Raw genomic sequence first — 114143 nt, forward strand, 5'->3', positions numbered from 1 at the left:
AATCTTAGTCGTACCACCAAATGACTATCTAATAGTAGGGACATCAAATGACAATGCAGAAAGTGCTGCTCGTGGAAGTGAAAACCCTACAAAAAATCACCTAAATCTGTATGAAACTCTGCTTTCAGCAGCACTATTTTCAGCAAAAAAGCTCTACAGGACAAACCGCAGACAGACAAAATAAGAAATTGTCTGCTAGAAATAGAGCTGGGCAATAGAACGATAACGATATGTATCGCGATATAACTTTTTCTCGATAGAAAAATTAAACTATCGCGATAGACCTCGCCGCTCTTGTCCTCTTAAAAAAAAAAAAAAAAAAAGAGCAGCCAATCCAAATTAAGTAGCGCAGAGCCGAACCAATCACAGCTGCAGCGTCACGTCACGTGACTTGTTACGTACAGCACAAGTGCCAAGCCACACATGTGTATTTGTTTGGGAAGCAGCCAGCCACCGTACCGCCCGGGTAATGGAGGAAATGAGTGTGCCGACTAGAAAAATCAACCGAGCGTGACCGAAGGTTACCAAAGAGAAAACAGATGATGGTTCCAATGCCGGAGAGATTGTCGAACGGAAGAGCCATAGAAGTTCCGTAGTGTGAAGGTATTTCGGCTATTTCAAGTCTGACAAAAAACAGAGTAGCGTGCACTGTAAATTGTGCCGAAAGCAAGTCTGGAAATACAATAAACTGGTGCATGCGCTACGTCCACACGTACCAGGGTATTTTTGAAAAGGCAGATTTTTCTATGCGTTTGCACCTTTCGTCCACACGTAAACGGCGTTTTTGGTCACTGAAAACGAAGATTTGTAAAAACTCCGGCCAGGGTGGATATTTTCTAAAACTCCGTTTTTAAATAAAAACAAGCTGCTGATTATTTCACATTTTACTTGTGAGCAACGGCACATTTAAATCTTACAAATATAGTTATTTGGCTTATATCGTGATAGATATCGTTATCGCCTGAAATGAAAAAAACATCGTGATATGAAAAAATCTTATATCGCCCAGCTCTAGCTAGAAAGTTGAACATCAGCTAAAAAGTCCTAATTTTTTCTCAGGGTCTGATGGGACCCAAATCATAGCTAAAATTAAGGAATAATGGACTTGTATTCAAATACCACTCCAAGTAAATTGTTATGTTTCACTGTGTAGGTAAGCTTGATGTGGAAGTGGGTAACAGAAATGTAATACTGTAAAGTTTGATTTTAGCCATACAGCTACCAAATGGACAGAATGTAGCCTACTTTTGATTTAATGTATTTAATGCTTCATTTTAAACTTAAACACTTCTTTTATTTCCATAAGCTGGACTTGGAGTTTGGCAATCTTACAGGAGGAAAGGTGGACCTCTTTTTGCGAAAATGGGAAGCCAGTATCATTCCGAAGCTCAAATCAGTGGCTGCCCTGGAAACAAGAACCCCCCCGCCGTGTGTTAACACACCTACTCCCACCAGTTGGTGCCAGTCGTTGCAGCCTTTTTTGCACTGGTATGTATTCAGTAAAGTTCTCACGGTATTTACCTGAGGAAAGCATTTGTCTACACCTCACTGAATACTTCTCTAAAAATCTATCTTTATCCTCCCCATCTCCAAGTCTGGAACAAGTATTGCATCACTTTGCAGTGATCCTGAAGCATCATCCACAACACACCAACCCCAGCTGATATGCATCAGTGATCTAAAGACCAGGCAGTACATCATTGTTGCTAAGAATGACAGATTAACCATTTCTCTGAATGATGGCCTGACGTGTGCTGTGGATAAGCTTTTCAAACTGTACTGGGTATGTAACTTGTCCTATCCAGCACCACTTGGCTCCCTCTTCACCTTCTTTGAGTTTGTCTATGACCTGCCGCTGTCCACCCAAAGGAAAACCAAAGTACTGGAGCTGATTGCACAGATTAAAGGATGCAAGTAAAATGTTCACCTGTCCAAAATGTAGAGAGTCTCTGTTCACAGAGGTGAGAAACCTCATTTGGCATCTTTGTCAAATACACCAGGGGCGGAGCGTGGGGGTGGCTTACTGGGCTTAAGCCCGGGTTGTTTTGTCAGAAGCCCAGGGTCTTTTGGAGTGTAATTTTTTCATAGTTAGATGCCTGGCTGACAACTGTATAAAACAAAAAGTACACACAATATTCTAAGCACATAGTGCACACTGTGGGAATTTACGACTGTGCGTGAATCCCCCCTGATATTGGTATGATACAACAAATACAAGAATGGACATTCAAAGAAAAAACTCAGGTAAATGTTATTTTATATATTATGCTTTGTATGTTGTTCAGTATATTTCTATGCAAAACAAGAGGGATTTCAGTACACAGCAGGATATTCACATTTGTAACCAGATATTTACATACACTTTAGGAAGAAAACATAAAAATTTTTACTGTACAACATCAATTTAGAGTAAACTTTTGTTTTAGATAAATATTGAAATATATTTTGAATTAGTTAAATGTCAGAATAAAGAGAGACAGAGCTGTCTATTTATTATCACTTTCATCAAATTTAGGAGTACATATACACTAAGTTTATTGTTAATTAATAAGAAACTCCAGACGATTCCATTCTGAGCTGAAGAAGCTTCTGATAGGTTAGTAGAGTCCATGTGAGTAAACCCGTGGCACACCTGTGGATGCATATAAGGCAAAACACAGAGCCTGTTTCTGTGACATGGGAAAATCAAGAGATATCAACCAAAACACCAGAAAAAGAACTGTGGAGCTCCATAAGTGTGGCTCAAGTTTGAATACAATTTGGTGCCATTTGCTATTAAGAAATACAGACAGTTTCTCTCTTTACTCTTAAAGTTAACAAATATGTTTTTATATTTATCAATCTAAAAAAAATAAACATTTTGTCTGATTTGATGTTACAATTAAAAAAGTGTTTTTATCTGAAGAGTAAATATCTGGTTTCAATTGTATATTTGATGATTGTCAGCACAAAGAGGAACAGAGAGGGAGATGGAGAACGAGGACAGAACAGAGATGAACAAGAGCAGGTGAGACACACATGTTAGTGAAATGGTTGTTTACCAAAAGTATCACCGTATCAAAGATATATATATATATATATATATATATATATATATATATATATATATGTATATATATATATATATATATATATATATATATATATATATATGTATGTATATATATATATATATATATATATATATATATATATATGGTTGCCCTTTTTTCAATTTTTTTGACATTTTAATGATCTAGAGAGATAGAAAGCTAATCAGATATGAATTTTGTTTGATTTTGTCAAGTAGAAATTGTGATATAGCTTTGGCTAAAATTGAATTTAAAACATTTTAATTGATAAGTTTCTGACAGCTGTTGTTCATTCAGTTTGTAAAGATTTATAATATGCCAAATAAAAAAATGGAATTCAATAAATGTATAATATATACCCATCTTTTTTCTCCTTTTTTAAAAAAAAAATTGAAATGTACACATTTTAACACATCTTTGTGTCAAAATAACACATCCTTGTGTTTACATTTTTTAACACAGAAGATGTGTTGAAGGAACAGCCACATTAATTGTGTTAAAACTGACACATCATGTGTTGTCCCTAATCTGATGCAGCACATGTGTTAAAATGTAACACATGATCTGTCAATTTTAACACATCCCTTCTAAGAGTGTGCAGGGAACAATTGCAAGAGTTGAAGAGTGGTGTTATAAGTAGGGTCTTAAATTTTCAGTTGATAACACCAAGATAATGTTTTTTATGAGGAAAAGAGTTGGTAAGGATGTCGAGCTTAAGTTGTACGGTCAAGAATTAGAAAGGGTGAGTAAATTTATGTTTCTTGGATTGTGGTTTGATGAAAGGGTAACATGGGCTGCACATATTCAGAAAGTGGTGGACAAATGTAAAAAAAAGTATTGAATATAATGAGGTGTTTAGTTGGGAGGGACTGGGGAGCGGATAGGAAGTCTTTGAGGGCCATATACACTGGGTTGATCAATATTGGATTATGGGTGTGTAGCAGCAGACACAACTCTGGTAAAGTTAGACAATATTCAGTATCAGGCACTACGAATTTGCACAGGTGCATTTAAAACAACTCCAGCTTTACAGGTTGAGATGGGAAAGATGCCATTAGGAATGAGAAGAGATCAGCTCATACTTAATTATTGGGCTAATTCACAGTGCCACGGGCAGGATCACACAACACGTGAAGTATTTAAACCTTGCTGGGAGAAAGAAAGGAGGGAAACGAAGAGCTTTGGATGGATTGAGGGAAGACAAGCAACAGAATTTAAACTGGATCAGTTTAACATTAGTCAAAGAGTGCCGTTACCAGCAATACCTAAATGTTACAGGGTGACTTTTTCAGCAGTAGGTGGCGCTGCTGGTGGCGTAGATGTCCCATTTAGCGGGATTTAACTTCAACTCTATTTAACTATGTTACACTTCTCTTCAGCAGGGACAGGGAAGCTGGTCAGAGTTGATGGGAAGATGGATGGAGCCAAATACAGGGCAATCTTGGAAGAAAACCTCTTGGAGTCTGCAAAAGACGTGAGACTGGGGCGGAGGTTCACCTTCCAGCAGGACAACGACCCTAAACATAAAGCCAGGGCAACAATGGAATGGATTAAAACAAAACATATCCATGTGTTAGAATGGCCCAGTCAAAGTTCAGATCTAAATCCAATTGAGAATCTGTGGCAAGATCTGAAAACTGCTGCTCACAAACGCTGTCCATCTAATCTGACTGAGCTGGAGCTGTTTTGCAAAGAAGAATTGGCAAGAATTTCAGTCTCTAGATGTGCAAAGCTGGTACAGACATACCCTGAAAGACTGGCAGCTGTAATTGCAGCAAAAGGTGCAGAGAGCAGGAAAAAAAAAGTCTGTATTCAGAGGGTCTGCAGATGGAAATTAGCCCAAGGCTATAATCTAGCATATTTACATTTGTTAAAATGTTCATTAATATGTATTGCCCCTCTTTCTAAAAAAATAAAATAAAATAAATAAATAAATAAGTATTTCTCTCTACTGTGATTGAATGCATATCTTAGTGTCACATAACCACATGTATTTTTCCTTTTTGACTGAAAACAAATGACTTAAATGTTTGATAACAAGGGAAAAAAATGAGTTCATAAGTGAACACAAATGTTGTACTGCTGTTTTTTCACATCCTTTGTCTTAAGTCATAAACTCAATTCTGCTTTAAAGACCTGAAACCTGAGTTTAAAGAACTTTTTTGTCTTTATTTGTAAGCAGATTGAACTGGTTTCAAATATTTTCATATACTCTGTGGAAAGAACAATAAAGTCATGAAAGTCACTGTGTTTCACAATCATGTTCAAAATGTTTAATATGGAGATTTGTTGGCTTGTGTTTGTTTAACAAACCAGTGTAATGTCTGTAAATACAGATGAGGGCGTAATCCTCAGCTGTAGAAAAATATAATTATTATTATTGTATAAAACTAGCATAAATTTCAAACCAAATCAAACTTTTTAACCTTAAAAAATGTAAACAATTAATATAGTTGTGCTTAATATAATCATCAAACACTCAATCATTTCTAATAGAGATACTTTAAATTTACACATTGGTCTTATTATTACATATATTAGAATATACATCAACACAGTCTGCTCTAAAATTGTGCCTTTAATAAGGAAGTCCTAAAAAGTGTTTCAGAAGATACAACCTACAACCCTGACAGTAGTGGTGTAAGGTTAATTTTGTTTTTAAACAGTGCTCACTTATGCTCTTTTTATTTAAGACTGCATAGCTCGACTGGCCATCGGCCGATGGTGATTTTTCGTTTTCATGGGCCGATGGGTTTTTTTTTTTTTGGTTTGTTTGTTTTTTGTAAAGGTATAAACAGTGAAAGGTGGTATATTGGCCAGATGCTGACAGATGTGTAAAAATAACTCAATTGTTTGGTGGTGGCTATGGCGGAGCTTCCACAGATTCAGTAACATTAGTAAGTGGTGGAGGCCAGCAGGTGGATGAGGGAAAGGTGAGGCAGGAGGAGGAGAGACCCGAGGCAGCTGCCAGTACGAGTATCAGGTGAACTGAACTTCAGGTGAGAAGTTATGAACTGCAGTCTATCTCGGTCAGCTATAAACCAAGTTTAGGTGGAGTTTATTTTCATTGTGCTACATTTTTACAGTCAGTTACAATAACTTGTACAGTGTACTAGCTAGAATGACGGAGTTTCTATACTGCTGGGCGGGTGCTATGATGCTATCGATAATGAACATTATTTTATTCATAAGGTTAGTTATTCAGAGAAAATATTACGCGTTTTGTATTGAGCTGAACACAGTTTGTCCCGTACTGTCAGGGGGGGCTGCGCCGGTCTGAAAACGAGGTAGACCCAGATGCAGACACGGTGGAGACGAAACGAAGCTTCAAAAATAAAGCAAGCCTTATTGTGGCTAATTGCACAAGAAAAATATCAAACTAGGGAAACACTGTGAACACTGTGTTAACAAAAGGCTGTGACACTCAGTGAAAAAAAACTATGAAAAACTATGAACACTGAGTAAATATAGGAAACACAGTGAAACAATGAGGCAAACCTATGAAATCTGTGGTGAGGATAACAGACAATCTGACACTGAGCGGAAACACACAGATTAAATGCACATAAGGAATGATCAAGGGAAGTAGAATCACATATGGATAACGACTGACAACAATTAACCTAATGACAGGACAGGAGACGTGAAACTAAATACAATAAACAAATAAAACACAAAGCTCTTTCAAAATAAAATGGGAAACATAACAAGACACACACATGACTCGAAATTGACAAACAAAGAAAACTTGGACATGAAACTGTCATGTTTCGGCTGTGTGGCAGGCAGGATGAGGACCCAAAATGCAAACTCACGGACTCAGGGGATAAACTCAAAAACACAGCTTTAATGCTGGCAAAAGGTGAAACACAAAAACAGTACTAAACTAAACTGGGAGAGCTAAACATAAAGTAAACTAACACTCGCAGAGACACAGGGAAATCCACGCAGCATGAGGGAGACTACGACACTGACAAAGAGAAACACAGAGCTTAAATACACAGAGGGATAACGAGGGAATGAGACACAGAAGGGGAGCACAGCTGGGAGTAATCAGGCTGGACGAGACAGAGACGCAAAACTAGAAACACTCACATGAGGCATGGACCTACAAAGTAAAACAGGAAACACACTGACTGAATTCTAAACATGCAAACTTAACAGCAACAGGGGAGACATAACATGGAACACAGGGAAGCCATATGACAAAGCCAAAAGAAAAAAACCTAAGATAACAATAACTGAGATCTAGGGAAACACGAAACAGTACCACAAAGGACTCAAAACATAATCCATAATATAAAAACACGAGATCTCTCCAAAATGAAACAGGAAACATGAGAGGCAGACATGACAACATAAGACAACAGACATGAAACACACGAAGGGCAAGGGAGACTTCACAGGGGTTGAAAACACAAGGGGGAACTAATAAGCAAATGAACATAACACTGACGGGAGACGGGCAGAGTCAAACAGGAAGTACACAGAGGTTCAGACAGGAGGAGAGAGCACGGGGAGAACACAGACATAACAGGCTGGGGAAAACATGGAATAAAACACGAAAGGGGACAAGGGCTCATGAATACATAGAGGGGCACACAGGGGGTGAGAGTCACAAAGGGAAAGCACACAGGGAACAACATAACAGGGCAACTCAGGAAACAGAACCTAAACAGGGAACTGAATACAAAAATACAAGAGAACTAAGAATACTGGGCCAACACGGCCCAGGACCATGACAGAAACATGACAGATGGTAAAATGGTAAATGGCCTGTATTTGTATAGCACTTTACTTGGTCCTTAAGGACCCCAAGGCTACGGTGTACATTTTAGGACATCGTCAGGTCTCAGGAAAAAAGTTGTCAGGTCTCAGTCTCACACAAAAAATGTCAGGTCTCAGACTCACATGAAAAAATGTCAGGTCTCAGTCTCACACGAAAAAATGTCAGGTCTCAGACTCACATGAAAAAATGTCAGGTCTCAGACTCACACGAAAAAATGTCAGGTCTCAGTCTCACACGAAAAAATGTCAGGTCTCAGACTCACATGAAAAAATGTCAGGTCTCAGACTCACACGAAAAAATGTCAGGTCTCAGACTCACAAGAAAAAATGTCAGGTCTCAGACTCAGATGAAAAAATGTCAGGTCTCAGTCTCACATGAAAAAATGTCAGGTCTCAGACTCACACGAAAAAATGTCAGGTCTCAGACTCAGATGAAAAAATGTCAGGTCTCAGTCTCACACGAAAAAATGTCAGGTCTCAGACTCACACGAAAAAATGTCAGGTCTCAGACTCAGATAAAAAAATGTCAGGTCTCAGTCTCACACGAAAAAATGTCAGGTCTCAGACTCACATGAAAAAATGTCAGGTCTCAGTCTCACACGAAAAAATGTCAGGTCTCAGACCAGTGTTGGGACTAACGCGTTATTAAGTAACGCGTTACAGTAACTACGTTATCATTGTGGTAACGAGCACGGTAACTAGTTATTATGCCAAAATCAGGAACGCGTTAGTCGTTACTTCATGTGGTGGCTATCGCGGAGCTTCCACAGATTCAGTAACATTAGCAAGTGGTGGAAGCCAGCAGGTGGATGAAGGAAAAGGGACGCAGAAGGAAAAGAGACCCGAGGCGGCCGCCGGTCCAAGTGTGGACTGAACTTCAGGTAAGAAGTTATGACCTGCAGTCTCTCTGGGTCAGATATAAACCAAGTTTAGGTGGAGTTTATTTTCGTTATTCTGACTTTTTCCATACTGCGTGCTAGCTAGCATGACGGAGTTTCTATACAGCTGGGTGGTGCTATGTTACTGATGTTGAACTTTATTTTGTTCATAAGTTATTAGAGTTGCCAGCCGTCCCGTCTGGTATTCAGAGAAAATATTACGCGTTTCTTATTGAGGTGAAAAGGAACAGTTTGTCCCGTAATTCAGCTACAATGAAAAAGGCACAAAGCTGGAGTTATTCTGTGTCTTTGCTGCACAGCTGCCTCTTCTCCTCTCATCCTCTCCCCCCTCCCTCTCTTGTTTCTACTTCAATCATGAAAACTGATCAGTGATCAGCTGATCGGCCTTTCTCTCTTGTTTGTTTATCGCTCACTTTGCGCCGAAAGAGGAAACCAGCGGATGTCGCGCTAAACAACAGCAGCACATTTAAGCTTGATCAGCTGATGTTAGAATTTATTTAATATTAATTTCTAGTATCAGCTCATGTTTGCTGGAGCCACAGCTGCAAAAAAGCTGCTGGTCATGATATGGTTTGGTTATCTGGTGAGAGGGAAACATGAAGATGAAACCAGGAGATGTCCTTACTGGATCATCAGAGCTGAACAGGTGATGGAGAAACAGGTTTACCTTTTAGGTGACATGAATGAGTTGTAGGGAAGTTATGAACTGTTTCTGAGAGACAAATAACACCAGGATCCTTTTTTAGGTAGCTGACAGCTGGTAACTGTGCACACTGTAAAAACTGTGACTAGAGGTTACTTAAAAAAGTTATGGCAACAAAGTGACACTTGAAATAATTAAGTAGATTTTAATTTCAAAAGATTTATGTAAAATGTAGAGAAAATGTTAATTAAATTCAAATAGAAAACAAAAGTAGATATTAATAGAATTAAACTGTAAATATGTGTTGGATTTAGGGTCAAAATCTCAAACTGAAGGTTGAAATTGCCCAACTTTACCAAAAAAAATAATTGATATGAAATAAGTCTCTGAGAAAAATTACTTTGAATTTACTAACTATCTGGCAAAGGTTTAGTAAAAACTTCCTAAAATATCCATTACAAAGAAATGAAATCTTCTTGTTTTTTCAGTAAAACTCAAATTGGATTCAATAATTTTCCAAATAAACCTTAAAAATAATGACTGAATAATAAGAGAAAATGAAATGAATTTTACTTATTTTCTGAGTAAAATGAATCAATTTCACAAAGAAAACATCAAAACAGTAATTTGTTTTATTGTGGAAAATAAAACACAGTAATTTATAATATAACATTTTTCTGCTCGTATACACTGAATTCTCATCAACAATCTCCTGATCTCCTAAATACATTCCTCTGCTGTAAATTTGTTTTAGTGTCATAAACAGTTTATCACACAGCTTTGTGTACAGAGCAACAGCAACATAAACTGCATGAATGTAAACCAGTTTTGTAAAAAAGAAATTAATCTTTAGACTGTAATATCAACATGAACCTGAAATTTGAATATCCTTTACCGTTTCCTTTATCTCTGTTACTTATTTATGATTGACTAACAAAAACTTTAGTTTGTCAATCTTTTGTTAAATCGAATCACTCAATATAACTGTAGAACAAAGGTTTTTCACTCATGTACATGGAATATCAATAATGTAAATCAACCTTTTATCCCAATTTGGATGTTTAACCTGAGAAAATCTAAGACACATGTAAGAGGAAGTAACATTTCTACAGCTACAGGACTGCACTTCTGTTAAATTTTAAAGTTGTTTTAAACCAATGTTTTATAGTAACATACACTATAAACAAAGAAAAGCTTCACTAGTGATTCCTCCAATTTGCTGCCTTTCAAACAGAATATTCCTAAGAAACTTGTAGGTAATAAAAAACAAAATTAAAATGAAGAGCACAAATACAGCCTGACACATTGCAGGTCATTTGGGTAAGATATGAATAAGATGAAATTAACTTAAAAACTGAAAAGATAGCTGCATCTAACAAAGACAAACCAAAGGTTTTCAGTGAGCTTACTTCCCTTTCATTCTTTCAGAGTCCTCGTTTAAGCCAATAACTTGTTCTTGAGGCTGTTCACTTTTGGTGAGAGCTTAGCACAATCCAGTTCAAGGAAAAGTTTCTGGAATACTTCCAAGGTGTATTTTAGCTCTTTGGGATAGGCAAGATCGACTGCATATGTCAATCCAACCAGCATTGCGCATGCTCTTGGAAAATTGCCCAGAGCAGGCATAACTCTCACACCCTCCAGCACAATGCCAATGTCATCCTCCTCAGATCCAACAGCCTTGATTTTGTAGATTTTCATCCTCTGTTCAGAAAGATCTTGTGACACACCATCCTCATCAGCATCCTGAAACAACAAACACATGGGTTTTCTGACTGTAGTTGCACACATGAAATATTTCCTGGACACATCCTGTAGCTGAATGACAAATAAAACATGATAATGCCTCAAATTATTTGAAACTTGACAAACACATATGAATAACAAAAACAGAATAATGTTTCTACTTCAACACTTACACTGTACTCTTTGATCAGTTGATCAATGGACTCCCCAAGGTACACCATCAAGCACTGAATAACCAGATTTCTGGTTATGTTATTGCTAGGATTGCTTGGTGACTGAAAATGAGCAAGAATTCCAAAAATTACCATCAGATAAGTGACCATTTATTAAGACAAAACTGTGAGAATTGGCAGTATTAAAAAAAACTGTTAAATATCAAATTATCATCACATGGAGCATTATGTGCGATAATTAGCTGATGTTAATGCACATGCCTGGGTGCTGACAGTCAACACAAAGGTATTGTCAACATGCTTGACAGGTTCAATCTTTAAATGTGTCGTTTTAGTAAATTACATTAATTTAGTCATTTAGTTTTTTTATCTAATTTAGTTTATGTTCGTCAGAAAGGGTTTTTCCTTCTTGGGACAAAACAAAAACCCAGCAATACCTGTACTTGTGTTTTTTTGTTTGTTTTTTGACTAAGAATAGACATGTATTTAAAATACAATTAAAACATGAAACCCATAATTGTGTTGTTAATTATATCAGTGACGTCCTGGCGTCCTCTTGCACTGACAAAAACATGCAAACAAATTAGTGGAGCTGTGCACCATGCAAATGAAATTTGACAAAAAAATTCTTTAAATAAAATTCCAAGCTGAAATGTCTGTGGAAAATACCTTGGCTATGATAGCCTGCAACTTCAATCCCATGCTGATCAGGTGAATTTAAGTTGAGGGATCTTCCATTACCTGAAAGGAAAGCAACATTATCATTTTTGACGTTTAGTCAGCTGTGTAAAAACCAAGGAGGAACCCACCCGGGGGATTAATAAAGATTTATTTTATCTAATCTAATCTAATAACTTTAATCTCAGCCAAACCGATTTACTCACGAACAAATAAAACACTGAAAAAAACCAAACAATAACATTTTTAGGTTGTCTAAGTGACTTATACATTACGTTTAAACTGAGTAGCGAAACCCCGCGGTGATCTGAAAATGATGTGCCGGGAGTTGTGCCGTTCTCAGCGGCTTCAGTGACCCTCGAGCTCCCGGCTTGCTATCGAGCTGGTGGGTAGCAGATGCTCCGAAAACGTCTAAGCACTTTTGCAAACATGCGATATCTTGATAAACCGAGCAGATATTTGATGTTTACACAGCTACTTTCGCGCCTGAAAATATGTTAAAAGTTTATTTTGTGACCCAGAAAGATTACTAAGAGTAATTTTAAAACTTAGTAGCGGCCGCCATTATTGGAAACTGGAGTTCGAAAAACTGACTGTGGCTGACAAAATCACTCACAACTGACCGCAAAACCTTTTCATGAACTTTTAAACGTGGATGAAAGACGTTAAAACTCATCGGAATATACCGTTGATATTTTTTAATACGGTAAAACATGTGGTTAGTTAAAGCTGTTCAGTAACACAGTCGTGAAGGCTTGGAAAGTGACCTTGTGCTAGCAGTCCACTAACTGCCATTTGTGTAAAAATACGATACTATCATTACAGTGACGATTATTAATAAAATTTCGACGTATCATACTGTTTAAAACCTTTACTCAAAACCGATATACGTTATTGTTTAAACCGTGTCTTATATTTGAACAAATTAAGAAGTCTTACCTCTGACAAAATGGAGACGTCCACTCATGAAGCGCGTGTGTCCTGCACGTGGCACAAAGGATTATGGGCGGAAGTGTACAATGATTAAAATGAAAATGCTTTCATCAGTTAAATCTATTAGATTTCTTAAATTTTTTTAGTACTCAAACATTTTTTTTAAATCTACTCAACAAACCATTGCTGAATTTACCCCAAACAAAACTGTGTAAATTTAAATAACTGAACATCTCAAAATTGTTGAATTTTGCTTAGATTTGATTAAAACTACTCATACACGTTTTTACTGAGTAATAATTACTATTACTCTCCTATTAGATTCTAATTAACCCCAATCACAGTTTTTACAGTGCAGGTGCGGATCGAGCAAAGTGTTGCCAGGGGGGCATGTAGGGCATTAAAAGGGAAAGGGGGGCACAAAGAAATACTTTTCTTTCTTATTCTCATTTAAAATGTCTAGCTTTTAAAAAAATAATTATCTGAATCTTACAACAAACGATTGATAGATTGATGCATATATACCATCAAAACAGTGTACATCACTGTCACAACAGCGTTTGTTTTCATTCAAAGGCTTTATGATTTTTCCTATAATGGTGGGCCAGTCTCTAGTCAAAATGCCCGGGCCAATTTTCTGTCCCAGTCTAGCCCTGTATGCAGCTCATCTGCAGTCTGGTGTTACCTACATCTTCCTATTCAGAAGGCAGAATTTCCGAGTTCTGAGTACAATCGAAAGCACCACGACTGCAGTTTTTGTGTTGGATGTAAAAGGCGCACATGACACTGTGACGTAGGCTAGAATCATGGCAGTAGTCAATGACGGTCCAAGCGTGGGATTTCTCTCGTGGAAATATGCACATTATCTTTTCCTTTCTATTGCTAGGTGGCACAGTGCACTTGTGGCAAGTAAGCAAGCTAGAAGACTGGCAAAGTTATGGAAGCAACACATTAACAAGAGAATTCTGAGTAAAACCAAAGTTACTTTCCCTAGTAACTAGTTACTTTGAAAGTAACGAGTAACTTGAAGTAACTGAGTTACTTTTGAGAGAAGCAACTAGTAATGTAACTAAGTTACTATTTTAAAGTAACTTACCCAACACTGTCTCAGACTCACATGAAAAAATGTCAGGTCTCAGACTCACACGAAAAAATGTCATGTCTCAGACTCACATGAAAAAGTGTATAAAATAAAAAAAAAATGGTGTATTGGCTGCATTTTCAGATAAATAGTTGTATATGTTTACAAAATGTGTGCATACGTTTTCAAAATGTAGAATTTATGTTTGTTTTTAAGTTATAAAAATAATTTACTCAACATGTCTTTTTTTTCCTTTACAGTAAAAAAATACTTCTAGGATTCTAAGATTTTTGTGTGACTTCAGATCAGTAATATTAATACAGTATGTCAATGAAAAATAACTAAATTTAGACACGTGAAGTTGAGCTGAAAAGAATGATACCAAGCAAGGCAAGGGGAAAAAACAAAATGAAACAATTTCAAGGTCAAATACAAATGTAAAATCAAAAGGAGTCAAAAATGTTATATTTTGGACCTCAGAGTCCAAAATATAACATAATCCAACAAATCATGAAAAATTAGGTTTAAAGTTTTTTTTTTTTTCGTGATGGTGCAGATTTCTGACATTTTGTGTAAATTAAACATGTAACAATTTTATTTTTTTCTAACAAAAAAAGTGTGATATTTAAGTTTGATTTGTTTTTGAAGATGAACCACCTCATGTTGTGTAGCTTTCTGGATTTTATACTTATTGGGCTACATATCTACAGTGTTGGGGAGTAACGGAATACATGTACCGCCATTACGTATTTAAAATACAAAATATGAGTAACTGTATTCCGTTACAGTTACCGTTTAAAAAGGTGGTATTCAGAATACAGTTACTTTGTTGAAATAAATGGATTACACTGTGGTACCTTCCTGTTTCATATTGTCGCAGGTCAGGACTGTTTGGGTTTTGTTTGACAGCTACGCTCTGTTGTTCCAGGCGGCAGCGTTACAGTTGCCATGGTTACAGGGCAACGCTCTCTCTCTCTCTCTGCGACTGTGTGTTTCCTGGGTGAGAGAGCGCCTTTTCGTTGTTGTTGTTGTTGTTGTTGTGCTAAGCTAACAGGCAGAATGCTACAAGCATAGCTCTAAAGAATGTAGCATCATGGGCAGTGTAGTCCGTGTTGCAGGGAGAATGGACTGCCATACCCGTTATGGGTCTGTGAGGAGGGAGAAAAAGGGGAGTGGAAAGGTACGAGTTGTCGTCGAGGAAAAATGGGAGCTGGAAGCATGTAAATATAATAATAACCACTTCAGCCAAGAAGAGTGCCTGACGAGCCCAGTTGTAAGTAAGCTATTGAGACTCGACTGTACACCGTGTTCGTGTTTTCCTCCGAAAACAATAAGTTCCGTTGGAGCAGTCTTTCAACGCCTCTCTCTGTCTCTCGCAAGAAAAGTTGACCCAGACAACAAAGTAAAGCTATTTTTCGGCTACGAGCCGACAGGGACCCCGCCGTATTAGTCAGAGGTCCCTTTACTACAGTTCGGAGTCGCGGGCCTTCAGTAATAGTAATAAATCACACAACAATAGTACATTCACGTTGTTGTAAAAAGCATGATAATATATTATGTAATCCAAAGTATTCAGAATACGCTACTGTCATTGAGTAACGTAACGGAATACGTTACAGAATACATTTTGGGGCATGTATTCTGTATTCTGTAATGGAATACATTTTAAAAGTAACCTTCCCAACACTGCATATCTATTTATTATAAAGGCTACACAGTACGTGTCACGGCAAGTGAGAAGAGCCGTGTGGAGAAATAAAGGAGGACCCAAGTGCACTCACTGAGATGTGGAGGTGGTTTATTGAAAATAAAGCACACGGTGAAATATGGCAAAACCGTACAAATGCTAAACTAAACTGGGACAATACTAAAACTACAAAACAACAACCAGAACATGAAGGAGTGTAGACAAAGGTACAGGATGGTGACAGCAGGGAAAACACACGGTAGATACGCAGCCAGACCAGCGACTACAACATAAGAAGACATAACTTAAATACACACAGAGGAACACAGAGAGATTACAAGCCTTATTATTAAAAAAGGCTTTGCCACCCCATTTGATTTCTTTGCCACCCTCATGCTGGTAGCTAGAAAATACAAAGCTAAACTGGAAATATACATCAAACTAAACAAGATAACTAAGCAGGTGAAAACACACAAAGAGGGATGAAGGACAATGTGATAACGAGGAGAGGAAGACGCAGACACTAAATACACGAGTGCAACTGGAGAGAGAGGAAACAACTGGGAAACACGGCAAAACAGAAAATGACGTACACTGGCGGGAGACTATCAAAGTTAAGCAGGAAGTACATAGACTGACTAGGGGGGACAAGACAGGTGCACAAGACGAGACTAACCTATATTGGAGGAAACACTGAGGCAAGATCATGGCTAGAAATACAGAATAAACTCAAGAGTATGAGCATTCTGGTTGCATGAGCTTTGAGTAGAGACTATTAGACCTTTTCCATTATTACCTATTTGGGTCACCTCGGCATGGCTCAATATAGTTTCTAGGATTTTCCATCAGATTTAAATACCTGGTACCAGGTACTTTTTAGTACCTACTCGGGCAGGGTTCCAAGCATTCTGAGGTGATCCAGAAATTTGACATCAACAGACAGCCAAAACCACAATTTTTGAAACACATCGATGAGGGAAATGGCTACGCACACAAAATAAAATAAAAACAAAAAAGCACCAAAGCCACAGAACAACTGTGTATTTTGACTTAACATAGCTTTTTTAACTGTAGCCTTAAAGAAATATTTAGATGTAATGTCTTTTACTCTGAGGTTGAGTCTACTGCTTCATTCAGAAATGAGATGGAAAAAAGAGCCATACTATAATGAACTGTAAAAAAATCTACAGACAAAGGTTCATGAAGTTGTAAAAAGTAAACATTTAAACAAAAGCAAAATAGAAACAGTTGAGAAAAACCACACTGTGTTCATCCAGTTTGTGTTTGTTCAAGTGAAGCTTTTGGTTACATTATTGACCTCCTCATCCTGTCTTTACTCAGCCTCTGTGGGTAGGGTTAACTCCTTGAGGATGGGTAAGTCATTTCCTGGAGTAAAAGCAAGTCAGGAAGGAGAGGTAGATCATGAGATTGGTTCAAGACATCATCAGCTGTCATGATTGAGTCAAAGATGGATTAGTGAATATTACCTATAGTGGCTCACTATAAAAACACCATGAGAGAAGGGTGTAGATGAAATATGGACTACACACCACCAGGTGGCACATTAATGTTAAGTCAGGATATGAAGCTCCAGAAATCAGGCGAGATGTGGTTGTAGGTCTGGCTGTGGATGTAGGCTTTCCTGCAGAGACAATCCCACCTGTTCAGGTGACTATATTGAACAAATAAGAGGTGTAATCAGAGTGAAGTTCCTCACCTGTGACAGTGATCCAGCTGGATGGGGACACTCCATAACTGCTAATGTCACACTTGTAGAGGCCTTCATCAGACCTGGAAACATGCGGGATGGTCATATGGCCTTTAGAGTTATTCCTCCCAATGAAGACGCCATCTTTGAAAAAAGCCGCTGGGAGGTTGGAGGGAGTGGTCTTTGTTTTACAGAGCAGAGTGACGTCATCTCCCTCCATCACAGGGAGGACAGGACTCTGCAGGATCACTGATCCACCTCAACACAGAGACAAACTACAGCATTTCATCCATTTACACACAGCTTCATCAACACTAACTCCACACACTCAGCTTACCAGTGACTGTCAGGTTAACCATGTTACTGATGGTACCCTCTCTGGACTCACACCAGTAAACTCCACTGTCCAGTGGATTAATGTAGCTCATTTTACAGGAAGAACCGGCTGGTTTTCCCCACCCATCTCCACATTGAGTCCTCTGTCGTTTGCTTGTGTTTCTCCTCAGAGTCCATCCAGCAGAGCTGTCGTCCTCCTCACAGCTCAGAGACATAAAGTCGTCTTTAAAGAACTGAGAGCTGTTGGGACTCACAGTCAGACGAGCTGTGAAGGAGAGGGGATGATATGAATCCATTTTTAACAAAACAAAATAGTGGTTCTACACTCAGAAAAATTATGGTTCTTAAATGGTTCTTCAGATGTCTTCATGGTTCTTTAAAGAACCATCAAACGTCAAAGAACCTTTTTATTTTGTGGATGGTTCTTCAGCTATTACAAATGGTTCTTTTAAAGAACAAAAGGTTCTTCATCCTTAGCAATCTAAGTTTGATGGTGTAAATGGCATAAATATTTATTCACTATAACGAGGCTGTGAATTATACTGTGTGTTTTCTTTGTGTGCATGTGTGTGCGAAGGTGGAGGGCGGGTTACCTGGCAATTACCCTTTAAGAGAAGATGGTAGGAAACTGAATATTGAAATAAAAGTTAGAAATATTTGCTTAAAAATATACTGGTGGGGGGGAAAGCCTAAAGACCCTAACCCCCCCACACACACACACACCCCTAACCCCGCAAACCCATTATGAATATGGTGAGTTAACAAACAGTAGACACAATACATACATTCAAATACTGTACTTTAGTATTAAATTTTAATAAAGCATTACTATTTTCTACTCCAAGGCATTACTTTTGAGATTATTATATATTTTTGAAAATATAGCATAATGATAATACTAGTTATTGTAAACTTTACAAACCACCCAGCAGTATGTAAAGTCAAATTATAAAATACAAGTAAATAACAATTGCAGAACAGAATGTCAGTGTAAAACACACTTTGTTTTGACAAAGCGCACAGCTTAGGTAAATGATCTGAGTAGTTGTTCATCACTGAGCAATTTGTTAATGTGTTTCGAGCCAAATAAATGACAGGGAGAGAGAGAGTGACGTCAGAACACGTCATACTATAACCTCCCAGGAGCGGACGGATGGGGTCAGTCGTTGGGATGCGCATGCGCAGACAGAGTGCGCGAGCGGCGGGCCTTGACCTTTCGGGAAAAAAAAACACTTTCTCACGGACGGTGACAGCGAAACGGATAACAGTCTTCAGTACCTGCTGGACTTTGAAGCTGTGGATTCTGGGACTGTTGGAAAAGGTAAAACATTTTCATTAAAACCTTATTACTGTTTTGTTTTTGTTACTAGTCATTGTAGCTTGCTGTTAATGTTGTGCTAACAGTAGCGACTAGCTAGATACGTTAGCCGTTGAGGTCAGCGCAATTTAGTATCCAACTGTTTTCTTAACAAAACCACTGTTATAATTAAGTGAAGGTGCTCCCAGCTAATTTGAACCCTTGGCTTCTAAAATATGTGGTTCAATTGCGTGCTGCGTACATAACCTAATGTCAGCTAGACCGAAATTAAAATTTAATATATTGTTAAAGTCACTAAAATGGCGCCTGAAGCCTGTTGTGACGTGAGCTCTGTGTCTGCTCTAGAAACTCTGTAGATCTGAGCCGTACATTAAATACTCACTTGAACCTGTACTTTGAATTCTGTATGAGCTGTATAAAATACAGCTATGCATAAGTGCTTTGAATGAATAATTAGATTAGATAACTCTTTATTGTCTAATCGAATTATATAGAAATGAATAGAAATGTGACATGAGAAGGTGTGTCTTTGACTGTTCCTGCATAACTTAGTTTCGGACCAGTTGACAAGTTATGCTCCGGTCATTTGATGTTTCCAAGATAGATGTTCTTTTGTAATATAGTTAATTTTTTTGTATATTTCATTTATCCACCATCATACATACAAGCTAAGAAGAGGTCGTTATACTAACAAGAGGTATCAGCGCTGGGCCAAAGTTCAGCACATGGTTAAAGTTTGTAATCCAGCCAGGGTGTAAATATCACTCAGCAGCCAGAGCTGAAGCAGGCAGCATCAACACATAAATCTACTCTTCCCGGCTTAAATCACAAGAGTACCTCTGACCAAAAAGCTGTAGATTTTTCTTGTTTGCACAAATTAATCCAGAGTCACATTAATTGTGTTCACAGCTCCAACAAAATGAGGAAGAGGAGGGGGAGAAACACAATTAGGTTGAATTACAATTGGATGGAAGGCGAGGACAAGGAGAAGGAAGCTTAGGATGAGGAGGAAGAGAAGCAGCAGGAGCATCTTTAGGGATCCCTATGATGTCATTGAGGTTTGTTTCATTAATATGGTCTTCTCACAAAGAAAGATGACTTGTTTTAGTTCACCTACTTCCTGTATTAAATAGTGATGTGCAAAATGTTGTGAAAAACCATGGAGCAGGTACGTATAGTGCATCTGCAGGTAAATGAACATCAAATCTCTAAGACAGACTGAAATCTGTATATTTATCACCCTTATGATAAAACCCACGTCAGCCATTGGTTTATGGACTTTGTATTTTGAAGCCTCAACATTTGCTTTATTGCTGTTGCTATGTTGGGACCATATTAGGATGAGGGATCAGAATCTGGAGTCATGCACACTATTGTTTCATTCAGTGTGTATCCATAAGATTCGTACAGCAGATCCAAGTTGTGCCTTGAAAACAGGAAAGTCGTCTGCATAGAGGAGAACTGTAATAGTAGGCTTGTACAAAGTGAGGCTTTGTGCACTCATTTTACTTCTGTCACCCTGTTTTGATGCAGATTTCACTTGAAATCAGGAAAGAACTGGACTTGTTTTTTATAATGTGTTCTTGTGAATTGATTGTGTATCGCATATGTTTGATTTGACTTTCTGCAAGACAACAGTCGTCAGTCGTTTTCCAAATACCTCCATGTGATCTAGCCTGCATTTAGAAAAGAATAGCAAAAAAAATCTGCACCTCCTGCTTCAGATGCAATTTGTGTTTCTGTGTTCAGAGGCAGCGGCGAGAGGGAGACCTCGGCTCATCCAGCTGGAGAGCCTGACCAGGGGGAGTCGAACATTAACTCAGCTCTTCCAGGGCACCCTGCAGACTCGGCTACTGGCAACAGCAAGGGATGACGTGAACGCCAAACTGGAGTCCATCACAGGTCAACTGCAGGTATGCAAGTCAGACCTTCTGAGGAGGGTTTCACTTTTCTCTCTTCTTTATAATTGACTCTTTTCTCTCTCTCTCTCAGCTCCTTGTCTCAGAGTGGGAGGGATTTGAAGCACAAAGGGAGGAACTTGTCGTTTGGTTGGCTGATATGGATGTCCGCCTGAGTGAGGTTGACCAGCTGACAGGAAACACCAGTGAAAAACTGAAACAACTGCAGGTGTGGGCTTGTTTTGATATGACATATATTTGATATGATACATACGTCAGAGACATTATCCTAAACTGGACTAACCAAGGACCATGAGTACAACATGAAACGTACATTACATAGTGTAAGGCTGAAGTTCATTGATCATTTTAATCATAAACTTGTTGAAATATTTTTACTGAACATGCAAACATCTGCTGATGAAAATGTGTTGATTTATTGGTCTGTTATGAAGCTATTGCTATTTCTATTGTGTTTTATCACTTTCTGATGTTTTATTAATTAAACAATACATGTATTATTTGTTGTGTTATCTGTAGCTATAGTATTTATATATATATTTATTTATAGTATAGCAAATATATTTAATTATTACTGTTTAAAACACTAATATGTGACATGTATTAGTAGTGATGTTGTGCTGAGGGTTAAAATGCCTTTTTGTCTTTTGGTAACTACAAAATGACAATAAACCATTAGTATATGTCTATGCTGTGCTCGTATTTATTTTACCCTATTCAAATTCAATTTATGATGCATTTTATTTTGAAAGATTTAAAATGTTTTTTTAAAGAACCACTGAAAAAAGGTTCTTTAAAATGGTTCTTTTAAAGAACCATTTGAAGGACCTTTTTAAAAATGGTTCTTTAAAGAACCATTTTTAAAAAGGTTCTTTGAAAAACCATTAAAGGTGCCCCAAAGAACCATTTCTTGATGGTTCTTTGGGGCACCTTTAAAGGTTCTTCAATGAACCACTGAAAGAAATGGTTCTTCAAAGAACCATTGTTTGAAAGGTTCTTTGTGGCACCAAAAAAGGTTCTTCTATGGCATCAGTCTAAAGAACCACTTTTGGTTCCAGTTGGCACCTTTATTTTTCTGAGTGTAGAATAATACCATCAGTAGTCAACATTTGAAAACTAGCCTTATTACTTTGACCACCCCTTTAACATGTATCCTTTTGTGCATGTTTTAAATTATTTCACCTGTTCCACAATCTTAGTTTTGTGTAATTACATCGTAGAGGTGGGGGGATCAGTCCAAATATCATTAGTACCATGCTGGTGCTAGGTGACTTGTTGTTCCTAGGATATTTAAAAGCAATATCATAAAGTTGCTCAGAGGCACACAAAGTTGCCTTTAAAGAACTGAGAGCTGATGGGATTTACGTTCAGGCAAGCTGTGGGGGAGAGATAGGATCCATTTCAATGACATAGTTCTAATATTATTGTAAGTTTTCTACCTTACAGACTGTTGTTGTGGCACCCTAATCCCTAATAATCCCTAATATTTTGAGGACCCATACAGCTCAGTTTCTCATACACTGAAATGAAAGCACAGAACAAATAAACAATTGAAGATAAACAAGAAATCATGAAATAAATTTATAGACCAAACTTTAGACTCATCAAAGTAGCCACCTTTGGCAGTGATAACAGCTGATGATGACTCTAACCAATCTCACAATCTACCTTTCTTTCCTGACTTGCTGTTATTCCAGGAAATAACGTACCTATCCTGAACACTAAACACAGCATTCTTTCTACAATAGAAATCAAATATTCTTCAAAAAGTTCTTCCCATATCTGCTCCAGAGGTTCCCATGAATGTGGCACCTGCAGGTTGCTTTGCCTTCTCTCTTCTGTCCAGTTCATCCCAAACCATCTCAATGGGGTTTAAGTCTGGAGACTTTACTAGCCACTCCTTGTTTTCAAGCTTACCATCTTGTACCTTTTCCCTGAGGTAGTTCTGGCATAGATTGGAATTATTTTTTGGGTCATCTTCTTGATGTAGGATGAACCCCTGACAAATTATAAATTATTATAAGATTTGGGGAAACCTGCATTCAGCTGAGACTGAAGAAGTAACTTGATGAGTGATGAAACGTTTCTTCCACTGAAAACCTTATGTCGAGATGAACAGAACTTTTTGGGATTTTAGAAGTATACAAATACTGCAGACAGACCCATGTCATGTTGGTAACAACACCAATAAATCTTGACTGATTGATACCCAGCTTGATGCCATTAATTAGCCTGACTTAATATCAGGGTAAGTGAAAAAAGGAAAGATACCCTAGGTATGGTGAACTTTCTTTGTAATACAGGGCAGAGAAAATGATAGGTAAGGTTTGGTTTTTTTTGAGTTGCATGCTAGAGTGAATCCGAAAAGGCTGATTCTGTTCATCTGGACATAGCATTTTCAGTGGGAGAAATGTTTCACCACTAATCCAAGTGACTTCTTCAGTCTCAGCTGACTGTAGGTTTCCCCAACCTCATAAACAGTGCATTTGCACAATGACTGAAATTAGCACTACTGAATGAACAATGGGCTGGGAGGTCAGTTCCTTGATCATTAGTATGCAAATTCTCATCAACATTCATCAACACCTACCTACACCTACCTATTAAGGCTGTTGATCAACAACCACTGATCAATGGCCATGAGTACCATTCACAGAGAGTTGATTGAGCATGCATCAAGACATCCTAGAGTGAATGAACTCTAGTTCAATCCAAGGACAAACATGTAGATGAAAAAAAATCACTTAAACTGTGATAGAAGAAATGTACTAACCTTCTTTTGTTGTGCAGCTCTCAAGTGAGATCAGAACTGCAAAAAGAGAGAGAGAGGGGTTACTTTAAAAAAAAAAAATACTCTGCTTTGATACCTCAGAGCAGGGCTCGCTAGCGATTGCAATTATTGCTCAGTCTGCAGTATCTTTCCCAGAACAAACACCATTTGCAAAAAAACATACTAAAAATAAACCAAGCACAACAAGAAGTCCTGAGAAAGCTGTACTATGTTGCAAAGAGTAAACTACCATTGGCAAAATTTAGCAGTCTTAGCAAACTTCAAAGAGCAAATGTCCTAGATCTTGGTTCCACTTGCCTCTTACCCATGATTTCAGTGGTAATTTCAAATTCAGGATCTGACATGTTCAGACTGATTCATGTTCTACACAGTTCTTACAATTTCATAGAAAATTCTGTTCAATTAGAACCAAATATTTGAGTTGATGATTATAATTTTTATACAGTTGTTGTAATATGTATTTTACCTATTTTTTGATTGTTGTTTTGTTTCCTTTACAATATTATACTTCAATGTATAATATTGTAAAGGAAACAAAACAACAATCAAAAAATTGTTCTCTTTTTTTAATTCGGGCTATTTAAATTTATTTTGGGCTACCAAAAACTGAAGAGTGCCTGCCCAAAGGGCTACCAGGGATGTTGAAATTTTGCGAGCACTGCAGAGTGTATGAAACATAGACTGGTGTTAGTTTGCACCATAGGTGCTTCAGACTGGAAGGAAGCAGCAAACCATGCTCTAATGTACTAATGGCTCTAATGGTTTTAAGCACAGGTAAAACTGTTTTAAAGACTTTACTTTCTTTTGTGTTTATAGTTATATAAAACATACACATTCCAATATATTTTTTGTTTGTTTGAGCTTCTTTTCCTTCTTCCCTGCTAATTGTCACATCATCAGTTACTCTTTCCATCAAAGAAAGAGTGTAAGTGCCCCTGAATATGCCCATTAATCTGACTCCATCTTAATTCCCCAATGTAGTTACATAACAATCTACTGTCATTTAAACAGCTGTCTTCAAATCATAGCCCAGACATAAAGAGAGACTCAACTTACAGAGCAGCCACAGCAGAGATGTTCCATCCATCATGCTGACTAACATTATTAATGTTAAGTCTTTGCTGAGTTGACATCTGAGGACAACCCCACTCCACCCCCCTTCTTCCTGTCTAGCTGCTTCTTTTCAGTGTTTAGTGGTTTCCTGTTTACAGTACAGAGTCTCTCAGAAGTAAATATGAACAGAGATGCAACAATGTGTTACAAAAAACACAACTGCATAAAAAACTGCATGCCAAATTATATTAATTTAAGGGTAAAATTCCTCAACATATTATTGTAAATACTTCTCAGCATCTCACTGTAGCACACATTTTTATTAAAATATACCTAGGATCTGGAAAATTCCCTTTGCACAACTTTGCACAAGGCATAAAGTATATCATGCCTTTCTAGTATAAATGGAATGCAATGTAAAAATTTATAAGAAAGTCCTACCGCTATATCAAATAAATAGGCAGATATTCCCCATTTTGTCTGCAGGCAGTCTTTATCCTTCAAGCTCAGGTCTTCTACCAGAGGCCTGGGAGCTTGAGGACCCTGCGTTCCTAGGACTGTGCTCTTCTGTTCTTCCTGGGATCTGCTGCAGCCACTCACCCAGCTTAGGGATCATTGCCCCGAGTGTTCCGATTACCACTGGAACCACTGTTACCATCACCTTCCACATCTTCTTAAACTGTTCTCCCAGCCCTTGGTACTTCTCCAGCTTCTTTTGTTCCTTTTTCCTGTTGTCATTCGGTATCGCTGCATCCTATCATGTATTTGGATGCCCCACTGGATCCTAGCTCACAACCATGGTCAATGGTAAATTGACTGCTTTTCTACTCTGAGCACTCAAAGCACTTTACACAACTTGCCTCATTCCACAAGAACTTCTTTCTATGCTCTTTCTAAGCACTTCCTATTTAACATTAATCTATTGGATAGCAAATCGGGGCTAGTATCTTGCCCATGGGGCGTGTCCCATTTTGACCTTGGGACTTCCAGGCCATGCTCGGTACAGATGTTCCTGTATATTGTATTTTTCGGACCATAAGGCGCACTGTCGATGAATGGGTCTAAGGTTATAAGGCGCATTAAATGAAACAAAACAGTCAGAAAAGTCAAACTTTACTCAACTCATTCTTCTTGCTTCCTCCACTTCCGTACCATTGATTCATTAATGTTGAATTCTCTCACAGCTGCTCTATTCCCATGCTGTTGCAGTATATTAATGACTAACCTGGCATTGTTGATGGATTATCTCAGTTGGCTCTTGTACTTGGTGCTTGTTCCTTTGCTTCCAGGATTAGTGCCTCTGTGCTGTTTTTGAGTCCAACTTTGTTGAAACCTTGGCTGATTGTGACCACACTTGTTTCACACCTTAGCTTGTGTGATTAGGCAGAGGATCAATAGGGGGCCCATGACCCTCTTAGGGACACTCCCATAGGGCTTAAAATCTGGGACTCTCCACCATTTGCTCTTAGAACTGAAGAAGCTTCCCAGATGAGAGGTGAAAAGTCTTCAAGAAACTTAGAGAAGTCCAGATGCTTTTCTTTACAAGCTCTTTAGACTATGATGACCTGGATGATGGAGAACCTTCACAGAAAACCAAAAATAAACAGTCCCATTTCTCTGAAATGACATGACTGCCCCATTATGTGATCCAAGCTGTTGAAAAAGATGTGGGAATTAGCTTTTTGCATGATCTGGACCTGAGATGATTCTAAGGATCATCAATAGCTTGTTGAAGATTGAAAGCATATAAAGCCACCAAAAAAGGCAAAACATATCCAAAGATTGGGAGTATTTTGACATCTTCCAATAATAACATAAAACTTCTCAAATCTTAAGATGGCGCGGCCACATCCAGACGCTTTCCTGACCGCTCCGCTCAGACTATGCACCTTTTTAGTTGTTCACTAATTTTTCGCTCTGTTTTACATCCCAAAATCTTCTAGTTTTATGGTCTATGACAGCAGATCACTTCTAAACATCAGTGACAAGGTTGCACATGTAATCTTGGACACTTTTACACCTGACCCACCCTGGCCTCCCGAGAAAGGCACAGCCAACAATGGTCAGGCTGCTCACCCGAGGCAAAGAACAAAGAAGCGCCGGGGTAAACGTGCCGGCGTTCGGTACAGACTGAGACAGCGGACGCATCGGGCACCACCGCCCAGCCTCCTACTGGCAACGTACAATCGCTGGAGTACAAGCTCGATGACCTAAGAGCAAGAGTCAACTTCTAATGTGACATGAGAGACTGCAACATTCTGTGCTTCACGGCGACATGGCTGACCCCCACCATGCCAGACCAAACCTTAACTCCGTCGGATTCATTCTTTGTGCTCCATGCGGACAGAACGGCAGAGTAAAAAAAACCCCAAAGGTCGAGAAGTGTGTCTCATGGTTAACAGAAAGTGGTGTGACGCCAGGAGCATTTTTGCTCTCTCTAGTGGCTGCTCGCCACATCTGAAATTCCTGAGCATTAAGTGAGCCCTTTGTATCTGCCCCGTGAGTTCACCTCAGTCACCCAAAGCGGACACATGTCCGAACTACATGATGTGCTGAGTTCGTTTCAAAACAAGGACCTGGGCGCAGCTCTCATTGAGAGGAGTCTTTAATAAAGCATACCTTGGACAGGTCATGTTGAACTTCTAACAACATGTCTCATGTCCGACGAGGGGGGATGAAAGTTTTGGACCATTGCTACACGCCATACAAGCAGGGCTACAAAAGTGTTTCACACCCAGCTTTTGGGAAGTCTGACCACAACACCATCTTCCTCATTCCTCAGCATAAACAAAACATATGGAAGGAAGAAGTAACCACGAGGGAGGTGAAACGCTGGTCTGCCCAATCAGAAGCTACGCTACAGGATGCACTCAACGACGTAGAGTGGGACATGTTAAGAGCATGTGCAGTCGACAACAACGAGTTTATGGAAGCAGTAAGCTTTGTCAACATGGTAGCAGAGGAGATTATCCACACGGCGAGAGTCACCACATTCCCTGGGTGGACAGATCGATCCGCGCTGCAGTGAACGCCAGGACTGCCAGCTACAATGTGGGTTTCGCCACTGGCTACGAAGCGGCCTCATACAGCGTACAGCACACGGTAATGGGAGTGCGTGGAGTCTCGTTTCCACCAGGGCGATACATGAAGCATGTGGCACGGACTACGCACCATTACGGTTTACAAAGCCAGGGATACTGCGCCAACCAACGCCGACTCTTCATTCACCAACGCTGATCAAATTCTATACCCGTTTTGAGGTTAATGTCACAAAGCTGAGGGATCTAGGACTCAACAGCCATCTGTGTGCATGGGTGTTTGACTTCCTCACTGGCAGCACTCAGGTGGTGAGGGTGGGTAGGTGCGTTTCCGACAGCATCACCATCAACACGGGAGCACCACAGGGATGTGTCCTCTTGCCACTGCTCTACTCCCTCTATATTTCAGACTGTGTGGCCACCCATGGCTCCAACACCATTGTGAAGTTTGCTGATGACCCAGTGGTGATGGGCGCCATCTCCAACAACGATGAGGCGGCTTACATTGATGAAGTGAAGAATCTGGCATCGTGGTGCCAGGATAACCACCTCCAGCTGATCGTCGGCAAGACCAGCGAGCTAGTGGTGGACTTCAGAAGGAGTCAGCACAGGGACTACAAGCCCATTATCATCAACGGAGCTCCAGTGGAGAGGGTGCAGTCCTTCAAATATCTCGGTATCTACATCTCCTCAGACCTCACATGGTCTGCCCACATTCAGATACAGTCCAAAAAGGCTAGGCTGCGCCTGTACCACCTCCGACAATTGAGGAAGTTTAGGTTCTCTCCAATGATCCTCAGGACTTTCTATGCAGGGGCTGTGGAGAACATCCTCACACAGAACATCACATCCTGGTTTGGGAACAGCTGTGTTAAGGACCAAAAAGCTCAGCAGAAGGCTGCTGCAGGATTGCTTTCCCCCCCTCCAGGACACCTATACCAGGAGATGCTGGACTAGAGCAGCTCAGATACTGAAGGACCCAATCCATCCAGGCCATAAACCATAACAACTCCAGGAGAGTAGAAAAGCGCTATGAGTCCATTTACCATTTATGTGGATTGATGGGACGTATGTGGTTTCCCTCCTTCTTCTGGGTGCAACACACAGCAATGCACCTGCTGCTGATGGCTGGTGGGCTGCTTTATAAGGAATCAACAGAGAGAAACAGAGAGAGAGAGAGAGGCAGGGATTTCTTTTTTTTTATTTCTAAAAAAATATGTTTATTTCTCATTAGGTAATCGATATATTACCACACTCGTAATATTGAAATGTAACACAAAATCAATCAAAAAAAGCACAATATATCGAAAAATTACATCAACACCTGCCTAAGAACCTCAACATTCAGCCCTTCTCTCACCTTCCTCTTCCTGCTCATATACACTGCCATTTTTGCCTGTCCTAACAAAAGATTACGCAGCTGGCATTTGTTCTTCCTAAGACAAGTAAATGTAAAACCACAAATAAAAAGTAGTCAGTGTACAACCTTCCCCACATCTACTAAAGATAGCTTTTAGAAGCACAAACAGAGCCGAGAGGCGAACACATTCAGAAAACAATGAAACAGGGTCTCCCTCTGCTCACAGAATTGACATTTATCTTCCACAGCAGCGTTAGTAACAAAAACAAAAGAGTTTACACCAACAATGCCATGAAGAATTCTCCACTGCAAGTCTGCATGTTTTTTTAAATTTAAAATTCAAATTCAAATTTTAAAATTCAAATTTTTATTTGTCACGTACACAGTCATACACAGTATGTGCAGTGAAATGCTTAGACAACTGCTCGTGACCTAAAGAAAAAAAAGGAAAAAGCTATGAATAAGATAGGAAATAAATATGAAAAATTAAAAAGTGTAAATTTAACTAGGAAGGAATAAAATATAAAAAATTAAGGTTAAAAATGAAATAACTGTACAACACAAATTAGAATGAAGGGTAAATTTAACTGGGAAAGAATAAGATAAAATATATAAATTAAAGTTGAAAATAAAATAACTGTACAACAAAATACACAATACACAGTATAGAACTATATAAGAATGTATGAAGAAATATAAATAAATAAATAAATATATATATATATATATATATATATATATATATATATATATATATACACACAATAACAGCAGCTGTACAAGTATTAACTGGAAATGAAGAATATAGTGACCAGTGTTGTGCAATCCACATTATGTCTTGTGCAGTGCAAATATGCTTAAAGTGATTTAAGTGATGAAGTGATAACAATGTCCAGAATGTCCAGTGTGTGTGTAAGAACTATATGTGTGGGTCAGTACTGTGTGGTGGTGTGATTGAGAGACCGTATCGCTTGCGGGAAGAAGCTCCTCCTCAGTCTCTCTGTGTTGGTCTTCAGGGAGCGGAATCGCTTTCCTGACCTCAACAGAGAGAACAGTCTGTTGTTGGGATGGCTGAGGTCCTTCACGATCTTCCTGGCCTTGGTCCAGCACCGCCTGCTGTAGATTGAGTGCAGGTCAGGGAGCTCGGAGCGGATGGTGCGCTCAGCTGACCGCACAACCCTCTGTAGAGCTCGTCTGTCCTGCATGGTGCTGTTCCCGAACCAGGTTAAGATGTTTCCCGTCAGGATGCTCTCTATGGTGCACGAGTAAAAGTTCCTGAGCACCTTGGAGGGCAGTTAGAAGTCTCTCAAGCGTCTGAGGTGGTAGAGACGCTGACGGGCCCTTTTCACCACAGTGTTGATGTGACAGGACCATGACAGGTCCTGCGTGATGTGAACTCCGAGGTATTTGAAGCTGTCCACTCTCTCCACTGGGCACCTTGTTGATGACAGGGGTCTGGTAGTTCCTCTCCTGCTTAGTGCTGAAGTCCACTATCAGCTCCTTTGTCTTACTGACGTTTAGAAGGAGGTTGTTCCTCTGGCACCACTTCTCCAGATTCCTAATCTCCTTCAGGTAGGCCGTCTCGTTGTTATCAGAGATCAGGCCCACCACGACGGTGTCGTCAGCAAACTTGATGATGGTGGTGGAGCTGGTAGTGGCCACACAGTCATATGTGTACAAAGAGTACAGCAGGGGCCTCAGAACACACCCCTGGGGGGCTCCAGTGCTGAGAGTGGTGGAGGCTGAGACATGTCCGCCCATCCTTACTGCCTGTGGTCTGCCAGTTAGGAAGTTGGAGATCCACTGACACATAGATGAGCTGAGTCCCAGATGCTTCAGCTTGGTGGTGAGTGTGGAGGGAATTATGGTGTTAAATGCAGAGCTGTAGTCTATGAAGAGCATTTTAACATAATTCCCCCTTCTAGTGTCCAAGTGAGTGAGTGATGTGTGGAGGAGATGAGAGATGGCATCGTCTGTGGAACGATTTGGACGGTAAGCGAACTGTAGTGGGTCCAGTGTGTCTGGTAGTCAGTGTTGGGGAGTAACGGAATACATGTACCGCCATTACGTATTTAAAATACAAAATATGAGTAACTGTATTCCGTTACAGTTACCGTTTAAAAAGGTGGTATTCAGAATACAGTTACTTTGTTGAAATAAATGGATTACACGGCGGTACTTTCCTGTTTCATATTGTCGCGGGTCAGGACTGTTTGGGTTTTGTTTGACAGCTACGTTCTGTCGTTCCAGGCGGCAGCGTTACGGTTGCCATGGTTACAGGGCGACGCTCTCTCTCTCTCTCTCTGCGATTGTGTGTTTCCTGGGTGAGAGAGCGCCTTTTCGTTGTTGTTGTGCTAAGCTAACGGGCAGAATGCTACAAGCATAGCTCTAAAGAATGTAGCATCATGGGCAGTATAGTCCGTGCTGCAGGGAGAATGGACTGCCATACACGTTATGTGTCTGTGAGCGCGAGGAGGGAGAAAAAGGGGAGTGGAAAGGTACAAGTTGTCATCGAGGAAAAACGGGAGCTGGAAGCATGTAAATATAATAATAACCACTTCAGCCAAGAAGAGTGCCTGACGAGCCCAGTTGCAAGTAAGCTATTAAGACTCGACTGTACACTGTGTTCGTGTTTTCCTCCGAAAACAATAAGTTCCGTTGGAGCAGTCTTTCAACGCCTCTCTCTGTCTCTGGCAAGCAGAGTTGACCCACACAACAAAGTAAAGCTATTTTTCGGCTACGAGCCGACAGGGACCCCGCCGTATTAGTCAGAGGTCCCTTTACTACAGTTCGGAGTCGCGGACCTTCAGTAATAGTAATAAATCACACAGCAATAGTACATTCATGTTGTTGTAAAAAGCATGATAATATATTAAGTAATCCAAAGTATTCAGAATACGTTACTGTCATTGAGTAACGTAACGGAATACGTTACAAAATACATTTTGGGGCATGTATTCTGTATTCTGTAATGGAATACATTTTAAAAGTAACCTTCCCAACACTGCTGGTAGTGAAGAAATGATGAAGTCTCTGACCAGGCGTTCAAAGCACTTCATCAGTACTGAGGTGAGGGCTACAGGGCGATAGTCATTGAGAGAAGTAGGGTGGGGTTTCTTCGGGACAGGAACAATGATGGACTCTTTGAAGCATGTGGGGATCACCGACTGAGATAAAGAGATGTTGAATATCTCAGTAAACACAGGAGCTAGCTGGTATGTGCAGTCTCTGAGGATACGACCTGGGATGCCGTCTGGTCCTGCTGCTTTCCTGGTGTTCACTCTCTTGAAGGCTCTCCTTACTTCATGCTCGGAGATGACGAGAACGTTTCCGGTGCTGGCAGTATCTTCCTGTCTGCAGCCGTTAGCGCCGCTAGCACTAGCATTGTTGCAGTCCTTAGCTGCAGCCTCGAAGCGAGCATAGAAAGTGTTCAGCTTGTCTGCCAGAGTCACGGCTGCGTTTGTCATACCGGTTGTTGGTGCTTTATAGTCCGTTATTGTCCTTAGTCCCTGCCACAGGCTCCAAGAGTCACTCTGTTGGAGTTGTGACTCTAGTTTCCTCCCGTAGCGCTGCTTCGCCTCTTTCACCGCCCTCGGCACGTTATATGATGCGGCTTTGTACGGGTCCATGTCCCCCGTCGTGAGTCCCGTGTTGTAGGCAGCGGTGCGGGATCTCAGAGCGTCGCGGATGGTTTTATCCACCCACGGCTTCTGGTTGGGAAACGTTGTGATAGTCTTTGTCTCCACGGTATCATCCGCTAGTTTCCCGATGAATCCCACAACCGCTTCCGTAAACACGTTGACATCATCATTGGAGCTGTTTCTGAACATGCCCCAGTCTGCGTCATCGAGTGCGTCCTTTAACGCGGCCACCGATTGATCAGTCCAGCGCGCGACCTTCCTCTGAACCGGAACTTCCTGTTTCAGCCTTTATTTGTATTTTGGCATGAGGAAGATGGCGGCGTGATCGGATTTGCCAAACGGAGGGCGGGATTGTGTCTTGTAGCCGTCCGTGATCATAGTGTAGCAGTGGTCCAGTGTCCTTTCACCTCTGGTGGGGCAGGTGATGTGTTGATAAAAGTTCGGCGCTGCGCGTTTGAGGTTGGCACTATTAAAGTCCCCCGTCACAATAAGCGCAGCGTCCCGGTGTTGTGTATGGTGCTGTGTGAGTGCCTCATGCAGCTCGCATAAGGCGGTGACCGTGTCCGCTTGTGGTGGAATATAAACGGCACTTACAATGACCGATGTAAATTCCCGAGGTAGATAAAAAGGACGACACATGATGGACAGTAGTTCCAGATTTGGTGTGCAGGAGCGTGTGAGAGGAACAACGTTCGCACTGTTGCACCAGTTGTTGTTCACCATTAAACACACGCCGCCTCCCCTTGACTTCCCCAAGTCCCATGTCCTGTCCATGCGGTGAACCGAGAAAAACTCGGTGGGCTGGATGGCGTGGTCCGGCACCGCTGGGTTCAGCCATGTCTCGGTGAAGCAGAGGAGATTGCAGTCCCGAATGTCTCTCTGGAACTTTATCCTGGCCCTGAGGTCATCAAGCTTGTTCTCCAGTGACTGGACGTTGGTGAGCAGGATGCTAGGCAGAGGTGTGCGGTGTGCACGAGCTCTCAGCCTGTTCCTGACGCCGGCTCACTTCCCTCTAGGCCGCCGCCGCTTCCCTTTGTTCTCCCTCAAGATCTCACTCGGCCAGCTCAGATCCGGAGTTAAAAACTTCGAATTGTGAGTACATTGTATACCAATAGAAACAAGAGTGTCACTGTCATACCTAATGTACCCAATGGTGATGATTTTGCCGATTTAGAAACACTGAAAACTAACTTAAAAAAATAAAGACAAAGAAAAAGTGGTCGGAGCAGTCCTGACGGCAGCCGACCTCACCGGCGCCATTTCCCCTAATTTTCATGAGGGGAGGTTTGTAAAAGGATCTCCATGCTGTTTTGAGGTCAGGTGCTAAGGAGAGATGGGTCCTCCACACCGTCTCATTGCGGCCATTCAGCTTCCCTTGATTGAGAGTTTTTACCAGCAGCCTATACAAAGTTTTTCCAGAGGCCCCCTCCAGGGACACTCCCGCAACATCCACATTATCCAGTAAAGGACCAAAGCAGTTCTTAAAACCAGGAAACAGTCTGATGGAAGGATAAGGATCTAAATGATTTGGAAACAGAGTGCTGTCACAATAACTTGCCAAATGTGAACACTCAACTCCACCTAACTTGCGTTTCCAATGATCCAAAAGCTGACCAACAACTCGAGTAGACCTTATCCCAAGCTGTCCAGCGAGTCCATCCGGATTATCCAGCCGAGGTCCAGCCAGCTCTACCACCCTCTTCAGAGGAAAGACTTGTGCAGCGTGGAGCCGTCTGGATAAAGTAGTCGTACCCCAGACAGGGCAATCCAGCAAACTGCCAAACAATACAGGTTCTTCCAGCAACCAGTGCAGAGATTCCACTTGCTGTTGCCTCCCTTTCCTCAGCAGAACCCATATAGAAAAAAACACTCTTGTAAAACGGTGGAAGAAGTGAAGAGTTCAGCTTGCTTGAGTCCATCAGAAACAGAGATAAATCCAAACCCATATGACCAACCTGCTGAAGAATACAGCACGATACCCTCCTCCATACTAGATATGGGGGTCCTGTAAGCAGCCTCTGAATAAAATGAAAGTGAAAAGCAGCCCCTCTACTGGCCAAATGGACAAGACCTTGTCCACCTTCCTCTCTAGGGAGAAAAAGGACACTTTGAGGAATCCAGTGCAACGTATCCCAAAAAAAGTCCACCAGGATCCTTTGAATGTTAGACAAGAGGGTAACTGGGGGATCAAAACAAGTCAGCCGGTGCCGCAGAGCAGAAGAAAGCAGATTATTGATAAAAAGAACCCAACCTCTGCATGACATGTTAGGTTAAAGCCACCTCCATTTTGAAAGCTGACCGTTGACTTTATCCACCACATTTTCCCAATTCTTCTGCAAAAAAAGTGTCCTTGCCTAAAAACACCCCTAAATACTTAAGCCCACCCCTTCTCCAGATTAAACCTCCAGGCAGACTGAGCTGATCCCCCAGCTGACCTATCACAGTTACAGCCTCACTCTTTTCCCAGTTTATTTTTGCAGAAGAAATACAACCAAAAAAGAGAAACTGTCACGGTTTGCCGGGGCAAGCCGTGTGGAGTTGGAGAAAGGACCCAAAAGGCGGCAGCTCTGGTGCAGGTGAGTATTTATTTACAGGAGTGGGTACAAACAGCAATGGTGGGTGAACATGAAACCGGAAACCTAAACTGGGTAAACTAACAACACAAACCAGAAATGAAGATGCAGGGAGATCCGGGGAAATACACATGGAGAGATGCAGGGAGACCGAGGGGAAACAACACAGACAAACCAGCAACTACCATGACAGAAGACACAACTTAAATACACTCAGAGAACACAGGGAGATTACACACAGGTGGGGAACACAGCTGGGAGTGATTACATGACAAGACTAGGGAGGCAAACTGAAAACACTCACATAAGACGCAGACCTTCACAATAAAACAGGAAACACATACACGCAATGACATAACCCACCAACTTAACACAGACTGGGGGACACAGAACATAGGAACATGAACCATGAAACAGAGGAGTACAAACACCCAAGGCAACCAAAACCACAGAATACTAATAAACTAAACATAAACACGGAGTCGCAGACTCCGGACCATGACAGAAACTGTGTTCTCTGAAACCTAAATATCTTTCTGTGAGTTGATCAGGACAATTAAATCATCGGCATAAGCTGACAACTTCAAAGATACATTGTATCCAGGGATATAAACACCACACAAGTCCTGTCTTAATTTGTGAAGCAAAGGTTCAATTGCCAGGGAATACAGCATCCCTGACAAAGAACAGCCCTGCCTCACCCCCCTCAGAACACTGAACGGACCACTCAAGACCCAATTTATTTTCAGTACACTCGTAATGTCACGGTACAGAACCTGAATCATTGCTTCAAAACCTGGGCTGTGTTTCCAAAAGCAGTTAAAGTGTGCCACAAATATTGGTGTTCAACCTGGTCAAAAGCTTTTCTTGGTCAAGAGAAATGAGACCAACATCTATGCCCAAAGAGCTAGAGAGGTCCAAAACATATCTAATCAAAGTGACATTATCACTTATCAGCCTGCCTGCCATGCAATACGTTTGGTCTCCATGAACGACAGAAGCCATCACGTCTCGAAGTCTGGTGGCCAGGACTTTGGAAAACTCTTATAGTCTGTACAGAGTAACGAGACTGGTCTCCAGTTCTTCAAATTGCGTAGATCTCCCTTCTTTTGCAGCAGAGTGATGACCATCCTTCTAGAGCTCAGAGGCAGCAAGCCTCTCTGCAGACTATTCGTGACAACCTCAAGAAAATCCTCACCCATCACAGAACAAAGGCTTTTGTAGAACACAACAGGAAGACCATGCCAGGAGTTCTACCAATCTGAAAACTCATCAGAGCAGTATGAAGTTCATGCGAAGTTGGCTGAACCTCCAGTTTTTGATTGGCTTCAGCCGCCACCCGAGGGAGTCCCTTGAAGAAGCTATTGCACAAACTGGTATTTTCTGAGAAATCACTCTTAAAAAGGTCATTTTAAAAGCTGACAGCAAACTTCCTGATCTCAGAAGGATCTGAGATTATTGAGCCACTGTCAGAAATTAGAGAGTGAACAATTTTTCTTTGCCCATTCTTCTTTTCCAGTCCACAGAAAAAGTGAGATGGGGCATCCATCTCTGTGACACTGAGGAAACGTGACCTGACCAAAGCCCCTTTGGCTGTCGTGTCCAACAGGTCAGCTAAAAAAGCCTTTTTGGATTTGGGGGAATCTAAAATCCCCCTGCCAAACGCTGCAGTTCTACCACCTGAGTCTATAGGTCTCTCATAGATCTGGTTATGTCCCTAGTATTGAGGACACCCTCTGGACCTACTTATTAGCAAAGATTTAAATATCTCTAACATTGCTGATGTGATATAATGATATTGCATTATCTGATCATTTCTGCATTTTATTTGAAAGTACCATCTTAGCCAAAATATCTAATCAGAATAAGGCCACTCAAATAAAATTCAGCTGAAAACTTTAAACTGATCTACACTTCTACCTCATTCAAATCACCAACATCCACCAAGACACATTCAGTAAACAAACTGACAGATGATTTTTTTTTGTCCAAAATCTCAGACATGATGTACAAGATTGTGCCATTTAAGGTTAAAACTGTCTCTAGTAAAAAGAAAACTCGTCTCCAGGTTCATTGCGAGATATACAGTGGGGCAAAAAAGTATTTAGTCAGCCACCGATTGTGCAAGTTCCCCCACCTAAAATGATGACAGAGGTCAGTAATTTGCACCAGAGGTACACTTCAACTGTGAGAGACAGAATGTGAAAAAAAAATCCATGAATTCACATGGTAGGATTTGTAAAGAATTTATTCGTAAATCAGGGTGGAAAATAAGTATTTGGTCAATAACAAAAATACAACTCAATACTTTGTAACATAACCTTTGTTGGCAATAACAGAGGTCAAACGTTTACTATAGGTCTTTACCAGGTTTGCACACACAGTAGCTGGTATTTTGGCCCATTCCTCCATGCAGATCTTCTCGAGAGCAGTGATGTTTTGGGGCTGTCGCCGAGCAACACGGACTTTCAACTCCCGCCACAGATTTTCTATGGGGTTGAGGTCTGGAGACTGGCTAGGCCACTCCAGGACTTTCAAATGCTTCTTACGGAGCCACTCCTTTGTTGCCCGGGCGGTGTGTTTTGGATCATTGTCATGTTGGAAGACCCAGCCTCGTTTCATCTTCAAAGTTCTCACTGATGGAAGGAGGTTTTGGCTCAAAATCTCACGATACATGGCCCCATTCATTCTGTCCTTAACACGGATCAGTCGTCCTGTCCCCTTGGCAGAAAAACAGCCCCATAGCATGATGTTTCCACCCCCATGCTTCACAGTAGGTATGGTGTTCTTGGGATGCAACTCAGTATTCTTCTTCCTCCAAACACGACGAGTTGAGTTTATACCAAAAAGTTCTACTTTGGTTTCATCTGACCACATGACATTCTCCCAATCCTCTGCTGTAACATCCATGTGCTCTCTGGCAAACTTCAGACGGGCCTGGACATGCACTGGCTTCAGCAGCGGAACACGTCTGGCACTGCGGGATTTGATTCCCTGCCGTTGTAGTGTGTTACTGATGGTGACCTTTGTTACTTTGGTCCCAGCTCTCTGCAGGTCATTCACCAGGTCCCCCCGTGTGGTTCTGGGATCTTTGCTCACCGTTCTCATGATCATTTTGACCCCACGGGATGAGATCTTGCGTGGAGCCCCAGATCGAGGGAGATTATCAGTGGTCTTGTATGTCTTCCATTTTCTGATGATTGCTCCCACAGTTGATTTTTTCACACCAAGCTGCTTGCCTATTGTAGATTCACTCTTCCCAGTCTGGTGCAGGTCTACAATACTTTTCCTGGTGTCCTTCGAGAGCTCTTTGGTCTTGGCCATGGCGGAGTTTGGAGTCTGACTGTTTGAGGCTGTGGACAGGTGTCTTTTATACAGATGATGAGTTCAAACAGGTGCCATTCATACAGGTAACGAGTGGGGGACAGAAAAGCTTCTTACAGAAGACGTTACAGGTCTGTGAGAGCCAGAGATTTCCCATGTTTGAGGTGACCAAATACTTATTTTCCACCCTAATTTACGAATAAATTCTTTACAAATCCTACCATGTGAATTCATGGATTTTTTTTTCACATTCTGTCTCTCACAGTTGAAGTGTACCTCTGGTGCAAATTACTGACCTCTGTCATCATTTTAAGTGGGGGAACTTGCACAATCGGTGGCTGACTAAATACTTTTTTGCCCCACTGTATAAAGAGAGGCTGAATATCAATTAGCTCTCAAGGATGCAAGGGAATCATTCTTCTCTGAGATTATTCACAGAAACAACAATAATGCTAGGACATTATTTGCTACAGTGGAGAGATTATATTAACTACCACAATTATGCAGATGATACTCAACTTTATATCTCATTGCCACCAGGTGATGTTGAACTAATCTAAACCCTTAACCCTTTACAACCGGTCAGAGCGGGCACGTTCCGTTTTGTGCAACTACTTTTAAAGCCTTGTTGAACTGCAACCACGTAAGCTAGCGCAATAATTTTTTTTGCATGTGAAACCGGAGGAGTTGTACTTACATCTTATGCCATCAGTTTGTCCTAGGTCACGGTTTCCTTTCACATATAGCTTTGCAAAAACTGCATAAAAAGCGCTCGCAGCAAAAAAAACCCCCATAATATTCCAGAAACACCCTTTGCCGATCCGATCAGCTGTTTGTCACACTTCCTACGTCCATCAGCGTGAACTATCGCATGTCCGCCATTACCTGCCCGAAACCAGAAGTGACGTCATTTTCGCGGAAATGTAGTTTTTTACCATCAGGGCCTCATGAGCCTATACTGGTGTTTTTAAAAGTTATGTTTGACTTTATGACTTTCTGTGTCGTTTCTGGGATGCTTAGGACTAATATTGCACTGCTGGAAATAGTTTATTTTGATGCATATGCTGCTTTTTTGCAAATTTGCACTATAATATTTATTTTTGTTTTTCCTGCAATGTATAGAAATTGGTGTATTTCAAAAACAAAACTATAAAGACACGCAAAATAAATTTCTTGTGGTGGGAAACTATTTTGTGCAACTTTTTTGTATTTACAGTTTTGAGGGATAAGCCTCTTAAATTTCTCTAACTAGAAATATATGTTAAAAAACAAAAACGATTTTCAATTTTTTTGTAGTTTATTGCACTTTTTTGCAATTTATGTAATTACTATGCATGTGTAGCCGGATGGGCTACTCGCCCTTCTTTTTCTCTCTCTCTCGCTCGCTCTACCACCCTCGCTCTCTTTCCGCTGCACTCACTCCTTGTATCATGTGATTGGGTTAATTAGGAACCCACCTGCATATTGATTACAGGGTGGTGTTTACCTGTATAAAGGGAAGCCGGTTTTTTTGTTGGATCATTCCTCCCGAGCTTCTGGTGCGATACAGCAGTAAATGCTGGCCTATTGGTTAATTTGTATCGGTTAATTTACCGATACAATCGGATTGTGACTGCTACAGCGCGGCTGTTTCTCTTTCTTTACTCCAGCTGTGGTGAAGAGACGCGTGAGTTGCGTTCACCGTACAGCACAGCGCCTCCAGTCTTGGGGTAAGCACGCTTATATTATAGCTGCTAGTATTTGTAAATTAGAGACGATTAAGGTTATCTTTGCCTTTTTTGTTTGTAGGGTTTGATTGCTGCCGCACCTTCTCAGGGACCAACTGCCTGATTTTTAAGCAAAGAGTCGAGACGCCTGCCTAGCTGCTGTCTTGTCTTATCTTGTTTTTATTAAGTAGGCTTACCTTTTTTTTTGGTTCGCCTGGTGTTCTTCTATTTTATTTTGGACTGTTGCTCGTACCCACGCTTCTGTGATTGGGCTGAAGTGACTCTCTGCCCGAGTGTCGTGGTGGGACTCTAAATCGCCTGGGTTGCCGGTCTCAGCCGGTGGGGAGCCAGACCAGCCTACGTCCGAGAATAATTATTACCAGCACGAGTGGTAGTTTGACCCGTGGGGTATAAGCCTTTCCTGTGTGTGTGTGTGTGTGTGTGTGTGTGTGTGTGTGTGTGTGTGTGTGTGTGTGTGATTTCTTTTATTAAAGTGTGTTTTAGTTTTTTTATGATCTGTAGCGAGCCTGACGCTCAGTGTCCTTTTATTCTTTTAATATATTTTTCTGTGTTTTATTTCAGTGAACGGAGGACGAGCCAGTGGCCCTGGGACCTCAGGTGGTGGGTCGTTTTCACACTTTCTTTTGTACAGCACTGGGTGAGCTGCAGTGATTCTTTTTGTGTGATTTTCTTTTGGTTCCACGGCTGCTGGTAAGTCCAAGTTACACGATTGTTTTATTTTTACTGTAGGACACTGTCAACAATGACGCTACATCTTGACTGTTAATATTTCCTTTATTTTTTTCTATGAATAAAACTGTTTTAATATTGGAAGCCAAACTGCCTCAGTGTGCATCCTTGAATCTGTGTGGACTCCTTTTATTCCTTTTATCTATTTTTCTTAAATATATTTCCTGGGGGTGCAATTCCCCTAGGTGGCGTTGTCAAGTTTATTATTTTGTTCATAACCCCGCCGACCACTTGGTCACACATGCATATTATTAAAATTTAGGCTGTAATGGTTGTATTGATGTATAGCAACTTGAAATGCTCCCAAAAATGGCTCTACAACATGTAAAAATATAATATAAGCTCTGGCGGACTTGGTTCTATGGTAGGTCTTAAAGGGTTAAAAAGCCATCTCGCAACCCAGCAGACTTAGCTAATTATCGGCCAATCTCCAACCTTCCTTTCATATCAAAAATCCTTGAAAGAGTACTTGTCAAACAGCTAACAGATCATCTGCAGAGGAATGATTTATTTGAAGAGTTTCAGTCAGTTTTCAGAGCTCATCACAGCACAGAATCAGTTTAAGTTAAGGTTACAAATGATCTTCTTATGGCCTCTGACAGTGGACTCATGCTGCTCTGTGCTTGACCTTAGTGACCTTAGCACAGCGTTCGATACTGTTGACCGTAATATCCTATTAGAGCGATTAGAACATGCTGTAGGTATTACAGGCACTGTACTGCAGTGGTTTGTATCATATCTAATAGACTCCAATTTGTTCATGTAAATGGAGAGTCCTCTTCACACACTAAGGTCAATTATGGAGTTCCACAGGGTTCAGTTCTAGGACCTATTCTGTTTACATTATACATGCTTCCCTTAGGCAGCATCATTAGAAGACATAGTATACATTTTCACTGCTATGCTGATGACACCCAGCTCTATCTATCCATGAAACCAGATAACATACACCATTTAGTTAAATCAGAATCAGAATACTTTATTGATCCCTGGGGGAAATTTTTTTTTGGTTACTTTTGTTTTTTTGTTAAACTACAGGAATGTCTTAAAGACATAAAGAGCAGGGTGGCTGCTAACTTTCTGCTTCTTAATTCAGATAAAACTGAGGTTACTTTACTCGGCCCTGAAAATCTTAGAAATATGGTATCTAACCAGATTCTTACTCTGGATGACATTACCTTGGCCTCCAGTAACACTGTGAGGAACCTTGGAGTCATTCTTGACCAGGACATGTCCTTCAACGCACACATTAAACAAATATGTAAGACTGCTTTCTTCCATTTGCGCAACATCTCTAAAGTTAGAAATACCCCGTCTCAGAGTGACGCTGAAAAACTAGTTCGTGCATTTATTACTTCCAGGCTGGACTACTGTAATTCATTATTATCATGATGTCCTAAAAACTCCCTGAAAAGCCTTCAGTTAATCCTGCAGCAAGAGTACTGACAGGGACTAGAAAGAGAGAGCATATTTCTCCTGTTTTGGCTTCCCTTCATTGGCTTCCTGTTAAATCTGGAATTGAATTCAAAGTCCTGCTCCTCACCTACTAGCTCTTAAATAATCAGGCCCCATCTTATCTTAATGACCTTGTAGTACCATATCACCCTATTAGAGCACTTCGCTCTCGCACTGCAGGCCTACTTGTTGTTCCTAGAGTATTTAAAAGTAGGATGGGCGGGAGAGCCTTCAGTTTTCAGGCCCCTCTTCTGTGGAACCAGCTTCCAGTTTGGATTCGGGAGACAGACACTATCTCTACTTTCAAGATTAGGCTTAAAACTTTCCTTTTTGCTAAAGCATATAGTTAGGGCTGGACCAGGTGACCACGAATCCTCCCTTAGTTATGCTGCAATATGCTGGGGATTCCCATGATGCATTGAGTTTTTCCTTTCCAGTCACCTTTCTTACTCAGTATGTGTTAATAGACCTCTGTGTTAGGGTCCCTGGGTCGTTGACCCAGTGTTTTGTGTTTTTGGTTCTTTGATTTTGTTATTTCATTATATTCTAGCTTTGCTTTACGGGTTTTAGGATTATTCTTAGTTAAGGTTCTCTGGGTGGGGTTTGGTTAGAGTTTCAGTGTTTTGGTTTTCTGTCTGTTCCATAGTTGCTGTCTCCCCTGTCTGCTGTATTCCCTGCCCTGGTCCCACGTCTCTGTTCCCTTTGTTATAGTGCCTGCCTGTGAGTCTGTGTTATGTTTCCTGTTTTACTTTGACAGTCCATGTCTGATGTTAATGTGTCTGGTTTTGCTTCCCCTTGTCTCGTTAGGCCTGATTTGCCCCAGCTGTGTTTCCCTCCTGTTACCCATTCCCTGATTGCTCCCTCTGTGTATTTAAGCCCTGTGTTTCTTTTTGTCTGTGTCATGATCTACTCGCATTTATGCTGTGTGTTCCGTCTGCCTGGTCATGTAAGTTTATTTGGATTTTTTGATCTTTGTTACGTTTTGCCACTTTTTGCCATCCAGCAATAAAAAGCTGAGTTTGAGTTACTTTCTGCCTCAGATTGTCTGCACTTTGGGTCCTTCTACTTCCACTCCTACCTGCACACAGCCTTAACCTGACACTCTGTGCATTGAATCGTATATGTTATTAACCTGTCTCTCTTCCACAGCATGTCTTTCATCCTGTTTTCCTTCTCTCACCCCAACTGGTCGCAGCAGATGGCCGCCCCTCCCTGAGCCTGATTCAGGTTTCTTTTTTGGGTTTTTCCTTCTCCTCCTTGAAGCGCTACCTTATCGTGGTGGAGGGGTTTGTGTGTCCCAGGGATCCCAGGGGCTATGTTGTCTGGGGGCCTTTGCCCCCTGGTAGGGTCTCCCATGGCAAAATTGGTCCTGGGTGAGGGACCAGACAAAAAGCGATTCAGAAGACCCTTATGAAAAGGACATCGAGGGAACAGTTTACCCTGCCCGGCCCGGGGAGGGTGCTCGTGGGCGAGCGCCTGGTGGCCGGGCCTTAGTCCATGGGGCCCGGCCGGGCACAGCCCGAAGAGGAGACATGGGCCCATCCTCCCGCAGGCCCACCACCCGCAGGAGGCGCCATAGGGGTCGGGTGCATTGTGTGTCGGGTGGCGGCCAGGAGCGGAGGCCCTGGCGGACTGACCCCCGGCTGCCAAGACTGGCAATAGGGACATGGAATGTCACCTCTCTGGTGGGGAAGGAGCCTGAGTTAGTGCGTGAGGTCGAGAGGTACCGGCTAGATATAGTTGGGCTCACCTCTACGCATGGCTTGGGCTCTGGAACCAGTCTCCTGGAGAGGGGCTGGACTCTGTCTCAGTCTGGAGTTGCCCCTGGTGAGAGGCGGCGGGCTGGGGTGGGTATTCTAATATCCCCTCGGCTTGCTGCCGGTACGTTGGGGTTTTTCCCAGTGGACGAGAGGGTTTGTTCCCTGCGCCTTAGGGTCGGGGAACGGGTCCTGACTGTCATCTGCGCTTATGCACCAAGTGGCAGTTCAGAGTACCCAGCCTTCTTAGAGTCCCTGGGGGGGGGGTGCTGGAAGGTGCTCTACCTGGAGACTCTGTTGTCCTGCTGGGAGACTTCAATGCTCACGTGGGTAACGACAGCGAGACCTGGAGGGGCGTGATTGGGAGGAACGGCCTCCCTGATCTGAACCCGAGTGGTGCTTTGTTATTGGACTTCTGTGCTAATCACAGTTTGTCCATAACAAACACCCTGTTCGAACATAAGAGTGTCCATAAGTGCACGTGGCACCAGGACGCTCTAGGCCGTAGGTCGATGATCGATTTTGTAATCGTATCACCAGACCTGCGACCATATGTTCTGGACACTCGGGTAAAGAGAGGGGCTGAGCTGTCAACTGATCACCACCTGGTGGTGAGTTGGATCAGGTGGCGGGGGAGGACACTGGACAGACCTGGTACACCTAAACGCGTAGTGAGGGTGTGCTGGGAACGTCTAGCAGAGGCCCCAGTCCGCGAGATCTTCAACGCACACCTCCAGCAGAGCTTCAACAGCATTCCGAGGGAGACTGGGGACATTGAGTCCGAATGGACCATGTTCAGCGTCTCCATTGCCAAAGCTGCTGCATTGAGCTGCGGCCGCAGGGTGGTTGGTGCCTGCTGTGGTGGTAATCCCCGAACCAAATGGTGGACACCAGAGGTGAAGGGAGCCACCAGGCTGAAGAAGGAGTCCTATCTGGCTTGGTTAGCCTGTGGGACTCCGGAGGCAGCTGACAGGTATCGACAGGCCAAGCGGAATGCGGCTCGGGCAGTGGCTGAAGCAAAAACTCGGGTGTGGGAGGAGTTCGGAGAGGCCATGGAAAAAGACTTTTGGACTGCCTCGAAGAGATTCTGGCAAACCGTCAGGCGTCTCAGGAGGGGAAAGCGGTGCTCTACCTGCACTGTGTATAGTGCTGGTGGAGCGCTGTTGACGTCGACTGAGAAAATTGTCAGGCGGTGGAAGGAATATTTCGAGGACCTCCTTAATCCCACTGACACGTCTTCCGAGGAGGACGCAGAGTCTGGGGATGAGGGGAATGACCCGCCAATTTCCGGGGGCGAGGTCACTGAGGCAGTTAAACAACTCCTTGGTGGCAGAGCCCCTGGAGTTGACGAGGTCCGCCCCGAGTTCCTGAAGGCTCTGGACGTTGTAGGGCTGTCCTGGTTGACACGCCTTTGCAATGTTGCGTGGAGATCAGGGGCAGTACCTGTGGACTGGCAGACCGGGGTGGTGGTCCCCATCTTTAAGAAGGGGGACCGGAGGGTGTGTTCCAACTACAGGGGGATCACACTCCTCAGCCTCCCTGGGAAAGTCTATGCCAGGGTGCTGGAAAGGAGAGTTCGTCCGCTAGTTGAACCTCGGATACAGGAGGAACAATGCGGTTTTCGTCCTGGTCGCGGAACACTGGACCAGCTCTTTATCCTCTCGAGGGTACTTGAGGGCGCATGGGAGTTTGCCCAACCAGTCTACATGTGTTTTGTGGACTTGGAGAAGGCATTCGACCGTGTCCCTCGGGGTGTCCTGTGGGAGGTGTTGCGGGAGTATGGGGTGTCTGGCCCATTGCTACGGGCCATTCGATCCCTATACAACCGTTGCAGGAGCTTGGTTCGCATTGCCGGCAATAAGTCGGACTCGTTCCCCGTGGGTGATGGGCTCCGCCAGGGCTGCCCTTTGTCTCCGGTTCTGTTCATAATTTTTATGGACAGGATTTCTAGGCGCAGCCAAGTGGCGGAGGGCTTTCGCCTTGGTGGCCTCAGAATCTCATCTCTGATTTTTGCGGATGATGTGGTTCTGTTGGCTTCATCAGGTGAGGGCCTCCAGCTCGCACTGGAACGGTTCGCAGCCGAGTGTGAAGCAGCGGGAATGAGGATCAGCACCTCCAAATCTGAGGCCATGGTTCTCAGCCGGAAAAGGGTGGAGTGCCCTCTTCGGGTCGGGGATGAGTTCCTGCCCCAAGTGGAGGAGTTCAAGTATCTCGGGGTCTTGTTCGCGAGTGATGGGAGAAGGGAGCCGGAGATTGACAGACGGATTGGGGCTGCAGCTGCTTTAATGCGGACACTGCACCGGTCCGTCGTGGTGAAGAGGGAGCTGAGTGTAAAAGCGAAGCTCTCAATTTACCGGTCGATCTACGTCCCTACCCTCACCTATGGCCACGAGCTGTGGGTAGTGACCGAAAGAACGAGATCGCGGATACAAGCGGCGGAAATGAGCTTCCTCCGAAGGGTGGCTGGCCTCTCCCTTAGAGATAGGGTGAGAAGTTCGGCCATCCGGGAGGGGCTCAGAGTAGAGCAGCTGCTGCTCCACATCGAAAGGAGTCAGCTGAGGTGATTCGGGAATCTGACAAGAATGCCCCCTGGGCGCCTCCTGGGTGAGGTGTTCCAGGCATGTCCCACTGGGAGGAGGCCCCGGGGAAGACCCAGGACACGCTGGAGAGATTATATCTCTTGGCTGGCCTGGGAACGCCTTGGTATTCCCCCGGATAAGCTGGAGGAGGTGGCTGGGGAGAGGGAGGTCTGGGCCTCTTTGCTTAGGCTGCTGCCCCCGCGACCCGGCCTCGGATAAGCAGTTGAAGATGGATGGATGGATGGTTTTTCCTTCCCACTGTCGCCAAACTCATAGGGGGTCATATGATTGTTGGGTTTTTCTCTGTCTGTTATTATAGAGTATACTGTACAATATAAAGCGCCTTGAGGCGGCTTTTGTTGTGATTTGGCGCTATATAAATAAAATTGAATTGAATTAGTGTTCAGCTGACTCCTCAGGACTTGCATGACCCTCTGTAGGTACTTGGTGGTTGCAGCTTTCCTAGCGGCCTCTTCGTGGTTTCAATTTCCCTGTTTGATCCCCCAGTACTTGTAACTGTCTGCAATGTTGCCCTCTGGTAGTTCGATCCCCTCAGTTCTGACTACCTTCTCTCTCTTCGTTACCATCTGACTACACTTCTCCAGTCCGGATGACATTCTGATGTCATTACTGTATATCCTGGTGGTGTGGATCAGTGAATCCATTGGGAACCCTCATTGGTTACAGACTTAACTGGCATGACCGCTCAGGTGTACTGAATAAGTGATCAGCAGTGTTGGGTAAGTTACTTTAAATTAGTAACTTAGTTACATTACTAGTTCTATCAAAAGTAACTCAGTTACTTCAAGTTACTCGTTACTTTCAGAGTAACTAGTTACTGGGGAAAGTAACTTTGGTTTTACTCAGAATTCTCTTGTTAATGTGTTGCTTCTGTAACTGGATACCCAGCAAGTTTGCCAGTCTTCTAGCTTGCTTACTTGCCACAAGTGCATTGTGCCACCTATCAATAGAAAGGAAAAAATTAATGTGCACATTTCCTTGAGAGAAATCCCACACCTTGACCGTCGTTGACCACCACATGATTCTAGCCTGCTTTTTACATCCAACACAAACTGCAGTCGTGGTGCTTTCGATTGTACTCAGAACTCGGAAATTCTGCCTTCTGAATAGGAAGATGTAGGTAACACCAGACTGCAGATGAGCTGCTTACAGAGCTGGACTGGGACAAAAAAAATCGTCCCGGGGAATATGACTAGAGACCGGCCCACCATTATAGGAAAAATCATAAAGCCTTTGAATGAAAACAAACGCTGTTGTGACAGTGATGTACACTGTTTTGATGGTATATATGTATCAATCTATCAATTGTTTGTTGTAAGACTCAGATAATTATTTTTTTAAAAGTGAGACATTTTAAATGAGAATAAGAAAGAAAAGTATTTCTTTGTGCCCCCCTCTCCCTGTTAATGCCCTACATGGACCCCTGGCAACACTTTGCTAGATCCGCCCCTGCACAGTTACCAGCTGTCAGCTACTTAGAAAAGGATCCTGGTGTTATTTGTCTCTCAGAAACAGTTCATAACTTCCCTTCAACTCATTCATGTCACCTAAAAGGTAAACCTGTTTCTCCATCACCTCTTCAGCTCTGATGATTCAGTAAGGACATCTCCTGGTTTCATCTTCATGTTTCCCTCTCATCACATAACCAAACCGACATCATGACCAGCAGGTTTACAGCTGTGGCTCCAGCAAACATCAGCTGTACTAGAAATTAATATTAAATAAATTCTAACATCAGCTGATCAAGCTTAAACGTGCTGCTGTTGTTTATCCGCTGGTTTCCTCTTTCTAGCGCAAAGTGGGCGATAAACAAACAAGAGAGGAAAGCCGATCAGCTGATCATTGATCAGTTTCATGATTGAAGTAGAAACAGGAGAGGGAGGGTGAGAGGATGAGAGAAGAAATGGTAAAAAATGGCCTGCATTTGTATAGCGCTTTTCTAGTCCATAGGACCCCAAAGCGCTTTACACTACATTCAGTCATTCACCCATTCACACACACATTCACACACTGGCGATAGCAAGCTACATTGTAGCCACAGCTGCCCTGTGGCGCACTGACCGAGGCGAGGCTGCCGGACACAGGTGCCACCGGGCCCTCTGACCACCACCAGTAGGCAAACATGGGGTTAGTATCTTGCCCAAGGATATTTGGCATGCAGCCAGGATGCAGCCTGGGATCGAACCACCGACCTTCTGATTAGTGGCTGACCTGCTCTGCCACCCTGACGAGGCCCCTGCACAGCTACCCCTGAAAGAGGAAGCTGTGCAGCGTAAACACAGAATAACTCCAGCTTTGTGTCTTTTTCATTGTAGCTGAAGAAACACAAGCTGTGTTTCTTTTCACCTCAATACGAAACGCGTAATATTTTCTCCGAATACGAGACGATTCTGTTTTTTACGGGACGGTTGGCAACTCTAATAATTAACCTTATGAACAAAATAAAGTTCAACATCAGTAACATAGCACCATCCAGCTCTATAGAAACTCCATCATGCTAGCTAGCACGCAGTACGAAAAAGTCAGCATAACAAAAATAAACTCCACCTAAACTTGGTTCATATCTGACCCAGATAGACTGCAGGTCATAACTTCTTACCTGAAGTTCAGTTCACCACTCTCGGACCGGCGGCCGCCTCGGGTCTCTCCTCTTGCCTCCCTTTTCCTTCATCCACCTGCTGGCTTCCACCACTTGCTAATGTTATTGAATCTGTGGAAGCTCCGCGATAGCCACCACACGAAGTAACGAATAACGAGCCTATCTAAATCCCAGTAACGAGTAACGCGTTCCTGGTTTTGGCATAATAACTAGTTACCGTGCTCGTTACCACAATAATAACGTAGTTACTGTAACGCGTTACTTAATAACGCGTTAGTTCCAACACTGGTGATCAGTAGGGGGAAGGAGGGGTCTCAGCGGAACAAGTCAAATATACACAGAGGAGTAATCAGGGAACGGGAGACAGGAGGAAAGGGAGGGAAACAAAGCTAGGACAGACCTTAAAGGGCATTACCAACTGGACGAGCGCACACTCTTCATTCCATAATTTTGAGCTGGCTTAGAATCTTATTCTAACTACACAACCACTAAATGTATATCCTGGAGGTGTTGTGGTTCAAAAAATCTGTTGCAATGAAAACATTATTCGTCACATTGAGTGTGGTGTTACAATAACCCTTGGCCAGTAAGTCCAGTCTTGGTACGAGCCCAGAACATATACTTCCGTGTCACCCAGGTTAGATCTCAACAAGGTCAAATACAAGGAACTGCATTTATTTCTAACACAGTTAATGTCCGGATTTGCTTTTACTATTTTTAGCCTGTTCCCCAATGGATTATCCCCAGACCAAGGTCTCTGTGGCCGGTAATCTCTCCAACTTCCCTTGTGCCTGCCACCACAGTGCAGGAATTACTGTGATCAGAGCCAATATCAGGAATTGATTTTAGTAATGTGCAGTTTAACAGGCCTTCCGTGACTTCCCCAGTGGTTCAGGCATTTTTTCTTTTCTCTGCTTTTTGAGTCAGATCACTCTATATGTTTGTCACCTTCACCGGCTTATGCCATTTGAGTCCTATCCTGGTCCAAAGTTTGAGGGTGGGTGGGCAGGCACACAATGTGTCAGGTAGTGCCAATTAGCTCCAGCTTTACTTTTTACCTAGACTGCATGGGATGTGCATTCAATCACCTCATAGGGTCCAGTCCACCTGGGTTCAAGCCACTTTCTCTTGTGAACTTTCACCCGCACCCAGTCACCAAACTTTATTGTTGAATTCTCAGTTGGAGTTTCCTCGGGCATAGACAACTGCACCTGCTTAGACAAAACATTGGGTCAGACTGGTCAAATATTCATCACAGCTCACCTGCCAAACATCCAGAGAGGGAATATGTATGACCTCCCTCTCGGGGTGGGCCAAGCATTGGTCTTCCTGTTAGCAACTCATGCGTTGTCAGGTGTGTGTGCGTGCACACCTGACGATGCATGAATGGGAGATCTGTCAGCCCCAATGACCCATGTTATCATAGGACTAATGTCCTTTCACCCTGAAGCTTCTACACTGTCCCCATTTCTAACTAAACATTTTTACACATCTAAATTATAAGCTGTTATTCACTATAATACCTAACAGTAACCCTGGCTCTAAAACCACATTTTGAATCTCAAAAATATCTTCAAAATCGTAGGGACAGGCATTTTGTCCCTATAAGGGAATGTTGGTCCCAACAAGTGTAGTAACATTCAAGTTTTTGGTCCTCACAAATACATCCAAACATTGTACACACACAAACGATTTGCTCTCTCACTCTCACATGTACAAACACAGAGAGATTTAACCCCCCCAGTAGTCAAAGCAGAGAAGTATGAGACCCACATAAAAAACACCTCACTGGTACAGCTGAACCAGTGTGTGTTTAGTGCTGATACAAGTTAATTTATTCTGAAAGAAAGAAATAACTGTTTGCTGGTTTTAACAATTATTTTTAGTTTCTTTGAAGAGGAAACCACAGCACTGAAACCCACAGTCAGTAAGGAAGAAGGAGGGTTTTGTTACTTGATGAGACTGTGCATTGTTGGTAGACTTTATTGATATCATCAAGCAGCATGATGAAGGGATTGACTCCACTCTGGCTGATCTGTAAGTACACCTTTTCATTTCATCTCTAGGCAAAGATTTGACATTAATCTTTTAGATTATATTGAATTTTCAAGTATTGCATTTGGATGAAGCTGCAGCCAAAATTTTGGCAATGCAGCTCTACAGCATGATAGAATCTAAATGGTCTTGTGACTTCTAGCTGTGAATAAAAGAAGGTTAAAAAAGCATAAACGTTTTCTGCAATGCTTATTACAAGGTAATACCTTCTTTAGGTTAAGGTGCTGTAAGTTTTGTTTTTTTTTTGACTCAGGCATATTCAGTGAAGGTGACTAAAAGGAGTCAACACTATTATGGATCATGAGCCATAAGAGTTCGTGAAAACAGAAAAACGGAATTTTTCACCGTTCCTGAATTCTTTTTTAAGTATTCAAAAGTATAAACGCATATCTACAGGACACAGAAACAAATATTACTACTGGCCACTCACTACATATTTCACGAATAAAGGAAGTGTCCAGTCGTTTTATCCTTATATGGTCGTCTCTCAGTTTAGAAAGTCCATAAAAGACAACAGGTAGATGTAAAACAAGGACACCGTCTGCTTTTTGTTTTTCTATTGCATGCCTGATGTATAGATATATTAGTGCATGGTTTGCTACTTCCTGTGCTTATTTGACCAACCAACCATCAGTGCATGTTTCCCACACTCTATTAAACCATAAACTAACCGAACCCTCTTTATTTGCAGTGTCGATCTCAATGCTGGGCTGCACAACAAAGCAAGGTCTGTAAAGGTTTTCTATTACAGTTTAAAGTTTTAATTTCCATAATGATTAATTATCTTTTTCCTGGGTTTTGGTAGAGCACTTCAGTTCATCCTCTGACTTATTTTTTTTTCATCTTCTTTTAACCTTTTTAAGTTCCTTTTCTTTAAAATTTCAGCACTATCATATTTAAATTTTTGTTATTGTTTGGGGTTTCAATGAGTATTAAATCACTTTTAAGTACAATGGTATTTTTTTTTGGGGGGGGGGGGGGTTTGGAGGGGGGGTATTAATAATAATAAAAAAACTCAACTCTTAGTTGAGAATTTTATTTAGGGTCAGCAGGGGACCTGGCTCCAGGAGTGGGTACTTTTGCCCCCCTGCCAATTCCTTTCCTCCCCATCCCCAATTGCCTTCCCACTCCTTCACATGACCCCACATGCACGGCCTTGATGTACGGTGCATCACTGAGGTACAGGGCAAGCATTCCTTCTCTGTACCCTCCTAGCTCATAACACATACATATAGGGTGCCTTGTGGGTGGGCACACTGAACAGCATCTAGAGGATTGTCTGTTTATTCAGCCTCACCTCTGATGCTGGTGCTTACCCCTCAAACTTTTATAAATGTAGACACTAAGTGTTGTCGGGATGGGCTGTGTTGACACCAGCTGTTATCTGGCGGAAGGTCATTGGCACCATGCCCCTCCCCTGTTTTCAATGCACTTTAGAACAGCACGCAGCAGCTCCACATATGAGCGGGTGGAGTTAGGTATGGGGTCTTCGAACACCCCCATTCTCTGTTTGTCATCTGGGGTGTTGGGCCGGGAAGAGGAGCTGGCCATCTGGTCAGTGTCTGGGCTGTTAGGCCTCCCGGCTTCTGCAGGATCGGCAAGGTCTGCTTGTCTCCAACCCAGAGTAACGGGAACCATCTCCTGGGTCCGGTGGTGGATTGCCCCTCTGGAGGTGATAGTGCCTGGTCGTGGGAGTATGTATGTATGTATATATGGGGAATGTGAGTGTGTGGTCTGCGCTCATTTCTGTGTGTCTCCATGTTGGGCGAGTGCTGAGTATTTGCATATGTGTGCACGAGGGTGGCAATGCATGTTTTTGTCTGTGTGTGCCTGTTTTTCTATGTCTATGTGCCAGGTCAGGTCTTAGACTCCACCTCTCTGGGAACATCTCAGAGCCCCACAATTTGGGGGTGGGGGGTGGGGGGGGGAGGGGGGTTCTGTCTGCCCCCACCACACTCCCTCCTAGTGACTGCTCCTCCTTGGGTTCTCATGCGCTGGGGGACCTCTACATATCTGGGGCCCGGGTCTCTTCCAAGCCTGCTTCATGTCCTAGGGGCAGGGCTTCCGTGGAAGGATCCAAAGAGCGAGAACGAGGAGAAGAATGACGTCTTGGGCAATCACAAACATTGGGCATTGGGATGACAGGAGGACAGGCAGACGGAGCGAATGATTGATGATTAAAAAATGGAGGAAATGTGGGGAAAGCCAGCACCAGAGGACATTAGCTGCAAGCAGAGACAGCCCGTTCTCACTCCCGAGGCGTAACATGCCGACGTTTTGTCACATCCCGCGGCGTTCCTGAGGAACGCAAAAGGAGACCTTTTGGTATTCTTATGGTACGCCGCGGGTTATGGCTGAAATCCAGTGCAATGATGCTCCCGCGGTAATAGATATTCCAGCCCTAAACCTAACCTTATCCCTAGCCCTAACCATAACCTTATTCCTGACCCTAACCCTTGGATGCACAACCTACCAATACCTACACTCTTCCACGAGTGGGGTCAAAAATGACCCCAAATAGAAACAATGCATTTTGCCATAAACTCAGTTGTTATTCTTCAAAATCTTTAAAGCAAAGAGTTGTAACATTCTCATATTTGAGGTATTCCTCATAAAACATGTTTGTGACATGAGGCCCTTTGCATTTTTATTTATTTTTTCATTAATTTTAAGAAATTGCAGTTTTTGTATCACTTGTATCACTTTTGTATGCTTGCTCTGCATATACTGCAGAAGCTGGGTCTTCCCTCTGAAAGGCACAAGTTGTTCATCCACTGTAACACAATCACTGAGGATGAATTTCTGCCTGCAGTTGACCAGGAACAGGCCCCATATGTAGCAGAAAGCTGCTATGTGGTTTGTTTTCAGTCGGTAGGCTCTGGTCCTCTTGTCCTCAAAGTGCAAGAAACGGCGAATATCTTTGAATTGACATAGTGGCCTTGTACAATGGATTATGCAGAGGACTCCCAAAAACTCACCAACTGGTATATCCCCGTTCTTCTCACTTCCTGCAAGAATGGTCAATCAAATGAAGGCCAGGAACTTATGTTTGATTACATTTTTCCACTCTTTTCCCCTGTCTGTGGCTACTCTTCGTGCCTCCATGTTTGTGTATGACAGCACCTCTTCTATTATATTATCAGACATGAACATCTTCCATGCATCTATTGGGGAGACAGTACTAAACCCAGGTGCAAGCCCTGGCCGTCTAATTAAGAATATTGTGCCTAGAGCAGTAAGAGGGGCTCATTCTGTTAGACTCAATATCCATTTCCTCTTCAGAGGACTCATCAGATCTTAGATGTCAGATTCTGAGTCAGTGCCTCCGATGGGCTCTTCATCCCATCAGTCCTGGATCATTTGTAGGGCCACAGGGATCCTTGCTGGCCTCATAGCAGCCATGTTACTTTAAATATTAAAAACAAAAAAAACATCAGAAAGGACAATGTTTGAAATGCACAGGAAACTATCAACAGGGCTGCACATAAATGGTCCTCAGGTGCGCATTTGCTGTCAAAATAAAAGACGCGTACCATATAAGAAGTTGGAACGCTCGTTTGCGTACATTAGATGTTCTGGAGGAGGACAGACATTTGTTCAGAACTCTTAAAGATGTTGAAGAAGCAAGCTCCGTAAGCAATTACTTTTGTGTTCCTCAACTACAAAAGAAGCGTGTATTCTCTGAATTTCCGGGAATAGTTTTCTTTTGACAGCGAATGCACACCTGCGGACCACTTATGTGCAGCCCTGACTATAAATCATGTATGTTACTGTGTAAAAAATTAATTCTTGATCCATCAGAAGTGTAAGTGGGACGGTCGGAGTTGCTAAGAATGAAAGTTTCATAGAAGATTCCAGAGGAACTGCTTGGGGTCAAAAACTGCATTTTTTTTTTAATTAATGAAAACATAAATAAAAATGCAAATGGCCTCATGTTACAAACATATTTTATGAGGAATACCTGGAATATGAATATATTACAACTTTGCATTTTAAAGATTTTGAAGAAAAACTTTAATGACATTAAATAGCATGTTTGTAAGCGATTTGAAGAAAAAGAGCGAACATGTGTAGATTCAGTCCAGACATATCTCATATTTCCTCATTTTTCCGAGGTCATCATTTAGGAACGTGGTGGGTGGCCGAAAACGTAATAAGTTGACGATTTGTCACCTAGTGTAAAATGTTACGCTGTGGGAGTGAGAACGTGTTGGCAGAGAATACAGAGTGGGGTGTTGTGGAGACCTGAGCACAAAGAAACAGGGTTAGATAGAGGACGTGAATTGCAGGAACAAACGCAGTGCAGACGGGGCCTAGTTACCACAATGGATGACTGAACAAACTGGCGAGGAGTGGTAGGTCTCGCTGGCTTAAATCGTCCATTAATTGACCCTGGATGATGCTGGTAATCAATCTGATGACGAAACACTCCTCACAAATGCTCCCATGGATCATGACAAGCAGACTATTGCAGCATAACTAAGGGAGGATTTAGGGTCACCTGATCCAACCCTAACTATATGGTTTTTTTAAAAAGGAAAGTCTTAAATCTGATTTTAACCGTAAAGATAGTGTCTGTCTCCCAAATGGGAACTGGTTACACTTAAGATCATGTATGTAAGGATCTGAAGGCTGAAGGATATGAAGCGCCTTGAGGCGACTTTTGTTGTGATTTGGCGCCATATAAATAAAATTGAATTGAAGGCTTTGCCTCAAATTTTACTTTTAAATATCCTAGGAACCACAAGTAAGTCAGCATTGGTGTCAGTACTATCGTACAATATTTGGATCAACCCCCCCCCCCCCCCCCCACCTCTGCTAAATGCTATCTATTTACTTTAGATAGATCACAAACGCAAGACAGAATAAATAATTCAAAACATCCACAAGAGGATGTATGATAAATGGGTACTCAAAATAATAAGGATACTTTCCAAATATAATTGACTACTGAGGGTATTTTTGCTAGGACTGCTATTTTGCTTTGTTAAAAATTGATTCATATCCTCTCCTCTTCCTCACAGCTCGTCTGACTGTGAGTCCCAGCAGCTCTCAGGTCTTTAAAGATGACTTTGTGTCTCTGAGCTGTGAGGAGGACGACAGCTCTGCTGGATGGACTCTGAGGAGAAACACAAGCAAAAGACAGAGGACTCAGTGTGGAGATGGGTGGGGGAAACCAGCTGGTTCTTCATGTAGCATCAACTACATTAACCCACTGGAAAGTGGAGTTTACTGGTGTGAGTCCAGAGAGGGTGCCATCAGTAACATGGTTAACCTGACAGTCATTGGTAAGCTGAGTGTGTAGAGTAAGTGTTCAATTCAATTCAATTTTATTTATATAGCGCTTAATCACAACAAAAGTCGCCTCAAGATGCTTCATAGATACAGAGAAAAACCCAACAATCATATGACCCCTTATGAGAAAGCACTTTGATATGGTACTACAAGGTCCTTAAGATAAGATGGGGCCTGATTATTTAAGACATTGTATGTGAGGAGCAGGATTTTGAATTCAATTCTGGATTTAACAGGAAGCCAATGAAGGGAAGCCAAAACAGGAGAAATATGCTCTCTCTTTCTAGTCCCTGTCAGTACTCTTGCTGCAGCATTTTGGATTAGCTGAAGGCTTTTCAGCGAGTTTTTAGGACATGCTGATAATAATGAATTACAGTAGTCTAGCCTAGAAGTAATAAATGCATGAACTAGTTTTTCAGCGTCACTCTGAGACGGGGTATTTCTAACTTTAGAGATGTTGCGCAAATGAAAGAAAGCAGTCTCACACATTTGTTTAATATATGCATTCCTGCAGTTTAACTAATTGGTGTGTGTGTTATCTCGCTTCATGCATAGATAGAGCTGCGTGTCATCTGCATAGCAGTGAAAATGTATGCTATGTCTTCTAATGATGCTGCCTAGGGGAAGCATGTATAATGTAAACAGAATTGGTCCTAGAACCAAACCCTGTGGAACTCCATAATTGACCTTAGTGTGTGAAGAGCAGAGATGGGGAGATGGGTAATCTGATTACTTTTTTCAAGTAACGAGTAAAGTAAGGGATTGCTATTGCAAAAACGGTAATTAGATTACCGTTACTTTCCCGTAGGAACGCTGCGTTACTGCATTACTAAAACCGTGATTTTTTTTTTTTTTTGCGAGAATGTCTCATGACAATGATGTAAGCGAGTGCGACGTTCGTTACAACAGCTGTGTGCAGATCAACAATGGATCATACATCGATTGTGGGAGAGAGTATGAGCGTGCAGCGTTTAAAGCGTGGAAGTACTGACCTTACTTTGAGTTTGATTCCATAAAAAGTGACAAAAACATTAGCGTCCGTTGTGCGTGGGAAGAAAACTTCTTTTTACAGCAAAAAAAACCCCCTAAACAAGCACCGAGTGCGCAACGACGTAATGGGAAACTCACAGAGAAACTCGCGGATTCTTCCACTGACCGCTGCGGCACACCTGCATCAGGGCAAACCTCCGCCTGCTTTACAGGTGAAAACAGAGCAACAGGACCGCTGAGTCTTTGATTTTATTTATTTTCTGCTGTGTTTTACTTGCATCTATTTGAAAGACTGAGTGTAAATTTTATGTGCTGGAATGTGCAGAAAATAGGTTTAAATGTTAAACAAATTTCTTCCAGTCAGAGAATGTTGCATATAATTTAATTCTTGCTTGATGCATAAAGTTAAAAGATTAAAACTGATAAAACAAGTTTTAAAAAAGGATACTTTTCCATTTGATTACATTTGGTATGATGGATTATGTAGAAAAAGTAGACTGGGCTGAAAGATCTATCACTTTATCACCTATTCAGGTTGTAAATCGTGTTTTTAAAAAGTAACTAAGTAATTAATTACTTTTGAAAATAAGTAACGGGTAAAGTAACGGGATTACTTTTTTGGGGAAGTAATTAGTTACTGATTACTTTTTTCAAGTAACTTCACCAACACTGGTGAAGAAGACTCTCCATTTACATGTACAAATTGGAGTCTATTAGATAGATATGATACAAACCACTGCAGTGCAGTGCCTGTAATACCTACAGCATGTTCTAATCGCTCTAATAGGATATTATGGTCGACAGTATCGAATGCTGCACTAAGGTCTAGCAGGACAAGCACAGAGATGAGTCCACTGTCAGAGGCCATAAGAAGATCATTTGTAACCTTCACTAAAGCTGTTTCTGTGCTGTGATGAGCTCTGAAACCTGACTGAAACTCTTCAAATAAACCATTCCTCTGCAGATGATCTGTTAGCTGTTTGACAACTACTCTTTCAAGGATTTTTGATATGAAAGGAAGGTTGGAGATTGGCCTATAATCAGCTAAGTCTGCTGGGTCTAGAGATGGCTTTTTGAGTAAAGGTTTAACTACAGCTACCTTGAAGGCCTGTGGTACATAGCCGATTATTAGAGATAGGTTAATCATATTTAAGATCGAATAATTAATTAATGGCAGGACTTCTTTGAGCAGTTTTGTAGGAATGGGGTCTAAAAGACACGTTGATGGTTTGGAGGAAGCAATTATTGAAGTTAACTCAGAAAGATCAATTGGAGAAAAAGAGTCTAAATGATAGTACCATTGATATTCATTTAGAATATCAATGGTACTATCAATGGTACTAAGAGTAGCTGTAGACGATATTACATCTGTGGGATGATTATTGGTGATTTTTGATGAAGCTGTGTGTAAATGGATGAAATGCTGTAGTTTGTCTCTGTGTTGAGGTGGATCAGTGATCCTGCAGAGTCCTGTCCTCCCTGTGATGGAGGGAGATGACGTCACTCTGCTCTGTAAAACAAAGACCACTCCCTCCAACCTCCCAGCTGCTTTCTATAAAGATGGCTCCCTCATCAGGAAGCAGCCTAAAGGTCACATGACCATCCAGCATGTTTCCAGGTCTGATGAAGGCCTCTACAAGTGTGACATCAGCGGTCATGGAGAGTCTCCATCCAGCTGGATCACTGTCACAGGTGAGGAGCTTCACTATATCACATCACTTTTTACTTCGTGGAGATATTTCCCTCACAGGTGGGATTCTCTCTGCAGGTGGATCTGCAACCAAAAAAACACCCACTTCTGGAGGTTTGCCCTCTGTAACACCCCTCCAGCATTTTGACTTCATACTGATACGCTACCTGGTAGTTTTCCTTCCATACTTCATCTCCACTCTTCTCATGGTGTCTTTATTTCGACACAAAATCCCAGGTAACACTCTGAATAAATATGATTAACTCCTCTCTATTTAAACTTTTTCACTGATGCAGGAACTCCAGCAACACTTGAAGGAAAGAGGAACAACTTTATTGACTGACCAACGTGTTTCGGAAACGCGTTGGTCAGTCAATAAAGTTCTTCCTCTTTCCTTCAAGTGTTACTGGAGTTCCTGCATTGTGATTTTTTTTTCCCAGCCTCTTCATGCACCTTGGAAGTAGGTGAAGTTGTGACAGAAATTTTTGCTGTAAGTTTTTCACTGATACAATTTTGTAATATTTATAGGAAATGACCTGTATGTCTCTATGGTAAGGATCCCATCGACACCGGCTGGAGATGGCTTGGTTAATGACTACGATGATGCCACTACAGTGCATCATTTCTGAATCAGGGCCCATGTTCAGCATTTATGTTGATGTAAAGTTCTTTAAATTCCTCATTAATGCTTGTGTGCACTTTGTCCCCACCACCTCTGTTGTCGAGATAATTTGAATTAATGGACTCTAATGTTCACCGTGTTTTTTCTTAATGTAAATCTCCTGCAAAGAGATGTGTATATATATCGCAGTGTGTAACAAACACAAAGCACTCAGCTTTTCCAACTGAAGCCTGAAGGTGTTTTGAGATTAGATGGCAAAAGCTAATACGTCTTTAAGTATTTTAAAATATTTTCTGAGCATGTGCACATCAGTCTTTTTACTGTAGATTTATTTGTGTCTTATTTTCTTTATTTTGCTGTTTTAAGGCTCATTTCTAAATAATTAGTTTACTGGAATATTATTCCAGTAGACTAAGTTTCAGAGTCAACCAAGCTTTTTTACAAGATATTAACTTTAAAGACTCCCCATATGGAAAATATATATATAAATCTTATAAAGTTTGTATCTGTCTTTTGTGAAACTTGTATGAAAAGCATATAAGAGTGAAACAGATATAAGATCCCTTGAAAAATTATATAATGAAACTTGTATGTTTTGGATACTTACTAAAACAATGTATGAAAGTAATGAGAAAGTGGCCACTTTCATGAGTAATCATAAGTTTTTACTATTTCTTTTCCATATGGGTCCTTTTAGATGATATTGGTCTTCAGCATATAGAGTCATAATTAAACAGTAATGTTATATCAGCTGCATAGGGAATAATATTGCTACATCAGTGCAATATAACTCTTTTATTTTATTTCAAACCCATTTTAAAAAAATCTATTCTTTAACAACACATACAAGTTACTAAGATAATTTGTAGAAGCACAGTGGAAGTCTCAAAATACCAAAACATGGAAAGATTCACAGTTGTTTTGAGTTAATATGAGGTTTGGTGATAATTAGAAAAAAAAGTCCAATAAAAGTAAACTTATTTTCAATTAACTCATTCTGCTTTGCACTTTACTGCTAGTCTTGCACTAGTTCTGCTTATCTAAAAGTCATTGTAAATGCTGCAAGCAGAAGAATTATTCCCTGTACAGACCAATTTCTTCTGTTCAATTTTGTTTCTGTCGCCAATGAAAGCGCAACAGTGGGAAGGAAAAACTCCCTTTTATCAGAAAGAAACCTCCAGCAGAACCAGGGAGGGGCGGCCATCTGTGCTGACCGGTTGAGGTCATGAGGGGAGGAAGAAACGAAAAGGCATGCAGAATGCAGAGTGGTGTATAAACACATAGTGAGAGAAAAAGCTGACTCAAGAAGAAACACTCAGCTTACCCTAGACCTATTGCAACATAATTGCAACATAATTAATGGAGGATTCAGGTCACCTGATACAGCCCTAACTATATGGTTGGGCCACCCTTAACAGCAATCAAGCCAGGACCCAAATTCAGGACTTTCTGAATGAAGACAGTGTGTTTATTTACAGCAAAAAATTACAACAAGAGTCCCAATATTTCACAGTGTGAATGTTCTCTAGGTGTCAGTTCCCAATTTCCGTGCAGTGATTTTTCTCAGTGGTCTGTTGTGAATGTTCCACCCTCCTCGGTGTTAATGTACATTAGTTCTCAGCTCCTTCTGGAGGAAACCTGGTCTTGTTAGGAGAGACGGCATCCATCCCACTTTGGATGGAGCAGCTCTCATTTCTAGAAATATGGACAAATTTATTAACACCCCCCCCCCCCCCCCCCAAAAAAAAAAAAAAAAATATGACTGTCCAGAGTTGGGTAGCAGGGGAAGCAGAGTTGCAGTCTTACATGCCTCTCTGCAGCTTCCCCTGCTACCCCCCCCCCCCCCCAAAAAAAAAAAAAAACATCTCCACAGAGACTGTGTCAGCTCCCAAAAACACAAAAAACAAACTAAAAACCAACAATAATAAACCTAAACATAAAAAGATCACAAAGAAAGAACAATACAGTATCCACATCTGAACCAAAGAGTAAAACAGTGAAATGTGGATTATTAAATATTAGGTCTCTCTCCTCCAAGTCTCTGTTAGTACATGACTTAATAATTGATCAACAAATCGTTTACTCTGCCTTACAGAAACCTGGTTGCAGCAGGATGATTATGTTAGTTTAAATGAATCAACACCCCCCAGCCATTCTAACTACCAGAAACCTCGAAGCACAGGCAGAGGGGGCGGTGTGGCAGCAATTTTTCACACCAGACTATTAGTCAACCAAAGCCCAAGACAGACTTTTAATTCATTTGAAAGCCTGATGCTTAGCCTCGTCCACCCCAGCTGTAAAACTCAGAAACCCGTCTTACTTGTTATCATCTATCGTCCACCTCGGCCTTACACAGAGTTTCTGTCTGATTTCTCAGACTTTTTATCTGATTTAGTTCTGAGCTCAGATAAAATAATTATTGTGGGTGATTTTAACATCCATGTAGATGCTAAAAATGACAGATCAGTGCTGACCGGACTGTAGGCTGTTGCACAAAAACCATAAAAATAAAAGTGACATTTGTGGACATAAATCTGTGTGTGCGGATTTCAGATCCTCCCACCTGACTATATCCTTAATTGATGTCAACAGCACCCCTACTCAGTGTTGGGAAGGTTACTTTTAAAATGTATTCCACTACAGATTACAGAATACATGCCCCAAAATGTATTTTGTAACATATTCCGTTACGTTACTCAATGAGAGTAACGTATTCTGAATACTTTGGATTACTTAATATATTATCATGCTTCTTACAACTACATGAATGTACTATTGCTGTGTGATTTATTACTTTTACTGGAGGTTACTCAACATACCAGTACCAACTAGATTTTTAAATCATAATATAAAATGAGTAACAGTAGGGTGGACATTAGGTAAGGCTGCACTTTTTGCAGCGATCTCATATAGAAAACTATTCCGCACCGGCTCCAAGCCGTAAAGGTGTAAAACCATAAAAGGACATCTGGCTAATATGTTGGGTTCCGTGTCGGGCTCGTAGCTGAAAACTAGCTTTACTTTGTTGTCTGGGTCAGCTTTGCTAGCGAAAGACAGAGAGAGTTGTTGAAAGGCTGCTCCAACTGAACTTATTTGTTTCGGTGGAAAACACAAACACAGTGTATAGTCGAGTCTTAACAGCTTACTTACAACTGGACTCATCGGGCTCTCTTTTTGGCTGCAGTGGTTATTATTATATTTACATGCTTCTATTTCCCGTTTCTGCTCGGTGACAACTCGTACTTTTCGACTCTTTTTCTCCCTCCCTGGCGCTCACAGACACATACCAGGTATGGCAGTCCATTCTTCCTGCAGCACGGACTACACTTACCATGAGGCTACATTCTTTAAGGCAATGCCTGTAACACTCTGCTTTTTGCCTTCATATTAAATAATTTTTGTGAATAATTTATAAAAATATTTCTTCACGTCATTATGCGGGCTGCAAGTAGAGGTGACAAGGGCCGCAAGATTGAGACACAGGCATTAGAGCCTTTTAATGCATGTTTTGTTTGGGTTTCCACTGGCATGGAAACTAAAAATAGAGCGGGCATAACCTCACATATGAAACAGGAAAATACCGCCGTGTAATCAATTCATTTCGAAAAAGTAACTGTATTCTGAATACCACCTTTTTAAATGGTAACTGTAACGGAATACAGTTACTCACATTTTGTATTTTAAATACGTAACAGCAGTACATGTATTCCCTTACTCCCCTACTGTACTATACTACAACAGTTTCCCCGTTGAGTTGCCAGACAGTTTCAGAGCTAACCAAAGGTCTTGTTCCATGGCTTGACCAAACTCCTCCTAAACCCAAGTAATTTTCACAAGCTACTCTCAGAGCCACACACTGCTTGGCATTGTTGGTAATGTGAGCTGCCTCCAGAGTACCAAAGGTTAACAATGTCCCATTAGACTCCTCCCCCCTTCCCCTCTGGTGTCCACCATCCAGGGAATACCACCAAGACAGGCATCAACTACCTTGTAGCCACAGATCTGTACAGTATGTTCTGTACACCTGAATATATGAGGAGCCCTCCACCACAATAAGGTGGCAGTTCATTGAGGGAGTCAGTAGAGCCCCTACTTCTCCATATGAAAAGGACCCAGTTAAGATGGTTTGGGCATTTTATTGGGATTTCTCCTGGGCAAGGTGTTCTGAGCCTCTCTTACCGAGAGGAGACACTAGGGTGGATTCAGGACATGCCTAAGAGATTATGTCTCTTAGGCATAACCTATTCCTATATGGGTATATGTCAGGTACTTCAGCTTTCTCCAGCAGGCTGACAATATGCATTGGTATGTTATGTGTTGGGAGTAAGAATGGTCTCTGTCACTGTGTGGTGCTTTCCTCTGAGATACCATGTGGATTTTTTGTTGTGTTTGGTTTAGGTTAGCACTAACCTAACAAGACAATGTTGTGTGCGCGATTATTCCACCCAGGACTGCACCACTGCTTGTACTGACCACAACATCCATGGTTTGTGTAAGGCTTCTGTTTTATTTCTTAAAATAAATAGTTTTTTTGAATGATACCATGCGGCCTGGTTTGGCAGAAAGGGGATGCTTAATGTGGGCCAGCTGAGCAAAAAAAAAAAAAAAAAAAAAACAGTTGAAACCAGTTTGAACCAGACGAGCTGTGCAGGGTTTTTTCTTTTCTTTTCTTTTTTTTTTTGTCTCACCACATTTTTGTGGTTGAAGTAGAGAGAAGCTCAGAGATTTAGGTTAAAAACAACTCCATCTCACGAAGTCCCACCGGGGAGGGCAGACCGACTCCATCTCATTTCCTCTTAGCTGAACTGATGTCATGTAGTTTACTTGTTTTTAGTTCAAATTTTAGGATAAATATATTTTTATTTATTTTTGTTTTTGTCTGTCCCGTTTGGTTCTTTAGCAATCAGAATTATTGCTAAAGAGCAGTTTCTCATTGCCTCATTTCATAGACGTATGAGAAAGAAGCATTTCTCATAAAGTTATAGAGGGGCAAAGCCAAACCACAGTGTTTAACAGAATCAGGAAGGAGGAGTGTCTAACCAGATGTGACTATGACATTTGACCATGATCAAAATGTCAATCACCAAGAGAAAGAATGGATCAATAACACCGCTGTGGCTGCTCTGTATGTACAGCATATTGGATTAATACTACACTACATGACAACTGCACTGCAATTCTGTTGTCTCATTTAGGGTACCAGTTGTGCTTATAGAGTTTGGCTCTGTGATGGACCGAGATGAAAAACAGGAGGAGCCCAAGAATTATTAGAAAAATATAGTTTCCATTTATTTAACCCCCAAAAATTATATTTACAAGACTAATAAATGTTGAGCTCATAAAAGAGGTCAAAGAAACAAAACTGAACTCAGGCCAAGACTGCAAACTTAACCAAATGACTGCTCAAACATAAATAATTGACCTAAACATGAAATGACATACAAGGGTATATATAATGGCTGATCAGACCATTGTGACACATGAGGGGTAACAAACAAAACACAATCATAAATCACAAACGATGCAGTACAATCTAGTTTGTTAATAAACTAAACATTAAAGGAGAAAATCAAAAACCCCATTAAACCCTAAACTCAAATATTTAATTAAATACAAATACTTTGTTTTTAAAGTAAAGAAAACACACATTCCCCCCCTTCAGCAGGAAGTGGTGGTGTGGTCCAATTATCTTCCCTTGTATTTAATGGTTTCAAACAATGGCTACCATCTTTTGTCCGGCAACTCCCAGGGATGATAGCAGGTAAGAAATAAAAAGACAAAGGTTAGTCAGAAAGCAAAGAAATGAAGTAGTATGAATACATAAGTAAACTAAATGTGCGCGCTTACAAATAGAACAAATGTATCCAAACCAATCAATAAAGTTATTGGATACTAAAATGTATTACTATGTTCAAATGAAGAATGAAAATACAAAAGTTACCAGCTTTAGAGTGTGGCCACAGGTTTGGCCATCACAGGCTCCAATAACATTTCATGTCAATTAAGATGTTTTGGTTTTGGTTTTCAGTTGCCAGGATATTCTTTAAAAAAGTCTGAAAACATTGAATTTAAGAAACAACAGTCTGAAAAAAAATCTATTAATGTCCCCACAAACTCTAACCAGGCTACATTTTAGCTTCATTTCATGTTTTTAATGTAAAATGAAATTTTTAAAGTGATATTTTTTTAAATGAATGTTATTTAAAAAAAATTCCTGTTCGCTAAGATTGCCTTTAAACTACTGTGTTTCCAGTTTTAAAAGATGACTTTTAATAGCACATTTGCTGTGAAATAGAAAAGGTTCGTGATGTGCTGTCAAAGGCCGAACAAACAACTCTTCACTATCTGCAATAGTTTGGAGTTAAAATAGTTAAAAGTGGAATTAGGTGACTTTGAACATGCTTTCTATGCTTCATGCATGCCTTCCTGAGTCTAAACCCTGAAACAAACCCTAATATCATTTCTCTTTAGTTGTGACCTTATTACTGATCTACACAACAAACCAAGGTCAGTAAACTAATGTCTAAGTTGGAAACTCCCCAGCTCTGACAAAAGAAAAGTCTGTAAAGTGCTGTAGGAGAGCTCATAGAAGCTTTTCATTGGTGGGATAGATCAGAATTTTATCTTGCCTGCAGTTAACACCATATGAAAATGCATTATTTTTAGATCTTTGTCACCTTTTCATTTTTCAAAGTAATGGGATCCAGAAAAGAGAAGTAGTGACATGAATGGAAGAATTTGTGGTCATATTTCAATTGCAATATGCTGCAGGCCAACAAATACACGTTACTGTTGCATGTTGTGGTGAAACTCACAGACATCACATCCTGTTCCACTTTCATGTCACTCTCAGACAGTACATCGTTAACCCCTTAACATCAAGAGCCTTTGTTGCAAAAAAAAGAGGATATTCTTGGGAGCACTGTGTTTGTTTTGTTTTGATGCATCCAGATTTGCATATTAACAATCGTGTAACTGAGCTCTTTCTTGTGCAGTGGTTGCTAGTTTCAGCTATTAAACACTGTGTCCCAATGAGCAGAATCCAGTCCCTGGCATCTTGATTGTTGTATACATAGTTACTACATATAAACACGTGCATGATACAATATAACATAATAACATGACAACATGTACCATTGGCGTATAATTTGAAATTTAGTCACTATTTTTTTAATAATAGTGCCTGTTAGAAGCATCAAGAAAGTGAAAAGTGATGGTCTCAGTATAGAACCCTGTGGAACTCCATGATTAACTTTGTGTGTGTGTGTGTGTGTGTGTGTGTGTGTGTGTGTGTGTGTGTGTGCGTGTGTGCGTGTGAGAGAGAGAGAAAAATGCCTTGTTTACATGGGCAAACTTATTTATCAGATTAATATAACTATTGCAGCAGAAGTGGCCTTTTGAGGTTGGCTCCAGAAGTGAGGCAATCTCCATACACTCCCATGTTAAAAGGGGCAGTTTTATAACAGTTTCATAACAAGTAATATAAATGACTAATGTCATGGTGTGAATGTGATTGTCTCAGACACTCTCTTGGCTGAAGTTTGGATAATTTTCTGCATCTTCTTCCAGCAGCTAGATAGTAAAGAAGGAGAAATGTACTTGTATTGATTTGATAGGCAGAGAGATTCAGCTGGAAAGTTGGAAATTGTGCAGCAGAGTAGAAAGGCAGCTCTCCCTCACAGCTCATCTGACTGTGAGTCCCAGCCGATCTCAGTTCTTCGATGGAGACTTTGTATCACTGAGCTGTGAGGAGGATGACAGCTCTACGAGATGGAATCTGACAAGAAACACAAGAAAACAACAGAGGACTCAGTGTGGAGTTCGGTGGGGAATACCAGCTCGTTCCTCCTGTAACATCAGTTATGTCTTTCCACTGGAAAGTGGAGTTTACTGCTGTGAGCCGAGTCCAGAGACGGTCCCATCAGTAACATGGTTAACCTGACAGTCACTGGTAAGCTGAGTGTGTGGAGTTAGTGTTGATGAAGCTGTGTGTAAATGGATGAAATGCTGTAGTTGCTGTCTGTGTTGAGGTGGATCAGTGATCCTGCAGAGTCCTGTCCTCCCTGTGATGGAGGGAGATGACGTCTGTAAAACAAAGACCACTCCCTCCAACCTCACAGCTGCTTTCACCAAAGATGGTGTCTTCATCAGGAAGCAGCCTAAAGGTCATATGACCATCCAGGATGTAGGCCTCTACAAGTGTGTCGTCAGTGATCAAGGAGAGTCTCCATCCAGCTGGATCACTGTCACAGGTGAAGATATTCACTCTGATTTCACCTTTTATTTTATTTATGGATTCACCTGAACAGATGGGATTCTCTCTGCAGGTAGACCTCCAATCAAAGCTCCACTTCCTGCCTTAAAACCACCCATCTCTTCCTTGAGCACAGTTTCAGTCCAGCCCACATCTGGAGCTCCGCCCTCTGCCTCAACACACTCACAGCTCACGCTGACCCTGGTCCACTACCTAGTGGTTTTCTGTCCATACTTTATCTCCACTCTCCTCATGGTGTCTTTATATTTATCCAGAGCCAATAATCAATTCCCAGACGCCTTAACGCCCACTCACATCCTGGGCCATCTGACCTCAGGAATTCGCATGATAAGGTGTGGCCAGGTTTCACAATGAACACACCCGAAACTCTGGCTGATTGGGACCCACGCCCAGTTTCACACCTTGGCTCAGGCGATTAGAGGATCATCAGGGGGTCCTTTTGTCCCTCTGTGGGGGGTACTCCCACTAGGTTTATATCTGGGACTCTCCACCATTTGACCTTAGAACTGAAGAAGCTTCTCGGATGAGAGGTGAAACGTCTTCAAGCAACTTAAAGAAGTCCAGACGCTTTTCTTTGCAAGCTCTTTTGACTACGATGACCTGGATGACTGAGAACCTTCACAGACAATAATCAATGACCTAATAACCTATTGATTGGCAGCTGTTAATTCTTTAATTCTTTAAATAGAATAATCAAACTTTCCTTTCTGACCTTTCTGGACTCCATGAAATGCCTCCTGTGACAGTGATGATCCCGCCTACACAGGCTTAACAGGGACTGGACCAGGAGATTGATGATGTCACAAGGACAGAGGGAGTGTCATGGCTCATTTTTTACTCTATATTGCTTTTGTTGAAATACTTCCAGAGCAGGTTCACAAAAGTTTGACTGTAGATTTATTTATTCTCACTGGTCTGCTCATCTCTGATTAACACAGCAGAAGCATGAAAGTCACAAAGTACTATATGACCCATTAACACACTCTTAGTATCAAACTTACCCTGAATAATGATGCAGATACTCTTTAAGGTTTGATTTAATGTTTTAGTGCTGTGCTCTCTGATTGGTCTTCTGATCTGGAAAGACTCATGCATAGCTTTGTTTGATTTCAAATGGACTATTGTTACCATTTACATTGACTGAATCAGAATCAGAATACTTTATTGATCCCTGGGGGAAATTATTTTTTTGTTACAGTGCTCCATTATAAACCAACGTTAACAAGACAAACAATACGCTAACTAAGAATAGTACAATATGTATGTATGTATATATGTATGTATATATATATATAAAAAAAAAAAACACCCAGCATGCCCCTGCGGGCAGTTTATCCTTCAAGCTCGGGTCCTCTACCAGAGGCCTGGGAGCTTGAGGGTCCTGCGCAGTATCTTAGCTGTTCCCAGGACTGCACTCTTCTGGACAGAGATCTCCGATGTTATTCCCGGGATCTGCTGGAGCCATTCGCCGAGCTTGGGAGTCACCGCACCTAGTGCTCCGATTACCACGGGGACCACTGTTACCTTCATCCTCCACATCCTCTCGAGCTCTTCTCTGAGCCCTTGGTATTTCTCCAGCTTCTCGTGTTCCTTCTTTCGAATGTTGGAACACTGAGCTACTAGTTGTTTCGCCGTCAGTGTGGATGTGGGGTATCGAACACACACACACACACACACACACATATATATATATATATATATATATATATATATATATATATATATATATATATGTATGTGTATATATGTATGTGTATATATGTATATGTATATATATATGTGTATATATATATGTTTTGGCCTTGGGTTCACCCTGAAGTTATGATATGGTCCCTTCCTTTGTTTAACTGCACTTATTGTAAATAAATCACTGTCACAAAATATTAAGTGTGTGATGTGCTGCTTGGGGTTGGACGGGGATGGATCACCCTTTATGTTGTGGTCTGGCCGCGCCTAGACGGGCCATAACATAATTGGGGGCTCGTTCCGTCTCTTTTCTCGCTTGTTGGTGAGTAGGGTTGGCGTGTCTTGTTCTGGTTAGTGGTTTTATTTTTTTGTGTGGGGGGTGTGTGAGAATGGATTTTTCACTTGAAGATTTTGTGGAGGCACCTTCATGGGAAAAAATTGACAAATGTAAGAAAGCGGACCTGCTCATTGTAGACTTGTAGTCAAGACCGCCTAATCCGAGACCAAGACAAGACCAAGACCAGAGGGTATCGAGACCAAGACAAGACCAAGACCAAGTTCAGACGAGACCGAGACCGAGTCGAGACGAGACCAAGAGCAAGACAAAAAAAGTCTTTAAACCACAGCCAGATGCTATTCTATATACATATGCAGGACACCTTAAACTAGTTTTTTAATTAAGCAGCAAGGCAGAAGAAAGTCGGGGCTGTATCGAGACACGAGGACTAAACCCCTATTCAACCAGACCCAGAACTGATCCGGAATTAAAACAGAACTACAACAGTAACCAAGATAGATCCAGAATCAGAACTAGATGATAGTAGCACTAAAAATCATCATAGACCTGCACTACACTTATTTTTTAATTCTACCAAAGTAGATTGAGAAAAGTTTATATAATTATTTAGCCTTGTTGTGCAAACAAGCCTGAATAACTTAATAAATATAGAATTTGAAAAGTAACAAATGGTATCTAAAAAGAAACACTAGGTACTAGATACATGTTCTGATGAGTTTTGGCAAACAACCATTTGACTAACATGTGTGTCTCACCTGCTCTTGTTCATCTCTGTTCTGTCGTCATTCTCTCTCTCCCTCTCTGCTCCTCTCTCTCTCCCTCTTTGTGCTGACAATCAAGCCAAACACCAACATCATCAAATATACAGTTGAAACCAGATATTTACACACTCTTCAGATAAAAACACTTTTTTTAATTGTAACATCAAATCAGACAAAATGTTTATTTTTTTTAGATTGATAAATATAAAAACATATTTGTTAACTTTAAGAGTAAAGAGAGAAACTGTCTGTATTTCTTAACACTTACACCCCCGGAGAGCAGTCATTTCGGGGTAGTACCTTAGACCCCCGCGGAGTCATCATTTTGCGTTTCTACCTTTAAAAGCCGGAGAGCAGTCAAATGCTGGAAGTGGAAGCTAAATTGGCTAGTCATTCATATGTATATTGGGTCGTTACCTAGGAATTCTGGAGGGAGGGGATTGGGGGAGAAATCAACACACATGAGTCTAGGTCCTTTGTTGCTGACATTTATTGATAAAAACAGTAGTTTCATTTCATGTTATTTCCTTTTTCATTTCAAGCAAGGAAGTGGATGTAGTTAGTAAGTAAGATATTTCAGACATTATTCTGACACAGAGGAGGAGATACTGGAATTATAATTAGTATCTATGCATGCATTTGTGATTTTGTTTGACCTTCCCATTGCTCACAATTTGAATTTGTTCACACTGCAGATGAGTGTCTCAGTCCCCAAACAAGCTCTCTTTTTCGGTGGAGAAGCAGTCTCCTCATCCGCAGTGAGTGTGGAGAAATCAACACACATGAGTCTAGGTCCTTTGTTGCTGACATTTATTGATAAAAACAGTAGTTTCATTTCATGTTATTTCCTTTTTCATTTCAAGCAAGGAAGTGGATGTAGTTAGTAAGTAAGATATTTCAGACATTATTCTGACACAGAGGAGGAGATACTGGAATTATAATTAGTATCTATGCATGCATTTGTGATTTTGTTTGACCTTCCCATTGCTTACAGTACAAAAAACCAACCATTTGTACACATATGTACTAATAATAATAAAAAGTGAGTGCAACACTGCAACCCGTCACCCCGTCGTTCAGTGGTCGTTGATCAGTGGTCCATTGTGGCACCATTCAGAGCACTGGTACAATAGTACCAGCAAGATATGGGAAGACATTGCAAATGTACTTGGATTTTAGGTTGCAAGCCACCCAAAACTTGATCCCAAACTTGTCAGGTTTACTTGCAAACACTTGGAGTGTTTCAGTATGCCATCTTAGGGAGAACTCAACACACATGTAGGTCCTTTGTTGCTGACATTTATTGATGAAAATAGAAAAAAAACCAACCGTTTGTACACATGTTTACAAATAATAACAAAAATTGAGTGAGTACATTACAACATTTTCAGCAATCACTCACAATCCTGGCACTGCCACGGTATCTGTCGCCTGCATTTACCACATGTGTACCTGTAGCAGTGAACACATCGCACAGTGGCCTGATTTTTTTTGCATCTGTGTTTGACCTGACACGTGGCCCTTTTTCCAGGGCTCGGTGTGGAGGGTTGTGTCCGAAGCAACTGTTCTTTTCTTTCCTTCTTCGCAGCTACATGAGAGTGAGCCAATTCGGTTGCAAGGGCTACCAGGAAGTCCACCCGTCTTTCCTTCGTCCCGGTGCATTCTTGATACAGCACATGTGCATTCAGTGCTGCCATGTCAATCATGTTATAAAACACGGCAACTGGCCAGCGCCGTGTTCCTTTGCGGACAGTGTACTCCCGAACCATCTGGTCCATCACATCCACGCCACACTTTGTCTTGTTGTAAAGGGTGACAGTGTTTGGCTTCCTTTTGGTAGTGTTTTCGGTCTGAACCACGCTGTGCATGCTGCTAAGAATATATACTGTCTTCTTCCGTTTGGCCGCATACGCCGTCAGCGTGGCAGCAGAGGTTGAAAACACCTAAGAAATAAGATAAATTGTTAATTCCATAGCCCTTTTACACACAATGAAACACATAAACATAGAACCACAAAAGACCTGCAACATACCTGAGTGGTGAATTCATTGCGATCTGTCTGTCTAGTGGATTGAGGAATTTCCCTGCGAATCTTGTTGACTGTGCCGAGGATGGTGGTTTTCCGTCTAAGAAGTTTTTGCGCAAGTGAAAGCGATGTGAAAAAATTGTCAGTGGTAACATTTCTGCCCTTGTCCAGGAATGGTTCCATCAGCCTCATAACTACATTTTCGGAAAGTCTCTCCCCAGTGGGACGATTGGGGTCCTTGCCAAGATATGGGAAGACATTGCAAATGTACTTGGATTTTAGGTCGCAAGCCACCCAAAACTTGATCCCAAACTTGTCCGGTTTACTGGCAATATACTGCAGGAAACTGCACCGAGTTTTTGATGGGAAAAGCTGTTCATCAACGGTGATATGTAGACCAGGGTTGTAGCACGTGATGCAGTTGGTGACAAATGATCCCCACACACTGGAAATTGCTGCGAACTTATCAGTCTTTGCTCGATCACAGCGGGTGGACTTGTCATCAAAGCGTAGGTGTTGCATGATGTCTTGGAAGCGGTTTCGTGCCATAGTTCCAATTATCTGTGGGTTTCCCAGGTTTGCTGACCAGCAGTCATTTACAGATGGAACCCTGTAAACCCCCCGCAAGATGACAATAGCAATAAATGCCATTAGTTCAGGGAGGTCCATGAACCAACAAACATGCTCCGTTTGCTGTGCATGTTGAATAGTCCATTCTTGAATGCTACGAAGCATGTCAAGAGTGATGAAACACAGGAAGCTCTGAAGGCGACTCAAGATACTTCTCCTGGCCTTAGCCGTTGGCTCTCCATCTGCAGCGTACGGTTCTATAGGGGTGAAAGGGAGACGGGTCCCCACATGTTCTTCACGCCACACTGTGCCATCTTTCGCTGTCTCAGTCCCCAAACAAGCTCTCTTTTTCGGTGGAGAAGCAGTCTCCTCATCTGCAGTGTGAACAAATTCAAATTGTGAGCAATGGGAAGGTCAAACAAAATCACAAATGCATGCATAGATACTAATTATAATTCCAGTATCTCCTCCTCTGTGTCAGAATAATGTCTGAAATATCTTACTTACTAACTACATCCACTTCCTTGCTTGAAATGAAAAAGGAAATAACATGAAATGAAACTAACCGGAAGACTGATCAGACAGCTCTGAGTCCGAATCCGGCTGAACTTCTAGGTCTTCTCCATCCGAGTCACAAGGGTCGACTTCCGCCAGGATCATTTCCAACGCCTGCTGGGTGGTGAGTCTTCTCTGCATTTTCTTTCCTTGGAGAGGAGGTCCGTACACCACAGGATTCTTCAGGGCAATGAAGGGTTAGGCTAAGTGCAGTGAGATTGTATCATATATATACCCTTGATCACAATTGATCAGTGGGGTCAGGTCACACTGATCAGCGGGGTCACACCCCCGTCGTTCAGTGGTCGTTGATCAGTGGTGCCACAATGGACCACAGAACGACGGGGTGACGGGTTTCCTGCAGTATATTGCAAGTAAACCTGACAAGTTTGGGATCAAGTTTTGGGTGGCTTGCAACCTAAAATCCAAGTACATTTGCAATGTCTTCCCATATCTTGCTGGTACTATTGTACCAGTGCTCTGAATGGTGCCACAATGGACCACTGATCAACGACGGGGGTGTGACCACATAACAATGCAACCCGTCACCCCGTCGTTCAGTGGTCGTTGATCAGTGGTGCCACAATGGACCACAGAACGACGGGGTGACGGGTTTCCTGCAGTATATTGCAAGTAAACCTGACAAGTTTGGGATCAAGTTTTGGGTGGCTTGCAACCTAAAATCCAAGTACATTTGCAATGTCTTCCCATATCTTGCTGGTACTATTGTACCAGTGCTCTGAATGGTGCCACAATGGACCACTGATCAACGACCACTGAACGACGGGGTGATGGGTTGCAGTGTTGCACTCACTTTTTATTATTATTAGTACATATGTGTACAAATGGTTGGTTTTTTGTACTGTAAGCAATGGGAAGGTCAAACAAAATCACAAATGCATGCATAGATACTAATTATAATTCCAGTATCTCCTCCTCTGTGTCAGAATAATGTCTGAAATATCTTACTTACTAACTACATCCACTTCCTTGCTTGAAATGAAAAAGGAAATAACATGAAATGAAACTACTGTTTTTATCAATAAATGTCAGCAACAAAGGACCTAGACTCATGTGTGTTGATTTCTCCACACTCACTGCGGATGAGGAGACTGCTTCTCCACCGAAAAAGAGAGCTTGTTTGGGGACTGAGACACTCATCTGCAGTGTGAACAAATTCAAATTGTGAGCAATGGGAAGGTCAAACAAAATCACAAATGCATGCATAGATACTAATTATAATTCCAGTATCTCCTCCTCTGTGTCAGAATAATGTCTGAAATATCTTACTTACTAACTACATCCACTTCCTTGCTTGAAATGAAAAAGGAAATAACATGAAATGAAACTACTGTTTTTATCAATAAATGTCAGCAACAAAGGACCTAGACTCATGTGTGTTGATTTCTCCCCCAATCCCCTCCCTCCAGAATTCCTAGGTAACGACCCAATATACATATGAATGACTAGCCAATTTAGCTTCCACTTCCAGCATTTGACTGCTCTCCGGCTTTTAAAGGTAGAAACGCAAAATGATGACTCCGCGGGGGTCTCAGGTAGAAGCCTTCTTGACTTGACTGCTCTCCGGCTTTTAAAGGTAGAACGGTAGAAGCTGGGAATTCCAGTGTTAATAGCAAATGGCACCAAATTGTATTCAAACTTGAGCCACACTTATGGAGCTCCACGGTTCTTTTCCTGGTGTTTTGGTTGACATCTCTTGATTTTTCCCATGTCAAAGAAACAGGCTCTGTGTTTTGCCTTATATGCATCCACAGCTGTGCCACCAATTTACTCACATGGACTCTACTAACCTATCAGAAGCTTCTTCAGCTCAGAATGGAATCGTCTGGAGTTTCTTATTAATTAACAATAAACTTAGTGTATATGTACTCCTAAATTTGATGAAAGTGATTAAAATAGACAGATCTCTCTCTTTTTATTCTAACATTTAACTAATTCAAAAGATATTTCAACATTTATTTATCTAAAACAAAAGTTTACTCTAAATTGATGTTTAACAGTAAAAAAAAGTTTTTATGTTTTCTCCATAAAGTGTATGTAAATATCTGGTTTCAACTGTGAATATACTGCTGTGTATTGAAATTCCTCTTGTTTTGCATAGATATACTGAACAACATCCAAAGCATAATATATAAAATAACATCTACCTGAGTTTTTTCTTTGAAAGAAGCTCCTTATGTCCATTGTTGTGTACATCAGTACACAATTGAAACCGATTTAGAGAGTTTGTTTAGCCGTGGAGGGAAACAACTGAAAATATGAAATGTAAGCAAAGACTCTCTAAAAAAAATCAGCATTGCTGTTCAGCTTTTTATTTATCCATTTGTTGATTCACTTGAAGAGCAAGTAACGCAACCAAGTGATCAGTTTGGAAGTGCTTCAGGAAGGTGAACGCACGCAAAGCTACTGGTCCGGACGGGATTCCCGGCCGCGTCCTCAGGTCATGCGTGGCTCAGCTGGCTGGAGTGTTCACGCACATCTTCAACCTTTCCCTCTCTCTGTCTGTAGTCCCAGCCTGCTTCAAAATGGCCACCATCGTCCCTGTACCCAAATCCTCCACCATCTCCTCATTGAACGACTGGCGACCTGTAGCCCTGACCCCCATCGTAAGCAAATGCTTCGAGAAGCTGGTCAGGGACTTCATCTGCTCTGCACTACCCGACTCACTGGACCCTCTACAGTTTGCATACCGCCACAACAGGTCCACTGATGATGCCATAGCCCTGACACTACACACTGCCCTGTCACACCTGGAGAAGAGAGACACGTATGTGAGGATGCTGTTTGTAGATTACAGCTCAGCATTCAATACCATCGTTCCCTCGAAGCTGGACAGGAAACTGCAGGATCTAGGACTGAGCAGCTCCCTCTGCAGCTGGATCCTTAGCTTCCTGTCTGACAGACGCCAGGTGGTCAGACTGGGCAGCATCACCTCATCCCCCATCACACTGAACACTGGTGCTCCACAGGGGTGTGTACTGAGCCCTCTCCTGTACTCACTCTACACCTACGACTGCACAGCCACTAACAGCTCCAACATCATTGTGAAGTTTGCGGACGACACTACAGTGGTGGGTCTTATCACCAACGGTGATGAGACGGCTTACAGGGAGGAGGTCAGCGCCCTGACCCACTGGTGTCAAGACAACCATCTCACCCTCAACGTCGCAAAGACAAAGGAGTTGATAGTGGACTTCCGGAGGTGCAGAGAAGTACACACCCCCATCACCATCAACGGCGCTGCTGTGGAGAGAGTGAGCAGCTTCCGGTTCCTTGGCGTACACCTGGCTGAGGATCTTACGTGGTCAGTACACACAAACAAAACAGTGAAGAAGGCCCAGCAGCGCCTCTTCTTTCTCAGGAGACTGAAAAGATTCGGCATGAGCCCCCGCATCCTCAGGACCTTCTATCACTGTGCCATTGAGAGCATCCTCACTGGATGCATCACCACCTGGTATGGCAACAGCACCGCCTACAACTGCAAAGCTCTCCAGCGAGTAGTGCGGTGCTCTGAACGGATAATTGGAGGTGAGCTTCCCTCCCTCCAAGACATCTACAGGAAGCGGTGCCTGAGGAAAGCGGGGAGGATCATCAAGGACTCCAGTCACCCCAGCCATAAACTGTTCAGACTACTTCCATCAGGAAGGAGGTTCTGCAGCATCCGGTCCCGTACCAGCAGACTGAGAGACAGCTTTTTCCATCAGGCCGTCAGACTGCTGAACACGTCATAGACACCTCAGCTTCACTACTGGAACTTCAACATTATGCACTCCACACTGTATATAAATGCCACTTGTTTTGCACATATTCAACTCTGTATATTTTATATATTTTATTATTATTATTATTATTATTATCATTTTATTTTATTTTTTTACTATTTAATTTGTAAAAATGTGTATACACACACACACACACACACACACACACACACACACACACACACACACACACACGTAGGAAAATATTTAGTATACACATCCAGAAATGCATATACTATTATATATTGTACATATATTTATTAGTTTCAGGTTGGCCATTCTTGTATTTTGCTCGTTTGTGTTGTTGTGTTTGCACATCTCTGTTGCTTGTGGGGCTCGCACACAAGAATTTCACTCGCATGTGCTGTGCCAGTGTGCCTGCACATGTGATGTGACAATAAAAAAGTGATTTGATTTGATTTGATTTGATATCAATCTTTTGTGATACACTGTCATATTTACATTATTATGATTTGCTTTGGTACCTGGTCAAACTTAAGCTCTCCTCTGTCTGCAGCAAACTCGCAGGCAGTAGCTTCTCCCCCCTCGCTCACATGGGTGCTGCGCTCAGTCGCTCAGTGCCTGAGCTCGGATCATACCAAAATTAGGGGGAATTTACGACGGTGTGCTCTGTGCTTTGTGTGTTGTTTTTGTTTTATACAGTTGTCAGTCAGGAATCTAACTAACAAATTACACTCCAAAAGACCCCATGCTTCTGAAAAAATGACCCGGGCTTAGGCCCAGTGATAGGTTTGTAGCTTGTACCTATCCGCTGGAACGTTGAAGACAATATAATTACACTGCAAAGCAAGACACAAGTAGGCAAAAGTTCTTCATGTTACTCGTGCACGGGAGAGACCGGACAAAGCGCCGTTCCTTCGCTTGACCCCAGTTGCTCTCGTCCGTTCTCCCGTACCACTGTTCTTTTATTGAGGTTACATGAATATGCATAGGTTCATTAACATATGACGTCTACATACACACAAAGAGTACCTTGCCTGTGTATGTGGGTGTGTGTGTATGTGTGTGTGTGTGTGTGTGTGTGTGTGTGTGTGAGGTCCAGATGTGACCCTGTGAAGACTCCCCAAAGCTGGTGCCAGGACGTCTGGGTCCATCTAACAAAAGGCTCTTATACTTAAACAGATATACGTGTGCTTGCTATACCATAAATCAAAGATAAACTCTCTTAGGGAGAATGTGATTTATGCCAGGACACTCTAGAGGAATGAATGCACTCCCTTCTACACAGAGTTGTTACAGACCTCCTTTAGGATGAAACATTCTTTCAATCTACAATTGATTATACACTTCTAAGCATATATGAGTAAATATTTCTAAGCATAAATGACAATCAACAATACAAATCTAACATTTCCCCCCTTTTTGACCTTTATGCTTGGAAAGTTCCCAGTTACGAATACCTCATGTCTGTCAGTTTCAATGCAAACATTTTTATACTCAGCATATGTCAAATCACCCTAAATTACTGAAAAAATACACAGTTTAACAAATGTATTAGCAGTTATCCCGTTCATTGATCTCATCTCATGGCAAACTGCATCCTACAAGCAAACAAAGAAATTGTTAATTTAATAGTGAAAATAAGAAAGTAACATTTTCAAAACCATCTCAGCTTGGTGATGCTTCCTCCGGGTGTGCAAATCACATTTAAGCTCTGCAGGGCGTCATGAATGTCTCTTCCAGTTGTTTCCATCATTGTCCATAGGACCAGAGTCCAAATGTATGTAGGATAAACATTCAAACACCAGTTGGTTTTGTTGTTTGTCAACATGGGTCTCAGCTATTTCCAAAGCTGCAGACCTCATAGGAAACTGCTGTTATCACCACCATAGCTTCTGGTTCCTGTGCTTGTCACAGAATCATGATGTCATCCTTAGACTCCCTCTGCGCTGTCGATGGAGCTTGGCACGCTCCCCTCATCCCTCGAGTTTTCCTGTCCCAACGCTGCTTGCTGTGTTAAGTCTCCTCTTGATCTCCTGGAAGCTCAGTAGCACAGCTCTCTGTGTGATGTCTGCTGTGCTGAAGATGATCTCTGATCCTCCTGAAGTCTCTCTCCTGGCCTCAGCTCCCATCTTGTGGACGATCCTCTCAGGCACTCCTTCTCGTCACGCATAGTCCTGATTTTGGGCCTGCTGGATCTGTCTCTCTTAGGTGAGAGTTGTCATGTGTCCATCTCCTCTGCCTTCCTCCTGGTTCAGCTGTTAACCCTAACCCCATTCACATATAAACCCAGAAATCCTGTAGTAGGAAAACATTAACTAATCCTCTTATAAACCACATGATCAAACACATGATTAATCATCTGCTGTAAAAAGAAATGTAAATGTTAGCGCTGCGCAGGTGTGTACACTTTCTCACAGTAATGTCTGTGAGCAACACTAGTTAGTGAATGACACACACATAGTAAATTCACAGACAGAGAAAATGGCATTTAAAAGATTAAATCGTCATGCAACCTCGAATGTTGCTGTCATCTTTCTGCTCCTGTAACAAAAAACACATAAATTCATCCACCCTTGTGTCCTGTCTAGGTGGAGGTTAACCTTGAGTCGTGGTCAAGTCCTGTCAGCTTTTACCAGTCAGTCAGTTTGTTTTTTATTTCCATTCATTCATTCATTCATTCTTTGCTGATAGTGGAACCCATCGTCGCATTTAGTTTCCACTTCCAGCAAAATGACGTCATTTCAAAAAGAAAAAGAACTTTAGTTTGGATTACATCGCTGAATTCTTTTTAGGCCGGGACTTTCATTTAATATTGTCCCAAATAAGTAGCTTTCTCCTGAGCCCATTTCAATGTGGAGAAAACTCACTTGTAACAGCTTTCTCGACAGGTCGTATAGCACTTTTAATTTCTGACGTGCAGATCTGCTTAAAGAAAAGAAATAGACAAACAAAATCAGTGCTGTTCAAAAATGAAAAATGAAAAATAACAGAGATTATCAAACCAAACTCTCAGTGCACTGTGAAAGTATCAAAATAAAAAGGCCTTGTTAAGTCATGACACAAGCTCCTCATCAACTTCACAACAGGAGAAGAATCATCAGCTAGATTCACTCCAAACCAACCATCAGCTGCACAACACACAACACAACCCTAATGTCTTATTAGCTATGAGTTTAATCACCAGGTCTGTGCTCTTCACTCATTTAGGCCACAGATCTATTCAGTTTTCCTTTTTCCCTTCATCATAAAACATGTGACATGCTGTTGTGCACTTCACAAAAGAAGTTTGTTCTGACGTATTCAGAGTTGTGTATCTAAATACAGGATTCACTCGCACATCAAAACAGGAAACTCAGTGTTTTAGAGTCTCCACTCAACACACAACAAACTCCAACACATCTCATTCACTCGTGCTAGAATTCAATCACCTTTCATTAATCTAAGAACGATCAACTAATTTGCATATCAGCTATTAACCCACTAAGTTGACAGGACGACAGGAAAGCATGTTCAAAATAGTATCACAAAAGACAATTTCCCTCATACAGTAAATTACATGTGCTGCCTCAATCAAGCAGCAAGCTTCTCCCAATTTACTATATCAACAACTAAATTTATTGTCTGATCACTGGTTGGTCAAACCAGAATCTTTTTTCCCACAAAAGTTTAAATTGTTGTCCTGCAACCTAGAGAGTCAATTTTTTTGCATTGGATAAATTCAGTATTTAATAACAAGTGTCTGCTAAATTGACACTATTTTAACACTGATGAAAGATAACAAGCTAATTTTCATTGCTTGGGTGTTTGTGGTCTTAGGCAGGTCTAATGCATGTCTGTGGAGCTGCATATCCAGCAGAGCATGTTCTTAAAAGCTGCATTTTCTACACACTTCTCTGCTATTATTTAATCATTTCTTAACTAATGTGCTATGATTCTTCATGAGTCATTTTGTGTTTGAAATTGTTAGTAGGGTTAATTCATGTTCTGCTTGTTTGTGTGATTTTGTATGTTTCTATTTTCGCAGTGTTTCAGACTCCTTCACAATTTTCCAACTTAAGCAGTCAGTTTTCTTTTCCCCAGGTTTGCTAACCCAAATTTTGATTTCCCACATTAAATAATTCCTATGTGTTCTCACCTAGTCTTCTCACTCTGTTGTCCTCTCACTCTTTTGTCCTCTCCCACTTCAACAGTCCCGGCAGTTCTCCTTCAGCTTTGTCCTGTGTTCCACTGTCTCTTCTTGCCATTTTACTCCACAGGTGGCAAATGTCAAACTCCAACTGTTCAGTTCTCCTCAAACGTTTTCTTCACATGCATAGTGAAGTTGCAGCTTGTTGGAAACACAGTGCCATTCATCCGATCAGTCAGGATGATGGGTTTGCTCTTCTTCTCTGGTGCTGTTTGTCCACATTGCTGCTGCTCGCTGAGACTTTTGCTCAGGACTTGCTGCTGTCTCTTTATCTGCCATGTTATTGCTGTGGAGCTGCATTCTTCAGGGAGGAGTGAGCTTGCTTGTGAGGTTGAGACACATACACATTGCGCTGTAAATAAGTCAGCCAGAAACTTGGCTTGCATGTTTCCAATGATGTTTAACTATAAATTTCTTCCGTCCGACCGCTGCATGTGGAAAATTGATACAGGTCTGCTTTTCACCTGAAAGTGACAAACTAAGACATGTTCATTATTCTCATCACTGCTTAATCAACACACATCTCTCTCTCTCTCTCTCTCTCTCTCTCTCTCTCTCTCTCTGTCTGTGTGAACAATCCTTTCTTAAAAGCAGAAAACCTTTCTGCTATGATTATTTTTCTTCGTCTACAATGTAACTTGTCTCTTTTTCACTCTTTTATTTTTTTTATTTTATTTTATTTCTTTACAACAGCTTGTGATCCGCAAAATCACCGCTCTCACTCACAATCAAAGGCAATTACTTTTGCACAGTGCACAAAAACACTGATGTCAGACACATTCACACTCACGTTTTCATCTGCATAAATAAATCATATGGCTGGAGATATGTGCCATGGTGATCCATAGGCATGATCACACGTTTATTTAATTATTTTCAACCCAACAAAACAAATAAACGAAAACATGACGCTGATGCTATGAACACTCCACACACAGGAGTCAAGATGCAGGAAAACTGCAACGCAACATCACACAGTAGGTGCATTCTTTGCCCACAGCGGCAAAGTCTTACACTTTCATATTCAATACAGCTTCTCCATCATGTACTTCAGCATATTAGTTGTTTTCACAGATGTGCTGCATATCTCAAAAATGGCTCATAATAAGACGACAGTCTTTCACACAGGTCAAGTTTCTCTATGCACTTCATTAGTTTAAATATTTACCCATATCACTTCACCTCATATGTCATTGTACTGAATTTGAGCAACCACAAGCTTAATGTACATTACTTTTAGCAACTATCCACCTCAATTACGTCTATGGTCTGGCACACAGGCTGCTGTCGATCAGGGCAAGCTAAAGAGTTAACATTTTGTGTCAGCAAGGGGTGGGGGGAAAGCCATCCACCAGAGCATATCTCAAGTGCTGCTGATGTGGGCTGGCCCTCTCCACACACTCCTGGCTGCTTAGGAAACCATGATAACAACAGCAGTCGGTGTCACAGACCACATGTTCTAATCCGCACACACTCACACAACAACAACAACAACAAATATCCTCACTCACAACCAACAAAAATGAGGCCTATTGTCTCAACGCAGTCTCACACAGTGACCGCGTGCTCCGCCGCACACAGTGGCAAAGACTTAAACTTACTTGGCGTTGCTTAGCGTGTAATATCAGCCTCGAATCCCGCCGATCACCATTCATCGAGGAGAAAAGACAGACAGCGAATCCACAGGAACTTCCTGGCTGACGTCAGTCTTTCAGCGTGCCTCTCCTCCCCTCGGTGAATGCGATTCCAGGGCTCCGGCATCGAAGGACCAATTAATGATAGGTTTGTAGCTTGTACCTATCCGCTGGAACACTGAAGACAATATAATTACACTGCAAAGCAAGACACAAGTAGGCAAAGTTCTTCATGTTACTCGTGCACGGGAGAAACCGGACAAAGCGCCGTTCCTTCGCTTGACCCCAGTTGCTCTCGTCCGTTCTCCCGTACCACTGTTCTTTTATTGAGGTACATGAATATGCATAGGTTCATTAACATATGACGTCTACATACACACAAAGAGTACCTTGCCTGTGTATGTGTGTGTGTGTGTATGTGTATGTGTGTGTGTGTGTGTGTGTGTGTATGTGTGTGAGGTCAAGATGTGACCCTGTGAAGACTCTGGTGCTAGCTGGTGCCAGGACGTCTGGGTCCATCTAACAAAAGGCTCTTATACTTAAACAGATATACGTGTGCTTGCTATACCATAAATCAACAATTTAAACTACAATTGATTATACACTTCTAAGCATATATGAGTAAATATTTCTAAGCATAAATGACAATCAACAATACAAATCTAACACCCAGTAAGCCACCCCCCCGCTCCGCTGATGGTTGACTCCAAATCGCCCGAACACTATGTCAATTTGAGAACGCAGGACCGAAACAGCGAGACCAAGACCGAGACCAAGACAAAAGTCCGTCGAGACCAAGACGAGACCAAGACCACATAAAAGTGGTCTCGAGACCGGTCTCGAGACATCCAACTCTAGCTCATTGTGGCAAACTCTTACGATGTGGAAGTGTCTTACAGTGCTCACAAGGTAGAGTTAAAGGAAACCCTGGCTGAAAAGCTAGTGGAGAAAGGTGTGCTTCCACCACGGGGAGATGATGCGGAAAGCAAGCCAGTGAAAGGCGCAGATGGCACTGCATCTGAAGCGGATGCTAACGCAGTTGATGCGTCTGCTACTGGCACGGAGGCTGATCGGATTTCTGAATCCAGTGAAGGTACGTCCACTGAGGATCTGCGCCTCACGCTCCGCATAAAAGAGGTGGAGACCCGCAACAGGCAGCTGGAAGTGCAAGCTATGCATCTCCGTATTAGGGCTCTTGAGCTTGAAAAGGGCTCAGCTGGTGTTTCCCCAACGTCATCAAGCACAAGTGCTTCTTCCACTGCTGGTTTTGACATAAGTAAGCACATCAAGTTGGTTCCCCCATTTCGCGAGTCTGAGGTAGACTCCTATTTTAGTGCATTTGAGCGCATAGCCACTGCTTTGAAGTGGCCGAAAGAGTTTTGGTCCCTCTTACTCCAATGTAAGCTTGTGGGAAAAGCCCAAGAAGTGTGTTCAAGCCTGTCTATTGAGCAGAGTTTAGATTATGAAACGCTTAAGAAAACTGTGCTGCAGGCGTATGAACTTGTCCCTGAAGCATATCGGCAGAAATTTAGGATTCTTAATAAAACTGCTAACCAGACTTTTGTTGAGTTTGGGCGAGAAAAGAATGTGTTGTTTGAGAAATGGTGTTGTTCATGTAAAGTTAAAACCGTGGAAGAGTTGAAAACTCTTATTTTGCTGGAGGAGTTTAAAAAGTGTTTGCCGGAACGCATCGTGACTTATTTAAATGAACAAAAGGTGTCGTCTCTCACTAACGTGGCTCTCCTGGCTGACAAGTTTGTTTTAACGCACAAAAGTGTGTTCTGTGCACAGAATTCGTTTCAGGAAAATTTATCTGAACGAAAAAAGTCACCAAGAGCAGTGCTTAAAAACGTATCACCGTTTATTGCTAAATCAAACGGTCGAGAATGTTTTTATTGTCACGACTCAGGACATTTGATTGCTGCGTGTCCAGTATTAAAAAGAAAAGAAGCGAGGGGCACTAAATTCCCCACAAGCGTGGGTTTGATTAAAACCGCTTGCTCGCCAAAGGTGCATGTGGAGGCCGAACAAAACCCGAAAACTGACGTTGATCCGCAGTTTCTACCATTTGTGTCATGCGGCTTTGTTTCGTTGACGGGTGAAGAAAATGATAAAGTGCCAGTCACGATTCTTAGAGATACGGGTGCGTACCACTCGTTTCTACTAGAGTCTGTGCTGCCTTTGTCTGAAAAAACATCCTGTGGTTCCGACATACTAGTGTGGGGAATAAAAATGAGTGTCACCAAAGCCCCTCTGCATATGGTACACCTGCACTCGCCGTTAGTGTTGGGCTACGTTAAAGTCGCTGTGCGCCAGCGATTACCAATCGAAGGAGTGTCCTTCATTCTTGGTAATGATCTAGCTGGTGGGCATGTTTTTCCCCCGCCAGAAGTTGTTGATGTTCCTGCCCTTGATGCTGACTCAGACTCCACTGCTTCCGAGGTGTTTCCTGCGTGCGCAATTACTCATGCTCAGGCTAGTAAAATGGGTGAGATTGTGGATTTGTCTGGATCGTTTATGGCTACGCTTGATGAAGACGACTCTTTCGTGTCACCCAATGATTCTGTAAAAATCTCCACATGTGACGTCCCTGAAATGATTCCTGAGGACATTAATCAGAGCTTGAATACGACCAGAGAAATCTTGATCGAAGCACAGCAGGGTGATCCTTCACTGGTTCCTTGTTTTTCCTCTGTTGTGGACAGAGAGGGATCTAAAGCTCCAGTAAAATATTTCATTGAGAACGGTGTGCTGTTGCGATCTTGGTCTCCTGACTCAACTGATTTACATAGGGTAAATCAGGTTCTGGTGCCAAAGGAATATAGACTCCAGATTCTCAGTCTCGCGCATGATGCCTGCTTTGCTGGACATCTTGGGGTCAAAAAGACGTATCACCGTGTATTACGTAACTTATTTTGGCCTGGAGTAAAATCAGATGTGGTGAAATATTGTCGCTCATGTCATACTTGCCAGGTAGTGGGAAAGCCAAATAAACAAATTCCGCCAGCGCCTCTTCACCCGATTCCAGCACTGGGTGAGCCTTTTGAGAGAGTTCTGTTGGATTGTGTGGGCCCGTTGGTAATGTGCACTGCCACTCATTTTCCAGAGGCAATTCCATTACGTACATTAGAGGCAAAGAACATTGTGAAAGCCCTCACAAAATTCTTTTCAACTTTTGGGTTACCCAGAGTTGTTCAAACTGATCAGGGAACAAACTTTATGTCAAAGGTGTTTGCCCAGGTTTTGAAGGAGTTAAAAATTAAACATCAAACGTCCAGCCCTTATCACCCAGAGAGTCAGGGTGCACTGGAACGATTTCCTCAAACCTTAAAAACCATGTTGCGCAAATACTGCCTTGTATCAGGTAAAAACTGGGATGAGGGACTTCCGCTTTTGCTTTTTGCTGTTAGAGAAACCACTCAGGAATCCCTTGGATTTAGTCCGGCTGACCTAGTTTTTGGACACACTGTGCGCGGTCCCCTGCGACTGCTTAAAGAAAAGTGGTTATCCGAGTCACAGCGAGCCGAACATAACGTGTTAGATTATGTTTGCAGTTTTAGAGAACGTCTTTTCCGTGCATGTCAGTTGGCCCATGACAATTTGGAACAAACTCAAGGCAACATGAAAGCCCGGTATGACAAAAAGACAGTGGTCCGACATTTTGCTCCTGGTGAAAAAGTTCTGGTGTTGCTTCCTTTAGTTGGGTCTAGCCTCCATGCTCAGTTTTCTGGTCCCTATGAGGTGGACAAAAGGATAAGTGACACTAGCTATGCAGTAAAAACTCCTGATCGAAAGAGAAAACTGAGGGTTTGCCACGTTAACATGCTTAAACGCTATGTTTCCAGAGAGGACGCGGCAGCCGAAAAAACCTCTCCCATAGCGCCTGTCTCTGTGTGTTCGGCACCACCATTGTATGTTTTGCAAGATGATGACTTGATTGACAAAAGCAGTTGTATGCCGTTGGCCCGTTTGCGAAACTCAGAAGTGTTAGAGAACTTTTCTGTCGCAAAGATATCCTTGATCTGATTGAAGTTAATTTGCTGCTTTTCTCTGACCATCCACGGCAGACGCCTGTGCTGTTTCATGATATCGTTGTGGATGTTGATAAGCCAATAAAACAACATGCTTATCGCGTAAATGCAACCAAGCGGATTTTAATGCAACAGGAAGTCGAATACCTGGTTAAACATGGGTTAGCTGAGCCCAGTAACAGTGCATGGAGTTCACCCTGTATTTTGGTGCCTAAACCAGATAACACCCCACGTTTCTGTACCGATTTCAGAAAGGTTAATGCAGTCACAAAACCGGATTCTTTCCCTCTCCCCAGACTGGAGGACTGCATTGATCGTGTCGGCTCAGCTACATACGTCACTAAATTAGACCTGTTAAAAGGGTATTGGCAAGTCACGTTAACCCCCAGAGCTTCTGAAGTCTCCGCGTTTGTAACTCCAGATCATTTCCTCCAATACACTGTTATGCCCTTCGGGTTGCGAAACGCACCTGCAACATTTCAACGTCTGATGCAGAAGGTATTGTTTGGAGTGAGAAACTGTGAGGCATACTTGGATGTCATTGTCATTTATTCTCCAACATGGTCAGAACATCTGGAAACCCTCTTTGAGGTGTTCAGACGTTTTTGTGAATCTTCTCTCACATTAAACCTCTCAAAGTGTGAGTTTGGAAAAGCCACCATTACTTATTTAGGGAAACAGGTCAGACAGGGGCAAGTGCGCCCTGTTGCTGCGAAAGTACAGGCCATTGTTGATTTTCCTGTTCCGCAGATAAAAAGAGCTCTGTGTCGTTTTTTAGGAATGGCCGGTTTTTATCGAGGGTTTTGCAGAAATTTTTCTGATGTGGTTAGTCCCCTAACTGATCTTGTTAGCCCATTAAAGCCTTTTATTTGGTCTCCAGCGTGTCAGGTGGCATTCGAATCTGCCAAAGCATTGTTGTGCAGTGCACCAGTGCTAGCTGCGCCGAATTTTGAGTGCCCTTTTAAACTAGAAGTTGATGCCAGCTCGTGTGGCGCAGGCGCTGTTCTGTTACAGGAAGATGGTCACGGCGTAGATCATCCCGTCTGCTACTTTTCAAAAAAGTTTAACAGACACCAGACCCATTATAGCACCATTGAAAAAGAGGCTCTTGCCTTACTCCTTGCGTTACAGCATTTTGAGGTCTATGTCGGGTCAAGTGTGCTGCCTGTGCAGGTGTTTACCGATCACAACCCACTGGTGTTTCTTTCCCAAATGCGCAACTCCAATCAAAGACTTATGCGCTGGTCCTTGTTATTGCAAGATTTTAACTTGGAGATTAATTACAAGAAAGGGAAATAGAACGTGTTGGCTGATACCCTGTATAGAGCACTTTCTCCTTGAATTAAACATTTTGGGGGTAATGTTAATACTTGGGAAAGGGGGTGTTACGACTGTGATCGTAATCATATGTGAATTTGAGTGTCCAGGTGCTCCTCCGGGATTGGTGCATCCAGGGTGGATGGCTCGCACCGATTGGCTGAGGACTGGGAGGCAGCGGATAAGAAGAGACCGCCAGGGACTGCCAATTCATTCATCCTCGGCCCAACCCAACCGGCAGACCGTTCACTGTGTCAAAATATTATGTTAATGTAAGAGCATGTAGGGGTGGACCGCCTTTTTGTTTGATCAGTTTTCTCCTGATTTTGTTAGGCAGGGAGGAAAGTGATTGTCGTTTGGTTTAGTTCTTTTGAGTAGGTAAGTTGTGTTTATTCCTGAGATAGGCTACTTTTTGTTTGTTGTTTTGGCCTTGGGTTCACCCTGAAGTTATGATATGGTCCCTTCCTTTGTTTAACTGCACTTATTGTAAATAAATCACTGTCACAAAATATTAAGTGTGTGATGTGCTGCTTGGGGTTGGACGGGGATGGATCACCCTTTATGTTGTGGTCTGGCCGCGCCTAGACGGGCCATAACACTAGATAAATAACGGGTTTTAATTAGGTTGGTACAGTTGTAGTTAGGTTAGAACATCTTAGCAGCACTGCATGGCAGCATGTGACAATTTTAATTGATTATATGGTAAACTTTAGATATTAGTGGTGGCTGATGATCAAAGTAGCCAATTATTTTACTTGAATTCTTGAATCTCCATCCATCTTCATCCGCTTTATCCGAAGCCGGGTCGCGGGGGCAGCAGCCTAAACAAAGAGGCCCAGACCTCCCTCTCCCCAGCCACCTCCTCCAGCTTATCCGGGGGAATACCAAGGCGTTCCCAGGCCAGCCGAGAGATATAATCTCTCCAGCGTGTCCTGGGTCTGCCCCGGGGCCTCCTCCCGGTGGGACATGCCTGGAACACCTCACCCAGGAGGCGCCCAGGGAGCATCCTTGTCAGATGCCCGAACCACCTCAGCTGGCTCCTTTCGATGTGGAGCAGCAGCTGCTCTACTCTGAGCCCCTCCCGGATGGCTGAACTTCTCACCCTGTCTCTAAGGGAGAGGCCAGCCACCCTTCGGAGGAAGCTCATTTCTGCCGCTTGTATCCGCGATCTTGTTCTTTCGGTCACTACCCACAGCTCGTGGCCATAGGTGAGGGTAGGGACGTAGATCGACCGGTAAATTGAGAGCTTCGCTTTTACACTCAGCTCCCTCTTCACCACGACGGACCAGTGCAGCGTCTGCATTACTGCAGCTGCAGCCCCAATCCGTCTGTCGATCTCCAGCTCCCTTCTCCCATCACTCACGAACAAGACCCCGAGATACTTGAACTCCTCCACTTGGGGCAGGAACTCATCCCCGACCCGGAGTGGGCACTCCACCCTTTTCCGGCTGAGAACCATGGCCTCAGATTTGGAGGTGCTGATCCTCATTCCCGCTGCTTCACACTCGGCTGCGAACCGTTCCAGTGCGAGCTGGAGGCCCTCACCCGATGAAGCCAACAGAACCACATCATCTGCAAAAATCAGAGATGAGATTCTGATGCCACCAAAGCGAAAGCCCTCCGCCACTTGGCTGCGCTTAAAAATCCTGTCCATAAAAATTATGAACAGAACCGGAGACAAAGGGCAGCCCTGGCGGAGCCCATCACCCACCGGGAACGAGTCCGACTTATTGCCGGCAATGTGAACCAAGCTCTTGCAACGGTTGTATAGGGATCGAATGGCCCGTAGCAATGGGCCAGACACCCCATACTCCCGCAACACCTCCCACAGGACACCCCGAGGGACACGGTCGAATGCCTTCTCCAAGTCCGCAAAACACATGTAGACTGGTTGGGCAAACTCCCATGCACCCTCAAGTATCCTCGAGAGGATAAAGAGCTGGTCCAGTGTTCCGCGACCAGGACGAAAACCGCATTGTTCCTCCTATATCCGAGGTTCGACTAGCGGACGAACTCTCCTTTCCAGCACCCTGGCATAGACTTTCCCAGGTAGGCTGAGAAGTGTGATCCCTCTGTAGTTGGAACACACCCTCCGGTCCCCCTTCTTAAAGATGGGGACCACCACCCCGGTCTGCCAGTCCACAGGTACTGCCCCTGATCTCCACGCAACATTGCAGAGGCGTGTCAACCAGGACAGTCTTACAACGTCCAGAGCCTTCAGGAACTCGGGGCGGACCTCGTCAACTCCAGGGGCTCTGCCACCAAGGAGTTGTTTAACTGCCTCAGTGACCTCGCCCCCGGAAATTGGCGGGTCATTCCCCTCATCCCCAGACTCTGCTTCCTCCTCGGAAGACGTGTCAGTGGGATTAAGGAGGTCCTCGAAGTATTCCTTCCACCGCCTGACAATTTTCTCAGTCGAAGTCAGCAGCGCTCCGCCAGCACTATACACAGTGCAGGTAGAGCACCGCTTTCCCCTCCTGAGACGCCTGACGGTTTGCCAGAATCTCTTCGAGGCAGTCCGAAAGTCTTTTTCCATGGCCTCTCCGAACTCCTCCCACATCCGAGTTTTTGCTTCAGCCACTGCCCGAGCCGCATTCCGCTTGGCCTGTCGATATCTGTCGGCTGCCTCCGGAGTCCCACAGGCTAACCAAGCCTGATAGGACTCCTTCTTCAGCCTGGTGGCTCCCTTCACCTCTGGTGTCCACCATTTGGTTCGGGGATTACCACCACGGCAGGCACCAACCACCTTGCGGCCGCAGCTCAATGCAGCAGCTTCGGCAATGGAGACGCTGAACATGGTCCATTCAGACTCAATGTCCCCAGTCTCCCTCGGAATGCTGTTGAAGCTCTGCCGGAGGTGTGCGTTGAAGATCTCGCGGACTGGGGCCTCTGCTAGACGTTCCCAGCACACCCTCACTACGCGTTTAGGTGCACCAGGTCTGTCCAGCGTCCTCCCCCGCCACCTGATCCAACTCACCACCAGGTGGTGATCAGTTGACAGCTCAGCCCCTCTCTTTACCCGAGTGTCCAGAACATATGGTCGCAGGTCTGGTGATACGATTACAAAATCGATCATCGACCTACAGCCTAGAGCGTCCTTGTCCATAAGTGCACGTGGCACCCTCTTATGTTCGAACAGGGTGTTCGTTATGGCCAAACTGTGATTAGCAAAGAAGTCCAATTGTCACGGACCCGGTGCCGGGGACTCGGGGTTCGTGAACAGTGTGGACCTTTATTGTTATTAGTGTATTGGATGTACGTTTGCTGCACTGTGCTGTTGTGTTCCATGCTGGTGTGTGTGTGTGTGTGTGTGAGGCTGGAGGATGAAGGACAGCCACCTGCAGGCCTGATGGGTGTGGCCCTGCCAGCTGCTGGTCACGCCTAGCTTACCACACACCTGCTTCTGATCAGGATCGTCGGGGGAGCTACTTAACAGAGCGATGGAGCTTCCTCCGGCGCAGGATCGTTGAGTTAGACTCCATGTCAGTGTTTCTAGTGTTGTTAAAGTGTATGCCTGCCGGAGTTGGTGCCATAACGGCTGTGTCTGTGTTTTTCCCCAGGAGGACAGCGGAACACAGGACTGCAAGACACACGGGGTGTGTGAAGGCACAGGGGCAGAGAGCACGGGATACCAGCACTTGGGAGAAGACACGTCACGGGAGTCGAGGGAGCACTTTTGGAGATTTAATGTGTGGTGTACAATTACCTCACTGTAAATAAACCCACTGTTCATTCCATTAAGTCTGCGTTTTGGGTCCTTTCTCCTACATCCCCCACGGTCTGCCCTCCAGACCGTGACAGAACGATCCTGCCAGATGGACCCAGCGGACTTTTCGGAGAGGTTCAGGAGGGAGGTGACAGACAAAGTAAATCGTCTATGTGAACTGTGGCTGGAAGCGCACGCGGAGGGTTTACGTTGTGCTGTGGAGAAGCGGTTGCAGGAAACACTGACTTGTTTTCCCTGGGTGTTGGACAATCTTTTTCTGATTGTGGCGGATTTCCTGCTCAACACCCTTCACCTCCACTCTCCGATCCAGGCTGCCCCCCCACTCGGCCAGCCTGAGGTTCTTCAGCCTGATACGCCGGCCCCGACGTCTACCCGGAAACGGCGTTCGCGCCGCCGGCGTTCCTCACCGCAGCCGCCCTCCCGGACATCTCAAGAACCGGCTGTGGTGAGTAATAAGGACACTTTTTCATTTCTCATCCCATCTGCTTTTTTGTTTTCAGTGGATGGTGACACCACTGACGCTGCTGCAAGCCGGCCAACAGTACAACTAGCGTGGCCTCATTCAGCAGTCTCCACGCCACTGGCGGCTTCACCATCTGCGGTTGTAGCGCCGTCATCATCCCATCCGCATGCAGTCACCCCTCGGCCATCTTCTTCACCGGCTCTACCTTCACCCTCCCCACCTGCGGACACCGCATCACCATCTTCGCCTCCGGATCATCCATCTGTGGCTGAAGCGCAGCCAGAGGTGCCCGCACGGCCAGCTGTTGAGCCCTGCGAGCCGGAGCCCGGAGAGCGGGAGGAGCTGCTCAGCGAAGCGGAGCAGGAGCTCAGGGAGCGGGAGGTGCCCGCACGGCCAGCCGTGCAGCCCTGCGAGCCGGAGCCCGGAGAGCGGGAGCAGCGGCTCGGCGAGCGGGAGGAGCTCAGCATGCCCGAGCAGGGGCTCAGCGAGCCGGAGGAGCTCAGCATGCTCGAGCAGGAGCTCAGCGAGCCGGAGGAGCTCAGCATGCTCGAGCAGGAGGAGCTCAGCATGCTCGAGCAGGAGCTCAGCGAGCCGGAGGAGCTCAGCATGCTCGAGCCGGAGGAGCTCAGCGAGCCGGAGGAGCTCAGCGAGCCGGAGGAGCTCAGCGAGCCGGAGGAGCTCAGCGAGCCGGAGGAGCTCAGCGAGCCGGAGGAGCTCAGCGAGCCGGAGGAGCACTGTGAGCCGGAGGAGCTCAGCGAGCCGGAGGAGCTCAGCGTGTCGGAGGAGCTCAGCGAGCTAATGCCGGAGGAGCTCGGCGAGTCGGAGGAGCTCGGCGAGCCGGAGGAGCACTGTGAGCCGGGGGAGCCCAGCGAGCTAATGCCGGAGGAGCACTGTGAGCCGGGGGAGCCCAGCCAGCTAATGCCGGAGGAGCACTGTGAGCTGGAGCAGCTCAGCGAGCCACCCACTGAGAAGCCCGCACCGCTGCTGGCGGACCTCAACGAGCCGGAGGGACTGGCATTGCCAGCAGAGGAGCTCAGCGAGCCTGGTGAGCCCGCGCTGCCACCGGAGGAGCTCGGAGGTCCGGAGGGATCCGCTGAGCCAGAGCTGGAGGTCGGCGTGCCGGAGGGGCCGCCACGTCCTGCAGCCCGGCCGCCACGTCCTGCAGCCCGGCCGCCACGTCCTGCAGCCCGGCCGCCACGTCCTGCAGCCCGGCCGCCACGTCCTGCAGCCCGGCCGGTACATCGAGAATCTGCCCCGGTAACCCTATCCCGGGCAGGGTAAACTGTTCCCTCGATATCCTTTTAATAAGGGTCTTCTGAATCGCTCTTTTTCTGGTCCCTCACCCAGGACCATTTTGCCATGGGAGACCCTACCAGGGGGCAAAAGCCCCCAGACAACATAGCCCCTGGGATCCCTGGGACACACAAACCCCTCCACCACGATAAGGTAGCGATTCAAGGAGGAGTTCTTGAATCTCTCCCTTCCTAATTATGTCTCACCATTATTTTCTTACCATGTTATTTTCACCTTCCTTTGTGTCTTCACTTCTGTATTTCTCCACAGCTGGTGCTAACAGCTGAAAGGTGGTTATTGGGTGTTGCTGGTTACTTGACGGTGGTGGAGCTGCAGCAACAGCAAATTATCATGTCATTAATTTGACACATTTTGCTGCATTTATTTTTTTTTTTGTGTGTATCAGCTTGTCACCTCCATAGTTTCACTATTTCTTCTACATTAAACTCTGTAGGTGAGGATGGAGCGTTCAGAGATTTCACTACAATACAATGTCATTATTGAAAATGAACAAATGGGCTGCTTTACAGGCGATTTGCAGCGGCCCTTTAATTGACCCATCGGCCCAAAAATAGGTCGTCCCACCAGGAAGATGTCCGTTATGCCAGATTACCAATACAGCTCTCCGTTGTAAGCTTTAATATTTAAATTGATCCTGTTTAAATATTCAGAGTTTCAATTTGCAGCTGTCACCTTAGAAATAAACGGAGCACTGAGAGTGTACTCAGGGTAACTTGATTAATTTTTACCGTTATATTTTTTGTTTTTTAATCACCATTTGATCATCGCTTGTAGAATATCTCTTTATGTGCACACAGAGCCTAAAGCAGTGAACCTAGTTTAACAGAAAGTTAATTACCACCTTACTTATTCATGTGATAAGTAAGGTAAGTGTTAGGTAAGCTGACACAACAAAAGCCTGCCTGTGTTTAGCACCCTTCATAGTATAGCCCTGTAGTCAGTAAAAACGTGCTCATATTTAACCTGTTTGAAGCTTTAGTTATATTAAATCATGTTGTAATTTCATAATATTTTTTTGGGTTTTAATAATTTCACAAAAAGCTCTTCAAAGAAAGAGACTGGGTTTGAACCACCTGCTGCCCGTAGGTACAGATAAATGAGAATGGGTGCCGTACAAATTTTAGGGTATTACATAAATAAATGGGTAACTACCTTAAACCCATCTGGACTGTATGGTTCACTAAAACAGTGATGTTAGTTTAAAACGAAGTGCTGTTCTTTTTTAACATGAACACAACCTTTTCCACCACTTTAAAAATATGCTATTCTTGTAAACATATATTATTTAAGTTGCTTATTTATATTTTTGTACAAAAAAAAACAAAACAAATCTGAAAATCTAAAAGCCGAGGTAGAAAAAAAAAAAGCCTCCCTCCCTAATATTCAAACATCCACACGCACACTCACTCATGAGCACTCACATAGACACTAGGGAATGCGCACATGTAGGCATTCATGTGCTCGTGCACATAGACACAAACACAGAGTTTGCAGCACACTGTAGGGGGTTTTATGATAGGGTCGCCCCTATAAAATTGTGTTTCACAGACAAAGGGGTGAAGATTTGGAGAGGGACACTGGCCTCGTCTTCCCTTCTAGAAGTGCATGCTTAAATGAAGATAAATAAAGATGAATAAAGATTTTGTGAAAATGACTACTGAGTCTGGTGCCATCTCTGGATGCTCGAGGAATAAAAAGAACCGGGGTAAAACTGATTTCTTAACAAGAGAAACATTGTACATTGTACTCATGATAATTTGCATAATAATGGTTCATGGCAAACTGAACAATCAAACTCCAAATAAACACACTGATGACATACAACACAAAAACAAGGAGTTATCAGAAACTCAACATCCCTATAATCAAAATGATCTGAATAATCATAGTTTCAGTTTCTTCTTAAGGATTTTTGTTCTCAGAATGTGAAGTGTGTATCAAGGAGGGATGTCGAGCTCATTTTAATTAAATATCCACAAATGGAGAGCAAAAATCAAAAGGAATAAATTTAATTAATCTAATAATAATGATAATATCAATAACACCACCACCGCTATGCCATTATTATTATTATTAATAATTATTAATTATTATTATTATTGCCATTTTGATAATAAATTAATAATAAGCCTGTCAAGCCTCTCCTAAAAAAAAAAAAAACTGTAAAACTGTATTTTATTCAAATATGTAAAAATCACAGTTAAAAAAAAAAAAAATCAGCTTACAAATAAAAAAATAAAAACAATAAAAAAAAAAAAAAACACCAAATATTTTAAAGTCATTGGCTTCTTTACATATGCATTGATATTGTATGTGTGCAGATCAGACTGTGTGGTATAAATAAGCGCGAGAGGTAAAAATTCATCAAACGTTCAGCAAAATGCAAACACATACACATGAATGTAAAGTATTGATGCGTATTCAGAAGTAATTCAGGTCAGTAAGATCTGTTTAGTCTCAGCTCACAACACCTAATAATAAAAACACTAAACTAAGGGCTCCAAAGATCAGATCAGCCCCTTCGAGCAGCACTTGGTTGAAGTGGAGAGAAACCTCCATCACACCCAAGCTAAAAAAGATGCCTCAAACAGTCAGACTCCAAACTCCGCCATGGCCAAGACCAAAGAGCTTTCGAAGGACACCAGGAAAAGTATTGTAGACCTGCACCAGACTGGGAAGAGTGAATCTACAATAGGCAAGCAGCTTGGTGTGAAAAAATCAACTGTGGGAGCAATCATCAGAAAATGGAAGACGTACAAGACCACTGATAATCTCCCACGATCTGGGGCTCCACGCAAGATCTCATCCCGTGGGGTCAAAATGATCATGAGAACGGTGAGCAAAGATCCCAGAACCACACGGGGGGACCTGGTGAATGACCTGCAGAGAGCTGGGACCAAAGTAACAAAGGTCACCATCAGTAACACACTACAATGGCAGGGAATCAAATCCCGCAGTGCCAGACGTGTTCCGCTGCTGCGTCGTGTTTGGAGGACGAAGAATACTGAGTTGCATCCCAAGAACACCATACCTACTGTGAAGCATGGGGGTGGAAACATCATGCTATGGGGCTGTTTTTCTGCCAAGGGGACAGGACGACTGATCCGTGTTAAGGACAGAATGAATGGGGCCATGTATCGTGAAATTTTGAGCCAAAACCTCCTTCCATCAGTGAGAACTTTGAAGATGAAACGAGGCCGGGTCTTCCAACATGACAATGATCCAAAACACACCGCCCGGGCAACAAAGGAGTGGCTCCGTAAGAAGCATTTGAAAGTCCTGGAGTGGCCTAGCCAGTCTCCAGACCTCAACCCCATAGAAAATTCCGGGAGTTGAAAGTCCATGTTGCTCGGCGACAGCCCCAAAACATCACTGCTCTCGAGAAGATCTGCATGGAGGAATGGGCCAAAATACCAGCTACTGTGTGTGCAAACCTGGTAAAGACCTATAGTAAACGTTTGAGCTCTGTTATTGCCAACAAAGGTTATGTTACAAAGTATTGAGTTGTATTTTTGTTATTGACCAAATACTTATTTTCCACCCTGATTTACGAATAAATTCTTTACAAATCCTACCATGTGAATTCATGGATTTTTTTTCACATTCTGTCTCTCACAGTTGAAGTGTACCTCTGGTGCAAATTACTGACCTCTGTCATCATTTTAAGTCGGGGAACTTGCACAATCGGTGGCTGACTAAATACTTTTTTGCCTCACTATATGACCCTTTGATCAACAGGAACACACACACACACACACACACACACACACACACACACACACACACACACACACACACACACACACACACACACACACACACACACACACCCAGTGCCTTGTCTTTGTAACCAAGGGGGGTTACGTGGGGAAGGTATGCGTTGTAAACTATTGTTTATTGTGTGAACGTTGTCAATAAAAGGGAGCAAGAGGGGGCCGTCGTCGAGGTCATTTGTGATGAGCTGAGATACCGACAAGGCCTCCCTTGCAAGTGAAACGATCGATCGCTGTTGCCTTGTTTTTCTTTCACGGGAATAAGTTCTAGGATCAGTGGGGTCTGACTTTAGAACCAACAATTTTTTAAAGCCAAGCTTGATTTGAACTATAGGCAGAGTCAAATAAAACGTTTAGTGAGTCTCTGAAAGTAGTTCAAAAATGAATCAACCCATTATTTTCATTACTTAAGAGTTTTAATTTAATATGCTCTAAGCCCTTTATTTCTCTTTAGTTTTGTGTGTTGTTAATCTTAAATTTTACAGATAAGTATACCTGTTCAGTCAGCTTTTTACTGTCACAGTCTGGCAAAAGCAGGCTGTGTGAAGTAGTTACTAGAGAACCCAATTGCTGACAAAACACGCACTGACTCCCTGTCTTGTCTCTCCCTCCAGACATTCAGGGCCTTGGCCTCTCATGTAGTGGCAGCTCTGCAGTTCCTCCATTTTCAGCCATGACATTTGAGATCTAAACTCCAGCATCACAGAGCTTATCAGACTCTTCCGAGGAGCGCTAATAAACAGTCTTGCTGCACATGCCTTGTCCACATATTGGACCTCTTGGAACATGTTCTGTTTGTTCAATAGTCACTTCAATCTTCCTTTCCCCTCATTCCACATGGGAACCAATTCTAGTATCGGATCTTTTGCTTTCCGATTATTGGGCATTAAAAATTCCCACAATAAAGACGTACCTCACTGGTTCACCTTGCTCGACCACTATGTTGTCTGAGATATCATTACTCATATAAGGCTCTCTCTGCAGCCCCACGACGTTTCCCCCTAACTTCGGATCTTCTACATTGTTTCATCTCTACACTCCGGCTAAAGTACAATGACTACTTTCTGGAACGCACGCTCGAAGCAATATTCCTGCTCGCATTCTTCAGGTTGTTACGCTGTTCAGAATTTACGTCCTCATCAACGAAATTTCATCCGGACGTTGTCCCCTGCTCAAGTGACTTCCACCCAGTCTCCGAAGACTGCCTTGTCTTCTTCCTCAAAAGGAGCAAAGCTAATCAACTGGGTAGCCCCCTTCCTATATACTACTTCAAAATAAACTCACATTTAAGTGCTTTTAAATCACTAACCTATTACCTCTACCTCAGAAAATCCTAGCACACCTTACCTTCAGAACCACTGTTCATCATCTGGTCTGCAGTACGGGGGCTCCACAGGGAACTGTGCTGGCACCGTTCCTCTTCACCCTCTACACTGTAGACTTCTTCATCAACTCCCCACGCTACCACCTACAGAAGTTCTCTGACAACTCTGCCATAGTCGGCCTCATCACAGGTGAGGATGTGCCAGAGTACAGACAGTGGACTCTGGATTTTGTGGACTGGTGTCAGCAGAACCACCTGCTGATCAACACCAGGAAAACCAAGGAGTCGGTGATGGACTTCCGGAGATGCAGACCCACCACACTGACACCGGTGAACATCCAAGGAGTAGAGATTGAGACAGTGGACTCTTATGTGTACCTGGGTGTTCACCTGAGTAATAAACTGGACTGTAGCCACAACACTGATGCTCTTTACAGGAAGGGTCAGAGCAGACTCTACCTGCTGAAGCAGCTGAGGTCATTTGGAATCCAGGGAGCGCTTTTAAAGACCTTCTATGACTCTGTGGTGGCATCTGTCATTTTTTTACAGTGTTGTATGTTGGAGCAGCGGTTTATCGACAGCTGAGAGGAAGAGGTTGGATAAACTCATGATGGCCAGCTCTGTTCTGGGATGCACCCTGGATCCAGTGCAGGTGGTGGGAGACAGAAAGACTCTGGCCAAAATAACATCTCTGATGGACAGAGTCTCCCACCCCATGCATATAAATGTTGCTGAACCGCAGAGCTCCTTCAGTGACAGACTGCTGCATTTCCGCAGGTCCTTCCTCCCTGCAGCTGTCAGACTGTACAATCAAAACTGCTCCCAACAAACATAGATGTTTACATCAGTGCTGTAACAACTTCTACTGTTATAACTTGCAAATTACTTTTCACAGTTTATATATACACTAACTTAATGGAAGTTACATGTCCCCTTTTTAATGCACAGGTACAATACACAATCTGCACTTTTCTAATTATTCTAAATATTCTTAACTATTTAAACATCTTTCAGTATCCTGCTCTGTATGCACACTTACAACCTAAGTCTGCCACTTATCTGTACTTTAATTTTATTAACAACAGCCACAAGGAGCTGTACCCTCCATAGAGATTGAGACCACAGCCTAAGGTCAAGGCAGCATGGAGGGAAGTTAGCCAACTATCAGAACTACAGAAAGCTGTGATAAAGAAAGGGTTGGCTCAGAGAAGACCACAGTAACCTCTCCGAACAGGGTCCAGTATCCATCACAGTGGCAGACATTGAAGAAAGAGTCTAAAGCATGAAGGCTGGACAGCCCCAAGCGTCTGACTTGACTAATGCCTACTGGCTAAAGAAGCTAATTGCACTAAATGAGCGCCTCACAGTGTGACACCTACAAATGTATGGTCACAATTGTAATTTCTTTTGAGAATTTATTGTTATAAAATGACTTATTTACAGAATTATTGCACTGATTCTTAGTTAGAGTTATACAGATGTAATTGTATGGCTTTGCCACAAAAGGGACGCAACTGAATGCAGTAGCTTGCTCCAAGGCCCCCATCTGTTTGATGAGGAAGTTACTCTAGACTAAAGGCAACAAATGTCTCCTGTCTCTACTTTTTCTGTTGGTACTCTGAGTTGTCAAATTGCATATTTAAAGGCATAAAACCTTGTTCATGTTAGTTCAATGAAAGTTGAATTTTGAAAGAAGTATATTTTCACAGATTCTCTGCTGGTTGAAATGAGAGTTGCTATTATCTAACAAAATGATGGGCCACACTGTATATGTGTTATTTATTCAAAAATGTAGCTTCTGGACAAGGTTCTATGATTGATAACATAACTTCACCCTGGTCCATTTCTCACTCATATTGTTTATGGACTGTATAGTAAATACTGATTTGGGGAGATGGGAGAATAAGACTTGTTTATGGTTTTCTGTTGTGAAGTGTTTTTGCACATGTTAAGATATAAAGAGAGTTTACTAAGATAACAATAAGTAGATTAATCACAGTGTTAATGCTATGAAATTGGACAGCAGAATTTAGTTATAGTGCATTAAAATACAGATAAAGGGTATTTATTATTTTGTATATTTATACCTCAAAAATGTAAACTTGATTTAATGTCATGGTTTGTGTTACAAGAGAACATATGGAGAAAAGATGGAGGAACATGTAAATGAACAAAAGATTGGTCTAAAATTCTGCTTAATGAACAGCTAAGGAAGAGCCTGTAAAAGGAATACCCCTCATGTCTCCTGTACCTACTTTTCCTGTATAACACAGCTAAAGGCCTGTAACATCGTTTTGGAGATCAGCAAGCTGCACAGGCAGCTGATCCTGATCCTTCATTTAACAAACCTGAGGCAGACATCACCGTACAGGTATGTTGGAGCAGCAGACAACTAACTATGGAGGACTACCCTTGCAACTACACAGACACCTTAGCCTAGAGCTGGGAGTGAAACCAGTTAGCGACTTTACAGCAGACATGGGACACTGTAATCCTGATCATACAGTTTCCCTAAGAGGCATTTTTACATGGGGGTCAGTTTGAGAACATTAAAAATGACATAAGTTACCGTACTACTGTACGCAACCAAATTGATGAGTGGCTTCATGTGAACCACACAGAGGGAGAGATCATCCAAGGTGTGCTCAGTATTATTAAACTTGAGCAGTTCAGGGATATGCCGATTGGCAAAGATGACTGATGAAAGAGTGAGTGATTCATTTCTTTTTTTTTTTTTTTTATAAATTTTATTTTCAGTCACAGCAGCATGTTAACAACAAAACATTGAACATACAGTAGTTTGCTGTTCAGTATTTACAATACCCCAAAAGATAACAGAAATAGAGAAGGAAAAAACAAACAAACCAAAGAAACCCCTACAAAACAACAAAAAACAACAAACAAATAGAAAAATAAAATGTATAAGGGACATTCAGCGTACAGTTAGCTATGATAGCGATATAGAGATATGGTATCTGGTCATGATAAGGTGGTCATTTTAAATGTTTCCATGTACATCAAGAATGGCTGCCATGCCCTAAGAAATTTGGTGGTTGAACCTGCCAGTGTATATCTCATCTTTTCTAAATGTAAAAACCTCATGAGCTCCGCAAGCCACTGTTCATGTGTGGGAGGAGCTTCCTGCTTCCATCTTAAAAGTATAAGGCGCCTTGCGATAAGTGAAGCAAAGGCAATAGAATTCGAATAGCATTTTGGCAAAGTGATGTCTTGAGGTATCACCCCAAAGATAGCCGTTAGAGCAGAAGGATCATATTTAACGTTATACATCTCTGACAGAGTGTTAAATATAGACACCCAATAGGTATGAAGATTGGGGCATGTCCAAAAGGTATGAAGGAGCGAACCTGTTTCTGCTTTACATCTGTTACACAGAGGGTCCGCTCCTGGATAGAACTTGGCTAACTTTTCCTTGGAGATATGTAATCGGTGTAGGACCTTAAATTGAAGGAGCCCATGCCTGGCACATATCGAAGAAGAGTGTACCCTCTGGAGAAAAGATTGCCAGAGCTCATCTGTTATAGTCATCCCAAGGTCTTTCTCCCACTGTGCTTTAAGGATGAAGAGAGAAGGAGATTGAAGATCTAATAGTATAGCATAGATTTCTTTAATCGCCCCTCTCTTATGAACGTTTATATTAATAATTTTATCCAAAGAAGTTTCCTCAGGTAGTTCCGGAAATGAAGGAAATCGACTCTTTACAAAGTGATGAATTTGTAAATAGTGGAAAAAATGTTGCTAAGGAACATTAAACTGCTTCAGGAGCTGCGTGAATGAGGCAAAAATCCCATCTACAAAAAGGTCTTTGATATTTCTAAGGCCATTACTTTCCCATATTTTAAAGGCAGAGTCCATCATGGAGGGTGGGAACATATGGTTTGAGCAGATAGGTGCTTTAATTGACATTAAGTGTAACCCCAACCTTTTCCTACATTGCACCCAGATTCTAAGCGAGTCATACAACAAAGGGTTACGTTTATAGGTGTATAGTTCTAATGGGAGAGCTGAACTCAACAAAGCTGATAGGCAAATTTTGCCACAATTGGATGACTCAATTTGGAGCCAAGCTGGAGTCTCTGTAGTAACATTACTCATCCAGTACAGCATATTACGAATATTTGCTGCCCAATAATAAGACTGAAAGTTTGGCAAGGCTAATCCACCCATTGGCCTAGTCCTCTGCATGAAATCTTTACGAATTCGTGGACTTTTGCCATTCCAAATAAATGCAGAGATATGCTTATTCAGTGTTATAAAATACTTATTGGGTAAGTAGCATGGGATACATTGAAATAAGTAAAGGAACTTGGGAAGTATGTTCATTTTGATAGAATTGATGCGGCCAATTAATGACAGTGGTAAATTGTTCCACCTCTGAAGATCTGTCTCAGTATTTTTAAGCAGCGGGACAAAGTTTCTTTCATAAAGATCTTTGTATGAGTGGGTAACCTTAACCCCCAGATAGGTCACATACCCTGATTTAACGCTAAATTGAAAACCTGAAAATGAAATCTTTCTGGCTATAGAGTTGACACAGAGAAGTTCACTTTTATGCAGATTTAACTTGTAACCTGAAATATTACCAAAACATTCAAAAATGGCAAGAGCACGGGGAAGAGAGCATAAAGGCTCTGACATATACAGCAGGAGGTCGTCAGCATATAAGGATATTTTGTGCTCCTGGTCACCTCTGAAGATGCCCTTAATGCAACTGTCAGCTCGCAGTTTAATCGCCAGTGGTTCAATTGATAATGCAAAAAGAAGAGGGGATAAGGGACAACCTTGTCTCGTACCACGGAGAAGTGGGAAATAAGAAGAGAATAACGAATTTGTTCTAACACGTGCCATAGGTGAGGAGTAAAGTAACTGAATCCATGAAATGAAATTAGGGCCAAATCCAAATTTATGCAGAGTATAAAACAGATAATCCCACTCCACCCGGTCAAATGCCTTCTCAGCATCGAGTAATAAGGCAATTTCAGGGGTTGTAGTTGACTTGGTGTGTAATATGTTTAAAAACCTGCGCAGGTTGAAAAAACCATGCCTACCCTTCACGAAACCTGTCTGATCTGGAGAAATTAACAATGGTAGATATTGCTCTAGCCTGAGAGCAAGTGTTTTTGACAGTATTTTTAAATCTACATTTAAGAGTGATACAGGACGATATGATGAACACTAATGGATCCTTATTTGGCTTCAATAGGAGTCAGATGGTCGCTTGTCGAAGCGTTAGGGGAAGACATTTTGAAACCAATGACTCAATGAACATGTCTCGTAATAAAGGTGATAAACTGTCTTTAAAGGTCTTGTAAAATTCAACCGGATACCCATCCGGACCCGGGGATTTGCCATTCTGCATTGAGCTAATCGCCAATTTAATTTCTTCCACTGTAATTTGCTCCTCCAATTGGTCTCTGAATGCCGAGGTTAAAGTCGGAACTGTCATTCCATCAAAAAAAGCCTCAAACAGTCCAGGCGTGTTTAAAGATTCAGAATCATAGAGACTGGAATAGAATATTTTGAAACTCTCATTTATTTTTTGTGGTGTAGTGGTGACATGTCCAGATTCAGTCCTAATTTCAGGGATTATACGAGTTGCTTCTGATTTACGAAGCTGATGTGCTAAAATTTTAGATGTTTTTTCTCCGTGCTCATACCATCTTCCTCTAGATTTAAGAATCATAGACTCTGACTGCTGGGTTGAGATTAAATTTAATTCAGTCTGTAACGTTAGTCTTTGTTTATACAAATCTGGAGAGGGGGTTGTAGAGTGTTGCTCATCCAATTGCGAAATAAGGTGTATCAATTCAGAAAGACGTTTCTGTTTCTCTTTTCTAGTATATGAACAGTATGATATAATATGGCCCCGTAAGAATGCTTTTAAGCTTTCCCAAACCGTACTATAGGCCATGCCAGGCGTAATGTTTGTTCTTATAAAGATATCAATTTGTTTGGAAAGATATTCCACAAACTCCTTATCCGACAAAGAAAGAGGATTGAGTCTCCAGGAGTACACAAAGGGTTCATCCGGGAAGCTGAGTTCCAAAACAAGTGGACTGTGATCAGATATTACTATGCTATTGTATTTACAAGTCTTGATATTGGGAAGCAATTTTTTGTCAACAAAAAAGTAGTCTATACGAGAATACGTTTGATGCACTGCAGAAAAAAAGGAATATTGTTTAGTGGAGGGGTAGAGAAATCGCCACGCATCAACAGCCCCATAGGTTTGTAAATAAGACTGTAACACTAATGAGGATTTAGGGAGTGGAAGTCTTTTATCTGAGGAGCGATCTAGTACTGGATCCATAACAGTATTCATGTCACCTCCAAGGATCAATTGGTGTGTATTGATCTGTGGAAGGGAATTAAGAAAGTCATTGAAAAAAGTTGAGTCATTCCAATTCGGAGCATAGACATTTGCTAAAATAAGTGAAGTATTAAACAGGGACCCTGTCACAACTACATAGCGACCATTTGGGTCAGCTATTGTGTGAGAGACTATAAACGGAGTATTCTTATTAATCAAAATTGCTGCACCTCTGGCTTTACCATTGAATTTGGAATGAAAAATTTGTCCAACCCAATTTCATCTTAATCTGGCATGATCTGTATGCTTAAGGTGTGTTTCTTGAAGAAACGCTACATGTACTTTAAGATAAAGAAGATGAGAGAGTACCTTATTTCGTTTCACTGGGTGGTTCAATCCCTTCACATTCCAACTAATAAAGTTAACATGGCAGCCATTACTCACAGCAGTTGAACTATCATCAACAGAAGTCATCACCATATAATCCTATCATGGGTGCACACTGAAATGTTGTTGTTAACAATAATCTGAGCAAATAATATACAACAAAAAAGAAAAAAAAAAGAAGAAAAAAAAAAAAAGAAAAGAAAAAGTAGATAAGTCCCTCCCACCCACCACCCCGTGTTCAGTGTTGTCCCCAAACGACACACACCAATTTCCCAAAGCTCCCCTGCTTCTATTAAGAGTCCCAATCACCTTATTCATAACCACAGCCCCACATGAGCAGAAGCATCTGAACTATGAATCACACATGTAGTCCAAAACATATTCAAATTAGAAAGTCACAAAGTCCAACACAATAGAGTAAATTAATTAAGAGAAGGAAAGAGAAAAACTCCCACGTCGCATTTACCCGTAACTGAAAAACGGACCTGTTTCACTTCTCATCAAAGCTGACCCCGGAGTCCCTTTTAAGTGACAAGTACTGGAATATAGTTAACCTCCCAGGAAACAAGGGCAAACTCACCAACATCTGAGATTTCTAAATGAACATTGAACATGAAACTAAGCTAAACCAAAGATCGTCCGTTTATTGATTGACAAAAATATAGTCACGATGGTATGAAAGTCCCCGGTGGTTCTTATGAAATGTCATTTGGGAGATGACTCAAACTTGGAGTCAATGAAATCTTTCACTGCTTTAGGAGAGTCGAATACCTGTGTTTCTCCATTAAACGAGATCCGAAGCCGGGCAGGATAAAGAAGACCGTAGCGAACTCCGTCTTTTTTCCGTAGTAGTCCCTTCACCTCGCTGAAAGCAGCCCGGCGTCTGGCCAGGTCGGCGCTGTAGTCAGGAAAGATGAAGATCTGCTTCCCTTGAAACTCCAGCCGGCCTTTCTGTCTGGCTAAGCGCTGTATCCACTCCTTCTCCTGGTAGTAATGAATGCGAACAATGAACGGCCGCGGTCGCCCTCCCTCCGTGGGCAGCGCAACCGCCGCGCTCTGTCCAGGATCGGAGCCTGCTCCAAACCGCCGGGACCACCCAGTACAACGTGCAACAGATCAGCAACAAATTTAGTGGGATTCCCTTGTTCGGCTCCCTCTGGCACTCCTAATATACGCAAGTTGCATCGTCTTCCCCGATTCTCCAAGTCGTCAGTTTTCAGCAGCAACTTCTTGTATTGGTTACTCAGATCTGCGAAACATGTCTCCATAACTTCTAGCCCCTTGTCCAGATTATTCAAGCCTTCTTCGTGTTCGCCCAACTTCTCAGTACATTCGTCAAGAGTGGTTTGGATGGGCGAAATGGCTCGTTTAATTTCGTCCCGTAGGTTGTCATTTTCCTCTTGAATCACTTCTTTGACAATGTCGCGGAAAGCTAGCAGTGTCGCTGGGTCAACGGTAGTTTTGCTAGCGGTCCCTGAGCAGCTAGCCTGCACTCCTTTAGCAGACTGCTTAGGAGGCATTTCACTTCGAGATAAGGCAAAAAGACGGAAAGAACAACAGCTAAAACAATGCTGACTTTCTTAATAGAGCTTAAGAAATCTCTGAATTGGGCCACAATAGGTGAACCATAAAGTAATTTAACAGATAAATGGGAACTCGTGGTTTGCGCGTCTACTCCATAACGCGCCCCCTAGCGGACCCCCGAGTGATTAATTTCTGTCATGGTCTCTGTGTCGCTCTGGCTGGCTCACTCTTGGCCACATGTTTGTTGTTTCCTCTCTCTCGCTTTCTCTCCACTGTCTCCTGACTGCTTGGGCTGAGCTCATTATTGGGCTCCCGCCACTTCCTAGTATTGCATGCATAACATTTCCCATTTTTACAAATTTGTTTCAGTGAATATATTGCACATTAGTCAGGGATTTTATCCCATTATGCATTCGGTGTTCAATATTTTTTGTTTTGCCATGAGTCTGACAGTGAAGGGGAAGAAGCTGTTGAAAAACCTTGTTCTGTTTGATGATGGTGTCTGCTCTGATGTGTGTCAGATTGTATGTACAGTTTTTGTGTATGAGCAGAGGGTGAACTGGATGGTGTGAGTCCCTGATAATTCTCTCTGCTCTTTTTCAACAGCATTGTGTGTACAGAGAGTCAATTGTTATGCAAATTGAGTTTGTGTAACCCCAGCAAATTCCTCGTCTTACTCTCCTGTGAATTCTCTAGCGTTTTTTCTAACTGATATTCTCTATACATAGATTCCCTGGACCCTCCCTGTTATCTTTTCTGGATTCCTGAGTTTACCTAAGTGGCGTGAAGTGAGAAGGAGCATGAGTGCCAGAAGGAGTGTGGCTTGTGAATAGAAGAGGAGTGTAGCGTGTGTGGACCCACTGGGGCTCTGTGGGTCTGCCCACATTGCCCCCACACATTTGTTAGGTAAGGCACAGAAGCAGCGCCTGCCTGTCTTTCAAGCTTGTGTTTGATAAGGACAGCTTATTTTAAAGTGAGTTGGTTTAAAGGGGAGGAGCTAAAAAACAACTAGTTTAGAACAGAGGATGAATTTAGAGAATGGACCAAGGCCCTGTATAAAATAAAGAATTATGAAAATGAAAACTTTAGAGTGTGACAGAAGAAGGTTACTGACCTTGCTTTGTTGTGCAGCACAGTAGGGAGATGACGGCTACAAAGGAAGACAGCTGGGTTAGCTTGAGGTTTTGCAGCAGTGTGTGCAACATTCAGAGGAAGTAAAACCATGCAAACCGCAATCATGTATGTACAAAGCAAAAAGCATGTATGCAATGGAAAAAGTGCAGACAAAGTATTTTTTTTAAACGTACACACAGTTTTCTTTCACAGACTTTCTAAACTGAGAGAGCCACTTGACAAAATAGAACAGTTTATTTATTCAATTTATTGATTCAAGGGTGCAATATATTATCATCAGTAGTGTTCCCTGGTTTTGTAAAAACACATTAACTCTGTTAATCTCCTTGATCTTTGAGCTACTCATTTTTTGAGGATCATCATAGCAGGTCAGCTTCCTCAATCTCTCCCTATCCCTAGTATAGTGGGGATATCAGGAATAGACACGGTTGGCACTGATTCAAACTGGTGTGTCGGCCAGAACACCACTTAACCCTTTAAGACCTACCATAGAACCAAGTCCACCAGAGCTTATATTATATTTTTACATGTTGTAGTGCCATTTTTGGGAGCATTTCAAGTTGCTATACATCAATACAACCATTATAGCCCAAATTTTAATAATATGTATGCATTAAGTGCATAGTAACTACAAAAAATGCAATAAACTACAAAAAAATTGAAAATCATTTTTGTATTTTTTAACATATATTTCTAGTTAGAGAAATTTAAGCAGCTTATCCCTCAAAACTGTAAATACAAAAAAGTTTCACAAACTAGTTTCCCACCAAAGGAAATTTATTTTAAATGGTAAAAAAATGGTAAAATGGCCTGTATTTGTAAAACCCCTTACTAGTCCCTAAGGACCCCAAAGCGCTTTACACGTTCAGTCATCCACCCATTCACACACTGGTGCTACATTGTAGCCACAGCTGCCCTGAGGCGCACTGACAGAGGCGAGGCTGCCGGACACTGGCGCCACCGGGCCCTCTGACCACCATCAGTAGGCAACGGGTGAAGTCTCTTGCCCAAGGATACAACGACCGAGACTGTCAGGGCTCGAACCAGCAGCCTTCCGATTTCAAGTCGAACTGCCAACTCTTGAGCCACGATCGCCCATTTTAAGTGTCTTCATAGTTTTATTTTTGAAATACACCAATTTTTATATACTGCTGGAAAAACAAAAATAAATATAATAATGCAAATTTGCAAAAAAAAAAAACAGCATATGCATCAAAATAAACTATTTCCAGCAGTGCAATATGAGTCCTAAGCATCCCAGAAACGACACTGAAAGTCATAAAGTCAAACATAACTTTTAAAAACACCAGTATAGGCTCATAAGGCCCTGATGGTAAAAAAACTACATTTCCGCAAAATAGCGTCACTTCTGGTTTCGGGCAGGTCATGGCGGATATGCGATAGTTCGCGCTGATGGATGTAGGAAGTGTTATGAACAGCTGATCGGATCGGCAAAGCGTGTTACTGGAATATTATGTTTTTGTTGCTGCAAGTGCTTTTTATGCAGTTTTTGCAAAGCTGATGGCATAAGATGTAAGTACAACTCTTCCGGTTTCATATGCAAAAAAAAATATTGTTCTAGCTCACGTGGTTGCAGAGCTACCGGGATTTAAAAATAGGTACACAAAAAGGAGCGTGCCCGCTCCGACCGGCTTTAAAGGGTTAACTATAACCAGTGTCGGGTAAGTTACTTTAAATTAGTAACTTAGTTACATTACTAGTTACTTTAAAAGTAACTCACTTACCTCAAGTTACTCGTTACTTTCAAAGTAACTAGTTACTAGGGAAAGTAACTTTGGTTTTACTCAGAATTCTCTTGTTAATGTGTTGCTTCTGTAGCTGGATACCCAGCAAGAGTGCCAGTCTTCTAGCTTGCTTACTTGCCACAAGTGCACTGTGCCACCTACCAATGGGAAGGAAAAAATAATCTGCATATTTCCACGAGAGAAATCCCACGCCTGGACCGTCGTTGACCGCCGCCATGTCACAGTGCCATGTGCGCTTTTTACATCCAACACAAAAACTGCAGACGTGGTGCTTTCGATTGTACTCAGAACTGAGAAATTCTGCCTTCTGAATAGGAAGATGTAGGTAACACCAGACTGCAGATGAGCAGCATACAGGGCTGGACTGGGACAAAAAAATCCGCCCGGTCATTTTGACTAGAGACTGGCCCACCATTATAGGAAAAATCATTAAGCCTTTGAATGCAAACAAACGCTGTTGTGACAGTGATGTACACTGTTTTGATGGTATATATGTATCAATCAATCAATCGTTTATTGTAAGATTCAGCTATTTATTTTTTAAAAGCTTGATATTTTAAATGAGAATAAGAAAGAAAAGTATTTCTTTGCGCCCCCCTCTCCCTGTTAATGCCCTACATGGCCCCCCTGACAACACTTTGCTAGACCCGCCCCTTCACAGTTACCAGCTGTCAGCTACGTAAAGAAAAAAACGATCGTGCTGTTATTTGTCTCTCAGAAACAGTTCATAACTTCCCTTCAACTCATTCATGTCACCTAAAAGGTAAACCTGTTTCTCCATCACCTCTTCAGCTCTGATGATTGAGTAAGGACATCTCCTGGTTTCATCTCCATGTTTCCCTCTCACCAGATAACCAAACCGTATCATGACCAGCAGCTTTTACAGCTGTGGCTCCAGCAAACATCAGCTGATACTAGAAATTAGTATTAAATAAATTCTAACAACAGCTGATCAAGCTTAAACGTGCTGCTGTTGTTTAACTGACATCCGGTGGTTTCTTCTTTCTGGCGCAAAGTGGGCGATAAACAAACAAGAGAGAAAAGCCGATCAGCTGATCATTGATCTTTTTCATGATTGAAGTAGAAACAGGAGAGGGAGGGGAGAGAATGAGAGAAGAGGCACCTGTGCAGCAAAGACACAGAATAAATCCAGCTTTGTGTCTTTTTCATTGTAGCTGAAGTCCGGGACAAACTGTGCTCCTTTTCACCTCAATATGAAACGCGTAATATTTTCTCTGAATGCGAGACGATTCCGTTTTTTAGGGGACGTTTAGCAACTCTAATAACTAACCTTATGAATAAAGTTCAACATCAGTAATATCATAGCACCCACCCAGCTGTATAGACACTCCATCATGCTAGCTAGTACGCAGTAAGAAAAAGTCAGCATAATGAAAATAAACTCCACCTAAACTTGGTTTACATCTGACCCAGATAGACTGCAGGTCATAACTTCTTACCTGAAGTTCAGTTCACCTGACACTCGGACCGGAGGCCGCCTCTGTTAAGTGACGGCTGTGTGCAGACAGGAATAGGACCCAAGTTGCAGACTCCAGAGACAAACTTAAACCGAAACAGCTTTAATGTTGAACTCAAACATAACTGGAAAAAATCAAAATAAACTAACACCGGCAGACTGACAAAACACACAGCAAAATAAACGGTAGATTGTGACACGGACACAGAGAAACACAGGGCTTAAATAAACAGAGGGAGCAATCAGGGAATGAGTAACAGGAGGGAAACACAGCTGGGGCAAATCAGGCTTAACGAGACAAGGGGAAGCAAAACCAGATGCATTAACCTCAGACAAGGACCTTCCAAAATAAAACAGGAACACAGACTGAACTAAAGACACAGACTCGCACGCACTGCAACAGAGGGAACAGAGATGTGGGACCAGGGCAGAGACAGACACTGACTGGACACGGGGATATAGCAACTAAGGATACACAGAGACGCGAACTAGACAAGGGTATACAGCTGACAGGGGAGACAGAGCAACTAGAGAAGACAGAGACATAAACCATAAGACAGAACTCAAAGAAAGCAAAGACTAGAAATAATAAATAATATAATAAACTCAAAAACCCTGGGACAACGACCCAGGCATCCTAACAGCCTCAGGTCTCTCCTGCTCCTGTGTCCCCTTTCCCCCATCCACCTGCTGGCCTCCACCACTTGCTAATGTTGCTGAATCTGTGGAAGCTCCGCGATAGCCACCACACGAAGTAACGAATAACGACCCTATCTAAATCCCAGTAACGATTAACGCGTTCCTGATTTTGGCATAATAACTAGTTACCATGCTCGTTACCACAATAATAACGTAGTTACTGTAAAGCGTTACTTAATAACGCGTTAGTCCCAACACTGACTATAACTTGGTTAAGGTTAGGGATTAAAAACTACTGGATTAGGTGTATACAAAGATCCCAATTTGGGTTCAAATACAACAACTGCCACTTCTTTCAAAGCTCAGAGCTACTGGAACAAGATGGCATCAGTGGGCAAGAGTTGAACCCATCCAAGATTGGGTACCAAGTCCTAAATCCAATGAAAGAAGAATCATTGAGTGTGAAAGGAACTAACCTGAAAGACAGGATCATAGCGAAGCTTGAAACCTGGATCCTCTGGAGCTGGTTACCAAGACTACATGAAGTACCTTTTCTACTAGATGATGTGAATGCAGCACTACAGACAATTTCTACCCACTGCACTTCACGAGCATCTGGCAGCATAAATGAGCCAGCTGGTAGTCAATAAGAAACACAGTGGACAGTCCTGATCCACAAGGACCCCCAGAAAGGACCGGTCACATCCAACTACCAGCCAATAACCTCCCTCGGTACCACATGGAAACGCCTGTCAGGTATCATAGCGGTTAAGATGAACAGGCACATGGCTCTATACATGAGTTGGGCACAGAAAGGAATTGGCAAGAATACCAGAGGTGCAAATCACCAGCTTCTGGTAGACAGAGTAGCTACCCAAGACTGCAAGACCAGGCTGACCAACCTGTGCTCTGCCTAAATTGATTGC

At 42.5% G+C, this 114143-nt stretch overlaps 3 protein-coding genes and 2 long non-coding RNA genes across 5 annotated transcripts; 2 read left to right on the plus strand and 3 right to left on the minus strand.

The window, feature by feature from the left end:
- Positions 1 to 9533: 9533 nt before the first annotated feature.
- LOC309693143 lies at positions 9534 to 13275 on the minus strand. Its single transcript, XR_014272583.1, has 4 exons — positions 12935 to 13275; positions 11987 to 12058; positions 11318 to 11419; positions 9534 to 11144 (listed from the first exon to the last, which is right to left on the minus strand). It is a non-coding gene; the product is annotated as an uncharacterized lncRNA (long non-coding RNA).
- Positions 13276 to 16997: 3722 nt separating this feature from the next.
- LOC309695479 (low affinity immunoglobulin gamma Fc region receptor III-like) lies at positions 16998 to 109340 on the minus strand. Its single transcript, XM_082516169.1, has 5 exons — positions 109316 to 109340; positions 17742 to 18005; positions 17414 to 17662; positions 17184 to 17338; positions 16998 to 17082 (listed from the first exon to the last, which is right to left on the minus strand). Exons 2-4 carry the CDS (start codon positions 17953 to 17955, stop codon positions 17184 to 17186), a joined length of 618 nt encoding a protein of 205 aa, XP_082372295.1. The 5' UTR covers positions 17956 to 18005; positions 109316 to 109340; the 3' UTR covers positions 16998 to 17082.
- Positions 18892 to 21400, plus strand: LOC309696286. The gene is made up of 4 exons (XR_014273409.1): positions 18892 to 19061; positions 19968 to 20116; positions 20808 to 20971; positions 21051 to 21400. It is a non-coding gene; the product is annotated as an uncharacterized lncRNA (long non-coding RNA).
- LOC309698671 (low affinity immunoglobulin gamma Fc region receptor II-like) lies at positions 27723 to 60283 on the plus strand (the record flags this gene model as incomplete). Its single annotated transcript, XM_082521269.1, has 6 exons — positions 27723 to 27923; positions 28400 to 28460; positions 56704 to 56967; positions 59411 to 59656; positions 59733 to 59891; positions 60183 to 60283. 6 exons carry the CDS (start codon positions 27723 to 27725, stop codon positions 60281 to 60283), a joined length of 1032 nt encoding a protein of 343 aa, XP_082377395.1.
- LOC309693812 (piggyBac transposable element-derived protein 4-like) lies at positions 72580 to 112569 on the minus strand. The gene is made up of 4 exons (XM_082513375.1): positions 112562 to 112569; positions 74459 to 74627; positions 73329 to 74266; positions 72580 to 73239 (listed from the first exon to the last, which is right to left on the minus strand). The coding sequence occupies exons 2-4, from the start codon at positions 74586 to 74588 to the stop codon at positions 72691 to 72693; spliced, it is 1617 nt and encodes a 538-aa protein (XP_082369501.1). The 5' UTR covers positions 74589 to 74627; positions 112562 to 112569; the 3' UTR covers positions 72580 to 72690.
- Between the last annotated feature and the right edge of the window lie 1574 nt (positions 112570 to 114143).

The sequence above is a fragment of the Aulonocara stuartgranti genome, assembly GCF_965226115.1.
Source record: "Aulonocara stuartgranti genome assembly, chromosome: 3".
Classification (NCBI taxonomy): Eukaryota; Metazoa; Chordata; class Actinopteri; order Cichliformes; family Cichlidae; genus Aulonocara; species Aulonocara stuartgranti.

Excerpts from the sequence above, each read along its gene's own strand:
- LOC309695479 (XM_082516169.1), bottom strand. The coding sequence starts at position 17,955 with ATGTCTCTGAGCTGTGAGGAGGACGACAGCTCTGCTGGATGGACTCTG. Across the intron at positions 17,663-17,741 it reads GGTTAACCTGACAGTCACTG|GTGGATCAGTGATCCTGCAG; the intron begins GTAAGCTGAGTG and ends CTCTGTGTTGAG. Across the intron at positions 17,339-17,413 it reads CAGCTGGATCACTGTCACAG|GAAAGCCTACATCCACAGCC; the intron begins GTGAGGAACTTC and ends TTGTCTCTGCAG.
- LOC309693812 (XM_082513375.1), bottom strand. The coding sequence starts at position 74,588 with ATGCAGAGAAGACTCACCACCCAGCAGGCGTTGGAAATGATCCTGGCG. Across the intron at positions 74,267-74,458 it reads GCTGTCTGATCAGTCTTCCG|ATGAGGAGACTGCTTCTCCA; the intron begins GTTAGTTTCATT and ends TTCACACTGCAG. Across the intron at positions 73,240-73,328 it reads GCAATGAATTCACCACTCAG|GTGTTTTCAACCTCTGCTGC; the intron begins GTATGTTGCAGG and ends CTTATTTCTTAG.